At 38.0% G+C, this 144,179-nt stretch overlaps 2 protein-coding genes across 2 annotated transcripts in view; one reads left to right on the forward strand and one right to left on the reverse strand.

Annotated features, from left to right (window-relative positions):
* Positions 1–5,754: 5,754 nt before the first annotated feature.
* LOC120522892 lies at positions 5,755–63,182 on the forward strand. The gene is made up of 5 exons (XM_039743656.1): positions 5,755–5,849; positions 32,756–33,064; positions 35,332–35,646; positions 60,584–60,708; positions 63,060–63,182. The coding sequence occupies exons 1-4, from the start codon at positions 5,792–5,794 to the stop codon at positions 60,700–60,702; spliced, it is 801 nt and encodes a 266-aa protein (XP_039599590.1). The 5' UTR covers positions 5,755–5,791; the 3' UTR covers positions 60,703–60,708; positions 63,060–63,182.
* A 34,872-nt stretch (positions 63,183–98,054) lies between these two features.
* Positions 98,055–144,179, reverse strand: part of si:ch211-214p13.7 — a 60,918-nt gene continuing 14,793 nt past the window's right edge. The window contains exons 2-4 of the mRNA XM_039743657.1: positions 133,161–133,183; positions 109,277–109,308; positions 98,055–98,765 (exon numbers count right to left, since the gene is read on the reverse strand). Coding sequence (XP_039599591.1) covers positions 98,517–98,765; positions 109,277–109,308; positions 133,161–133,183 — 304 coding nt within the window. The 3' untranslated portion in view covers positions 98,055–98,516. The remainder of the gene's footprint in view (positions 98,766–109,276; positions 109,309–133,160; positions 133,184–144,179) is intronic.

The raw sequence follows: 144,179 nt of genomic DNA on the forward strand, positions 1-144,179 counted from the left end.
TGGGTTTTCCTGTACCAGTGAGTCAGGAGGCCCCAGACAAAAAAAAAACTGAGGTGATTTTGAAGTGTTCAGAATTCTTTATAAACACACAAACATAAAAACATTTTTTTATCACACAGTTGTCATTGGGTTCTCCTCACCAGAGGTCTTATGTATAAACTGTTTTATCTTGGTAGAGTAATATATGTATTGCTCTACTTTCCCCTATTGTATTATTAATATGCAGCCTTAGAATGCCTAATCTCACAGACTTACCACTGTTTATAAGATATTATTCTATATAACTTCTCCCCACCTTCCCTTCTATATCTATAACCTCAGGCAATTAGATGTAGTAAGAAGACAAGCAGGAGTTAAGTTACATATAAAATAATGTATTACTGATAATATTCATAAATAATAACAAAATGCAAAGTACATTTGAATATTGGCAGCCATACAACCTGATAAAATGGTGATGTGTAATTCAGGTGGCACACAGACTTGTAGTTACTTAAAATGTCTCTAGTTAAGGCATCGTTGGTGCTCAGCTTTCAGCCACATGTCTGTTCAATATGGCTGCTGAGCTGTGCTCTTCATTGTGTTGACTTCATTATCACAGGTTAGCAAGAGAGATGCTTCTTCATCATATGTTGGTTAGAGAGAGAGAATGTGGTTGAGCAAGCAAATTTATAGGTTCTCTCCAATTCCTAGAACCAATAGGACATCATGGTGCTTAAAGGCCTCTGAGACAAGCCAATTCCAAACAGCCATATCTCAGACCAATGAGAGAAATAGTACATTTTAACACCTCAACCCCCCCAAGACCATATGTTAAGCTAACCTGGCTTTGTATGGGAAATGAGACAAAGACTTTAGCAGCAAAATACTCATCAAACTGGTTTAAGACACATCCCCCCCAAATCCTGTCACAAAATTACAAAGAGACAGTTGTAAAAAGTGGGTGGGCGGGGCAAACATGAATACCTCGCACCACTTGGTTTGCCTAAATTATAAATAAAGACATACAAAACATTTATCAAGTTATATGCAAAATCTCACATCACAACATAAACATATAAACATTTTGCATACACCCGTTTCCACGCTCACTTCGAGATGCATAAAAACTTAACTTGGTGTAAAGCCACTCATAATTTTAGAGCAGCATTAGACCATTCGTGCACAAGATTCTGGTTGGTTTTGTAATCAGGCAGCACCCAGTTTGTAACAATATAATTGTACACATAATCGCCTAACTATTCCAACTACCATAACTGTGTTAGTGTTGTTAGAAGACATTGCAAATGGAAGAATTAGAAGAGAGCGTGTATTTAGAGATGATGATGACTGGCTTCTAAGTTGATTTTGATTTCCAAGAGCTATCCTCTTGGAGCTGTGTGTTGAACTAGTGCCAACTTTACAAAGGCAGACTTTGAGGAATTGTACTCTACCTGCTCCTTTGAAAATTATGTCCACTCAGGTTTTTAACCACAGGAGCTTTTAAATGTGAACTTGCTGACTGATTGGGTATTTCTCAGTCATCATTGAGTCATGCCATGCCAACTGTATAGGGTGGTATTATCCGCTCTCATCCATATATCTAAGATTTCCTTACTCTGTGGCTGAACTGGCAAATATGAAAACGCAATTCGCAGCAATGTCTGGTTTTCCAAATGTAATCAGAGTAGTCAACTGCATGTACATTGCTATTGCAATGGCGCTGGACAAGTTACATCAGCCAGGGATGAATCACCAAAAGAATGAGTTGGCAATACAGCATATATAGAAGGGGAGCCTATAAAAGTGGCAAATCCACACAGACACTGGTGCTTTTTCCAAAAGGCAAACAGTCCTTTTAAGCATAGAAAGTCACCTCAAAGACACTACACTACAAAGGCACCTTCAGAGAATGAATTTCCTTTCCACTCTATAAATGTGCTGCTCTACAGTCCACAGAAATTGTGTTGCAATGTGCAAGCGTGTAGTATACTGTATAATGTGGCACACAATCGTGGCTTGCCCACCCCTGAAGAGATGCGGTATGATGAACCTGACCCTCCAAATAATCAACCAAATTGGACAGCGTTACAACTTTGTTTGAATGTAACTAGTAGGATATAAAAACAGGTAATCAGATGAAGCATTTTTTGCCAATTAATTTAATTTGTGGTTAATATCATATAGTATAGCCCTTATATTCCTTAGTTCATTGGCCACATCTCTTACAGTATCCACAATTGCATTTTATGACTCCAGAACTGTGTCCATCAACACACAGCCAGATAGTCACCCAGTGGTTTCCGAGGCAGAGGTGTGTGTGCTGCTAGAGCCCGAAGATGTGCTGGCCACAATAGGAAAATCTTAGCTTCCTTGGCAGAGTGGTCAGCTTTTGTAATATTGTCTAAAACAAAATAAACAGATGGTGGGCTGCAACTCACCATTTCATGTTAACATTGATATCTGACCACTTCCCTTTTAATTTTAGGCAGTGTAACTTTCTGAATTTTAACTTTTGAGGGTCTCCACCACTCTGTATCACTCGATCAACTTCCTTTAATTGCTTATTCCACTGCTTAAGCCTACAAATAGTATGATTTTCCTTCTCTCCACTTCACATTCGCTGAAATTTTCTTTTTCCCATGTGCTTTTGCCATTGTCGTTTAACAAAACGCTGAACGGAAGAGTCTGTTTATATTGATTTTTTATAGTGAAATATGCAAACTTCTGGGAGGAGTCAGGGTGTGGCTGTAGACATGTATAGGTGCGTTAAATTTCACATTCATTGGGATTTATAAAGGGGAAGTGTGTAGAACTTGGCGTAGTTTTGTTCATCTAGATTTTTTTGTGCAAACGCACATTTCCAGTTTTGTCCATATGCTATGTTTTAGTGTGAATTCTACACACACCAATAATGCATGAGGCACCAGGAGAGAGTCCATTCATCTAGTCATTATCAACAAGAATTGTACTACCAATTCTGTCTTCCTGCCTGGACGTGGTCTACATGAGCTATTAGCTGAATCTCGAGCAGCTTCTCTGGGTTGCCTCCAATGCCAAAGTGCTTGCCAGTCAGAAACTCTCAAGCATGGGGAATTTTGTTGGACTTTTTTAAGGGTGTCTTTTAACGTTTTTTGTTTAGGTTGTGCTTTGAGAATTTTTTGTGATTTATGCTACTGAATATGTTTATAGTTTCCATCTTTTTGAATGAGTGAGTTTTATTCTGCTTATTGTTGTGACTCTATGTGCTTTTAATTTATTTTTAATTAAAAGTCTAATTTAAACTGTATATAGTCGTTTGTGAACCTTTTTGCACTCCTTCGCGGTTTTTAACTATGAGGAATTCAACCTTACTAATAGTTTTAGGATTTGGTTCCATTTTGACTATGCTATTTGATTTGATTTTAGCCATATAATATAAACATGACAATGATCGCCCACTTCGGTATTCCTCAGTAAAATAACACTGTCTAAGAAAACAAGACTTCACGCATAGGTTAGCTTATATAAAGGTGATTATAGGTTGTGCTTTGGGTTACAGGCAAAGCTACAAAAGCTTTTGACTATGTCAAATCTAATGAACAATGTGAAACACTATCAACAGATTACACTAAATGAAAAACTGAAAATATTGGGTTAACATTTGATTATTTTTGTAACTTCTAGCATATCCAGCTAACATTTAACAATTAAGATTCCCCTCACAAATACAAGCTGCTCAAAAAACAAAGAGAATTATTTTATGGTAGGAACACCAAATGATTCAGCTGGGGTTTGGCTTACATTTCTGTCTTTCTGTTGCTTTTTGTTTTCTCTTTAGGTGACCATCTTCTTTGCTTACAACGATACACCCTTTCTTTTTTGCATGTTTTTCTTTCTTGACATTAGTTTGAGTATAAAAAGACACCAATAGGGCACTCTACTTTTATAATATCAAAATCATTAAACAGTGATGTGAAAGTCTATTGACTTCCAATATTATTGATTTCAGGTCAACAAAACAAGTCAAATATTAGATAAAAGGAACCTGAATGAACACATATCTTTTTTTAGGTTTACTTATACTATTAATTGAATTGAAAAAGTTATCTAATGCAAGCTAGCATTGTGTAAAATAGCAATTGCCCATTAACATTTACTAACTGGTTGTGTTACCTGTGGCTACAATGTTTTCAACGAAATATTTCCTCCATTTCAATTTTCACATTGCTGTGTATGAATTTCATCCCATTTTCCCTGCTGAACCGCTTTATTTCAGAAACATTTTTAGGTTTTTAAACATATACTTCTCAGCATCTTTATTGGTGTATTGTCTGAACTTGAGCTTGGCCAGTCCAAAACCTTTAATTTGACTTGTTGGATTATTGTCTTGCTCATGATCAATCTACATTTCAACTAAACATTTTCCTCATAAATTCTCTGACACAGAGCCAAATGAGCAGTTTCTTCAGTTATGGCAAGTCATCCATGTCCCGAGGAAACAGAAAATCTCCTCATTATCACACTGCCTTCACTAAGTTTCACTGTTGGTATAATGTTCTTATTGTGGAATCTGGTGTTGGTTTACTAAGACATAATGGGAGCCGATTCATTGAAAAATGTCCACGTTTGTCTCATCTGTTCACCTGGACATCATCCAAGTGTTTCCTGATGAATGAAAGACATGCGTGTATGTTCATTTCTGCCTTGCTACTTTCCACTGAAGTCCATTATTTGCCCGATGTCTTTCTCTTTGTGAGTCATGAACACTGACATTTGCTGAGACAAGCATCTCCTTCAGGACTTTGAATTTGTTTAGGATCATGTGTGATATCCTGAATGACTTAATGCTGTGCTCTTGAAGTAATCTTGGCAGGTATGTCACTGTTAGGAAGATTACCTGCTGTGTCATGTTTTCTCCCTGGAGATTGTAGTTGGCACCAAGGTTCATCTACGGTTAAGTATTTTTTCACACAGTGCCAGTTGTTGCTTGATAACATTTCTCATTAGATAAATTAAAAAGTTTAAAATGTGTTATTTATTTACTTGGGTTCCCTTTTTCTGATATTGGATTTTGCTTGACGACTTGAATATGTTCCTTGTCAGAAACATTTTATTATTGACGGAAATCAGAAACATAAATACTTTTTCACGGCTCTACAAACTGTATATATTATTATTTATTATTATTATTTTATTTTTATAATTGCTCAACTCAGAAAATATCTTGGTAAAATTATTACAACCCCATGCCAGACAGCATATGTGTAAAGTCTAATACTTCTCATACCTTTTTAGTTCAGATAACCTCAAAGATTGCTTTCTAATTTCAAGCATAGCTGTGACATTAAACAAAAAATGGTCCTGCGTCAGTTTAAGAAGCTGTAAATTAATTAGAAACTAGTAAATGGTATATAGGTCAAGAAGCATATGATTTAACTGAAAAGAGAAATTCTACATTAACATGAAATGGCTGTCTTTGATGCAGGGCCCCATCCCCCCTTAGCAATGTGGAGTGACTACAGAAAGGTTAATGCTCTTCATGAAACAATGAACTATCAGCTCTCTTACACATGTTTAATCACACTTTGGTAAGTGGATATCTAATAAGATTTATAGTAATGTAACATCTGCATATTTCAAAAAGAAAATTACATTTTTAGTCGTAAGGAATAAAGAAATGTTAAGCATCAAACTACTCCACATCCTGCAGAGTAAAAGCCTTTCACACGTGTGCAAGTGTGACGTAGATTCAAGAAGCCACAAGATAACAAAAATCTTTGCTGTTGGCAGTAGTCAATATTCACCAGCGCAAGACAAATAATCAGATGAAATGTTTCCAAATAAAGCCGTTGTGACATGTGTATTATTGTGGACATTACATGGTGAAGGTAAGGAGGAAGTTTGAATAATTATTGTACAAATATATGAGATGAATAAGCACATGTATGTGTATGTTTCAGTAAAATAACTGTTTTCCTATGTCTATCTTGTTCTAAAGCTGCAGTATTTATAATGTTGCTAAATCTGATATCACTCAATTGATCACTTATTTTGCCTTTTTGGTACACCCCAAATAATTTTTACAAACTTTACAATAAATAAAGAGACAGGTTCATTTCATTAAAATCATTCTTTTGCAGTATTCACTTGTGAGAAACCACCGGGTATTAATGGAGGAGTGAAGCGTTGTTGATCCTGTTTGATTATTAGCAGATACTTTTCCTTCTAAAATGATTGCCTTGTGTTTTTATATATATATACACACACACACACACACATTATATATATATATATATATATATATATATATATATATATATATATATATATATATATATATATATATATATATATATATATGTAGATCAAAAAGTTAACCCAAAAATGAAATAGTTTTGAAACATCCTAAACCATTTTATGAAAGAAAATTGAAAATGCAAGATCTTGTGAAAATTATTTTTGTTATTGTAGTGCAGTGCTCAGATACTGCCACATGGATCCAGTATCCTAGTTTCAACTTGAGAAGCCTGTAATTTTGGAATTTACATATTCTACCTGTTTCTGTATAGATTTCATCTCAAATCCCTGGAGCCATGTTGGTTAGGTTCCAACTTAGCCCTTTCTTGGTGTGAGTGGACGTGTGGATAAGTGAATTCTGTGATGAACTGGCATTATAGACAGATTGCTGCTTTGTGCCCAGTGTTGCCATAATAGGGTCTCAAGACCCTAAATTGGATTAAGTAGCCTTGAGAGTATCATTATTATCATTACCTCTTCAGGCTATGTATTTCTTTATTGTAAAACTGAGCAATGAATGTATAGACAGCTGACCGGCAGAAATTAACATTCAAACCAGAATTCAAAGAAGTAAACAAGGAAGCAATCTGGGTGGGGGACTATGTTTGTTTTCAGAGTTTTTAATAAGTGTGCAAACATTTCTATATGTGTTCAAAGAAGAATGTAGATCTACATTAGAGACAATACCAAACTTTTGATAAAGATGATATGTGAATGAGGCTTGAGCAGTACCTGCCTGGTCCCAGAGATAGGTCTAGGACATAAGCAGGCTTGGGGTTCATTATCCTAAGCCTACTTTTGTATGCATTTCATTTGTTTTATTTTCAACATATCGGTTTAAGACAGACAAGTATGTGCTCAGTGGAACCTGTCATAAGTAAAATGGTATGATTAATGTGATGGTCAGACAAAGCACATGGTGCTCTTTCCAATATGTTATCATCCATCCTCTCACCTACAGATAATAAGTAAGAAGACTTTCAGTTCAGGCTGTAGAGCATTTGTGTTTGTGGATACGTCTGTTTCATATGTTGCACAGAATTCTTCTAAATGTACTTAGTGAGCTTTTTGAGTAGCTGAAAATCTTACCTGTAGTATTTCTTTTATTTTAAGATAATTTAAATTTGTGTGCTTATGAGAAAAAAACCTAGAATGTTTTTCATTTTACATTTGGGTGATACCATTGTGTTTAAAGCTGGACTGCTCTCTGAATAGTCTTGTTTTGAGGCAAAGTTTCACCAGTCTAATACACATCAACCTTGATACACATGACTGATAAGAAGGAATAGGTTGAATTTAAATATTCTGGCATGGAATGGGCATGATTATTTGATACTTAAAATTTAGGTAAACTAAATAATATCAAAGTGCGCAATCTTTAGTCAGAGTTGCTTACAAGTTCTTACTAGAGTTTTGCACTGGCTGACAGACTACAGATAAGCACTTTTTTCAGTAAGCTACTGGGTTGTTGACTGCAATCCTGTCTGTCTAAAAAGAAAACTTATTAATAGGTGTATAGGCCCACTTCAGTCTCACTTTAGAGCAATGTCAATGTCAAATTATTTATATACCACATTTAAAACAACATAGGAATGCTGTGGCCAAAGTGCTTTACAATAATAGAATATAAGAAAGCAAAACAAATACAAATAACAAATAGAAATAAAATATATGAACATAAATAAAATACATAATAAATAGAAGTAATGTTATATAATCACAATGAGGGAACCATCAGTATTACTGAAGACCACAGAAAGCAAGTGAATAGAAATGAGTCTTTAATCTTGTTTTGAACAGTTCAATTGTAGACGACTCCTTTATGTGATGAGGTGAAGAGTTCCACAGGCGAGGAGCAGCAGCTGCAAATGCTCTGCCCCCCTTAGTTTTACACTTGGTATGAGGGACAACAAGAGACAACTGATCAGAAGATCTAAGTACTCTGGGTGGCTGGTGTAAAGCACATAATTCAGATAAATAGGCAGGAGCAAGCCCATGTAAAGATTTAAAAACTAGCAACAAGATTTTAAAATCAATTCGAAAACTGACAGGCAGCCAGTAAAAAGAAGCTAAAATAGGAGAAACAGAGTCATACTTTCTTGCCCCAACCAGAAAGCGGCAGCATTCTGGACCAACTGTAACCTGCGTATCAGGAATTTAAAGTCACTGAAAAGTGTCTACCAGTTAAATATGACCAGAGCCAGTTAAGAGCAGCCCGTTTAAGCCCAACAAGATGTTCAAGTCAAATCAGCAATATCTCATGGTCAATAGTGTCAAAAGCAGCGGACAGGTCAAGGAGGATGAGGACTGCCGTGTCACCTGAGTCAGTAATCGTAGAGATGTTGTTGCATACTTTCAGGAGGGCCGTTTCAACACCATGATAAAGCCTAAACCCAGATTGTGGTAGATCTCAAATAAATTATTGGAGTTAAGGTGATCGACCAATTGATTATAAATAATTCTTTCTAGAACTTTAGCCAGAAATGGCAGTTGGGAAATTGGGCGAAAATTGGCTAAAGCTGCAGGATCTAATTGTCTTTTTTAGACGAGGACGGCCTGCAGCAGTTCATTACTCAGAATAACATTAGATCATTTGAAGAAACAATGCTAGGCGCACTACTTAATACCTTGATGGAAACAGTCTAAAGATATTAACTGCCAGTAAATTCATCTAAATGTGTTATAAAAGATATTTAATTATTTTACGCTTATTAAATAAGGAAACTATTAAGGCATGTTTTCTTATGCTCTTTCCTAATACAGATATTCATAAAGCAGAAAATGTTCATATAAAGACTCTTTTAATAGCTTTATATTTTTTGTCGGAATATTCTAGGTTTCACTAACTGGACATACACCTTAAACAGAAAATGCAATATAGAAACACTTTTTAAATTCTTCTGGATATATTTTTGTAGTATTTGTAGTTGCTTATTTTATATTTTTATTAGGGCTGCTGTTCAACTAAAAAAATTTAATCAAACGATTAAAATGTTTAATCAAAACTTACTGCTGTGGTCGCGGCCCGGACACAGATAGGCGGACATGTTGTTCATCACCACCACATGTTTATTTACAATACTATTCACACAGAATAAAGTCAGTGCACACAAACCCCAAACACAGTCCTGGCCACACAATGCCTTCCACTTTGGGCCGCCTCCACTCTCTCTCCTGCTTTGTCCTACTTCCACCCGACTCCAGCCTCAAATGAAGGGAGACGGCCCCTTTTATTTCACCCCGGATAGGCTCCAGGTGTTTCCTGGCACTCCTCCTTGGACACGCCCCAGTGTGGCGGAAGTGCCAGCTATTCTCCCGGAAGCTCTCCGGGTGTCCCTTCTCCTCTTCCCCCCAGCACTTCCTGGTGTGGCGGAAGTGCTGAGGTCCAGGGTCCCCAAGGCATTGGGGTGCCCCCGGCGGTGACCATGGGTCCCTACAGGGTTGGGCTTCCAAGCCCTCTACCCGTGGCCCCCAATGCAATCAGGATGGCGGCCCCCACGTGATCTAGGGTGGGCGTAGAACCTCTTCCGGTCCCTCAAGGCGTCCCGGCCAGGTCGTTGCCCCTGGCATCCCTGATACTGCATATTAAACACAATTTATAATAATCCCTTCAAGCTATAAAATATTTTTCTATAAAGCAGAAATAACTAAGTAAATAATTGTAATTTAGAGAAACAGCTTTAATAATTGTTTGGCTAAGTATATTAAATTATTTCAATTAGTTTATTGAACAGATTTGTGTAACAAACTACCACCTACTGATTCGATATAGTTTGCTATACTTAATGTTCCATTAAGGAACGATCCTGAATGAAAATTGATGAGTGGTGACTACTGATGTGTTTGGCTGAAAGCCACTATCAAGACACAACACAGCAAACAATCTCTAAATTGCCTTTCCCAAGATTTCTTACATTTTTTTGTTTGCTACATGGTCTTTTTTGGGAGTTTTTTTTTCTTGTCTTCCTTTCACCAAACTTTGAATGCCCTTACAACACGTTGGGGCAATATGCAGTTAATACGTTTCTCCACAGCTCAATGTAAGTTATTATTAAAGCAAAATGCATTCATGCAAATTAGCATTGAGTTCATTGCCCCAAGTGTGGATGAGCATGCATATGTCAATCACAGGTGATAGCACAGTATCAACATACAGTTGGTTATGAATGCAAACTGTACTGTGGTAGCCAGCATATTTCGCTGAAGGTAGATGGGGCTGGATGGGTGACTGACAGTGAAATATCACACAGGTACTGAGCTCTGCATTTCATAGACCATTGAAACATTCTTCTTACATTTTACAAGCCCAAGAAGGTTCAGGAAGGCAGGCAATGACTCCCAGCCTTTAGATAAATAGAACCTTGCAGAAAATAAGAGGGGGATCAGAGAGAGGGTCACAGCAGGGTACAGTGAAAGACGAACAGAGCACTTCATGAAGTACTTACTGTGGCCATAACAGTGGGAAGGGGATTCTTCTGAAAGTACACGTGTGGATTATTCTTTGTTAAATAAACATGCCCGTTATTGTGCTTAGCTCCCATTTAATGTGTATGTCTTGGTCTTTTCCTCTAGATGTATGTTACTGTATTATTCTTGACATTGTTGCAATCTAGTGGCAACAATTACTTGCTGTTGAGCTCAGTATCCTACCTTCTTTCTTCTTTTTTTCCCTCCTACTTTAAATATTATTATTATTACTGTCTGTGATGTATTATTATTACTACTGTGGTGAAGCCTTAACATTAGTATCAGAAAACTACAAAACACCATCACAAATGGTAATTGACATCAAGGGGCACCATATAATCATGATGTCATTCATTCTCAAATTTGAATTCCTACTCTTAACTGGGACTAGGATTAGGACGTTTCATAAATACTTCTCATGTCTAACTCCAAGGTAGGACAAATTCTTATCCTACTGTAATTGCTAGGGTTAATTCTGAAACGCTTGATAAATACTTGTATGGACCTGGATATTCATTCAATTGAGAATTTATGGCTGGAGTTGAAAAAGACTGTTCATACACAACCTGACAGACCTTTATCATTTTTGCAAAGAATAATGGGAAAAAATTAGTGTTCAGATGTGCAAAGCTGATAGAAAGAGACCTGTACAAACAGACTCAAGACTGTCATGGCTGCGAAAGGTGCATTTGGTGTACTAAATACTAATTTGAAGACAGTAAATAGTTACACAAGCAAGTCCTTTGTGTTTTATATTTGTAATTGATTTAAATCACTTTGTTTTCACTACATTAAAAAGAGTCTGTTTGTGCTGATCAGAATCAAAAAGCCAAAATAATTCCACTGTGACTCAATTTCATATTACATTAAAATACTGTTTATAGACACTGTAATAAAGAATATATGAATAGTATATTTTTCTAGTCTTCAAATGTTCTACTGCTGCTAGACATTTTTCTGTCATATAATATGGCAAACGTAGCTTGATTTCCTGTGAGAAATTCAAGTGTGTGCTTGGTCCTACAATGTATCAGGAAAGGGAAGTCAATTTCAAGATTAGGGAGAGTCTGATGAAAAGTCAACTTTCCACCCCAAATTTGTCTAAAAAAGGCTACTGCTCAGCCTATCATGTTCCATCTACACATGCACCTGCCTCTTTTATTATTTTAAATGTATGTACATTATATTTAACTACCCTTGATGTTTTATTAGGGCTTGTACACTGGACTGCAATGCATAACAATGCTGTTCTTCATTGGCCAGTTAGTAACATGAAGGGAATGGAATTTTCTTGGTGTGGTTTTGAGCTTCTTACTTTGTCATTGTTTATTTAAAAATAGTTATGGATAAAGGTGACAAGACTATGTGAGAAAAAATACCACGTTAGAAAAAATATTTAGTGTTAAAGAATTTCTTAAACCTTTTGGTTATACCATCCTTGGTCTCTGACTTCAAAAATGATGGTCTGCTTTATTTTAACAGAGAGAAAAACTGATAATGTGTTGCCATGCTATGCCTGAGTACTATTCACAGTCTACAGATTAGCATTTAACACTGTGGTAGCGTCAAAGCCAATCATCTAGCTTCTAGACTTGCAACTTGGTACCATTCTTGACCAACTTGATTTTGGATTTCATAAATAGCATGTGTGGTTTGTTAGCATCACATCCTCCACACTGTTGTTCAACACAGATACATCATTGGGTAGTGTGCTGAATCCACTGCAATCCACTGCTGTAAATCCTGTTTATTATGACTTTATGGACCAATACAACTCCTACTCCATTATCCAATTTGCTGATGTCACTACCATCATAGTCTAGATTGCTAAGAAAATTGAGATGGCATACGGAAAAGAGATTAGTCTTCTGAAAAAGAAACTTTCTTAATGCTTGAAAAACCCAGCACCTTTTCATTTACAGGCACATACTCCCAATAATACAAACACAGATGCTGTGCAGGTTTGCATCTTCATATTTCCCCGAGATATTCTAACTTAAGATCTGATGTAAGCACAGTTCTGAGAATCCATTATGTCTCCACCATGTTGTCAAAATCCTTCATAGTTCACAGTATTATCTGTTCTCACTGTCTGCATAACGTACTAGTATGACACATGCTTAGCTGAGGAATTCACCGCTCTGGTGGAGAAGACAGTACAAAATACTACTGATGCACAGCTAAGGCCTTTGCTGGACATATATCACACACATTTTTTCAGGAATACAACAAATATTGTTAAAGACCTCAGCTACACAGAACAGTGTAATGACTTTTGGTATTTTGGTATTGCTTCCCTACTTGAACATATTTAAATACCTTTAGATGGTTTCATTGATGTTATCAGTTCATTTCATTATTTACATTTTATTATTACTTTCCACCACTACTTAGTTTTTTTTCCACATGGGCAGCCATTTTGCAGTTACCAACTTATTCCAGTTGCCATCACACGACACAAGGAAGCTCACTGTGATCATACAACCCAAAAGGTACAGTACACAATGTTCTTTTCCTGGGGTCTGTTCCAGAAAGCAGGATTAGTGTGAAACCCAGTTAAAGTAAATTGGGATTAAAGGAAATCTAGCTAATTCTATTCTAGAAAACTTGTATTTAGCCAAACCTTTGCTTCTAGTACTTCTAGTACTGATTAAGCCAAAATTATATGGTTTGTGAGGTCAAAGATGTGGATAATTTGTTAATCCAGGTGTTTGGAACAGGCTCAGAACTGATTTGTTTCAGAAAGATAGATCTGACAAAACCTAGCTCAGTTACTGGGGCAACCAATGTCCTGAAATTAACCTGTCAGATGGGAAGTTTAACATGAAGGATTAATGCTGTGCAGCATCAATAAGTTAAGGAGCAGAGCATTCAAACATAAGATCAAATGTTGTAAATTGTTGGAAATGCTGATCCCAGGATTCTGGACTATTTCTGACGAAGAAAAAGCCGATGAAATGTTGAAAATGTTGTGCCCTTTCCTAAAACAACAATCAATACCTTCACCCCATCTGCACACTCCCTCACTTTTTAAAGAATAACCTCTGACGAGTCTCCTTTTCCTTAATTAATTAATATGCTTATTAATACTGTGAAAAGGTGCTGTATAGGCGCCTGGCCCGACACAGACTGGACACGGAGGCACGCGTAAAATTAAACTATTTATTTTTCTTTGCGGCAGCAGAAGCAGCAGAAGCAGCAGAAGCAGCAGAAGCAGCAGAAGCAGCAGAAGCAGCAGAAGCAGCAGAAGCAGCAGAAGCAGCAGAAGCAGCAGAAGCAGCAGAAGCAGCAGAAGCAGCAGAAGCAGCAGAAGCAGCAGAAGCAGCAGAAGCAGCAGCTTTGTCGTCGTCCTCCTCCCAACTCTGGTGCCCTGATTAGTGTCTGTAGGCTTCTTTTATAGCCCACCCCGAAGTGCTCCAGGTGGTAATTAGCCTAATTAGGCTGCATCACAGCCCAGACAGGCTCGTTAAGTCGTTCAGCTCCTTGGCTGCCTCCAAGTGTTCTGGGGAACGTAATGAGCTTCCCATGGCAGCTACCCCAGATTCAGTGCCAAAGGGGCGTCCAAGCCGGGCATGGGCCCCAGCCATCCGTCACAATGCATTTTCTATTTGCGTACTGTAACAGAATATAGTGGTAATATGATTTGTGAATTGTATTGTAATTCACTTGGCTGATGGCTTTTTCCATTGTCTATAGCACTCTGGATTATTAGTTTAGTTCCCATTTTCCTTCTTGCTTTTACTTATGTAGTCAGCTTGCTTTTTGGCATGTGTAGCTGTATTCATACCAACAGATGGTTATTCCACTAGATTTCATTCCTTGCTTTTAACAAATCTGATTTGCTTAATCAATTATTGTATTACAGGATTTCCCTATGCAACTGGCTGTGTGGATGGAACACACATCTCAAATCACAGAGCATCAATGACGACAACAGTTGTTTTAATTTATTTTAGATAGCACAAGCAACAGACTTAGGGTGAAATTGTCAATATGGGCTTTGTTGCATGTTTCTTCAGTTCTGTTTACATTATAATTTTTAATCTACCAGCTCTCTATGATAATCACCACTGCATTATATAATAAACTCACAATAATCAACTAACTTGTTTGAAAAAATGGAATACTATACTTAGTTCAGGGCCTATAATATTTCATGTAAGGTAAAATCATCAGTTATATTCAATAATTTACTATACAAACCTATTATAGTGATATGTTTGTCTACTCGGTCAGTAATACTCCTCCATGCTTCTCCCTTTCCTTGGCAGCTGCTACTACTATGTTGCTACTCTTTTGAAGGATATGTTGATAATGTTCATGTACTACCACCAGCACCATATGCTCTGCTGTAATGAAGGTTGTTCCCTTGTAGTCTGTGGTTGATTAGCTGTTTAGTGCTCCACAGGCTTGTAAATAATGGCATGAATGTGTAATAATCCAGATCAATGTATCTGGGATGGCGTGAGACGACTGAAATGTAATGTGTTGGTACTGTCTAATCCATTGGTGCAAAATTGTGCTATTATAAACTAGGATTCATTGGAGATCCAGGATTATATAGTCTTATTTTCTGGATCTGACCTCTAGAGTCGAATATTTTGGATTGAATACAAATACAAATGATTGTGGTGTTAGTAATCTACAAAAGAACTTTATGGCTAATGAATTACTGTGGGTTACTGAGATTTCTACATCTACTGGCATTTTTGGCTTGTTAGTTTTGGTTTTATTTTAAACTTATAGCCTTTTGACTTTGTTTTGATTTATTATATTGTCTGTCCAATCTCCTGGGGCCTCATGTATAACGCCGTGCGTAGAACTCGCACTATAACATGGCGGAAGCACAAAAGCCGAAATGTGCTTACACACAGAAAAATCCAGATGTAGGAATCTGTGCGTACTCCAACTGCCACATTCTTCCGCTACATAAATCCCGATCAGCGTGAAAAGTAACGCTCGTGCACGCGCATTATGTAACGCCCCAACTCCTCTCAGAATTACGCCTCTTTGAATATGCAAATCAATATAAATCGCCCTTAAATTCAGCCTTCTGTGAAAAGACAATGGGAAAAGCACAGAGGAAAATAGAAGAATTTCAGCGAATACCAAGTGGAGGCAAAGGAAAAACATACTACTGTATTTGTTCAAATAAACCGTGGCATAATCAACAAAAGGAAGTTGATCGAGTGACATAGCGTGTTGGAGAAACTTGAAAGCTCACGTTCACAAAATCGCACAGTGCCGGAAATAAAAAAGAAGTCACATATCAAAGTCGCCGTGAAAAGCCGAGTTGCAGCCCACTGTCTGAGTGTCATATGAAAGCTTATTAGGGTACAGAGAAAAAAAGGCACACAGTGGGGAAAAAGCACAAAATGTCAACTTCAATCTCGACATTTCCACTTTAATCACGTAATTTATTTTGTCATTAAAGTAGAACATCATAAACTTCATCTTAAAATTGTTTAATTAACCAGTTTCTCAAATCAGATCGTAATTAAAGTAGCACGTTAAATGCTTTGTTTTGTATTTGATCTTCTTTGTGCCTATGTGTGTGAATCACTACTTGCTTCTTAAACCGGCTCTTCGTAGTACATGTTTAATTATTCTGTCCTTAACGACACTCCTAGTGAAGAATATAGATTATTTAAATGAAGTTTAAAGCTTTATCTTTATAATTTAATAGACATATTTTGCTGCATTTCACCTTAAAAATGATATCGTCATCATATGTAAATACGTGCTTTATAAAGTGGCTCAGGTTGTGTGATATTATAAGTATAAAGCAAGTTTACAGTGGGGTGATTGTACTTATAAGTACAAACAGTTCTACAAGGAGCAATTGATTGAGTGCATTTAAAGTTCTTGGGATGAAACTGTTTCTGAACCGCTAGGTCTGTACAGGAAAGGCTTTAAAACGTTTTGCAGTGGCTGAGACAGCGTGTCCATGAAACTGTATACCGATAATTCTCTTTCCAATCAGCTGCTGCTGTGTTTCACACTCAGATACAGTGATATAAATACTCCGAGTGGTGCAGTGAGAGTAATATGGAAAAAGATGATCCGCTGTGGCAACTCCTAATGGGAGGAGCTGAAAGAAGAAAAAGAAGGAGAAGTGAGAGTAACAACACTAAAGCAGTTATGGTATTTGGAATACTATGGCTATTCCCTGGACCATTATATTGTTACAAGTTAATTACAATCAGATGCGTTACACCAATCAACAATATGCGGTTAGTTTCAGTGTATTTATAAAGCCGCGTCAGGAAAATAAGGTGTAACCACACAGGAACAGTAGCACTGCTTTGATGCTGGGTGCCGCCAGTCTAAAAACACGAGCGGAGAACTTTGCGTACGACAAGGTATGAGGTACCATGAAAAAGTGCGTGGCTTTACGCCAAGTGTAGGTTTTATACATCGCGATTATATATCGCGATTTGAACGTGGAAAAGTTCTTACGCAATATTTCTGTGCGTAGGCACCGTTTATACATGAGGCCCCTGGTCCTTCCACCCCAATGAAAACACACATTAACTTGTCTCCCTCCTTTGTTCTGCCCAGAAGATACAAAGACATTTTTTATAGTCAGGTCATAGAGTTACTTGTACTGATAACTGCATGCGTATGCCTAATATTTATTCTGTACATGTGATATCTATTGTTGTATTTAATACATGGTATTCATTTGTTGGTTTGTACAATCATTTTATACTACTGTCATTAGGTTTTTGGAAGCACTTAAGTTAGAATATAATTTTGACAGTAAACCTGAATATGACTTTTTAGCTGGTGGTTCAGATGGTCTACTTAACAAGAATTGTGGTTATCAGTTACTTCATCTACTTCTTTAAAGGTTTTATTTATACGTGCACTTCTTCAAAAACCAGAACACTATTGAGGCAGATAGTGCCGTACCTGCTGACCAGGAATGGAAAAAATTGCGTTAAGTGTATATAAACTCTATGACCACACCATCTATGCAAGAACTGCAGAATTTTAACACCAGCTTGTGGTTCAGAGTCTTCATAGAAACTTTTGAAACTAAAAATGCTCAGCAAGCTACCACATAGTAAAATCTAATGTGTATTGCTCTCAGATGTCAGACTAAAAATTGTCAGGCATGTAAAAACTTACTGTCTTTACTGGTTTCTTCTTTTTTTTGTATGTAGATTTTTAAAACACACTCAACATTAATATATTTTAAAATATGTCTCTAAATGTTTTGATTAAAATATTCATCAGTACAAACATTATTTTTATTACTAATTACACAAAATCAATAATGCTGAAAAAGACTAAAAAATTTATCATTCTTACTTCAATTAAAGAAACATTTCATATGTTTTTTTTTTCTCGCTTTTGCTTATGGTGTTTATGAAAGTGATGTATATAAGTTGATAAATATTTTATAAATTTATACTCTTTCAAGACAATACAATTGGTGTGGTCGGCAGGATTTTGGGGTAACCATGTTTTGCACCCTGTTTGCAAATACTGTTTTAATGTATGTGTGAGTGTACAAATGCGGTAGAAGTAAAACTTTGTTTGGCTGGTGAAAGGTACAGTATATAAACAAAAACGTGTTGCGACTTCATGTGTGTCACAAGGACACCCGCATGTTTGTTATTGCTGGTGATAGTGAGTCCCTAATTAAAGTGCTAAGGAGTGATTGGACATGCATGCATCTTTCATACAGCACTTATTTTTTTAGGATCTTTGTATATGTATGTGTATGTTTGCTTACAGGGGCAACCTTAGGCCAACCCATAATAAAATTGGCAAACTGTATTAGACTGTACTATAGTCGGTTCCCAGTGCAATTTGCCAGCACGCCGGAGCCGAGTATATTCAACGACGTACATTTGTTTAACGCTGCAACCGCTTATCATCGGTTCTCAGTGCAATTTGTCAGAACACTGGAGCCAAGTTTTTTTGGCGACATACATTCGTTGAATGCCGCAACCGACTATAGTCGGTTCCCAGTGCAATTTGCCAGTACACTGAAGCTGATCAGTCAGTGCCATACATTTGTTGAGCAGGCCCCTAGTGAATCAGCATAACTGTCCCTGGGATTCATCCGCTGCACTAGACTAGCCTGCAAGCATCAGTGTTGGCCTCTGTGTGCTTGTGTGCAGTCAGTTATATTTTTTACAGTTCATTGGCAGTCTGTAAAATAATCAGTATTGCAGTAATTGTGATGCTCTTTGCATGTGTTCCATTAAAATGTCACTTTTTCTTGGTGTATTGTGATGTTTCCTTAAAAACAGCAGCAAAAAAGTATTTGGCGGTTTAAGGGTTAAAGTTAGTCATCTTCCAGTGGAGCAGCAGAGGCAAGCAGGCTAAAGCTAAGAAATGGAAACCTGTAGTGCAGGTAGAGAAAGCAGAAGCTGAGCTGAGCATGCCACAAAATGAGAGGGGACTGGAAGGATTTAAAGAAGGAAACCAGAGATCGGGTATAAAGAAGACAGCTGCTATTATAAGAGGTTTATTATCTTGTATTATTGGTAATAAGAAAGATCAGTATAGCAAAATGACTGAAAGTCAAAGTTGAATGTTGTGTGAATGTTTAAGTTCTGAGAGATTCAGCAGTTGGCAAGAAAAATGTAAAGTACTAGCATGTAGAACACCCACTGCTAAAGCAGAGAAAGCAGGGGAAAAAAGGAGTGTAAACTGCCCATGGTAAAAGTCAGGGCAGTAGTAATGGGATCTGACTGGAACCATAAAACATGGGTGGGTGATGTGCCTGAGACTGATGAGAGCTCAGATAAAGAGTGGGGATGTGAGTGTGAGCAAAAGGAAAGGGATGAAAGAAAGGAAAAACACCAAGGGTGTTTCCTTCCATTATTCTCCACTGCAACCTCCAGGTAATTCAGAGGTCTGTCCAGTATTTAAAGAACATGCAAAGCTAATAGATATTTTGCCACTGTAAGGAAATGTAATCAGTGTTGCATTGAAACTTCATTTAGGAAAAAGAAATCAGATAGAAAGTAGAGAAGCTGGTGATTTTGAATGACCATTGTTGACTGTAGGGCATCAACTGGATAATAAAATATGGGTACTGGGTGAAGAAAGTTTGGAAGTAAAACAAGGAAAAGTAGAAATAAAAGAAATTCATGTATTTGTGTGTGTGTGAAAGGCCTGAAAGTGCTAGTGCAAGAATGACTCAGTTGGAAAGAAAGTGCACCAGTTTAGGAATTGTTCTGAATGAAACAGGACAAGCAAAAGAACAAAGGATGGGGATTGTGCAGCAGAAAGGTTTACAAGCTCAGGCAGCAAGTCAGGAATGCACAGGGGTATGAGTGTCTTAACAGCACTGCTAGGCTGGTCACTAATTAAAAAGCACACACACTTAGGTTTAGTAATTCGAAACCTAACTGACCAGTTCATTACAAAGACAGCCTGGGAAATTCCATGCAATAAAATGTTGTTGTTAGCAAAGAACAAAGGTCAGTTTTAGGAGAGATGCTAGATTTGGCACTTGGATTTTGGAGAGGTTTTAGCCCACATTTTCAGGTAGCAGTTACCATATTATAAAAAAAGGACACACAGTCAATGACAAAACAATGGAAGAATAGTGATGGAAGTCAGGAAAGGGAAAATAGTTCTTTCTAACTGTTTCCATTTTATGACTTTTTGCAACAATGCTATTTCTATTTTCAGTTTTTATGGACATGGGGTTGGTGAAGGTAATAAATAGTGAAAGCAATTGGCAGAAAAAAAATCCATGCAGGAGACTGAGTTACCACTAGCACATTGGAGCGGAGTGGCACTAGTAGCCAAGCTGTTCCAATGAATGCCCAGAAGCAAAGCTGAGTTTAGGCACCAGTTTGACAACCAAGAAGATGATATGGATAGAAACTGCTTTCTCACCTTCCACTTTGCAGACCTGCCTACATAGCAGAATGAATAAAGAAGCTAGGAAAAGATGACAAGCAAAGACTAAATACAAAGACATGAAAAAGAACTGAAGAGACAGCAAGAAAAAGACACTTACTGTGGTTTAAGTGAGTAAAAAGCCCCAAAGTCATGCAATAATAGGACTAGTCATAATAGCTATGCTTTAAAAAAAAGTTTGTTAATTACTGCAACAGATTTATATTCCAGGGGGTGGAAACTGAGTAGACCAGTTAGGAATGCCAAAAATAAGGACATTAATTTTGTGTTTCAAAGTGTAGATTCTAGGTATTAATTAATTGATATAATTAATATAATTCTATTATTAAAGAAAAGGTATACTTGGGAAATTGGTGGAGCAGGTGCAGCTGGTACAGTTTCAAGTCATATGGGCTCCAATTCTTAGGTAAAATCTAATTGGGAAAACATGGAAGCCCTGCAGCAGGCACAAGACCATTGGGCCAATTCTGAACGGAGGTGTTTAGCACAGTGAGTATGCATATGGAGATCAAACAATTCTTGAGATGGCCTACAGGGGGATGAGAGTTGTGTAGCTGTGATGTCTCATGGTGGCGATGCCAACCTATACTGGTAAAGGCTGATGGCAGTCAGTGGTTACACCCTGGGTAGAAAACCACAAGAGACATCTAAGTCAACTCCAAATGCGTGAAGAGGGGCCACAAATGTTGGTTTGTGAACAGTTTATGCAGTGGCACATGTGCTGTCATATGGGCAGAAGTACTGGCACCTGTGGTATGTTACCTTTCAAATTTTGAAGTTAATGGTACAGCTGCATATGCTTAAATGGGTAGTTTTGGGACAGTGGTCTAATTAGCATTTAGAAACAAAACCAGCATACCTTAGGAAAATAATTCACACAATAGACTTAAATTTTAGTGGACTAGTTTAATGGAACGTCTGGATTTGTTCTCATTTTGAACCACCAGATCTGATGACTGCAAAAAACTAAAGAAACAGATGAAGCAAGCCGGAGCAGATACAAGTCATCAGGAGTGCATCCAATTTCTTCAGATTGTCTTTGAAATATAGTAGATATATAATGGACAAATGGTCATGCACAACTTTTAACACTAGAAAAGCAATCACTGCAACGCAAAACACAAGGTGTACAGTAGACTCCTCAAACAATTAAGACTGTTTAATTATATTATAAAGACAATGTACAAAAGATTTATCGGGGTGGAGTGTTGTGGTGTGAGATTTTGTATTTTGTCTTTATTTGTAACTTAGACAAAGCAAAGCAATATTAGTGTTACATTATTGATAAGAACAGTAATGGTTTCATGGTTAAGAACCCCTCCCCGTTTTAAGAATGAGTCCTTGTAATTTTATGACAGGGTTGGGGGAAGAGCCTAAAACAGGTTTGGTAAATGTTTCTCTGCAGGACTTTCTCAATCCCCCAAAGGAAAGCCAATCTACCAAGCTGACAAGCATCAGCTGAGCAAATGGTTTTGGGGGCAGGTGTGAAAGGTATTATTGTGTGCCCCATTGGTCTGAAGTATGGCTGTTTGGGATTGGCCTGAATCAGAGGTCACTCTGTAGTATGACACCCTATTGGTGTAAGGGTTTGGTTGCTTTACCCCTCCCTTTCTCTCTCTCTCATACCAACTGATGAAGGAGCATCTCCCACACCATGAACTGAAAAAGACCACACTGAGAAGCACAACTCGGCAGCCATATTGAGACAGGCACATGGCCTGTTGTGAAGAAAGCTGGCCAAAAATGATGCCTTAACTAGAGACATTTAAAGTAACTACAAGTCTGTGTGCCACCTGAAACTAAACATCAACATTTATCAGGTTGTATGGTTGCCAGTGTTCACGTATGAACATTATCAATAATACTGTACATTATTTAAAGTGTAACTTAACTCCTGCTTGTCTTTTACTACACCTAATTGTCTGAGGTTATAAATGTAGAAGGGAAAGTGGGTAGAAGTTATATGGTACACTACCTTATAAACAGTGATAAGTCTGAGAGTTTGGAGGCATTCTGACAAAGGCTACACATTAATGATACAGAAGGGGAAAGCAGAGTAATATTTTACTCTACCAAGACAAAACAACATCTTAAATCACCACAGTGAATTATCTATAAGCTCAGAGCCAATTTTGATACACTCTTTTGGACATATAAAGTTATCAATTGTGGCATGGTTTTCCTTTTCTTTACAGAAATGATTTGTGTTACCAGTAGTGAGTACTTGACAAACCAAGATTCAAGAGCTGCTAGGTTTTTAAAAGCAGAAATGCTGGTTACCTTTATTTATGCCCATCTCCCCATTTAGCAGAGTGGGCTCCTTTGTGCAAGTGGTTGGTGTTCCCTTTGGAAGGCCTGGAGCAGGCACTTGTTCACAGTTCTGTCTTCTTTTGTGATTATAGAGTATGTCCCCTACACATGAACCTTCAAGTTACAAACTTTCAAAGATGCAAACATGCATGTCCAATAAATTCAATGTGTAAGTTAGTTTGAGATTCTGGCACTAGGTAGAGCACATCCTCTACAAGTGGCTGTGCTTTTGGTTGTATCTCTGTTTACATTGACTTAACACGCTTAATTTCCTGCCCAAGATGTCTGGAATTAAGCATGTTCAACAGGGACACATTTGGAAAGGGTAAGTTCTTCTTCACTTAGAGAACCACATTAACATGTTAACATATACAAAACCAAGTAGTGTGGTGGACTGCAGGCATAATAGGGACCATTGGTCGGACCCCATGAAGAGTTTATTCTCGTTGACTTGTCCTACTCGACTCTAATGTATGACTTTCAGATATGATCATCCTATCAGGAGTACGGCTTAGCAAGGGTTTTTATTTTCATACACTCAAACTGGAGTTGGTGCCGGAACTACTTTTTTTGTGATACTTCCTTTTTTTCTTCGCTTCAAAACCTTCTATGAATCTTCACCGCAACACTTACCAGGCATCAATATTAAGTGATGTGCAGTAGCTGTCAAGTGATGATACCATCTGATTGCTCACATTGTGTGTGGCGGCCTGAAGACAATCACATAGGCTCATTCACTAGTGGTAAGTGAGTCTGCTGTACTGAGATCAGCTGATGGAAAACAATGGGAATAAAAAATTACTTTCAGTTGTTTGTTGTTAAAATGCACTAGAAATCTATAACAAAAAATACAAATATTAACTTTTAAAGTATTTTTTTGTGTACTGTACAGTAAAAATATGCTTTTGCTAGGAGCTGAGAAGATGTAGGTTAGGCCTGCATATGTAGGCTACCTGATAGTTGATAGTGTAAACATCAATATCAGCTGATGGAAAAAAATGGAAACAAAAATCTAATTTCTGTTGTTTATTGTTAAAATACACAAGAAATAAGTTTACAAAATACAAATGTTACATTTTAAAAGCATTTTCTTATGTATAAATAGTTTGGAGGAGTTTGCTGGAGTTGTGAACAAAGTGAACGCACTCTTGGAATGGAACTCATTTTGACTTACTGTACATTGAATTACCATCTTGTGTATATTGTCTTTCGGCAGATTGCACAGAGTGTTTATTTTCAGCATTTAGTTGTTACATTTTAAGTTTTTTTTAACTGTAATTTGTAATGCAGTATTTAACAATTGTTAATACTGCATTACAAATTATTAATTGTTAATATTATTAATTGAATTAAATTGAATTATGCAAATTAACAGTAAATCAATGACATGACTTGGATTCAGTACATAACATTTAACTTAAACATCTTCATACTACCAGAAAAAAAAATTGTAATTCAGCAACCAGTAAAAGTGCTTTAGTAATGCTGCTTTCACTCTCTTTTTAATGTAACTTTTTCTCATGTCTATACACCGGCTTTCTCCCATACAGTCAAAGTCCTGGGGGCTGCAAGTTTTTGGTTTAACCTGTTTCATAATCAATAAGTCATTTAACCTCTAATGTTTCTAATTTAATTGACCGGTCTTCTCTTCTTTTTCTGCAGTCAGAAAAGCATATTATATAAACATATTATTTTGCCATACTTTTAAATACTTAGCGATCTTGTGTTGTTGTTCTGATGACATTGCTCTTTTAGTTATATCCAATGGCATTTAACAGGGAACTGAGTAGGCATGTGGGCAGACAGCACTGAAAGCTGAAACCCTGCAACTACTTCAGTGTCAGACCCACTAGTGTCTGCATTAGAAATAATTAATCAAATAACAAGAACAATTGGAAAAGCAGAATGAAAATCAAAACCTTAAAAACAAGTTTGAAAAAATGCTTTAGAGCTTTTCCTGTATTGACCTCGTGGTTCAGAAACAGTTTCATCCCAAGAACTATAAACGCACTCAATCAGTCCATCAATTGCTCCTTGTAGAACTGTTTGTACTTATAAGTACAATCACCGCACTGTAAACTTGTGATACAGTTATAATATTGCACAACCTGAGCCACTTTATAAAGCGTGTATTTACATATGATGACAATATCATTTTTAGGATGAAATGCAGCAAAATATGTTTATTATACTATACAGATAAAATGTTAACATTATTTAAATAGTTCAGGGATTGCTCCTGCCTCGCACTGTATTCTTGCTGGGGTATGGCACGACACTGGAAGGATAGATAGCTAGAAAAATTAAACATGTACTACGAAGATATTTCAATGTTCCTTAATAGTTTTGAAGAATCGGCGTTTAAAGCTTACAGATGGCTTAATGTGTATTACAGAGCTGATTGTGCAGAGATTGGGTATTTGGAGAAAGAAAAGGAAGGACAGGAATTGGAGGTTAGTACGTTTGAAAGAGACAGTACTGCTGCAATAAATTATTTAATCAAAGGTCGTGTACGACGCAGCAAGCATTTTGCGGGGGGGTGGGCAGGAGCAATTTCTGAACAGGGCACTGGCTCGTCACTATCATTGCGCCACCCTGTTCCCATGTTTAATAACATGCTTTAAGTCCTATCATCAAGAAAATTATATCAAATATACATCTCAGTATTTAAATTATTCACAGAGCTGTAATATCATGAATTTAATGGATTCTGTGTCCTGTCAGAGGAAGAGAAAGCCCGTTTAAGAAGCACATAGTGATTTACACACATAGAGCACATAGAAGAACACATACAAAACAAAGCATCTAACGTGCTACTTCAGTTACGATGGTATTTGTGAAACTAGTAAATTAAACAATTTAGAGATGAAGTTTATGGTGTTCTACTTTAATGACAAAATAAACTACATGATTATAGTGGAAATTTTGAGATTAAAGTTGACATTTTTAGCTTTCTTGTCACTGTGTCCCTATTTTTGAAAGAGACAGTATTGCTGTAATAAAATATTTCATCAAAGGTCACGCACAGCGCAGCAAGCATTTTGTGTGTGTGTGTGTGTGTGTCATGGTGCAGGAACAATCTCTGGACAGGGCGCCGGCTTGTCACTATCACTGCGCCACCATGTTCCCATGTTTAATAACATGCTTTAACTCCTATCATCATGAAAATGATATCATGTGTACATCTCAGTATTTTAATTATTCAGAGAGCTGTAAAATCAAGAATTTAATGGGTTCTGTGTCCAGTCGGAGGAAGAGAAAGCACGTTTAAGAAGCACATAGTGATTCACACACATAGAGCACATAGAAGAACACATTCAAAACAAAGCATTTAACGTGCTACTTCAGTTATGATGGTATTTGAGTAACTAGTAAATTAAACGATTTAAAGATGAAATTTATGATGTTCTACTTTAATGACAAAATAAACTATGTGATTAAAGTGGAAACTTTGAGATTAAAGTTGACATTTTGAGCTTTTTTCTCACTGTGTCCATATTTTTTTTTTCTCTGTACCCTAATAAGCTTTCATATGACACTCAGACAGTGGGTAACAACTTTTTTATTTCAGGCACTGTGCGACTTTGTGAACTTGAGCTTTCGAGTTTCTCGATCAACTTCCTTTTGTTGTTTGTACCACTGTTTAAACCAACAAATAGTACCTTTTTCCTTGCCTCCACTTGGTATTCACTGAAATTCTTCTGTTTTCCCCCGTGCTTTTGCCATTGCCTTTTCACAACAAACTAAGCTTAAGGGCTATTTATATTGATTTGCATATTCAAAGCACCGTAATTCTGGGAGGAGTTGGGGTGGGGAAGCAGGCGTGTGCATGTGTGTTACTTTTCATGCTGACTGGGATTTATGGAGCGGAAGAACGCGGAAGTTAGCGAACACATAGATTTATGCATCTGGATTTTTTTGTGCGTACGCACATTTCTGCTTTTGTCCTTATGCCATGTTTTAGTGTGAATTCTATGCACAGCGTTATGCATGAGGCCCCTGATCATAATAATATGGGAAATCAACTGTTGCCTATTCAGAACATCCAACCTTCCAGATGGATGATGGGTCTATATAATTTACCAAATAACATTAACATTCCATAGGCATGTGTGCCTGGTGATAATCAGATTTAGCGGCGACAACACTTTTATTATGCGACTTTTTGAAGCAGTTTGGTCTGAAAGTGAGATTTTTTCCCACTCCTTTATACAAGAGCCAGAAAAAGAGAATAATCATCAAAAACTCAATTAGACTCATTATAATAAATAATGAATGCTAAAAGGCTAATTTTACACAATGAAAAGCAAAAGTATTTTTTTTAATTAATAATAAGTGAGCAAACAGGAAATGTCATAAAACAAAAACAGAAATCCTAGAGAAAAAGAAAGTATTACACAAAGTTAATTTAACTAACTGGACTAGAATATAAAAAAAGTATTTGAATGAAGAATATGGAGAAGGAAAGGACCGTCAGAAGCTAAACCAAGGGAGGAAAGGAATTAAGAAAGAATTTGTCAAAGAGAAAACTAAATATTGAAATAACAATAAAACTAAATACTCCAAAAGTAAGAAATTACAAAACAAAAAAATGGAACAAGACATGGGGCACCAACCAAATAAGAAATGTAAAAATCTAGCTTAAAACATAGTTTTTTAAAAAATGTGTCAAAACTAGAATACAAAATTCACATGCTCCTAACACCAAGTGCAAAGAGGTTCTACCAATAAATCCCTCAATGAAGAAGATTCATTTTAAAGGAAATTGGAGAAAAAAAATTCAAATAAGTCAAGCAATAGGAAAAGAACAAATTAAATCCTCACAATAACAAGTTATTGACAAAAATATAACATGTCAAGCATGCGGCTTTCCATATACAAAGCTGTCATTTTAGCAGTAACATATTGCAGGCAAATTTTATTACATGGAATAAAATATTTTGAAAGAATGTACAGTATATTGTTTTTCTTCCATTTATTTTGTATTTAGGTATACGTGTACAATAAATATAAAATCATTATGTGTGTAGAGAAAAATCCACTAGAGAGAATTTGTTCAAAATCAATAGTCTTTTAGTATTTTGCAATACTTATAACTTGACCTTGAAACTGAGCTTGTAAATTACTGCTAGGTGACACTATGTCTAGAAATTTGTGCCAGTGTTATAGCCCACACATACAAAATAACACCAGAACATAAGCAATTTTACAATATACAAGAGACATGTAATATACAACAGCAGTAAACATTAACATAGTGCATAAATTCTAAATTCAAATAATAAAGAAAAAATTACAAACAACATGACAAAAGCAACATCTTGTCACCTTCCTTTGGCACCATCTCAACAGTTAACTGTACCATTTTGTTTCTGTTTTTATTATGTCTAAACACTCACACATACATGCATACACTCATTTAAAAACACACAGGCAGGCATCATTTTAAAAGTGGTCAAATCATATTCAAGGATTCCTTGAAAATGCTAAATCTGTCAAATTTTAATTGTAAATCAATGAAGTTATGTTTAAAACAATGCATAAAACACAGGAGAAATATAAAGAGTATTGGTGTACTCTTATTGGTACTCCAGGGTCAAAGAGTTTTATTAATTATAACTGTGGCAGCACACCATTGGCAGTGATAACTTTAGAGTGATCAGTCTTTCAGTGAATGGCAGATATTCTCATCCAGTAATGAGATGGCCCTCTAATGTTCTGCAGATCCTTATTTGTGCAGGTAACTTAATGATCAGAGCCCGGTTGGGGTGACTGCTCTTCTACCAGGTTAGTTACTGCTAGGCTGTTGTATAAGAAGCAAACAACTTACCTCTGATCTTCATGAAGCCATGCCATACCTAATTTGACTCCCACAAACCTAACTGAATAGTCACATGGTGGAACAAAAAAGAAACAAATTTAAATTTAAAATATATTCTAAAAGTAAAAGGTAACCAACAGGCCAGTCATCACCCTGATGTAGATATATATACCATATAACTGACTAGTGGACACACTGAGGCTGGTCTTTTCAGGATAACATATGTTTGTGTGGATATGTGCAGCATTCTGGCATAATCACACTAGCAGTCAGGACAAGAGGAATTGATAAGGACTTTGCTATTTACCACAAACATTTTTGTGTCAAACAATTTGGTCTAATGGCAAAGTTGTTGGACTGCAGACCACAAGCCTACTGGTTGAGCCAAAACTAGTAAATGACTGTGTGACCCTGAGAGATTCTCTTCACTTGGCATCACACACATTGTTTAAACATGAGTTGAGGAGTGAAGTATGATGTGACGTGTACACTGAAAACTTCATGTATATCAACTGAAAGGTTGACTATTTGGCTGTCATATTTTGAAGAGACAAATTGTAAAAAAGTAGGTCATTACTGAATATCTAATATTGCTTACAGCTTGGTAAGCAGAAATAGGGAGTTTTTCTGAAAAAGCATTAGAAATAGAAAAAAAAAATCTATAGAATGCCTTTATTATCATTGCACAGATGCACAACAACATTTGCACAAACGATATTATAAAAATTGAATCTTCAAAAGATTCAACATATGCTCTGCAATATTATTTATAGTCTAAACTAAATTTAAACAGATGGCTATTTTTGAATATTTGCTATTTTGTTCTTTTACTATGGACATTGTTCCTCTTTGTATAGTCATTCCTTATTGTCCTTAGTAATTCACAGTTGTTATTAGACATTTACTCCTGAACACAGTCTCACCAGACTGGCAAAGCTATGATCAGCAGAAATATAATAGACTATTTCTCAGTTTCCAAACTTCCTTGTCTAGCTAAATTATCAGACTCTTTGGTGAATTCTCAAAACGGATGTTGCATGAGTAAAAACTCTATCCTGATTACATTTAGGGTTATAGATAATGATTTTGCGTGCTCTAAGGACAAAAATGAGCAATGTTTGGCCACATTTATTAATTTTTAAAATAATTTGATACTGTTAACCATGAAGTTTTGTTACAAAGACTTTGATCCATGAAATTTGACTGTAATGCACTTAATTGGTTTAAATGCTTCCTACCTGATAAATCCCTGTGTATAGTTTATGAATGTGAAACAAGGACTTACCGAGTGTTCAGCCTTAGGTTCCTTATTGTTTAGCTTGCATTTTCATAATATTGTTTTTGTAGTTAAAATTGTAAAATTGTTTTACACTCAGTCTTAATGGAACATGGATCTAGATGATTTGTTTGTATAAATATCTTGGAACATGGATGCCTAATAATAACCATTAAAATTCACATGGCGGAATTATCTAAATCTCTTAAAAGTGAGGCTTGCTTTCTTTTATAGAAATAAGTCATTTTTTCTTTGTTAAAAGATAAATTGTTCAGTGAATATCTTTCCCAGTTTTATGACTATGGTAATTTTATTTACATGAATGCATCTACCTGTTTTTGGAATTTTAGATATTTTGCAATATTCTTCATTACAAGGGATAGATTTTTTATACATTATTGTGCAATTATTATGGAAAACAGGATGGCTAACATTAACTATAATGAGAAAGAAACATTGTTTGTTTATTTTTTGCAGGACTTACCACATTATGACTCTTCCCTTTCCGTCATTACTTTTTAAAGCATATCACACATTATCAGAATTGGATCACCTTGAAAATACTATTTATTGCAACTAATTTAGGGAAAAGTGCAATTAGCTGCTTAGCATCTTGAATTTCGAAATATGATCCAATTACCTTACTAAACTTGATGTGTTGGTGCCTTACGGACATTTAAGAGCCCTTGTGAGAGACGTGGTTATTGATAAGTGCACGTGCTTAGTGTAAATTTTCTTAGGAAAAGAAAATCCGAACACATTTCTCCAGTTTTGATGTCACTACACTGGTTACCTGTGTCATTCAGAATTGACTTTAAAATACTGCTTATGGTTTATAAAGCCTTAAATAATCTCGCTCCATCTTATATATCGGAATCTCTGACACGTTATATTCCAAATCGTAACCTTAGATCTTCAAATGAGTGTCTCCTTAGAATTCCAAAAGCAAAACTTAAAAGAAGTTGTGAGGCGGCCTTCTGCTGTTATGCACCTAAAATCTGGAATAGCCTGCCAATAGGAATTCGCCAGGCTGATACAGTAGAGCACTTTAAAAACTGCTGAAAACACATTACTTTAACATGGCCTTCTCATAACTTCACTTTAACTTAATCCTGAAACTCTATGTATTCAATTCATTATAATAACTATTCATAGTGGCTCTAAAATCCGTACTACCCTCTACTCTCTCTTCTGTTTCTTTTCCTGCGCCACCACCACCTACTCAAAGCATCATGATGTTCCTACATTGATGGACTAAGAGCCAGAAGTGTACATGACCATCATCATCAAGTCCTTCCATGAGAACCCTAAATACAAAGAGGACTGTTTCATTATGTTAGGTGGAATGTCCAGAGGAGACTGGGTGGTCTCATGGTCTGGAAACCCTGCAGATTTTATTTTTTTTCTCTACATTTTTTTTGTTTTTTTTTGTTTTTTCTGTCCTCCCTGGCCATCGGACCTTACTCTTATTCTATGTTAATTAATGTTGACTTATTTTTCTTACTGTGTATTTTATTTTTCTATTCTTCATTATGTAAAGCACTTTGAGCTACATTTTTTGTATGAAAAAGTGCTTTATAAATAAATGTTGTTGTTGTAAATTATTTAAAGCTTTGTTTAATTCTACTCTTGTGTTTTAATTGTGGTTATTAATGTATTATTTATTGTATAAACCTGTATTGTACTCATAGTTATAATTTTTAATTAGTTATTATTTAATTGTTTTATAATTATTTTTGCAATTAATTACAAGCCAACTGGCTCACACAGCTACCTACCCTACCACTCTTTCCATGTTCTACACACTGAAAACTGTCTTCCTTTTCTACACTTCCAGAGCCTCTGTGGCGATGAAATTCAGTTCTATAATTAAGTACTCAAAATGAAGGTTTACTTTATTAATAGAGGATACCCTTCTCATATTTTAGATAGTCAAGAGGCAGGTATTGCAATAGCCACTCAACGAGAAACCGCAGGAAACCAACATCAAGTCCGTCATTCTTTACCACACTAACATTCTATCTCCCCTTTGTGACTTTAAAACTATAGGAGCCCTTTTTCTTTTTTTTACACCAAGCATCTCATTTATCCCATTGTACCAACCACTTACCTTAGGCAAATTTCTTGTTCACAACTAATTTTAATGGTTCTGTTCCCACACTTTTGTCAAAATTATTCTCTAGGTTCACTGTGTCTGCATAAATATGTAAGGGCTCTGGTCTGATTTCACCTTCTTATAACCTAATGGAAGAAAATGAACTTTTACCAATGTTCTGTATCAATGGGCAGAGTGTTGGTTTTAAGGCTAGGGATCTGCGCTGGTTTGATTTCCGTAAACCCCAGAAGTGACTCTACTCTATTGGGCCCTTGATTATGTCCCTTAACTTGCAGTTGCTTCGTCCCGTGTATGATGTTAATCTGTTTCCAGCCCTGCAAGTCCTCCAACTTACTGGGAAAACTTGTGGGTTGGTGGCAGGATTGGCACTCCAGCCACCGTATAAAACCTGACACTGTTCCAGTGTGGTGCTGAGATGTTTCCCGCTGCACTCATGTCCTAATCCAGGCGGTTTGTCATGTGGTGGGTGTGGCAATGCACTATCAGCGCATGTTCCCAACCTTTGTATCAATGTTTTGCTGTGACTGGATCTTTATGATTTTAGGTTGAGAAAGAGTATGTCCTACTGAACTAAAGCCAGATTCTTTAAAGAGAACTTCTTTTCTTTCTCTAGGGTTTCTGCTTCTGAATGTCCCCCATGGAGAGAGCGTTCATCTAAATTGTACTGACCTGCACTGGAGTGATATCAATTTTGAAACTTGGAGTATCACAGAGAAAACAGGCCATCAGTGTATTGTTGCAATACTGTGGAACCAGAATAAAACAAATACTTGCAAAAGACACATAAGCATTGAAACCTCTATGGAGGGAAAGCCTTTTTTACGCATATCGTTTTTCACGAGAATAGATGAAGGAACCTATAAATGTGAGACCATATACAATGGTGGGTTCCTCACTAATCATTTTCGCTTAACTGCAACAGGTAAGCAGTTCCTTTATTTACCAAACTATCCATTATGTAGGATATTTTTCATGTTTTCAATTTAAATACAGACTGTAGCTCAATCAAAGAATGTTTCTTTGTCTCTTCTAACATTTCTTAGTGCAGCCCAAACCAGTAATCAATTACTCAAATATCTGCACTAAGATACGAAAAGTTAGAATATCAGCTAGGCCACAAGCTAGATTCAGTTGCATTTGCACTGAATTAATTTTGTATAATTCTAATGGTAATCAAACAATCTGCCAATTGCAGAAGACACATTTTTGCAGATTAAATCATCAGCGCGATGGGAAAAACTCATATGTGCAGAATGACAAGCTACCATTGTGCCTGAGCTCACTTTACTGGATTTACCTGGATCTGACGGTGACATTTAATGTAGAAAGGCTATACTGATATCGGCAATGAATTACACTCTGATGCTCAGCCTCCTATTTGGAAACTTTGAGGATAAATGAATCAATTGCATTAAAAATTGGGAGTTATTGCAGCAGCAATGCAACAGAGGCTGTCATATTAAGGCCTGAAAAGTTACAAATCATCTCCATAACAGGTCATAAAGCACAGCTACTTTAGGTGCATCAGCTTCTTGTTCTCCCCAGTGGACAGAGTGAAATAAAGAAACAGAATTCCGTATTTAGGCACACAATAAAACCTATTTGGTCACTAAATATAAAAGATAGTTTAAATTCAAATATTAATGGAGCACTGGAACAGTTTGCAGCTCCAAAGAATTGGTTTCATATGCAGAGGTTGGTCATTAGTTATGTTGTGATATTCTGATGCACCCACATTCCAAAGATATGTATGTTATGTCACTTGGTACCTCTACGTTGGCTTGACCTGATTGGATGGTGAGATTATTCTGTAATAAAATGGATAGGCGTTTGCTCCCTAATACCTTGTTAATGGAAACAGTGGGTATCAAAACTGATAAGTAAATCCAAATGTTGTTGATCATAAGTAATGAATAGGAATTTGTACAGTTATACATTCTTAAACCCACAAGGCAGGAATAAATTCTGTACAGGGATCCAGTCCATAGAACAATCACACACAAGCCACTTCTTGTGCACACTCAGGACAGTTTAAAACTGTCACCAATAAACCTAACCAACACTTCTAAGGAAATGTGGAAGGAAAATTCTATACAGACAAAAAAACAAAAAAAAAAAAAACAACTGAAGATTCATACCCAGAATGCTGGATCTATAAGGCAGCAGTGTTAACCACTGTGCCACCCTGTTAACCCCATCCAAAATAAAGAAAAGAAGTTGTAGGGAAATTCTCTATATATGGATGCTCAGTTGCCATTAAAACAGGCTCCCTTAGAAAATGCAGGAAGAAAAGACTGTGCTGTTTCTGTGGAGTTCTGTTCTTTATGTACCAAAAAATGAGGGAAAACCGCATTTCCCCAGATATTTATTTTTGCCTAAACTAAATAATATAAATAACACAAATAAAGTGTAAGTAATACCATAAAAGTAATATCAGATTATGGAATATTTATATGTCTACTATACACCAGAATAAAATAGGTAAACACTGCAAAATTCAAAAAGTAAAATTCACCTCCGATTAAAGATATTGTATACAATACCAGACAAAGAATACTATCAGTGCAGCATTATATACATCAGTATCAAACATTAAATCATACTTATCACTTGTTAACTTTTGTTTTGTTTTTGTCTGGTTGTATTTTTGTGTATAATCATTGACTGTTTATGACTTGGCTAGGTAAGATATTAGTGTAATGCCTCATTGCCATTTTTTAAATTTAAATCGGTGTGACAAATATTGAGGTTGATTAATTGATTATCATCTATTAAAACTGAATTAGAGAAATGTACATATTTTGGTATTAAAATCTGCAATTCTCACATGACCAGTTCTGCTCCCTGCATGGCATTTGTTTTCATTTTTCATATGAATTTCCTATGGACTTTTTTTTCCATTCAGTTTAAAGGAATTGTTTTAATTTTGTTGTCAATTTTAATATGGCTTGAATTGTGAGTATGGCTGTGTGAATATGTCCTGTTTGCACCCCTGCAACCAGACTCCTTTTTATCAACTTGAGTTTATTTCTGTGAATGTCTAAATAAGAAACATGAACCTAAAAAATAATACAAAAAACAGTCCTAATTTTATAGTTTAAATTTAAAAGAAAAGAAAATAGTACAATACTGTTACTGTATACAGTATATTAAGTGATTTTTGCATTTTGATTTTTTGACCTCTTGCAGAAACAAGGCATGTGCAAGCACACGTTGAAAAAGACTTGACTTTAAGCTGCTCAGACCGAAACTGGACAGAAATAAGTTCTGAAACCTGGAAAATGCGCAGTTGGAATGGCTCAGAATGTGTGCTCATTTTTCAAAAAGAGCCTCCTGACTTGAAAAACTCTTGTGCAGATGAAAGAATACAGCTTCAGATGACAAGGGATAATAAAATACTTCTTCATATATCACAATTTACTTCACTGGATGAAGGAGTTTATATTTGTGAGTCTGCATACAATGGATGGATGGACAAAATTCAGTTTACCGTGTCTTTAGTAGGTAAGAACTTTTCTGGGATAGCAAATCAATTACTGGACTGTATATATAAATCAGTTGTCATTGTCTCCATCTCCAATTTTTACTTCTCGTTTACGCAGTATAGGAAAAGTATTGTAATCGTCCAAAAACTCAGCCTTGAGATTTTGATGAATCACAAGGTTTTAGATCTCCCTGAGTCCGAAAATACAATTTTTGGAATTCTGTCTGTGTGTGTGTGTATGTAAACACAATAACGTGAGTACGCTTTCACTTAGGTTAACCAAATTTTGCACGCAAGTATTAGGTACTTAACATACTGTAGAATTCTATCAACTTTTGAGCTATTTCCAGTAAACGTAAGTGGTACTTTTTCATTCAACTTTACTTTTATAATAATTGTTCAATATATTATTAATTTGATTTGATTTGTTGTTGATGGTTCTTTAATATGTATAATATAAAAATATAATAATTTTCTTGAGGTTTACTCCTCAAGTATCCATCCCCATATCTGAGTATATGAAAAAGTCTAGGGGAGATCACTCCCGATTTGTTTTTCTTCTTTTTTCTTTGTAGAATACATACTGTAATTATTTGATTCTACTGTGGAACATAATGTTTCAAGACATATAAGATGGTGTCATTAGAATTAAGATAATGTTTGCACTATCTTTTCATGGGCAGAGTCCTTTTACCAATGACACAAGAACAAACCATCTGTCCATAACAAAGGACATTAACTCATAAGGGGTTTTCAACCCTCCTATTGAATACACAGTGGGACCTCTTATAAGAAGGCCCGGTCTAAAATTGCCTGTTTTGGAAAGGATTCACCCCAGTAAGATTAAGCCCTGCTCCAAGGGCAAAGCTTCGAACTATGCAGGTCAGAAAAGTTTTAAGCCTCAACAATAGCTGTAAAGGTCCCCAAATATCACACCATCTAGCAAGAGAAAGTAAACTGTTATAATATTTGGCTTGCAGAGACCAATCCTCAGAGAAATCTTTATAAATAAGAATATTTATTCAGAAAAATGCAGAAAAAGAAACGGAGTTGTGTTAAAGGCAGTCTATAAAGAATAAACCCCAAAACACATTCTGTAGTCAGAGGACAGAATTCTGAGCAGAAAACAATAAGAAAACTGTAAAATCTACATGCAATAAACAATACTCTGTATAACTGCAAACAACTTTAATGCACCACAACTGAGCTCTCTAGGCTTTTACTTAAATAACTAAGAGGTGGGCTAAGAAGTGGTGATGTCAGGGTGACCCCGCCCCTTTAGAGAACCGCCCACAAATTACAAGAAGCATAGAACATATTTTTACACAGGAAAAGAAAACTTATAAATAAAAACATTAAAGAAAACAATGTCAAAGAGCATGAATTACATGAAAGAATAGAAACATAATGAATAACAATGAATACATTAAATACATTAGAAATACACATAGGCCAGGGCAATAAACCTGGCTGAACCATGCCAGCTACAAGTCAAAGAAGGTTATACTTAAGTTGTATAACATACTAGTGAGGCCTCATCTGGAGTTCTGTGTGTAACTTTAGCCTTCATGTTACAAAACACACTAGCGCTGGATAAAGTGAAAAGGAGAGTGACTAGGCTGATTTTAGGATCAAGAGGTATAAGCTATGAGGAAAGATTGAAGAAGCTTTTCAGTTTAAGAAAAAAGATATTAAATGGTGAAGTATTTAAAATTATGTACATAATTAGAATAGTAGATCTCAGTTGTTACTATAAAATAAACTTCAACAAGAACATGGTTAAACATGGTTGGAAACTTAAGTGCAGATTTGGAATAAATGTTAAGAAAGTTTTTCTTCACACAAACAACCAAGGAAGCCTGGAATAAATTACCAAGTAGCGTGGTCGAGATTAGGATTTTAGATCTCAATTTAATGCTGTTTTTGACAATCTGATATGAAGGACTAGCTTGTTGGGCTAAATTGTCTATTTTTTCATAATTCTTCAAATATTCAAATAAACTCAATGAGGAGTCCCTAAATAACATGAAGCTTTTGGACTGTGTGAGGAAATTAGGGAAAAGTAAATAAAACTATAAAAGAAAGGGGAAAGCATGCCAACTGCACACAGATGGCACCATAGGTAGGAAAGGAACGTAAGTTTAATGACTGAGAGTTGACAACAATATGTACTATAGCACTATAGATTTTATTTAAGATTTAATACTCTAATTACATAAAAAAAATCAGCTTTTACTTTAAAACTTAAAAATTTATTTACTTGACATTGTAATAGTTGAATAACAGGAAGGTGTGATAGCCAGAAAGCAGGTAAAAGAAGATCTCAGGTTTCTGATATGTTAATACATTCTAAGTAGTAGAAGTACAAAGTACATTGCAGGGAGTGAGATGCACCAGTTTGAAAGTTAATGATAAAGGTTTAACACAGGAATCCATTACTGTTGGGTGAGGAAAGATTTTATGTAGTTTTTGTATGTTTCCAAATTAACACTGTTGAGCAATGTAATGAATATTATACAATATCTCTCTATTAAAAAAGACCACTCCCCTCCATAACACTCGGCAAATCATTTCTCCTACTGTACACATCCTTTCCCTGTACCACCCTGAGACACTCTCAGAGCTAACTTGCCTTTCAATGCAGTCGGTTATAATGGCAAGGCAGAAAATCAAATTATCTATTCAAGAAAGTCGAAGTTTAGATTGTGATAGAAGAACAGCAATAAGTGCTGATAATGAATGTCGAAAAAAAGAAAATGAACTAAAAAGAGCTAAATGCAGTAAATGTCAAGAACAAAGAGAATCGCCCAATAAACAAAACAGAAAAATATCCCAAACAATATGCAAATAGGAATGCAAAAAAACAATGTTTATAGAATGTAAGTTACAGAATAAACACTGTTTTTGATGAGGCGTTAATTTATTCACTTTTGATTATGTTTTACTTTTTTACTTCTACTTTTACTTTTTACTTTTACTTTTACTATGTTTTATTAATCTTTAGTATTTAAAATAGACAGCTGTAGTGAAATACTCAAGTAAATGGTATTCTATCTATAATAACTAAGGATCACAATATCTTCCTCCCGCGCCCCACATACTCTTCCATATACTATCACTTTAAATACAATTGCTTGCTCTAACAAAGGAGCACCCCGACATCCTTTGAGAGGCTCAGCTGGAAGATAGCGGGAACCCAGCGCCTTACCTTGGGGTTTGGCCAGCGATGCGAGCAGGGGGCAGAGACCTCCATTTTAGTGAAACAAATTTCCCAATGTTTCACTCTTGCAAAACAGAATACACTACAAGTGTAAGCCCTTTTGAAAGGACAACCCAATTTTGATTCCCCAAGTCAGGCATTTCCTTCACAACAAACCTGATATATTGTTACTTCTTGGGATTCAAAGACTGCTGTAAGCAAGGTTGTGTTAAGAATGACTCAAGGTTGTGAATGTAAAATGAAAATTCTACCAATAAAATAAAATTTTCAAACCTGCCTAATCCAGTGCAGAAATAGAGGCACTTGGAGTCTTTCCCAGCAACACTGAGCTGAAGACTAGAAATAGCCCTGGACAAGCACCAGTCCACTGGAAGGTCCACTGACGCACACACTCATACAGGACCAATTTGGAATATCCAATTGACCACTCATACGGACAAGGGGGGAAAGTGCAAACTTCACTCAAACAACTGGGCATTAGATTTTTAAACCTTGGAACTTGGACTTGTGAGGTGGTAGTGTGACTTACAGTGTCATCCAAATTGTAACAGCAGTGGAATATTAGCTAGTAAAATACATTATAAAATAAAAAAACAGATAAATAAAAATACATGTTTTCTCTTAAGTAGTTTTGTGGTGATTCCACACATAGTAAATTTCTGAAGTTTTAATCAAGCGATGATTAATAAGGTACAGCCTTTCTTTTGGCCCATCAAAACACAGTTCCCCATTAAATTAAAAGCAGTTAGCGGCACCAACTGCTATTTGTATGACCTTCAGCAGTATCATAGGAAGATAACCAGAGTATGCAAGTTGAATACAAAATGTCAGGGTGTTTTCCACAGTAGCTTACAGAAAATGAACAGTTAAGCAAAATAGGCCATGCACCTTTGATGTGGATACCAGTAAAGAATGGTAAAGTTGAAATGAAACTGAAGGAAGCCACATGTAGATATTGCTTCAAAGGAATGTGCCTGCATATTGCGATACGGTTAACAGCATATGCCTAAAACCGGAAAGTAAAAGTAACAAAGGGAATGAGGAGTGGTAAGATCTAAGGACTAAGTCTAACCTCAGGTAGTTTTAATGCATACTTGTAACTGTGTGCATAGTAGTATTTCTTTCTTTTTCATATCATGTTCAGTTTCAAATGTCAGTTATGAAAGGGATTTCACATACTGTAAAATATGCCTCACATGTGCCAGTCTTTTAACTTAACTATTTACTTGGTCTACAGAAAGACATTGCGCATTCAAACATCATGATTTGTAACTGTTATAGGAATTTCGATTGTGGACACACTTTTCATTAAACCCAGAAGATTTGGTTGACTCGACCATACGTTGTTCAAATAGAATATTTTCTAAAGAACATCCATTCATTCATTTTCTGAGTAAGGTTATTCTAGTACAAGAAGAGAACATTGGTCATAATTCAGGAAACAGGCTTGCAGAGGACACAGTTATTAACACTCAGTCACATTCACTGAAAGTCAATAGTCCATCTACAATGTGTATCCCAGTAGCACTTGGCACAAGACAGCAACCTATTGGGGTGCCAGTTCATTACTTCCAGTTTAGAGTTATAATTGACCTAAATTGTGGGAGAGAACAACCTGGAGTATGCAGATTAAAACCCACTTGGGCACTTGAAAATATTGTTAACGCCAGAAAGAAAGTGCCTGGGCACCAAATTAAAAAATGGATACTGGAGCCGTGAGGCAGCAGTTCAAATCACAGTGGAACAGGGGCAGATTTCATGATTTGGATTCCTAAAGCAAAGACAGGAATGGGGCCCAAATCAATCTAATTACTCACCTTTTAGTCTAAAGCAGCGGTGGGCAAACTTTTTAGGAATTAATAATGACTCATGCAGTCGGCTGTGTTAAATCTAGGTGTGCCAATGAATTCAGGCAAACAAGCACACGTTTTAATGACAAACGTTATCTTTAACAATAGTTGTTCTAAGAAATGGTTTAATTGTAAATCTTTTAATTAACATCTGTTAAGCGCATTGCTCAAACACCTGAGAGTAATTTTATGCCATTTTTCTGGTCTTGAATATGTTTGCTTATGCACAAACACTGTCAATATGTGATGCTAGATATCGCAACAATTTATTGTGAAGATGGGTATCTGCTAGCATGCTTTCATACTTGCTTTTTTATTTGTTGAAAGACTTGCTCATAACTGAAAATTGATGCCACATAATGGTGCTATGAGCACAGTAGGTTTGTAAAACCTGAACAATGCAAAAATCAAGCAAAGAATTTTTGATAAACTTATTTTTAAGTTGCCCCGTTGTTCAGGAGTTCAGTTACATTCAGCTGTAAGACTTTCGGTACACTGTCCACATTACGAGCAAAATGAGATGAAAAAATTACAAATTTGTGAGGAAATGTCCATAGTACTGATAAGTGAAATTCACATTCATGACAAAGGAAGACAACCTCAGCTGCATGTCTGGCAATTACAGGAATAATCCATTGTTATCAATCCAATTTTGTCCTCATTCTTTATATATAATACCCTACCGTGGCTGTCCGTTTGTCTGTCCAGAATTTTAAATTACGTGTAGCTCGCAAACTGTACACATATACAACGTGACGTCTACTATCCGCTTTCGGGGTAATGATAGACCTACAACGTTATTCCTCTTTTTATTTTAACTTTATTTTATTGTAGAATCAACTCTCAGCAGCGGCCATGCGGCGCATGCGTATGGGCACTGTTCTCATTCCCTACCACCTTCGCCGTCACTTCCCCTACTTCTTCCTATTTTAAATCTTTTTTGAGGCAGATTGAAGACTTAAGTGCCAGTTTAACTGAAAAATTAAAGAAAACGTACTAAGTAATTGCAACACAAACACTGACTTATTCAGTTTTAGCTTGAAAAAATGCTGATGAAAGAAGAGAAGAAGTGGGCTGCTTAGGTGGAGAAAACAAGAGCTGCTCATGAAGCAGCAAGCTCAACAACCTCTGAGCAAATGAATGGTAAACATACAGAGAAAGAGTATGAAAACTATGAATGGTCATGTCAAGTGTATTCACTACATGCTATAATGCCGTGTGCTGTTACTGGTATTTTATATTTATTAACAGTGCTCTTTTACATTGATTTGTGCACAGAGCCGGAGTGCCACCTGATGTTCTGCTTTCGGGCTGCTGCTGTCAACAAAATCCATCATTGATAAAATCAACCACAAGCAAAGTCGTAATCCTTAAAAACAAACACAAAAAGCAAAGCCAAGCGAGCAGCTAGAAACATGTATACCCCTGTACAAACTGCCCCTATTCCTATGGTAAAAGCTTTGTTACTTTAATTAGTTTTTGGATGACAGCGCTTGGCAACTAACTTGCATTTACACCAGCCATCAGCAGCATTTGAGCACTTCTCAAGGTTCAGAATGTTAGATACTTCAGCAACTTGTCCATGGGCTGTAGTTTACCTACCCCTGATTATAAAATGTGGTTCTATCATCATTGGCATCAGAAGTATACAATGTGGTGGTGGGTATTGGATACTCTGACAGAGGCAGAGAATTATCCAGTTGCTCTTCATTCTCCTTGGCTTTTGTATTTATTGCATCATTTTTAATAGCTTCACAGAAAAAAATAGTATCAAATGTGACAGAGGAACCAGCCAAGGGCGATAAAAAGAGATTGTTAGGGTGTCAGTTGGGGTTGCCTACTTTAATATAATCATAAAATAAAGCAGAAAATGTGTACAACAGGTACAACAAAATGTGCACTACTGTGTATTTATTGTATGGATGTGTGTGTGTCTTCACTCTGCAATGGAATTGCACCCTGTCCAGGATTTGTTCCTGCCTTGCACCCAGTGTTAGCTGGGATAAGATCCAGCATCCCCACAACTTGACATGACATGCATTCCAGAGTGTATAAAACAGTACAACAAAACCATGACAGCATAATTTCCCATTAACGTAAAAGTTAGGATAGGAGAATACAACAGAAACCAGAAACAGTCCACTGGGAATCCACGGTCATTTACAGCAGGTAGTATCACTGTTTTGATCACCCAGCCCTTCCCATCTATAGCATTCTGCATTGATCATGATGGCACACTGAAGTCCACCATTTTATTAACTGAAATTAAAATAAAAAGATTCAGTGGTGACAGATGCCTCATTCCTTGAACAGGCCTTGGAAAAGCTGGTGTGGCCAGAAGGTCTTGAACAGAAATAGAATACAGGAGCTTCTGTAAAACTTTGTCATGATCGGCACACTTTTATTTTTAAGCAAATTGCCTCTATTTCAATTCTTGTAACCCTTGCTAATTAATGAAGATCCACTGAGCTTCAAAGGTCAGCCCTGTTTGACTCAGCACTGTAAAATTATTTAATTCATCACTGGGACTTACAGCCTACAAATTCTTGGAAGGCATTTCACTTCAGTATGTGTAGCAGCTCCCAGTCTATCTCTTGACTGACATCATTTCTCATAAGTTTGGCAAGAGTTGGGAGGAGCAGTTGTCTAGTTTAACTCTTTAGAGACTCTCTGAGTAGAATGGGACAAAAAAATGGAAAAATGAGAAGGCTGCTGAGTTTGGATGAAATTAACAAATAATTACTAACTCTTAATACTATATGCCTGCAGCAAATAACTGTAAATTTTTGGATAGGTGGGTGGGGGATTCCCCTTTAATATTATAGAGAAAAATCAAGCATGCTTTTTAATTTTTACAGACATTTTTTACTACCAATTGCTATTGATGAATATTCCAAATAGAAAATGACACTAAAAGATGGTATGATTTATATACATTTTTGTTGCCTACACTTCATCTGTTGTGTATTTTTGGAATCACAGGAAGCAAAAGTGATCAACACTCCTATATCTTACACATGTCATATTTTTAATAGGGATTGCAAACAGAACGACACTTAAGCTTTAAGTATAACTCGCTGTTATTGCCTACACTTCACTTCATGTTAGATACTGTTGTGATATCTGTGCTGCAAGCTTACAAGCCGTGGCCTGTGTAGGCACTTATTTTAATCATATCCTGTATGCAGACACTAATTCTTCAGTGACTGTTTTTCAAATCAAAGAAGCAGAGCAACACTGTTGTTCCGTCTGCTTTTTTTGATCTTTTAAAAGAACTGTCTTTGTGATGATACCTTCTGCATTAGAGAAGTTGTTTCAAATTTTGTGCCTCATGACACTTTTTTTTTATTTAGTGTATGCTAGTATAATTCAGGTATTTATAATATAATTCACATTTTTAAGTTACACAGAGCCAGCTAAATGAAGCAAGTTTTTGAAAACTCATCCACAGAGCTGCTGGTTAAACTACTTTTTTGCAGGTTTGCAATGCAGGGTAGAAAAGGTTAATGCCACAAGCAGTATTCCTGTTTCATCTCTCCAAAATGCACATATGTCACCAATTATATTTTTTGTCACCAATTATTATTTCTCCTTTTAGTTTCCAGTAGTCCAGGAATTGATCCATTGAGTTGGATCTGAGCATTCATCACTTTTTCCACAATGTCCTCTTGCTAGTGGGGCAAACACTGCTGATTTCCTCCAGGTCAAGGTAATTATAGTTAATGAAAACTAAAATCAAAACTGAAACTATTATTAAAAAACATTTTCGTAAACTGAAATAAAATAATTAAGAAAACCGAAATGAAAAACTAAAACTAAACGAAACCATTACAGTAGCTGGAAAGACTAACTGAAATAAAATAATAATTTTCTAAAATAATTTTAGTTTTCATTTTTGAATGAATATTCTTGCGGTTAGTTTTTAACCCTTGTAAGTGATAACTCTAAAACTGAAAGTCATCCACCATGAGCTGCCTGCACATACTCATCCAGTGAACGATGGCTGGTGACGGAGGTCGACTGTTCACACAGCATTTGCGGTGACAGAGCAAGCTGAATACACGTGTGGAATAGAAAGTGATTTACGTGTCGCTTTTCTTTGCACTTGTTGTATATCAAGATGTAATTCAAACGCATGAAACTGGAATGTGGTGGTCCACAAAACCTTTGCCATATGTACTGAAAAATCCAGAGTGAGTAACGTTTCAGTTTATTTCTCAGGTGCCTGCTTTTTGTTGACAGCAATTCACCTGCCACTTCACATTCGAAGTATAGAAAAAGTATAATCATGAAAAAAATTTGACCTCGAGATTTTGGTGAATTTTGATGTTTTAGACATCCCCAAGTCCGAAAATACCGTTTTCTGGAATAATGTCTGCATATGTGTGTGTAAACACGAGAACTCAAAAACGCAAATAGATAGATGGATGAAATTTGGCATATGGTCGTTATACCAAAATTGTAGATCTCTATTAACTTTTGGGCCAAATCCATAAACTGGAAGTGGTACACATATTCGATTTTTTTTATTATTCATGCAGCTGTAGTATCCAATTTAATCAACTTTTACTTTTATAATAATCTTCTTATATAATACGCTACCGTAGCTGTTCGTTTGTCTGTCCAGGATTTTAAATCACTTGTAACTCAGAAACCATTTCACCTATTGACTTGAAATTTGGCACACATATACTACGTGACGTCTACTATCCGCTTTCGGGGTGATGATTTTTATTACTCTTTTTATTTTTATTTTACTTTATTGTAGAATCCACTCTTGGCAGCGTGCAGCAGGGCGGCCGTGCGGCACATGCGTATGGGCGCCGTTCTCATTCCCTACCACCTTCGCTAATCATTCTTGAGGCAGATTGAAGACTTAAGTGAAAAATGAAAGAAAACGTACTAAGTAATTGCAACGCAAAAACTAACTTAATCCGTTTTAACGCGAAAAGACGAAAGAAGAGAAGCAGCGGGCCGCTAGGGTGGAGAAAAGAAGAACTGCTCAGGAAGCAGCAAGCACATCAGCCTCTGAGCAAACGAATCCAAACAGAGACAGAAAAAGAAGATGAAAACTTGGAATGCTCAAGTCAAGTGTATTCACTACACATTATCGTGCAGTACGCCATTACTGGTTTTTTAATATATTATTCATTTGATTTGATTTGTTGTTGATGGTTCTTTAATGTACATAATAAAATATAATCCTTGTGTTGTGGTTAACTCCTCACATATCCATCCCCATATCTGAGTATACGAGAAAGTCGAGGGGAGATCACTCCCAATTTTTGAAAATAACACTACACTAATCGAGAGACTGACTAGGTCATCATACAAGATCAGCATATCGTTGCTGACCAGTCAGTTTTGCTTTAAAAACATCGTTTAACAACAAAGAGATACAAACCTTGTAAAATTCCTGAGTTGACAATGTCTCTACTGAACTATAGATAGGTAAGACAAAGAGAGTCTGCCAAGTGATGAAAAGCTAAACATACTAATATGTGTTTTTGTATTTATGCTATATTAATTAATTTATCTTTTTTAGTTAATATTCATCATTATTAATACCAGATATTGTGAAAAGAATCCAAAGAATGTTTTAAAATAATTGTCCCCATTTTTTCAATGTTTCTCTCTCTCAAAATAGATAGTTGAAATATTATATCCTTTCTGTTCTTATATCATAGATATTGCGTACCAGGGATTTTTCCTGCCTTGCATCCAAACCTGCTTGGGTAGGCTCCAGGTTTCTGTGATCCTGCTCTGGATAAACAGATTTAGATAATGTATACAGTGATCCCTCGCTACATCGCGCTTCGACTTTCGTGGCTTCACTCCATCGCGGATTTTAAATGTAAGCATATCTAAATATATATCACAGATTTTTCGCTGGTTCGCAGATTTCTGCGGACAATGGGTCTTTTCGTTTAAAGTACATGCTTCCTCAGTTTGTTTGCCCAGTTGATTTCATTTCGTCAAGGGACGCTATTGGTGGATGGCTTAGAAGCTACCCAATCAGAGCATGTATTACATATTAACTAAAACTCCTCAATGATATACGATGTGCTTCCCAAGCAGATTGTTTGCTTTTCTCTGTCTTTCTCTGACATTCTCTGCGCCTGACGGAGGGGGTGTGAGCAGAGGGTTGTTTGCATGGAGGATATGGACGCTCCTCTAAGAAATTCTGCTTTATCTCGGTGGCCCAAAAGCACGTATTGATTTTTTGATTGTTTGCTTTAATCTCGGGCGCTCTCTCTCTCTGACGTTTTCTGCTCCTGACGGAGGGGGTGTGAGCAGAGGGGCTGTTTGCACAGAGGATATGGAGGCTACTCTAAAAAATGCTGAAAGACTACCTTCACATTGCTCCCTTCTTTGTGGCTGCTTTATCGGGGTGCTCATACTTAAAAGCCCAACAGCACATATTGATTTTTTGATTGTTTGTTTTTCTGTCACGTTCTCTCTATCTCTCTGACATTCTCTGCTCCTGACGGTGCTCCTTTGAAGAGAAGATATGTTTGCATTCTTTTAATTGTGAGAAAGAACTGTCATCTCTGTCTTGTCATGGAGCACAGTTTAAACTTTTGACTAAAGGGTGTTATTTCATGTCTAGAGGGCTCTAATAATGTTAACAATGTGGGAGAGTTTATAAGGGCTTAAAATATATAAAAATAACCATACAAACATATGGTTTCTACTTCGCGGATTTTCACCTATCGCGGGGGTTCTGGAATGCAACCCCCGAGATCGAGGAGGGATTACTGTATATTGTTCTTAATCTCAGATGCTGTCCTTGTCATTTTGTGCCCATCCACACGCCTATTACCTGCTCTTATTCTGCTCATTCAGGGTTTACCATTCTTATACATGTGCTATCCAAGTCTCACCACCCCTAACCTTCACACTACATGCTTGTTTTTCTTTGTTTGCCTCAATAGAGCCATGTGGGGTCTGCACACTGGTTCAAGCCTAACAGCCCTGTTCTTCCTAAGCCCCCATGATTTTTATCATCACACCTGTCACAACAGAGTAGAATCTGTTTTCTGATATTTGATCTTTTCAGGCTTGCAGGTGGCAAAATTCTGTCTATAAATTGTTTGTGCCTGAGATGGAATCAGAGATCAGTATGGCTGGCAGAAAATAACAAAGCCCAGTATTTGAGATTTTTGAATGAAATATTGAAGGTATTCATTATAAGCACTTTGTCGTTGGAGCAGGATATGTTGTGTGCTGTAGACATTTAGAGTAAAAAACACTCACACCTTAAAATTGACCTAAATTTCTTTACAAATTGGCCCATTCTGGGCCATAAAAGGAAAAGAAAAAAAGTGGCAACAGTCTGTGCAGATTAGTTTAGCACAAATGAAATAGAAAATATTTTTAAAATGTTCAAATTGTGTAAAATTGTTCATATTCAGTACCTGGTTTTGATTATGCTTGTTTTTATCAGACAAAAACAAAACCAAATAGTAAAGTGTGTTGTAGTAAGCTTCTACTAACAATAAACTCATATTATATCCAAACTCGTTAAGTGCACAGTTCTGTCTCATTGTTGCACAAAAACTAAACTCCATAGTATCTCTTTAACCATACTATTATTACTAAAACTAAAACTGAAACTAATATATATATAAATAAAATAGAAACTTCTTTGTCAAATAAAAGCTAAACTAAAACTAAAAATACATGATGAAGGAAAACTAAAACTAAACTGAATTTCCAAGTAAGGTCAGAAAAATATAGAAATAAAAACTAATGTAAAAAGGGAAAACTATAATAACCTTGCTCCAGATTCATTATTTTCACTTATTAGAGAGACAGCGTGTGACTCTTTCCACTGCCTATGCAGTACTCAGACTGCTTTTATTTCTTCCAGCCCAGTAAGTTTAACTTCTGTCAACATTTTCCAGCTTGATTGAGCAGGAAGTCCTCTGCATCCATCTTCTACTGGAAGTAACTATACCTGCCACTCTTTCCTCTGCAGTCCTACACCAGATCTTCATATCTGATTCTTCACCACATGATTATATCAACTAAATAAGTAAGATCTTTTTTTTTTTTCCTCAAAGGGCCACATAACCAGATCTAGGTCTTTGGATATCTGAACAAGCTACAAGCATTTCCATAAGTCATGTGTCATGGTGGAACTTTATACAGAACTGGTTGTGTAAGCCCGTACTGTGAGAAGCCCAGGGTCATAGAAACTGTTGAAGTCATCAGAAAAAAGTGAGATATCAGGTAATTGAAAGGAACTTCTCTGGGCATCACTCTCCTAGGAGGTTTCGTTTTGCTGATGTGCTTGCATCGCTTGTGTATCCTTGGAGGCGGAGCCCTTACCCCCAACTCCACCTCTCACTTCCAGGCTGGACAGACACACACACTTCCACGTGTATACGTTTATATACAAGATAAGACTTTGGCATGCTTTGACCTTGTTCATTTTTCCCCTTGCCTGATGAATGCAGTTGTTTTTGGAAATCTTCCATAGTTCTGCTGTTTCTTTTGCAATTTTTGCTCCAGGTTTTCTTCATGAACTTAATATGATGTCAGTTGTTTCACTCTTGAGAAGTTTGTACTCTACATTTAGGGAGTGTCAGGTCCAGATCATTCTAGAATAATAAGGTTCTAAGTAGTTTTCTTTTTTTTTTACTGAGTGAAGAAAAATACCTTTAAGGGAAAGTTAAGAGAGCATTCAGGCTGGCATTAGACCAGAAGCTGAAAAATGCTAATTCAAGAGCAAAATAAGAGTTACACTTGTCACAATCAAAAAATGTATTTATCTGTAATTAGTTTTTCTTATTACCATAAAGTATTAATACTATTTAGCATGCAATTTGGTTTGAATAGTTGAATGCCAAGACATTGCACACTGAGCAACACACAACTCAAGCATCTAACAACACAAACCGTCACAATAACAAAAACATGAAAAGTCATAAAACAAGCGAAGATAAAAAAAACCACAGAAAATAACTTGTAATCGCTTAAGTATTGACAAAGACAAATACCCCTTCACCTCAAACACCACAACTACCCCAACACTTGAGTTCTAAATGAATCCATCAAAGATTTACAGTTTATTTTCTGTGAAACCGAGAAAGCATCCCAGAAGGATGACTATCTAAAGTGAGTTCCCATTGTGCTGCCTCCCAGTTAAAATATGGGAAAGTAGCAATAAGAAGTACTAAGTGCTTCAATATTAAAAAAGAGAAACAATACATTACAAAAAGAAGCTTTCAAATCATAGCACCCATGAGTTTTATTCAGATCCATAACCTTTTCCAAATAGCATCTCATATTCATTCACCATTTATGGTTATAAGGGAGCCATTCACCATAAATAAACAGTAAGGACTAGTGAAGACAGGATTAAGCATGAAATATGACATGAAGGATGAATGCAGTTATGTGCTGGCAAAGCCAGTTGACTGGGCTGATCTGCTTACAGTAACTACGCTAAAATGATCAAGCACCTTTGACTTGGCTTCTTAGATGTAGCACTCAACCATAGGTTTCATGTACATAACACAACTCTGGATTCAACTTGATGCTTTTAGGCTCTTCCATGCAATAGCCAACACAAACCTAAAATTAGTAGATCTGAAACACTAAGTCTACTACCTAGGTCTACTGCAGAATATATTGAGAATGTGGAGGATTTTACCCATATAGACTTTAAAAATTTGAAATTTCAGTTACTTTTTTATATACTGTTTGAATACTTCTAAAATAATCTGCCAACAAAAGGTTATCCCTCACAATTGTGATGGATGTCATGTTATTTTTTGGGTCTTGATTTGTTCTTTCTGTGTGACCAATAACCTCAAAATACTTCAGAGTTAGCTTGACTTTAATCCCTAATCATGAACAAAACCTATAAGAGACCTTCAAGATGAACTTGGAATCATGACCTGAAACTATGTACAGTATGTTGGAAAGCAATGTCACTTAATAACTATGACATATTTAGCTAAAGCAAGTTTCTTGTATGGGAGAAAATTAACTACCTTGGAAAAATAAATACATTATCAGTAAAGTGGTGGTATAGCCAAGAGTGTAATTCAGTGAAAAGTTAATTGATATGTGCTTTCAGATTTGCAAGCATTAAGAGTAAATGATGTTTACAACTGTTAATTGTTTTAGGTAGATGTCACTTTATATCTACCTTGCTAGTTTTATTTACAGGTGTGTGGAAAATTATAAAGGTGAAACAGCTAAAAAAAAAGAGCCAAACTGCCTCTCTCGCATTCCTATTCACTGCAAAAATTAATATGAATCTGTTTGATTTACTACATTTTTCAGGTTGAAACAAGTATTTTTTTTATTTAAATGTTCACAAATTGTTTAAGTTTCTTCAACACAGAATTTACAACACTCTCTAGACAAGAACAGGCCATTCAGCCCAACAAAGCTCGCCAGTCCTATCCACTTATTTCTTCAAGAAAACATCAAGTCGAGTTTTGAAAGTCTCTAACGTCTTACTGTCTACAACACTACTTGGTAGCTTATTCCAAGTGTCTATTGTTCTTTGTGTAATGAAAAACTTCCTAATGTTTGTGCTAAATTTACTCTTAACAAGTTTCCAACTGAGTCCCCGTGTTCTTGATGAGCTCATTTTAAAATACAAGTCTCGATCCACTGTACTAATTCCCTTCATAATTTTAAACACTTCAATCATGTCACCTCTTAATCTTCTTTTGCTTAAACTGTAAAGGCTCAGCTCTTTTAATCTTTCCTAATAATTCAACCCCTGTAGACCTGGAATCAGCCTAGTCGGTCTTCTCTGGACCTTTTCTAGTGCTGCTATGTCCTTTTTGTAGCCTGGAGACCAAAACTTCACACAGTACTCCAGATAAGGCCTCACCAGTGCATTATAAAGGTTGAGCATAACCTCCTTGGACTTGTACTCCACAGATCGTGTTATATAACCTAACATTCTGTTAGCCTTCTTAATGGCTTCTGAACACTATCGGGAAGTTGATAGCATAGAGTCCACTATGACTCCTAAATCCTTCTCATAAGGTGTACTCTCGATTTTCCGACCACCCTTTGTGTATTCAAACCTAATATTTTTACTTCCTATGTGTAATACTTTACTTTTACTGACATTAAATTTCATCTGCCACAAATCTGCCCAAACCTGTATGCTATCCAAGTCCTTCTGTAATGATATAACGGATTCCAAATTATCTGCTAATCCACCTATCTTGGTATCATCTGGAAACCTAACCAGCTTGTTACTTATATTCCTATCTAAATCATTTATATATATTAAAAATAGCAGAGGCTCTAGCGTTATGGTTATGGTTATAGGGTCTATAACACACTCCTAAAATAAGACCTCTTTCCCTAATATTTTCTAGGCGAAACCACATGTCTTCACTAAGATGGGGCTCATCATCCAACTGAAGAGGTCTTAAATTTAAATTCTGTTGGGCATAAACAGCAACCCCACCTCCTTTTCTGTTCTGTCTATCCTTCCTAAAAAATGTGTATCCCTCTATGTTACACTCATCCCCATCTTTGTTATTTAGCCAGGTTTCCGTTATTGCTATAATATCATAATTATGCTCTGCTACATACAACTCCAACTCACTTACCTTATTTTTGATACTTCTAGCATTAAGGCAAGCTGTTTTTAATGTGTTAATCCTTCTACATTTACATGTTTGCTTAGAATTTACATTACTATGCATTTTTATTTCTACACTATTGTTTGTTCTTCCATGTATAGATCTAAATCTGTGCTGTCCTAACCTGCCTGCCCCACTCCCCATTCCCTAGTTTAAACAATCCTAAACTAGCCTACACATACGCCTTCCCAATACATTGGTGCCCCTCCAGCTCAGATGTAACCCGTCACAGCAGAACAGGTCCCATCTGTTCCAAAAGGAGTCCAATGCCCCATAAACCTATACCCTTCTACCCTGCACCAAGATTTGACATGTGTTTCTAACAGCCAAAACTATGTCATTGTTTAGTACCTCCCAGGAAAATGTTGATTGCTTTGTGACTACAAGAGCTGGTCAGCAGCATCTGAATTCTGATGGCAGGCCTGGAGTAACTGGTGCTTACCAAATTGGGAATAAAAACTTTTTGTGTACCTAGCAACATGCTAGGAGAAATGGTGTTTCACTTTATGGCACATAGTCCACATTTCTGCAAGCGGTCCAAATGATCTCATCATTTGAGGATAGTGCTCAAGAAAATAACATAAAAATCCTTCACGGAGAAACATATGCTCAGATATTTTCCAATAAAGCAAGCTGCACAGTATACTTTTAGGACCAATAATAACACCCATGATGAAAAAGGGACTTTATGCCCTACCAAAAATTGTAATTTTCATGTGTGTTGCTTCCAATAAGTTTGCATTCAGAAAATTTGAATGACCCAATTGATTAACAGTCAATTAATTATATTCATCAACTTGAATGGAAATTGTCTAATGGATTAATTTAGTTCATCATAAAGTACTTGTTCTTTATAAGATGGTTTAAGCACAACACTGACACAAAAGGTACAATGCCTTGAAATACAGTAAGTCATGCAGAACATTGGGTGTTAACCTGACGCAGAATGAAAGAAATTTAGTTTTTCAGTTAAAGGACTCAGGCCTTTTGCTCCAAACCAATGAGTAAAGCTAGAACTTTTTAAAATTAGTTTTTACATGCATTGAATATTTTTTCTTAGATCACCAAAATGAACATGTTCTGATGTCTTTTAAGTGGAAAGGTGACCAAGACATAACCTATATCCATATTCTCCTGAAAGATTATTAATATTGAATGTCCACCACGACTGTCAGCACTAACACAGAAGCTAGTTCCTTGTACGTTTTGACCAAATTGATAGAAAAAGTCACCTTCTTCCTTCAAAATAGCTAGGTCATTCAAAGTGCTTCCAGGATTTAATTCTAGCCACACTTCCCGACATGAAGTGCTCTGTAAAAATGGGCTAAATTTATAGATGTTAGTTCAGACCGTAATTCTGCTGGTATGACAGCAAGCACCCAATAAACAGTAATAACTTGGCACTTTCTTCTAAATGTACCTAAAGGATTACATGCCTCAAAGTCATCAACATAAAGTATAGTAATGATGTTGTGTTCATCTTATGTGAAAAAAATGTTTTCTTAGAAATATAAACTATCACAATATATTCTGTATTGTACAACTTTGGCTGTGTCTTTCTTTATGAAATGCATTCATAGGCATGTCGTATTTACTCAAAACCCATGATAAAGACTAAAGCAGGGGTACATAGTGAAAATAAATATTTCTTTCTATTCTCATTAACAAATATACGTATTTAATTGACTCTTCTCCTATATTTTGTTGAAAACGGACCATCTTTTTTCATATACATGTTTAAAGTACTAGATGGACACAATTCTTTTGCCAATTTTTCAAACTGTATCAACAATACCTTTTATAACAGGAAACAAGGCAGAACAGGTATATGAAATTCAGTTACTCAACTAGTTCATCTATACATTTCTGGGAAAAACTATATTTGACTTCCAATTTCAACAAAAAAGAACCTATTTTCTTTATCAACTAAAAAGGTTTCCCCATAAGTATATAATTTTCAACATAATACAGCACTAGTTCATGTTCCACTGTGTTAGCAGACTCATGATACCTTCTAAGAACTACATCCTTGAAATCATTAGTAATGAATGGATTATGTTTTCTAATCATGTGTGAGGCAAAAGTTCACTAAACATTTACCATAAAATAACATTCCCTAAACATACACAAAGGAATTTCCTGATTCTTCAGATGTTGCCCAACATGAAGAAAATACTCTGACTCAGAAGAGGAACTGCTTTCATTACAGACTAACATGTGAAATTTACAACTTCTACTGCATGCAATGAGTCTTAAAGGAACATTGGCAATATAAACAAGGCTGCGCATTGCTCCTGTAAAGTTGCTTTGAAGAAGATGATAGTGCTTAAGCAGATCTGCCTTTGAAGAACCAGAGTAATTTCAGCATTTACAATACCATCTCATTACACAGTTATAAAAACATAAATAAAGAGGTGTTATTATTAAAACTAAATATGTAATATTAAACATGAATCAGTGTCAAATGTAACTAAAAATACTTTCATAATTAAAAAATAAAACTCAAAAAATCTTTTTCATGTATTATGCATGACTATATAATTTGTTGGGGTAAAAAAAAGAAAAAATCAAACAAATAAATAGCAAAGGAGCAAAAGATGGAAAACCAAGAGTTCTATCGAAGGAATAGAGCAGCCACAATTTGTCGGGTTATCCAGCAATTTAGGATAATGCAGGTATTTACATGTTGGCTTTTATGTCGTCACGACTGTGACACAACCACCAAATAGCGCTCTGGTAATGTGTCACGATGACAGTACAACAAAAGTGTGGCACCTGTGGCAAAAAAGGTAGTGTCATAATAAAATTGAAGTAATTTGTTATGTTACATATCCATCAGATTGAGATTTTAACACCAGCACTGGTATGGCTATAGGTAAAAAAAAACCCAGAACAAGTTTATTGAAAGAGAGATGCAATTTTAAAAAGAGCCGTAACAATAGTCATTAACACTCAGTGTGTCATAACACTTATTTTGAGTGATGCCTGCATAGCCTATCACAATATGTGTACACAAATTGCAGGTTAACGAAAAGTAGTTATTAAAATAGAGTAATAATAGCAAAATATAAATGAATAATAGCAACATCTGGAAGCACTAGTACAAATACAAAACATTAAAAAGCTTTACACCAGTCAAATAATAAACAATTTATTCTATAAGGACATTAAAGATGAAAAGCAGCATGAAAGTAAGCACCTATGTGAGGGAGAGAGTGCCTGTCTTAAGACAGCATTTCTTCATTTAGACGTTCGGCTGGTGCACAGACAGTGTCTCTGAAGTCCAGATAAATGGAGTTTATCCAGCCTTGGTCCTTCATGTCACTTTTCCCATTTGGGGTTCCAGACCCCATAATGTTATGCACAGACAACTGGCTAACTACTCTGATGACAGATGACTTAACCCAGAAGCTTTAATCATAGAAATGCCTGCAAAATGCCTTATCTTGTCCAAAGTATTTGTTCTGTACCCAGCGTCTCAGAGATGGAGGCCTCGTACAGACCCCTGATTTACAATACTACCATTCACTCTAACCTAACATTATGCATAGACTCAAACAAAATACATTTAATTATAAATCAAAATATAAAGTAGAGTGCCACTGCTCTTTCACTGTGTATACAACATCTGTGAATAAACATTTCTTTTTGTAGGAACATCTTTTACAGTTTAATATTATTTCACAGAAACGTGTGTGAATTGAGAAAAATGGTTTACTGTAGCTTTTAAGCAAAATGTCTGCTGTACAACATAGTGAATAGTCACTCTGACACACAAAGTATTGTTTAATGTTTTGCTATATAGTAGTAGGTGACATATTTATGAACCTAAACTGCTACAGAAACAAGTACTGAAGTCTAAATCTAAATCTAAACACAGATTGGTTTTACGAAAATCTGATTTCTTTTTTAAGGAATGAACAAATGGAAATAAACAAGCAGTATTAGCTTATCTGTTTGGTTTTAAAATGCAGATTCCTGTAAAGTCTAAAAATACTTCAAATGTTTTACTCACCTTTGTGATTGCTTCTCTGGAAGTTTAATGTTTGTAACAAACTAATTTTTAGTCATGTTTATAAAAAAAGGTTGAAGAAAATATGATTTTATGTCCAGGCAATTTTGTTTCAAATTAGATTTGGGATATGGCAAAGATATATTGAACACCGTTGTCTAAATTTAAACATACAGCTGTTGAAATTTAAGTGACATTTGTAAGCTAAAGTTTCACAAAAGGCATGTTAATGCATTATGTGATTCTATAAATTAATGTTCTCTAGTCATCATTTATCTTTTTATGACAAATTAAAACCATAAACATTTCAAAAACTGAGAAAAGAGCATGGTAAGCTGTCATTTTGATACTGCAATAAAACATTTGTCTGTATGCCAACTAACATTGGTGTGCTTATCATCAGGAAAGATTTAATTTGGGTTTTGGCCATTTCCTGTTAAGACATAATGATACTGTCACCTTGAAACTTCTTAAGCAGCTTGAAACATCAGTTGATTACAGCAGATTATGTTTAGACTGGGAAATGAGTCAGAGGTGTTAAGGTGTTATTGAGGTGGACACCTGCCCAAAAACACCCATGTAAAATGTATTAAGGTTTTCTATTGTTTGAGTTTTTGCATTAATTGCTTGCACTAATGCGCAGTAAACCTTCAGTTTGTATTATCTTAATTACATTGGTGGTCACCCAACCCCGGTCATAAGACAATAATGTTGGCTGCTGTTTATTGGTTCAGTCTGTGTTCTTGTCTTATTTTACTTTTTTGGATGGCTCGTTCTTCCCCTTGTGTAATCTCTTTAATTTCTAATTTTCTGTCTGCTTCTGAAACTGTTATTAGATATCAAGCACTTTGAGCTGCATGATTTGTATGAAAATGTGCTATATAAATAAATGTTGTTTTTGTTGTAGATACAATTTAATCTTAATATTTCTTTTAATTTTCAGTTCACTCCTCTTGCTCAGACAAACTACAGATGGGGATACTTTTTGCTTAACACAATATTTACTAATATCCAGAATTAAAATACTATGAATGAATGCAGCAAGGACACTTCATTTGCTTAATTATGATGCTTTTCATTAACAGCAAGAATTGGCTGGTCATTAGAAAACTTTTTGCACTGAAAAAGAGCAACCACATTGTGTTCCCATCATCAGAGCTAAGGACCACTGTAATACCCTCTTGCTACCAGCATCGTAGTATTTTCAGAATCTGACTAATGGCTTTTCCTGTAATTTCAGAAGAGACCTTTGCAGCATTTTGCAAGTTATTTTTGAAAGGTTCTATGTACAGAAAAGTGCTATTTTCCTTTGAGGTTATATTTAGACATTTGTGAAAATATATAACACATTTAAAATATTCACATGCTGCTTAACTATTTTTGGCTAGAGTGTCTGCTAGACCCTCCATTTATAGAGCACCATTCAACAAAGAACACCATTCTGACACTACAATTACACATACTGTACATAGTAACGCTGTTTTACATGTTCATGTGCAGTTTGAGTACAGATGGTTTATATGACTTTCTCAGGGTGATGTGATAGATGGGACACTGACCCAGAAACTTTGGGGTTTAAAATAAAAAAAACACACTTTTTGTAATAACGCACAAAAGTGACAATAAGATCATAAAGAATCATTTCCATAATTAAGTATTTTAAGAAAAAGGAAAATTTGATAATGTTCTTTTGCAATAGCTGTCAAAATCAACTTCATTGTTAAGTACCAAAAAACTAAGTTTCCATTCCTGTTACACTAGCAAGAAAAAGTATGTGAACCCTTTGGAAACAACCTTCTTTATGTGTACATTTGACTTAAAATACGATCTGATCTTCATCTAATTTAGAATAAACTTAATCCATTTTAGCTAATAAGACACATATGTATCTTTGTATTGTTCTTGTACATACTGAATACATCATTTAAACATTCACAATGAAGGATGGAAAAATACACCTTTGTGCAAATTAATTGAAATAAACTCTGAAAACATCAAAAATCAGTTTTGCTCAATTTTTTATTATGAATAATATTCATATACTCACATCTGTACATGATATGACCTCTTTGACTCCTGAGATGTGATGTGATTTGGCATGGAATCCACCAATTGTGAACATTTTTGGAGGGTTTTGGGGACTCTGTACCAATCTCGAATTCTCCATGGTTGTGCAGTCCATTCCACAAAGTCGTTGCTTAGAAATAGACCGCATATTTTCAAATGGGTTCAGATCAGGAGAGTTTCCAGGCCACTCCAGTATGATGATTTCAGTTGCTTCCCTGTGTGACATGGAACCAGATGTTGATGAAATTACACAAATTAAGTCTGCATGTATCTGCCTGTCATGTAATCTTATATACAAGTGACTATGCATGGAAGTGTGTATGTGTCTGTCTGGCCTGGAAGTGAGAGGTGAAGTCGGGGTAAGGGCTCCACCTCCGAGGAAACAGAAAACTCGCTTAACTGCTAATAACACAAGCAGGGCCAACACATTAGCAAAACGAAACCTCAGAAGAAAGACAAAGTCACTTAGGGGCTAACATCGGCAAAACAGTATCCCTTTACTTTTCCTCCCTCCACTAATACACAAGCGAGGCGAGCAATTTGGCAAAATGAATCCTTCTATTAGAGAGATGTCCAGAGTAGTTCCTTTCAATTACCTGACATCTCTACATTTCTAATTTTTCTGATGATTTCAATAGTTTCTAAGACCCCGGGCATTTTACAGCATGGGCTTACGCAGCTAGTAATTAAATAAAGACACAAAAAAATCACCTGACTTATTTTCTGTTATGTGTAGATATTTTCTTGAACCGCTGTGTGTGCTCTGACAGTACTGTCCCCACTATGCTAATTGCAATCCTAAAGATGCATCAGAGACACACAAGACATTTGAAGCTACAGTATATGGCACATGGAGAATGCATGTCCTCAAATTCTACTGAAGGAATCTAGAAAAAGGAAAGGGTGGTTGCTAGGTAACAGCTGCAGAGGCTGGGGGTCTGGCAACTTCTCATGTAATGAGATTTTCCTGTGGAAAAATGCAGTAATGAACATGATATAGGGATGTGGTGTGTCATTTTGGGGAAAGTAAGCAGCACATCACACTAAAAAAAAATCAGTGTTTCTTTGCATAAATAGAATTGCATTTACTAGTATAAAACCGATTACATGCATTATTCATAAAAAACACAAGCAAACAGTGTAAATTAGGCTTTAGGGAGTATTCCCTGTTTTCTACCCCCAAATAAATCTGTTTAGTTAGTTTCAGCTTTTGTGATTGCAAAGTTGCCTACAACATGAATTTTACTTTCAGTTATTGCAAAACTGTATGCAAGTCTTAACTTAGTTGTTTTGCTTATCACTATTTATAAATATTTAGCACACGTGGTGAGAGGTGGACGAATAGCATGAAACACAACTAAGATTTCTTGCAGGGACCTATGGATACACACAAGCCTGCAGGCAGCGAGGAGCAGAGTGTGTGGATCTGAAAGACAACACAAGAGTTTTGAACTGCTTCCTAGCGGCACTTCCAAGGACAGAGCACAAGAGTAATGTGGGTGCTGTGAGCGGCCGAGCACACCAGTCAGGCTGTAACATTTTGGATTAGCTGAGAGAGTTGTCCACCTTAAGAGAGAACAAGTTAAATGGAATACTGTATGAAGTGAGGAAGATACAGAACTTGCAAATATTTTAAAGAAATAAGAGACAGAATGGATCAAAGAAGAAGTTAACATTTATACCTTCAGGATCATAAATTGTAAGGCTTCAGCATCCTACTTACTGCCGCACACTTACCACCCTTGCTTTAATTAGACAAGCTTCTCTCCAGATCAGACTCTATTAGGAAATTCCCTTATGTACCTACCCAAGATTTTCTGTTTTTTCTTATTTTGTCAATATATTCATTATACTTATTTATATATTTATATTTATATGAATTAAAAATCTGCAGTGGGCTGGCGCCCTGCCCGCGGTTTGTTTCCTGCCTTGCACCCTTTGTTGGCATGACCCTGTAGTTAGGATATAGTGGGTTAGATAATGGATGGATGGATGAATTAAAAATATGCATTTTACAACTACTCATTGATAAGAAGTACAGACCCCATTTTATCTAAAGAAAAATCAATCACCATTTGAATTTCTATGTCTTTCATATTTTCCTATTTAAAGAATTTGTGTGGGCTTATATTATACAGATTATAGAAATGATATACTAAATATGTGCTTCTTTTTCAGAATCAGACCCCAAAGATGAGATACCAGTGAAATGGATTGTCCTCTGCATTTTTATTGCATGTTTTCTGATAACATTTGTTTTTCTCATTTTGTTCTTAACAAGGAGATCATATTGCTGACTGTAGGTAAGAAATACTACCTATACTACTTTAGTGGTTATAAACTAAAATGTACTTGTATTGTGTTTTTTATCACAGTTTCAAAGAAAGCTTCATGTCAATGTCATTCAGTTGTACACAAACCAAAGAAAAGTTATTTCTGGTCAAATTAGTCCAGTGCAGGTTTTGAGCTTTTGTGATTACTGAAAGGGTAGTTCACTTAGCTTGGGTGTGGAAGACTTAATTACACAAAGGAAAAATGTGTGCACCAGTAACTTATAAAACACTAAACATTGTTTTACAATTATAAAAAATTAAGCCAAGAGATAAGCAATGATATCCATTTGTTACAATCAGATCACACACACCCCGAATCCTTAAATATTACATGTAAGCAGTATTAAGTTCCAATGTTGCACTTTTAAAACTTAACAATATTCATCAGAACCACAATCCTACTGTAGAATTCAAAATGTTTATTGCAGTAGGAATAAAACAGTCCCTAAATTTATTGTTTTTGAGTCTTGTAAATATACGTCATTTTGCATCTTGATGGCAACAAATAAGACATTGAAAACATATAGTTTGTATGTGGGACGTTCAAAAAGTTTCCGCACTTTTATATTTCGTTGGAAACGGTGAAGGTGGGAGGAGTAGTAATTGGGCATTAAAAACTTGGTACAACGCTGGGAAAATTGCATCGCAAACAAAGGTGACTATGTAGAAAAGTGATGTCATTTGTTTTTGAAATTTATCCTAAAATGTAATTTACTTGTTAAGATATCTGAAACTCGCTTTGAGATATCTTAAAATAATTTCCTGCACATTTTAAGATATCTTCAATACATTTTGAGATATCTCAAATGCATTTCAAGATATCTCAAATACATTTTCAAATATCTCAAAATAATTGTGTCTGTATTTCAAGATATCTCAAATGAATTTTCAGATATCTTAAATTGACCTTTCATGCATTTTAAGATATCTGAAATGCATTTCAAGATATCTCAAAATAATTTCCTGTAAAACTGCGTATTATTTCAATGGGACTTCTTGTTTATTATAAGATATCTTAAAATGTATTTGAGATATCTTGAAATGAGCAGGAAGTGATGCTGAGATATCTGAAAATGTATTTGAGATATCTGAAAATGGACAGGAAGCTGTTTTGAGATATCTGGAAATGTATTTCAGATATCTTAAATTGTATTGTAGATATCTGAAAATGGTATTGAGATATCTTGAAATAATTGAGTGTCCTTTTAAAGATATCTTAAAATGCATTTTAGATATCTTGAAATACAATTGGAGATATCTTGAAATACATTGTTAGATATCTGAAATGGAGCAGAGACCCATTTTAAGATATCATGAAATTAATTTGAGATATCTAAAAATGTATTTTAGATATCTCAAACAACAGTGAATTTTAAGTTTTCTTAAATGTTTTTTGAGATATCCTAAAATGACTTCCCAATCATTTTAAGATATCTCAGATTTATTTTGAGATATCTGAAATGCATTTTCAGATATCTCAACATAACTTCCTGCACATTTTAAGATATCACAAATACATTTCAAGATATCTTAAAATATCTTCCTGTGCATTTCAAGATATCTCAAATTCATTTTGAGATATCTCGAAATAGACAGGAAGTCCCATTGAAAGAATAGGAAATGTTACAGGAAGTGATTTCGAGATATCTCAAAATGAATTTGAGATATCTTGAAATGCACAGGAAGATATTTTAAGATATCTTGAAATGTATTTGTGATATCTCAAAATGCACAGGAACCTATTTCAAGATATCTCGAATTGCATTTAAGATATCTTAAAATGCATTTCAGATATTTCCAAATTTACAGCATATCATTTCAAGATATCTTGAAATCTATTTAAGATATCATAAAATGCTTTTTAGATATCTTAAAATAGATGCATTTTTAGATATCTGTAATTCAATTTGAGATATCTAAAATGCATTTCCAGATATCTCAAAATCCATTTTGAGATATCTGTAAATGTTAATTCGGCTTGCCATACTCTCAGGATTACATAATTTTTTCAGGTTTTGATCAACATAAATTTAGCCCGTGTCAGTCCAAGATTATTGTCTTATCCTGACTTGGAAGTAATTGAATTTGTTTCGTCTTCTAATAAAAAGGCGACAGTGAGCACACAGTATATTGAGACAGCAGCCATTCAGTGTCTCTCATATTTTTTCTTAAACGTGATAATCATCTGGCAGTCACCTCTCTGTCATCAAACCTGCTCTAGATTTAAAAGCCTTATTTCCTATGGTTTTCGTTTAATGTGCAAGTGATCTCTTTATTTATTGATTTGTTTATTTATGCATTCTTTTTACTTTCTTTTTCAGGATGGATTACAATAGATTCTGGGCTCCAAGGATGCCTTACTTGTATTTTTTTTACTTTTTCACTAATGTCAAATGAACACTAAAACTTTAAAAATTGTGTGTAACGGGGCAAAACAAGCTGCATTGTTTAAGTGTATGTTCTATTAAAACTCATTAAAATACAAAAACATAGTTTTGGAGCTTATTAATTTTTTTTTTTGTTTTCTTAATCTTGTTAATTTAATTCTGGAGGAGTGGCAGATTGCTCACAACCTTTCTAGTCAAGATCACAAATAAAGCAAGAATCAACCTTGGACAAAGCACCAGACCCTAATAGTGCCCACACCCACTCATGCTGGCTCAAGTTACAGTAATTAATCAATCTAAACTCTGTGTTTTGAGACACATTCTCTTTAGTAATTGTAGTGCTGTCTTTGGGGCTCAGGAACTCACCAGATTCTCACTTAAGCGAGACCCTACATATTTTTTGTCTTCTTAGAGTTCTTGGAATTCCCCCTTAATAAATTTTTTAACATTCAGTTTATAGGACCTTCGACAGTGGCCAAATACTTACTTCAAAAGTGAAATTTCAAAGTCTGTACTCTTTTGCACTATATAGTCACGCACAAAGTTGCAGAGGGCATGGGAAAAAGCTCAGCATCCAAAGTAAGGAAGTCATCACCACAAATGGGGAAAGAGCCTTTTCATGAGCACAATGAGTTCCATCTATTGCAAACAACGTTCTTCACTATCAACAGCAATGGCAGTGCAAATGTACATCATCTACTAATTCTCACATGATCAACTAATACAAACCACTTAAAGTTCTGAAAGGACTTCATTGAAATGTGTTCTTGAGATTAAAGGAGAAAGAATCTATGAATTTTCTGTGAGAGAACATTGCCACCCAAACAGAACGATCTGGGCTGAATATCAGTGAGATAAAAACAAAGTCCAAAGAAATACAGTATGTGGGATGATGAGGAATGTAAGTAGAACAAATAAATGAAAGAATGAAAGTGAGAGACAACAAAAGAGTAAGCAAACAGTCAGGGCCAATGCCAGAACATGTAAAATAAATGTATATGGGCATTCAAGTATTGAGATGGCTGCTGGGATCCAAAACCAGTCCAATGGAATGACACTTGCAAGGTATACATAAATGACAAATGTAACCTGAATATTCTGATCAGATTTTTATAAGATGCGGTGACTTTGAAAATAAATTATTTAAACATTTAAAATACTAATAACCTATAATAAACTGTGGTGGGTTGGCGCCCTGCCTGGGGTTTGTTTCCTGCCTTGCGCCCTGTGTTGGCTGTGATTGGCTCCAGCAGACCCCCATGACCCTGTAGTTAGGATATAGTGGGTTGGATAATTTATGGATGGATGGATGGAAAACCTATAATAAATCATATATAAAAAGGCATGTTTCAATGATACATAATAGAATTTTCAACTCCTGTATGAAATGTGAAAAAAGACTACGAAAAGAAGCCAAATTTCTACAGTTTTTCTTACATTATGCAATAACACATGATGTTAAGTTTTGCAAGTACAAGGAAAGTTATTTCATTTTATAGTGATCATGTCCTTATTATTTAGTCCAAGTTTGCTTTGAAAGCTAATTTACTTTGCAATGTACACGAGCAATGTTTCATGCAGCCCTGTAGGTGGCAGCGTCTTTCCACATGAGAAGCCACATAATATGCAAGTCGGTCACTTTTGAAAGAACTCAGAATGTTAAGAATTTCAAGAACAACCCAATGTGAAGTTTAACCTGTAAAATAAACTTCTACTCAGCAGTATTTCTGCAGCAGTGCACGGCTCCTCTCTTTTGGCCCTCATCATGAATAACATTTTCCATAACTACTAGCTCCATAAAAATAAAACAATGAAAAAAATATGTATTTATTTGGGAGAAACTTACTTCTTGGTTAGTTTGCCTTTGCACATTTAGGTTAATTTCAATGCAGCAGATTAATTCCACTTGAGCTCTGTCATACCTGTCAGCGGTTTAGTATGCATCATGTTATATTGATTGAGCTGATGCTGAACATAAAAAAAAAACAATGGAAAACATGGTTGTTTTTAAAACTTTTATAGTATGTCTTTTATTAATATTTTTATAGAATTACTATTGAATAAACATTTCTTAGTATTTAAGAAAAAAGTTTCTGAGGAAATAAGTGTGAAAGGTTGTCCGAAGATTGAATGCTCTATACGCTCAAAGGTCTAAGCCTGGCATAAGATAAAGCGCCACTGATCACAATTTGCATCTACAGTTAACAGGCTTTATTTTGCATGTGGCAAATATAAGTGTTATCAGCAAAAAAGAGAAGTTTGCTCTAAATGACTGTGGGAGACACATGGTCCATCCATCCATCCATTATCCAACCCGCTATATCCTAACTACAGGGTCACGGGGGTCCCTTGGAGCCAATCCCAGCCAACACAGGGTGAAAGGCAGGAAACAAACTGTGGGCAGGGCGCCAGTCCACCGCAAAGCGCACACACACACACAGTAAGCACAATTTAGAATCACCAATTCACCTAACCTGCATGTCTTTGGACTGTGGGAGGAAACCGGAGTACCCAGAGGAAACCCACGCAGACACGGGGAGAACATGCAAACTCCACTCAGGGAGGACCTGGGAAGCAAACCCGGGCCTCCTAACTGCGAGGCAGCAGCACTACCCACTGTGCCACTGTGCCACTTGAGACACATGGTGAGGTAGGATTTTTTTTTCTTGTTGTTAAAAATATCTTATCTGAAAATAGTTGCCAGACTAGGCTATGTATTATCCACTTTACAAAGCTTGAAAAGGTACAGTATGTAAATTCATGAAAGAATTTAGCTGTTTGCATTGGATAGTGGTTTAAAAACACTCCCCAAATGATCACATTGGGATTGTCTATTCTGCTCTAGGAACATATGGCGGTATATAGATACTTATGGTCTCTCCTGTTTCATATTACTTATTCAATTACATTATGATTTTCTTCAAACGTATATTGTTGCATTCTTTGAAATGAATCAAGTGTTTTGCCTATGCATCCATCCAATTTCAATCCTGCCTAATTCAAACCAGTGCATGAAAGTGGGATCTATGATATTAATCTTTTCTAAGTTATGTAATAAAAAAAAACTGCAATACATCACTGTGATTCTTTTTTTTTTACATAATCAAGTTTTTATTGAGAGTATATAACAAGAAGGAAATGGTAACAATTGTCTATTTTAGAGTATTAAAATTTTAAAAATCAGAAAATCAAAAAAAATTTATCAAAATCACCAGCCCTGTAAATAAACATCAAATAGCAGAAGAATCAAAAATCCCTGAGCTAAGTGGAGTGGGCCTTCCATGCCCAACTGGCTGAAAAAATGAGAAACAAAGGGCAAAGTTTTAAGAAGAGATATGTGACACTGGAAGATTACTGTCAGCACTAGCAGGTTTCACCACATCGGAAAAAAAGAGAATCAACAGAATTCCAGTGAGTGGCTGTCATGGATTTGGCAACAACAGGGCTTAGCTTTAAAAGCCTCTATGGAAAGAAGTTTCCAAAATAAAAAATGTTTGAGTTAGAAGAATTATACTAGAATACTGAAATAAAAAAGAAACTGGAAGACACAAAGCAGTGATGAATGAAATGATGCATGCAAAATTGAAGTCACTGTGTTTCACATCACAAAAACATAAAACAGAAGCAAAACAAACTCTCTTTAGTGTGTTCGATATTTTACATTTGCCTTCAAAATGCATTTTAATATCAGTTCCGTGAAACTGTACACAAATTCAAATCTGCCTGGTTCGGTCATCACCAAGCATAACACTTTCAGGGAGTAAGGTATAAATGTTATACATATTTGAATTAGATATTCTGATTTTGGTTTTTTTTTCATAAAATTTGATACTTTTAAAAATAATTTTCAAGAGACAGGGGAACAGAGGGAAGATCTCTTTGCCATATTGAGAATAGTTCCTGTTGGGCTATAGAATGCCTTACAAGTTAGTCGCATACATTGGTGCCTCTGTTCTCCTAGTAAAGTAAACAAGAAAATTTAAATGGAGGGTAAGAGATCAGTGAAGGCGATAAAGGAACAGCATTGGCCTTAACAGCAGGTTTAAATTATAGGTACAAGATAAATTAGAAACAGGGAGTACTGAAACAGGTTTCCAATGACTGAAAGGTTTGGAGTCTACCATTATCAAAAACATGCTGGAGGGACTGAATACCCTGGCATGACCAAGTAGGGAGGCCAAAGGGATTACCAGCAATATATTAGATTGTGAAAAATAAGTGAGTGCATGTTGTGCGTGTAAGCATGTGCCAAACCTTGCACCAATAATCAGGCCTATATTTGAGCAGGATTTTAATTTAATATCGGAAAAAGGAAGAAGTTAAAGACATCTAGGAGCTGCAATTTCAGAAGTAGGGGGACTGAGGAAGTGGGCATCAAATCTAGGCCTAATCAGGCCAAGTGCAGAAACTGAGATAGCTTCAAATTTAGCAGAGAGACTCCACCTTCCAATTTGTCATGAGTCAAAGCTGAGTGTTTACTTCATGGTCTTTTATTATTTCATAAGGAAATTGTAAAGATTAAGAATCTAACTTCAGTTCACCATTTGGCAGGAGGAAAAGGGGTTATATAGAACTAATAAAATGAAAACAGGAGACAATATTCATCTTAATGATTGCTAATCTAGAATGAAATCCCAAATAAATCAACTTTTTTCATCTTTACAGTATAAGCAGGGTAATCCTAAAATTGCATTTTAACATTCTGTAATTCACAATAATTATACTATTTTTTGTTCATTTGTATATCATGGTTATACACATAGCACATATAATGAACAAGAATCCCCCCTTATATTAATTACATCACTTTTCTACATAGTCACCTTCCTTTGCAATGCAATTTTCCCAGCGTTGTACCAAGTTTTTAATGCCCAATAATTACCTCCACCTCCACCGTTTCCAACGAAAATACGAGAGTGCGGAAACTTTTTGAACATCCCTCATATATATATATATATATATATATATAATATATATATATATATATAGTAAGAAAGCCTCTATTTGGGCCTGACCCAACACAGATTGACACGGGAGGTACATGTAAAATAAAAAAAATATTTATTTTTCTTCACCTGTGGGGTACGTCTTCCCCGTGAACCCCACAGGCAATACATAGTCCCAATCAACACATTAAGTAGCACAAAACTTTCCTTTCTCCTATCACCATTTATCACTCCCAGGCAACCTTGTCCTCCTCCACCCAACTCTGGTCGCTGAGTGGTGGTCGCTGACTCTCTTTATTGGGTACCCGGAAGTGCTCCAGGTGGTTGATTGCCGACATTCGGCTGCCCTTCCGGGTGTGGCAAAACCAATGTCTAAAAGGGGTCAGCAGCACCCCCTGGCAGCACCTGCAGAACCCAAATGGGCTGCACAGAACACAGAATGGAGCCCTGTGGGAGGCTGAGGCACCACTCCAACCCAGGGGGGTGGCCATCCAGCGTCCAGGGGGAGATATTGCACTGTCCCGGTTGCTCCCCCTGAATATATAGTGAAGAGGTGGCCCGGCTGGGCATGGGACCCAGCCGTCCACCACTATATATATAGCTTGATGGATGAGGTCTCCAGGACTCTAAACAAATCCAAATCATATTATGTGATATAATCTACTGTTAAATTCTACTCACCTGTTAAAACCCATTGTGGCAGTTCTTGTGTGATTTGGGGTGATACAGAAATAAATTGTATTGTATTGTACTTGGTGGTTAATCCGAAGAAATGTTTTTTTGGATTGAACGAAGCAAAGTATTTAGGCTACCTGGTGGGTCGGGGTACCGTGAAGCCACAGTGCTCCACAGTAGATGACATTTTGAACTGGCCCCATCCGTGAACCGCGCGGCAGGTCCAGGCCTTTATCGGGCTGGCAGGGTACTAACGCTGGTTTGTGCCCCGGTACTTGGAGAGAGCGGTGCCCTTGACTGATTTGACAAAGAAGAGGGCCCCAAACATTGTGGTATGGACTGACAAGACAGGTGCTGCATTTAGTGACTTGAAGCATGCCCTTACATCCTCACCTGTTTTGAAAGCACCTAACTTTTCTTTACCTTTCATCCTCCAGACGGATGCTTCGGACAAAAGGCCTGGGAGCCGTGCTGATCCAAAGCATCGACGGTGTGGAACACCACATCATGTTCCTGAGCCGGAAACTGTTGGACCAGGAGACCAGGTGGAGAGAGAGGCTTTGGCGATTAAATGGGCGATTACTCAGCTGAGGTACTACCTGTTAAGCTGGGAATTCACCAGTGTCATGCACCATGCACCTTTACAGTGGATGGCCCTGCACAAGGAGTCGATTCCGGGGGTCACCAGGTGGTTTTTTGACCTCCAGCCGTACAAGTTTTCACTCATTCATTGTCAGGGCTCACTTCACGCCAACGCTGATGCCCTTTCTTAGGGTTCACGACCTCTCGGTCGGGGTCGCTCGAACCAACGGGTCTGGGCAGTTGGGGGTTTGTCACACACATGCGCATGGGAGGCAGCTAAAGGGCTTGAGTAAGGGCAATTCCGAATCAGACCGGAATGTCTCTTTTTATCCCTTTGCTGCAGACCATTAACGGGAGATTCCACCTGGCCCTTTTGACGTCATTTCTGGGTCTGAGCCTATAGAAGAAAACCTTGCCGGCTCCGGTCTCTGTGATGTCACATCCGGGCTCAAGCCTATGGCTGAAGACCCCCATGAGCCCAACCCGTTTGATCTCACTTCCTGTCTTCCCCTTTAAAAGCCTCCACCTTTTCCCTATTTCCTCAGTTTTGGACTCGGTTTTGTGCACATCAATGCTGTTATACATTTTTGGAAGTTTGCAGCTAGGATACCAATATACGGGTAGCTGCCCCAAACCTTTTTATGACTCTTATGTCTGGTTTTTGCGACTATATATATACTAGCAAAATACCCGCACTTCGCAGCGGAGAAGTAGTGTGTTAAAGAAGTAATGAAGAAGAAAAGGAAACATTTTAATAATAACGTAACATGATTGACAATGTAATGGTTTTGTCATTGTCATGAGTGTTGCTGGCATATATATAGTACTGCCTTAAAATTTTTATTAAGAAGATAATTAAACCTTTTTAAACTGAGGGAAAATATACCAATAATTATTTGTTAAGGATCTCTTTGTATACCACATTGTGAGTTCGGCCCTCTGGTTGTAATATGACGAAGCTGTGCGTTGAGCTTACTCTTGAGCATGCAACGTACAGTTGGCCATGTGAACAGTAATCTTGTTTCAAATCTCACAGCTTGTATTGCTGTTGTCATAATCGGTTTGAGTTTCATGGTTTGTTTCAATTATGACAGTATTTGTAGGACTTGTGCTGAAGAGACATTCGGCATCTGTCAAGCGTTGTAAGTATACAACCGGTTTCATCGATAACTTCACATCCAGCTTTTGAGAGTTTAAACATTAATAAACATCAAAGTGTCCACTACTGAAATCGTCACCTGTGAATCTAAGATGTTTAAGAGGCATTGGTGGTTGTCGAAAGGTGTAAAATATTTGGCCATTTCAGTACACTGGAATGCGACAACCGAACAATTCAGCGGCAGCCATCAACTCACATGCAAATCCATAGGTGAAGGGCTTAAGCATTTCACTCTGATAGTGCTCCTGTGTAGAATAATTATCTCCTGTACCGTCTTCAGTCCACACTTTTAACCTGTCCCAGTTATTCAATATATAAGACACAGTGTTCCTCCAGATATCAAGAGTGAGCCTGATACGGCCGTGCAATATGTAACAAAGAGAATGGAAAAGGCAGGTGCCATCTCCGGGCATAAAAATCACTCGGTAAGTGACAGTTCTTTGATTGATGGTGATCACCTTGATAGACATGTTAATGGGGTTACGGTTGGAATGATAAAGGACATGGGTATCTGAACAATATAAAGTAAGTCTAAAATACCTACACAATAACTATAATTGTAATAAATGAATAATTAAACAGCGGAGAAGCCGTGGATTAAATTAAAAGGCTGTAGTTATCAGCAGGGAGACGTGAATCCCATAGCATAGCAAGGAAGGGAATGTAGAGACTGGAGCGACGGACGGCCTTATATAGGCAGGCAGCCAACAATGTGGGAGGCGTTGGGATGGGGGGCCCAACGCCGCCTCACATGGTGACCGAGCTGCAGGCTATGGACGTATATATGTACGTAAGTAGGATTCAGTTAGCGTTTGGAACCCGCGTACCAAATTTCTTGAAGATGGGCCCATAAGTAACAAAGATCGTTGAAAAGTTCAATATGGCGGCCGACAGTGGCATCATACCACCGAAATAAGTACATACATCAGTTTCGGTTAGCGCAGGGAAGCGGCCTACCAAATTTCCTGAAGATAGGGCCATAAATAAGAAAGTTCAACATGGCAGACATTGTCGACCGTTATGACCGTTATGCGCAGAATTTCTAAATGAAACCTGCTTAACTTTTGTAAGTAAGCTGTAAGGAATGAGCCTGCCAAATTTCAGCCTTCTACCTACATGGGAAGTTGGAGAATTAGTGATGTAGGAAAGTTCAATATGGCGGCCGACAGTGGTGTCGTACCATTGAAATAAGTACGTACATTGGTTTCAGTTAGCGCAGGGAAGCCGCCTACCAAATTTCGTGAAGATGGGGCCATAAATAAGAAAGTTCAACATGGCGGACGTTGTCGACTGTTATCGACCGTTATGACCGTTACGTGTAGAATTTCGAAATGAATCCTGCTTAACTTTTGTAAGTAAGCTGTAAGGAATAAGCCTACCAAATTTCAGCCTTCTACCTACACGGGAAGTTGGAGAATTACTGATGAGTGAGTGAGTGAGTGAGTGAGTGAGTCAGTGAGGGCTTTGCCTTTTATTAGTATAGATAAACTAAGGGGTTACCCCTTGCTCACCATGCTCCAGCTCCAGCCACTTCACATCTCTGCTGCTCATCTTGTGAAGAGGTGGACTGAATGCACCCCAAGGAGATGAGGTCACTATTCCGAAACCCCTCTCTAAAACGGTGATACAATGGGAAACAAATACAGTTTTTTTACCCTCTCTTTGCTCAATCAGCTACTGGCTTGCTCCTGCTGCTGCTGCTGCTGCTGTGCCTCGTGACCTGCATCTCCCGTGGCGCTTCGAACATTTAAAAGCCTGTCTTTATTATCTACTCTTTGTCTTTCATTTCCGGCTGGTGAAATGTCTTGGTACAAAGAAGTCTTGTCTCGCTGGACATGAGTTCTTGATATTTTAGTTTATAAATTAAAAACGGCATAAGAATCTGAAAATCTAACAACATCACATTAAAGTTTGATAAATTCTGAAAAGAATGATACCAAACATATATATGTAGATTTTAAAATAAGCCCGGTATAAAGTGTGACAAAAAAGTGACATAAAAACGAGATATCATTTTTTTTTTCTTACAATGTAAAGCCATGAGCCTTTAGAGTTTTCAGTGTTTTTCACAGTGGAGATATTTAAAATGCTGCCTAAAGTTATTGGAAGGTTATCCATCCATCTATTTCCCAAACCCAGTTAACCAAGTTTTTCATCAGGTCCCAGAGAATATACAACCATGGATGAGAATTCTGTTTCTAATTAACTACTTAATCAAGGAGTTGCTAAAGGCTATCATTTTACAACCTTTAAATCATATTTTGAAATGAAACAGGAAAAGCAAAAAAAAAAAAAATACAGGTTATGTGTGTTGAATTGTCAAGTCATTTGACACATTCCTTTATTACAATAAAACAGATGATCATCATATCTCACTCTCTCTGGCCTGAGGTATTTTAAATGAAATGAAGCAATACATGCAATTAATGCCTACACCCCTCTACAATCATAAAAGACACAAGACAAATGTAATTAAGAAATAATTTTAAAAGACTGATAAGTTGTTCAGTCTGAATTGATATTGTAGTATTGCTTTTGGTAATCAATCACGGTATAAGAGAGGCCATCACCACCATATTGTTTAGTACTGCTACACAATGCCGGTACTCAGCTTACTTTTCCTGCCTTCTTGTTCCAATATGGTCTTAGATGGAGCCAAGTCTATCACACTAGCATTAAGAGCATCCCTGCACTAGATGTCAGAGTTTCATATGGCTCACTAATACTTTGCAAATTTGGAGTCTTGGGTTCTTGGGGATGTAGGAAGAAATCAGAGCAAACTCCCACTGATGCAATATTTTTTATATAAAAAGGGTGACAGGGCAGATCCAAGCAACTATAGGCCAGTAAGCTTAACAAGCATCACAGGAAAATTAATGGAAGGAATTATTAAGGATAAGATTGAGCAACACATGACAAGGACAGGAGTTATTCTGAACAGTCAGCATTGGTTCAGAAGAGGGAGGTCGTGTTTTACTAACATGTTGGAATTCTATGAGGAGGCAACAAAAGGATACGATCAAAGTGGAGCTTATGATATTATTTATCTGGACTTTCAGAAAGCATTTGATAAGGTGCCACATGAGAGGTTGGGCATCAAGTTAAAAGAAGTGGGAGTTCAGGGTGATGTTTTTAGATGGGTGCAGAATTGGCTCAGACACAGGAAGCAGAGGGTGATGGTGCGAGGAACCTCATCAGAACTGGCCGATGTTAAGAGTGGTGTTCCACAGGGGTCAGTGCTAGGGCCGCTGTTATTTTTAATATATATAAATGATTTAGATAGGAATATAAGTAACAAGCTGGTTAAGTTTGCAGATGATACCAAGATAGGTGGATTAGCAGATAATTTGGAATCCATTATATCATTACAGAAGGACTTGGATAGCATACAGGCTTGGACAGATTTGTGGCAGATGAAATTTAATGTCAGTAAATGTAAAGTATTACACATTGGAAGTAAAAATATTAGGTTTGAATACACAATGGGCGGTCGGAAAATCGAGAGTACACCTTATGAGAAGGATTTAGGAGTCATAGTGGACTCCAAGCTATCAACTTCCAAACAGTGTTCAGAAGCCATTAAGAAGGCTAACAGAATGTTAGGTTATATAACACGATGTGTGGAGTACAAGTCCAAGGAGGTTATGCTCAACCTTTATAATGCACTGGTGAGGCCTCATCTTGAGTACTGTGTGCAGTTTTGGTCTCCAGGCTACAAAAAGGACATAGCAGCACTAGAAAAGGTCCAGAGAAGAGCGAATAGGCTGATTCCAGGTCTACAGGGGTTGAATTATGAGGAAAGATTAAAAGAGCTGAGCCTTTACAGTTTAAGCAAAAGAAGATTAAGAGGTGACATGATTGAAGTGTTTAAAATTATGAAGGGAATTAGTACAGTGGATCGAGACTTGTATTTTAAAATGAGCTCATCAAGAACACGGGGACACAGTTGGAAACTTGTTAAGGGTAAATTTCGCACAAACATTAGGAAGTTTTTCTTTACACAAAGAACGATAGACATTTGGAATAAGCTACCAAGTAGTGTGGTAGACAGTAAGACGTTAGGGACTTTCAAAACTCGACTTGATGTTTTCTTGGAGGAAACAAGTGGATAGGACTGGCGAGCTTTGTTGGGCTGAATGGCCTGTTCTCGTCTAGATTGTTCTAATTCTAATTCAATGAAATTATGGATACTCAAAACAGACAGTGACTGGGCTCATACTCAAGTATGGGGCTGTGAACTATGATGTGGCCATGCTCGCCACTGGACCATTGTGCTGCCTGCCTACAAATAACTATCTGTTAAATCAGCATCTTCAGCAATATTATATTTTTTGTTATTCATTTATTACATTTTAAGGAAAGCATTGTGTTTAGTAATGCATTTTTTGCTTTCTTTATGGGGTATATTTTTTATAAAAGATTCTGTCTCTTTTCTTTGTATGAACTTCTATTTAAATGCTGTTCTGGTATAACTAACATTTTTCATTAATTTTAATTGTGTATGGATTTACAGCATACACTTTATTCCATATATATTTGAGAGCTTTGTTCAATAAATTTGTAAGCACATCCTCCATGAGATTCCAGACCTCTATAATCTGCACTAATGGGGAACTTTACTGACCTCAAGTGGTGATTAGCTTTTACTGTTTATTTCATATCTTTAGGTGCTTTTTTGAGACTAAGATGTTATCATAACATAGCAGAGGCAAATTATATGAAAAAATATCAACCCTTATGTCTAAGAGGAGAAAACTGCAACTCCTGGGAAAAACTGTCCAGACATGAGCATACAGATACTTCCACATCTATTCTGCTCAAAAAAATTAAGGGAACACTTTGTAAACACATCAGGTCTCAATGGAAAAAAATCATGTTTAAATATTTAAAATGATACGGACTGGGTAATGTGTTAGGAATGAAAAGATGCCACATTCTTTGATGGAAATGAAAATTATCAACCTATAGAAAGTTGAATTCAAAGACACCCCAAAAATCAAAGTGAAAAAATGACATGGCAGGCTAGTCCATTTTGCCGAAATTTCATTGCAGCAACTAAAAAATCGTACTCAGTAGTTTGTATGGCCCCCACGTGTTTGTATGCATGCCTGACAACGTTGGGGCATGCTCTTAATGAGATGACGGATGGTGTCCTGGGGGATCTCCTCCCAGATCTGGACCAGGGCATCACTGAGCTCCTGGAGAGTCTGAGGTGCAACCTGGCAGCGTCGGATGGACAGAAACATAATGTCCCAGATTTGTTCTATTGGATTTAGGTCAGGTGAGCATGGGGGCCAGTCAATGGTATCAATTCCTTCATCCTCCAGGAACTGCCTGCATACTCTTGCCACATGAAGCCGGGCATTGTCATGTACCAGGAGGAACCCAGGACCCACTGCATCAGCATAGGGTCTGTCAATGGGTCCAAGGATTTCATCCTGATACCTAATGGCAGTTAAGGTGCTGTTGTCTAGCCTGAAGAGGTTTGTGCGTCCCTCCATGGATATGCCTCCCCACACCATCACTGACTCACCACCAAACCGGTGATGCTGAATGATGTTTCAGGCAGCAAAAAATTCTCCATGGCTTCTCCAGAGCCTTTCACATCTGTCACTTGTGCTCAGGGTGAACCTGCTCTTAACTGTAAAAAGCACAGGGTGCCAGTGGTGGACCTGCCAATTCTGGTATTCTATGGCAAATGACAATCGAGCTTCACAGTGCTGGGCAGTGAGCACAGGGCCCACTAGAGGATGTCAGGACCTCAGGCCAACCTCATGAAGTCTGTTTCTGATTGTTCCTGTTGATGGGTTAAGGACCTTCTAGGGCCTTGTCCAGCTCTCCTAGAGTAATTGCCTGTCTCTTGGAATCTCCTCTATGCCCTTGAGACTGTGCTGGGAGACACAGCAAACCATCTGGCAATGGCACACATTGATGTGCCATCCTGGAGAAGTTGGACTACCTGTGCAACCTCTGTAGGGTACAGGTATCACCTCGTGCTACCAGTAGTGACACTGACTGTAACCAAATGCAAAACAAGTGAAAAAACAGTCAGAAAAGATGACTGATGAAAACGGAAAAATGTCAGTGGCCGCCACCTGTTAAACCATTCCTGTTTTGGGGGTCATCTCATTGTTGCCCCTCTAGTGCACCTGTTGTTAATTTCATTAACACCAAAGCAGCTGAAACTGATTAACAACCCCCTCTGCTACTTAAGTGACCAGATCAATAGCCCAGAAGATTCATTGACTTGATGTTATACTCTGATTAAAAAGTGTTACTTTAATTTTTTGAGCAGTGTATGACTTCTGCAGCAGTATGCTGCCTACTGTTCTTTTTTATCCATTCTTGTATGTTCCTTTTCACAGAGCACAGGCTCAGGGTTTTTAAAAATATTATAACAATAATACGATTAAAGTACAAAATCATAGAACATTTGTATGTGTCAAGACACATAACAAGATAAACAAACACTAAAGCAAAAACGAATCTCAATGAATAAGCATAAAAAAGTAATGCTCATAGCTAGTGAACTGAATCACAATTACAGACATAATTCAAGAGAGAGAGACAGAGAGAGAGAGAGAGGTTGGGAGAATGCCCTGATACAGGGTGTTACCACACCCACCATACGATGAACCAACTCAGGATCCCAAATTAGGACTTGAGCGCAGCAGTGCAACAGGTGACAGTTCAACACCAAACTTGTAGTTTGAATGGAATGGAACAGTGTGAGGATGTAAACAGTGGCTGGAGTGCCGATTCTGCCACCAACCCTCAATTTTTCCAATGATGGTTCTTCATACTTATTTAGTGCATTTTTTTTTCGTTCAGGAAAGCTGCAAACAAAATATTTTAAACTAGATGCCATATGTTATCTGACTTGACCTGGACCCATCTTCTCCTGGCGTCAATCAAATTCTACTCATCTGATTCATCCAAATCTATATTACCATGAGAGAAAAGACATTTATGTGCATTAGCAGATAATTCATGATTATATGTGGATTTTAGGCTACTGGTAACATTTGATCAGTTTGTAGTTTTGCAGTGGGTGTGTAAGGAAAAGTTAGCTTTCTGTCACCCGTCTTGTCTGCTAAATGTTCTCAAGTGAATTAATAGTGAGAAAGACGCTATAAGCAGAAGGTCAATTTAAGAGTTGACAGCATCATCTCTCAGAGAGGAAGTTGAATCTTGACACACTCTGTGATGTCCTGTGTTACTCAAACCTTACTGGCATTGTATTTTACTCAGAAGATATTTTTACAGTAAAACAAACATTTAATTTACAAAGCTTCCTCTGATCTTGACTAAATTGAAACACTGATTAATTGGCTGTAACCAGGTAGAGGGTGTGGCAGCACCCCAAACCCCCAAACACATCTACAAAACACAGTCCTGGGAATCAAACAGATTTTTTATTTTTTATTTTACAGTACCTCCAAATCTTTTCCACAAAAGTATTATACACAATCTTCATATATCCTTCCACTAAAACAAATCTTCTTGTCTCCTTCCACACCTCCCACATAGTCATATCCACTCTTCTCCGGACTCTGACTACCCAATAAACTCTGTTTCTTTTATGACAGACCCGGAAGTACTTCCGGTGGAGCCACATCACTTCCAGGAATCTCTTCCAGGTCAGACATAATTTCTTTAAAGTGGGGATAGTCTGTTCCTAAATCTCCCCCTGGTGGCACCAATGGAGAACAACAGGTCCATCTCAAGGGACTGCAGTTCCTACCTTGCCATACGGGTATCCATGCACGCACCATTGTCCAGGAAGACTGCTACCTATTTTTTCAGGGTAGTAAATAGTCCATGAAATTATTCCCCCCATCCTTCTGTTAAACTGGCCTCCGGACTGGGTAATGAACCGTGAGCCATCCCAGCCAGAATTCCAGCCCATGCCTGATGTCCATAACATAGGTCTAAAGTTTTATAAATGTTCCCAACCCAGATCTAATCATACATTCTTGAAAATAAAATAAACTCTCTTCCATGCACAGTACTGTTTGAGGTAACATCTAATAGGACTTATCCACTTCAAGAAGTATGTATTTTGATAACAATATGGTGCTAGCATACTACTTTATCTTGCTCAAATGGTGAAATCCTAACATCTAAAACAGCACAAAAGATAAGAGTTGTCTATATTTTACTTTAATCAAACCAAATTAAATTCACTATACCAGTGGCATTCAAAGGTTCCGTAAAATCTGACAGATATTCATTATTGTTATTAGTACTAGGGGGCTTTGCCCCCTGCTCACTTTACTTGCCACCCCCCATGCCTGCGCTACGCGCTAGCCTCTTTGCGGTTCTGCCACTCGCATATGGGGATGCGGATGTACAATTTAAACAGATTGTTATTTTCATAGGAATTGTTACATATGCATAATTGAACTATTTTACATTACAGCGAGTAATTAGCCATATTAAAAAATAGTAAAACGTAATAATTTGAAAGTAAATTGTGTCTCATGTTGCGTTAGAATTATTCGTTGCGTAATACGATTTTGTTCTGTTTGGCTTTGAAATTAACACGTAAATACTTTTTAAACAACAACATTTATTTATATAGCACATTTTCATACAAACAGTAGCTCAAAGTGCTGTACATAATAAAGAATAGAAAAATAAAAGACACAATAAAAAAATAAAATAAGTTAACATTAATTAACATAGAATAAGAGTAAGGTCCAATGGCCAGGGTGGACAGAAAAAAAAAAAAAACTCCAGACGGCTGGAGAAAAAAATAAAATCTGTAGGGATTCCAGACTATGAGACTGCCCAGTTTAATACACTTACACTTTTACTGTAAAATTTCAGTAAAAACAAGTTTTTGTATTAAAATTTCATCAATATCACATTGAATGTTGATTTTGTGTTTGGACTTTCATCATGACAACACAATGTATAACTGCCCATGATTTCTCTATTAAATAAAATGACTTTTTTGAATGTTTGACTCTGAGATTTGTTAATTGCCTTTGCAAAACCTATTCTAACAGGAAACTGTTAACATTTTAAAAAAATGGCATATCAAGATCTCCTTTGTTGTCTAATGTTCTCCGCGGAAGATGTACTACATTACCTTGTTGATAACCCTTCGTGATGAAATTCTTCAATAAGATTTGGACATAATACGTCTTCTTTATTTGGGAACTTAAAGTGAGGGAAAATGTTAAAATTTATAAGAGCTGAGAGAGCAGGAACTGTGTCAGTCTAAAGCATTCACACAAATGAGAGTACCGTGTGCGTGGTTGAATATGGTTGAGAGGAGGGCGAGAAGACGAAGTAGGATCACTTCTTGCATTTACGGGATTCGAACCAGCAACCCTCCAATTGCCAGTGCAGATCCCTAGCCTCAGAGCTACTACTCCACTCAATGAGATGTGATACAATACACAAGCTTTCGAGGCAGCTTAGGGCCCTTCTTTAGACAACTTGTAATTAATTATGTTTACAACCTGCCTGAACTAGGCCTGAGCTGCCTTGAAAGCCTGTGTATTGTAATCTGTACAGTTAGCCAATAAAAGGTGTCATTTTGCTGGACTTCTCATTACTACAGTGCTAATTAACACATGTACATCTTGCAATTTTTGTAAAAATGAACATTTATTGAAATTTCTGTATAACTGATGTAACATGTTCCAGTTTTTATCTCTGTTGCTTTTTGTCACTTGCCCTTTAGAAAGCAGACACATACCTGTTCTGTGTCCCACTGCTTCCTCCTTTTTTTTTTACTGTTTTCTAAAAGAAACATTCATGAACGTTTTTGATAGACTGTTGACCTCCTTGATCTTTTTGCATAATTGCAAATTTTAATTCTTTGCCTGTGTGGCTGTCAATAAATGTCATAATATGTGTTTTGTTGAACTCTGTGGTTGTAATTATTGATGTACTTCTTTTACCTTTCCATAGTGAGTCATGGGCCCCATCATATAATTTCCCTTGCAAGTGTCTGACGCAAGATGAATTTCACCATTCATATTTTCTGGTTTTCTGTTACATAATATCAGTCTTTCCCAATGATTTTAGCTTTCCAATAGAAATCTCACTTGAAGGAGCAAATGCAAATTAAAGTTCACTTACTCTGACTCTTAAGGTGTGGTCAGCTTTTGACTAGATTCACTTCTCAATTATAAGATCCTAGCTTCATTTCCCACCAACATAATTTGTTTCAGCTTCTCAAATTATTTTCTTACTAGTGAATAAATAAGGATGTGTAGCCAGGAGCAGACAAAGTGCCACCACCATTCAGCTCGCAGTTTAAAACATACAAATATAGATAGATAGATAGATAGATAGATAGATAGATAGATAGATAGATAGATAGATAGATAGATAGATAGATAGATGCATTGTTCCCAAAGTGAAACATAAAAGCATAAAACAGTAAAAAAAATAAAAAGCAAAGTATTACATATATGCAAGGTTCAGAACTGTACACATAATATGGTTATAACAATAATGATACAGTATAATAATATCACGAAATATAGTTCCAATGGTAATGTTTCCATTATAACTGGTTAGGGTAAAGATAGACAAAGTGGGAGAAGGCATTAAAAAATCAATGGCATGTGGTCAAGATGAACCTTATTTGATCGTATATGATCTTATTTTACCAGAGTGGAATAAGTCACTTTGAGTGATCTTCAGCTTTTATTGTCTTTTCTTGGTGATAAGGGCCCAGGTATGAGATATACACCATTCCTTGTGTTCCTTTGTTTTCCATCTTAGAATTTCACACTATTTGGATATGTTTTCCATGTTTTTTGGAGATCTTGCTAGTGTTCCTTTAATTGTCTCTTCTAACAAGTTCTGGAGAGTCTGAAGCTTGCTCTTTAGTTCGCTCTGAAATTCTTCTACTCACACTTTGTTTTTTAGACCTTGTACATCATGATCTGCCTTTTGTTTACAATTTTTCTTAACACTTCCAGTTGTTGTTTGTTTCAATATGTTTTTAACAGTGTTAAATATGAAATATGTTCTTCCAGGGTGCCATCTTGTTTTTCCTTATGGGCACCTCCATTTTGAAACCTTCCTGTTTATGGTTACCATATTGCTGCCAGTTAAGATGAAGTCTGTGACGTGTGGTATGATTTACTTAAATTATCATTCTAAACTTGAACTTTTCTGTGCAGATGCTATAAGATTTCGCAACAGCTGTTAAGCTGATGTAAGTCTACTTGTCTAAAGCTGACCTTTTAACTTCCTATTTTTTTGTTTGCTCCTTCTATACATTGCTTAGAGGCTTGTGCCATTCATTAAATATAAGATGTGCATGTTAGTGGGATTGGTGACTTTGGTGATCCAGTTGTTTGGTGTTTTCTGGGTAGTTTATATGTTTTTTTTTCTGTAGCCTGGTGGCCACAGCTCAGCATAATGCTAGAGATGAGTTCTCACTAGCGTGCTGTGCAGTATGAGCATAACATCCTCTTGATTTATATTTAACTGTTGTTACACTATTAACCAACATTTTATTTGCCTCGTTCATTTTATCTGCACACTACCTAATGCAGTGTCATCATAAATTTCCTGGAGGACAGCATTGTCTGTATTGTATTAATAAATGATGCTATTTTGCCTGTATGCAGTGCTTTGCATTTTTGCACTTTTCAAAAACTCAATTTGTAAAGTCTTTACCCTGTTCAGATCTTTTTTTTAAACTATTTTCTGTTGTATTTACTGTGTTTGCGCTAGTGTAATAACTACATAATAATACATTTTGATGAGAATGAGTATGTGGTAACAGAAATAGTCAAATGATGTAGTCTAATGTGGAATTAAATGTCAACAAAACAAAAGAATTAGGGCAGAGGGTTGCTTGTACCTGATACATCAGTCGACAGGTTGTAGATGTAGTACAGATGTTTGAAGTTCCCTGAAATAAACATTTCCAGTACTCTAATATCGAAGGTCATCATCTGTTAAGGTCAAGAACTCATCAGAGGCTGTTCTTTCTGAGTCAGTTAAACTTGACAGTGTCACAAGTAACAATGAGCAAATCCATAATTGAAAGTGTTTCGGTATGGCATTTATTGTCAAGGACAGAAAACATGGTGTGCATCTCTTCAAAAATCAACCAACCCAATGTGGATTAACTTTTCTTTTTCAAACTTAAGCACAAAGCCTTTAAAATCTTTTTGTCTTCATCCATTTTATAAATCTGCCTATCCAGAACAGGGTCACAGGAAAGCTGAAGCCTATCCCAGCAAAGATCACCTCCCTGGACTGGGCACCATGTCAGCGCACAGCAAATACACACATTATCAGGGGACAATTTTGTGTCACCAGTCCACCTATCCTACATGTTTTTGGACTGTGTTAGGAGACACTCATGTTTATTCTGTTAGGCTTTAGTGGCACACCAGACCTGTTAAAATATCAGATTTAACAGCGATGTAGACATCCAGCTGCACCTGTCCCCACCACTTGCATTGCAAACTAATTGAGTGAACTCTAGCTTGGACCAGGATCTGCTTGGACTTCATCTGATAATAAAGGTGTAAATCAGAGTTGCAGTGATATCTCTCCAAAAAACCACCCTGCAGACCAATTGAGCCAAGAAATAGACTCAAGCAAAGACCTATAATTCAAGGGATGACAAAGATGGACAGATGAACTCACCCATTACAACACACTGATTTTGTAATTGTGACTTTAATCCAATCAGGAGAAGGTTCAACCTTCCTTTAAAACCACATGCACCTAATCTCTGAAGGTAGTTGGAAGTAGAAAAGAGGAGAGAATGGCAAGTTAGGACTCATTCAGGGACTCTCTTGGGAAGGGGGGGACTCTCCAAAATGACTGAAAACCTCTGAAACCTTCTCTCTGAACCCAAAATTTATGAGCCGCTTTTCCTTGGAGAACTGAGTCTGTAATACTCTTTTCTTTGTGAACCTGAGAACTGAAATCCAATTTGCCAAAGCTAAACAGTAAGCCAGACTGAAGACTGGAAAGCAGTCATCATGTCAAGAAGGGAATTTCAGCATCTAAACTCTTGTGCCAGAAAGAGTGTTGCTTTTCCCTAAGTTACAGATAACACAGCAAAGGGCCTGACAGCAGAAAATAAACTGAGAAAGCAGCATCACAGAACCCCAAAAAACAAAGGATCATGAAGCAAAGAGAAAGAGTGCATTCCAATGCAAGAAGAATCAATTCACTTGAACCCAGAGCAACATCTCCACACAACATTGGACATGGTCCATAAAGACATGGTATTGTAAAACTATTTATGTGTGCCAAGATAAAGTAGAATTTTAAGTAATCAGTAAACAACCAGCTTATATGTTGTATATTTTCCTGTCTAGTCTGTCTGCATCCAGACTTATATGTCAACATATACAGTGCATCCAGAAAGTATTTACAGCGCATCACTTTTTCCACATTTTATGTTACAGCCTTATTCCAAAATGGATTGAATTAATTTTTTTCCTCAGAATTCTACACACAACACCCCATAATGACAATGTGAAAAAAGTTTACTTGAGGTTTTTGCAAATTTATTAAAAATGAAAAAACTGAGAAATCACATGTACATAAGTATTCACAGCCTTTGTTCAATACTTTGTCGATGCACCTTTGGCAGCAATTACAGCCTCAAGTGTTTTTGAATACGATGCCACAAGCTTGGCACACCTATCCTTGGTCAGTTTTGCCCATTCCTCTTTGCAGCACCTCTCATGCTCCATCAGGTTGGATGGAAAGCATTGGTGCACAGCCTTTTTAAGATCTTTCCAGAGATGTTCAATCGGATTCAAGTCTGGGCTCTGGCTGGGCCACTCAAGGACATTCACAGAGTTGTCCAAGATATCCTTTGATATCTTGGCTGTGTGCTTAGGGTCGTTGTCCTGCTGAAAGATGAACTGTCGCCCCAGTCTGAGGTCAAGAGCGCTCTGGAGCAGGTTTTCATCCAGGATGTCTCTGTACATTGCTGCAGTCATCTTTCCCTTTATCCTGACTAGTCTCCTAGTTTCTGCTGCTGATAAACATCCCCACAACATGATGCTGCCACCACCATGCTTCACTGTAGGGATGGTATTGGCCTGGTGATGAGCGGTGCCTGGTTTCCTCCAAATGTGACGCCTGGCAGTCACACCAAAGAGTTCAGTCTTTGTCTCATCAGACCAGAGAATTTTGTTTCTCATTGTCTGAGAGTACTTCAGGTGCCTTTTGGCAAACTCCAGGCGGGCTGCCATGTGCCTTTTACTAAGGAGTGGCTTCCATCTGGCCACTCTACCATACAGGCCTGATTGGTGGATTGCTGCAGAGATGGTTGTCCTTCTGGAAGGTTCTACTATCTCCAAAGAGGACCTCTGGAACACTGACAGAGTGACCATCGTGTTCTTAGTCACCTCCCTGACTAAGGCCCTTCTCCCCTGATCGCTCAGTTTAGATGGCCGACCAGCTCTAGGAAGAGACCTGGTGGTTTCGAACTTCTTCCACTTACGGAAGAGGGAGGCCACTGTGCTCATTGGGACCTTCAAAGGAGCAGAAATGTTTCAGTAACCTTCCCAGGTTTTGTTCCTCGAGACAATCCTGTCTCGGAGGTCTACAGACAATTCCTTTCACTTCATGCTTGGTTTGTGCTCTGACATGAACTGTCAACTGTGGGACCTTATATAGACAGGTGTGTGCCTTTCCAAATCATGTCCAATCAACTGAATTTACCACAGGTGGACTCCAATTAAGCTGCAGAAACATCTCAAGAATGATCAGGGGAAACAGGATGCACCTGAGCTCAATTTTGAGCTTCATGGCAAAGGCTGTGAATACTTATGCACATGTGCTTTCTCATTTTTTTTATTTTTAATACATTTGCAAAAATCTCGAGTAAACTTTTTTCACGTTATCATTATGGGGTGTTGTGCGTTGAATTCTGAGAAAAAAAATGAATTTAATTCATTCTGGAATAAAAAGTGATGCGCTGTGAATACTTTCCGGATGCATTGTATACATGCATTTCTCATACTTCCTTGTGTTTATTAAAAAATTGTATTATTCTGTTCTGTGAAATGAGTGTGCCTCGGTTACCTTGATATAAGCCTAACGGCCGGAGACCGGCCTACTACAACAGAGAAAGGTAAGGAAAATAAAGTAAAAGCCTTGCTGAATTATTCAAGTAATTACTGGAATTACAGAAGGCAAAACTGATAATTAATTAACCAAGTTCCAATTTGTTTTTCAGATCCCACACTATTATGATGTCTTTCTGGGTGGGCATCTTATTGATTATTAATTTTTGAATTCTTAAAACTGAAAGATGTCTAATGTATGTGGTTTAAACCCTAATAAACTGTAGCAGTGAAACTGACAGGATGGAAAGTAGCAAGGTTAACGTGCAGGAGTCCCACAAGGCCAGGAAAATCTCATGGCATGAATATACTCCAACGCAGCTCTTAAATACTACAAAGTTCAAAGCACCAAGGACATGCATAATTAAAATAAGGAAAGCAATGAGACAGTTAAATATGAAGCAAAAAAAGATATTAATTTGAATTAGAAAAAAAAACAGAAAACCTTTATCTAGCACAAAATATAACAAGTTACCAAATGCAGTATCAAATGTCAGCACATGCACGTTAAACACAATTAAGCATGTGTGTGCTCATACCCCTTCAGTATGCATGTTCCTAAAGACAGCTTTTGGGGGCATCACAACAGTGTGACAATCACAAGAATCTTGAAGATGGAGGAAGGAGGACTGAACAGACTGAATATGCTTTATATATTTATGTCTGGATTAATGCAAAAAAATTCAAATGAAACTCTAAAGAACAACAAGATTGAACATAACTAAGAGTGGCATAAAGCCCAAAGGTTTAATGGCAATACCTTTTATAACCACTCTGATTAAAAACTCATCACTGCAATAGCAGAATACATTTTAGACAGATATATGTCATCATTTTTAGTGCTATAGTGCACTTTCACTCAGAAAGTTCAGCAAGTTCATTTCTCACAAAGGTGTGCACAGAATTGTTCCTCATTATTTTAGCAACAGAGTAAAAAATATTTTAAATTTAAATTATTGTTAGGAATAGTGATAAGTTCACAGAATGCAATAACCACAACTTCCGGGAAGAGTTTTAAAATGCAAAGCCACATTATGATCGTATTTGAAATTGGGCAAACAAATTGTATGAAACCGTAAGCTTAAAAGAGTGGATGACTGTCTGGTTTAAAAAAATATGGAGGGCACGTGTGAAAAGACATTACAAAGTTGTTGGGCAAATCTGTTATTAGGCATTGGACTTGTTTGGCTCAAAGTGACTAATTTGACTTCTAACTCTGATGGTGTCTCTTCATTTCATCTGAGCACCACATTACATCTGTGCTGTTAATCGTGCTAAAGGACATTTTGATTAGCACCACGATAGGCTGAAAATCACAAAAACTGTATGGGCTACATCAGGGGCCTACCAACTTTTGGACATCAAGTACCACCTGAGGTTAAGTGAGTTGCGTTGCGTACCACCCGCACCTTGTTGAAAGGGAGGGAGAGCTATAAGGGGTTCGGGTCTAAACCGCCCCGAAATCTGAATAAAAGTTAAAGAATTGGAAGAAATTATGCATAAAATTAATGAAAAAAATTTGTGCATGTACATAAATTGAAAAATTCCGCCCCGAAACTAAATCTTGCCTTCAGCCTGTATGTGACACAGTTACCGAAGACGAATTGGTATCGGCTTTGTGCTTAGATCTAGTGACTACGATGCGATACAGCGGCAGTGCACGTATAACAACAAACGCGAGCGGTTTCTGTGAGGCAGAGTTACCGAAGACTAAATAGTGTCGCGTTGTGCTTTCATCTAGTGACCAAAAGCTCAAACAATGAAGAAGTAGAAGTTGACTTCTGCGAAACAGAATTATGGTAGTGTTAAATGAAGTAAATACTGATTAGAATAATATGTTTTATTTATTCAGATGACGAAATTTCACACCACATTAAATTTGGAAATCCACGTATTATTGTATTTAAACAGCTTCATTGGTTTTTGCTCACAACAGGCTTGTCATAAAGGGTTTTGCACAGATAAATTAAATTTCAGGGACCGCGATGCGTACCACCTGAAAAGGCTCCGCGTACCACCATTGGTACGCGTACCACAGTTTGGGAACCGCTGGGCTACATGACTGTTGTTTTTGAGATTATAGTAGTAGTTCTAGTAGTGCTACTAGTATCGTCACATAGCGTACACAGAGTAAAGTGATATTGTTAGTAGCATGTCTTTTGAATCTGCATAATAAAAAATGTGTTTGCTGCTCAAGAAAACCAAAGTACGATGGGGAGTCAAGCTAAAGTTAGAAAATGGGATTTATTAGGAAATGGAATGAACCTTAACAAAGCTGATAATGTCATTTCTCAATGTTGTCTCCACCTTTCTCAATGCACTTGCTCCACCTTCCTGGAAGTGCTTGGATTCCATAGGACAAAAGGTTTTATCTTGTCCTCGCAACCACTCGTGCACCCAAGTTATTGTCGAATACTCCATGCCAAGGGGTACTGCACTCACTAGTACAAGTTACTGTGACTTGCTGGAGACTAATGTGAAGCCTGCTATTCGATCCAAGCAGTGGGGACTGCTTTCTCAAGGAGTCCTTTTGCTGCAAGACAATGACACACACACTGCTAAGAACACCAAGGCATGTCTGGTATGTTGAGGTATTGCCACATCCTCCTTAATTGCCCAGATTTGGCACCATGTGATTTCCTCCTTTTTGTACCGCTAAAATGATATTTGGGTGGTCATCGAATCAAGACAGATGACAACATGTGCACAAGTGGTTGCAAGGACAAGGCAAAACCTTTCATTCTGCTGGAATTTCCAGACAGGTAGCGCAAGTACATTGAGAAGGGTGGAGACTATATTGAGAAATGACATTATCAATTTTGTTTAGGTTCGTTCTATTTTCTAATAAATCTCACTTTCTAACTTTAGCTTGATTCCCCATTGTATTATACCAGTATGAGTAATGCCCAGCTGAGCTTATTTTCTTACCCTGAAGTCATTTTAAAGATAGCATTTGTTTTTTAGATTGCAGTTTCAGGTTCACAGGAATCACTCTGGCATGCTTTGCAACTAACAAATTGCAGAATGACGTTATCTCTCTGTTTCTACACAATGCCATCCCATACCCTGTGATGGCTCTAATTTCAATACAATTTTCCCTTAAAGATATTTCTGAAATGAAGAGTTTGGGGTTTGCATAATTCCTTCTGCTATTGAGTAGTGAATTTCCAAACAGGCAGACCACAGATGGTAAAGATAGCCAAGAAAGCTTCAGTCACATAGTTACTGCCTTAGCTTCCAACTGCTCTCAATGTATAACCCTGACTGTGCTACTTCTTGCTCTAAAGCTTTTCCCAGTTTCATTTGGAAATGCCACATTTAACCAGCTTCCACCACTTGCATGTGTGGTATACTTCCTTGCCTGACACCCCTTTCTCCTCTAGATCTCCCTTGAAAATGTCCACCCACTTTCTCTTTAGTTGTCCTCTTCTTCTCCCCCCTGACATTTCCATAGACGTGATTCTTGTCCCTACATTGTTTACATCTCTTCTTGAGACAGGATCATACCACTTTAACCCTCTTACCTATATTTTCTTTGACTGTACCTCTTATTCTCTCATTTTTGTTAATACACAAATCCATCTCATTTCTGTAGCATCTAGTTTCCTTTCATGCTCCTCTTTAATGACAGAGGTTTCTGAACCATACAGGTAATATTTTAATCCTCACTGTCCAACCTAATATAACAATATTCACATAAACAATTTTAAGAAGCTAGTGATTAGGATCATCAGCAGGAACATTAAGACTGCCACCCTATAGGAATCAAAAGTCAGATTTGCCATGCAACCTGCCCCTCATGTCACTAAGATATAAGAACCCATATAGTGCAGTAAATCTGAGAAGACACATATCTCTACTGGGATCAGTGAGGTGACAGCAGATGTTTCAAGTTCCTTGGGCTACAGATATCTACTGACTTGACTTGACCTACAACACTGCAGAATTACTGAAATACCCACAGATACCCACAGATCCCTGGAGTGAATTGATGAAAGTATTAATGCTTTCCTGGGTAAACACTACTCATTTTGTATTTATTTGTATTGACCACCTGCAGATAAAGTTGTGCACAGCAACTGTGACCACTGTAAAAAGACTTTAGATGCTAGCTGCATTGACACAGGTATTTAGCAGTAAATAAACTGCATCAAAATAAATGAATTACTATGAAAGCATAAATGCTGAACTATACTATAGTAAGGAAGGCATGTCTGCCCACTCAAACCACAAATTCAAAATCATTCTTTTGACTTCCTTATTTTTTTACTGCAGACAAAATTTTAAAATAACATGATACTTTTACGCAAACAGCTTCTATTATTTTGAATCCCTCAACATAATGCTTCAAAACAGAGTTAAACGTTTATGCACACATGTGTGTATGTATACATATGTGTTCATGGATTGACTGGTGGGTAAGGAGGTACAAGGCGGGAAACAGTGGCAGATTAAACAGAAATGGCCTAGCAGAGCTGGAGGAAATAGAAAAAAAAGCAGTGCTGACAAGGAGGATATGATGCCGCAGCAAGTCGATTGCAAGAATGCTGGGTGTCCTGAAAAGGGCAATAAGCAGAAAAGATAGATGTGTAGACTAGTATGGATCGCAGAATGCTCTCGTAGGATGTTAGAAAGCAGGTGACTCAGTAATAAAATCTTGAGGAGTTAGTAGCAGGTTGGAATTTATCCTCCCTAATAGAGGTCAGGACATGGAACCAAGATACAGGGTGAGCAAAAAAGAAGTACCACATTTCAAACGTTCACTCTACAAAAACACCACAAGGTAAAATAAATGTCATTATGACACACGAAAAGGTATACAAAACCGATTTCTTTTCATTGTGTTTTAAAAATGATGTCTTAAAGGTGGTGGCCATCATTAGCGAAACACTCTTTGAGACGATTTCTGACCACTCGCATGACTCATTCAGCCATTTCAAGGGGAATAGTGGCAAATTTGTGGTGAATAGCATCCTTGAGGGCAGCAAGGTTTTGAGGTAGGTGTGTGTATACCTGCGACTTGAGATAGTCCCACATGAAGAAATCGCACGGAACTGAGGTCAGGTGAGTGTAAAGGCCACCACCCGACATCGCCGCACAGGGAGATCAGCTTTTCCCACAAAACTTGCATGGATCTCCGTGCCATATGAGCTGTTGCTCCATTCTGTTGAAACCAGGCATGCACCACATCCATTTCTTCCAGTTGGGGCTGCAAAATGTGCTCTAACATTTCAAGGTAACGTTCTGAAATGGCATTTACCTTTGCTCCCCCCTCCTCAAAATAGTAAGGGCCTACAATACCAAATTCTGTATGGGGCACCAAACTGAAACATTCTCACTGTGCAGAGGTCTCTGATGAAGTTCACAAGGGTTGGTTTCAGCCCAACAGTGAAGGTTCTGCTTATTTACGCAACCATTCAAATGAAAATGTCCCTCGTCACTGCACATGACGATGGTATCTCAATGAAAGGTTTGCATAATGTTCACGCACAACTCCCTACAGTTCTCCGAGTCTCTCTCAGTTAGTTCCTGCACTACCAACATTTTGTATGGATGGAAATTAAGGTTGTCATGCAAAATCCTCCTCAAAGATGTGTTGGAAATTCCTAAGGCAGAAGCATGTTTGCGTGCTGAATGTTTAAGAGACTGCAAAATTGATGCCCTTACAGGCATCCTGGAAATTTTCTGTTCAATCTTGTACCCATCTGCTTAAATTTAGCCACCCACTGAAGAATTGCTTTCCGATTTGGAACATCACCGTTAGGAGGAATGCTGAAGTGTGTTCGGAAGGCGTGTTGCGTAGTGATGATGGATTTGTTGTTTCTGAAGAACACTGTGGTCCCCGGCCGGGGCTGGAGCCCGGCCGGGACGCCCAGGAGGACGTGAGGAGGGCTTGTGCCTCCTCCAGACCGCGAGGGGGCGCCCGTCCTGGTTCTATTGGGAGCCACGGGTCGAGGGCATGGAAGCCCTACCCTGTAGGGGCCCGTGGTTACCGCCAGGCGGCGCCCCGATGCCGGTTCATCCCGTGTGGCCCTCGGCCGGGGATGGAGCCCGGCCAGGACGCCTTAAAGGACCGGAGGAGGGCGTATGCCTCCTCCAGACCGAGTGGGGGCGTCCGTCCTGGTTAGACAGGGGGCCTCGGGTACAGGGCTTGGAAGCCCAGCCCTGTAGGGACCCGTGGCCGCCACCAGGCGGCGCCCCAGTGCCTGTTTATTCCGGGAGCCCGGCACTTCCGCCACACCAGGAAGTGCCGGGGGGAAGACGACTGGGGAGACATGGACGGCTTCCGGGTGCGCAGCCGGCACTTCCGCCACACAGGGGTGTGGCCACCGTTAAGTGCCGGGAAGCAGCTGGAGCCCATCCGGCTCCCCAGTCAGCGGTGGATGTCGGGAGGCAGCAGGACTGAGCTGGAGAGAGAGGACGGGAGGCGGCCAGGAAGGCACAAGGACTGTGGGCCCTGGACTTTGGGGAAATCGGTGCAGAGGCACTGGGGTCGTGTGAGTGTGCACTGGACTTTTATATTGTACATAAGTGTAAATAAACAGTGTGTGGGTTGAAAATATGTTGTCCGTCTGTGTGTGTCCGGGCCAGCGTTCACAACACTTAAACAACAAAAGCACAGTGGGCACCGGACCAAGGCATGTTGCCAACTGAAAACTACAAGAGATTGCCTATCAAAGGGCCTGCACCTCTACCTAACACAATGATTGACCTTGAGAAATGTGGCTCACCCTGTATGAGAACTAAAAGCATGTTGAAAAAGGTAAAGTGTAGCAGGAGGCCACTTGTTTCCCTCCAAAAGGGTTAGATGGAAGCACATGATCAACAAGAGGAAGGAATAGACCATGTTGCTGATTTAAGTGAGACCACTCAGAAGCTGTTGTGAACATGCTGAACGCAGCAACAAGGGGATGGATGTGGCTGCTCCTCTGAAACCCCCTCTTAAACAGTGATTCAATGGGAAACAAACACAGTTTCTTATCTCCTCTTTGCTGGATCAGGCTTTATCAGCTGCAAGCCTGCTGCCGCTGCCATGTTGTGTGATCTGCATCTAACGTGAGGCTACGAGCATTTAAAAATCCACACCGCAGCTGTCCTTTTATCTCACTGCATTGTCTCTCTTCCCCCAGACATCCTCTGCTCCTGTTGGGGCTCTCACATTCAAGCCACACCCCATCGAAGAGGAAGATTTTCTGTTCTTTTGATTGAGATACGGAGCTGTGGCGTCCGGGTTGACACGGAGCCCGGATCACACCTGAAATAGACTTATGTTTGTTTGAACTGTATGAATAAAGTTTCTGTCTCTGGAAAACCCTGAGTGTATCTGTGCAACTTTGTGACCCAAGCATGAGAAGTCTAAAGACCATGTCACATTAGATGACTTTTCTAGAGATTTTTAGCCGTAGCCTTCATTTACATTAATCTTAGAAAGCTGGAGGTAGTTGATGCACAGCTGTGAAGGTCAGTCTCATAATGTGACATATCCAGGCACTCACTCCAACTAGTCCACAACTCACCCTGACAAAAGTAAACGTTTGATTTTGTCTTAAGTCATATAGGTGGGCTCTGTGTGCATGAGAGCTGACAACTAATGAATGATCACCCAGAAGTGCAATTCATATGATACAAAGAAATGAAATAAGGAATGTGAGTGTTTCAATGTCACAATCAGAACAGAATCTTATATGTCTGATGTCTTGTGTTTTACCACAACAGGATGGAGAAACTATGTAAGATTGTGGCTGATCTTGCCATGCCTCTTAAATCTTCGTATAGCACTTTCTCTGTCAGGCAACATACATATTTACAAATAGAAAAGGAGTGAGCTCAACTTTTTGGAAGGACGGCATGCAATTACTAAATTAGGAGGAATTACCCACAATTTTCAGTCAACTGTAGTCTGCAAGTCTCACATATCCTCTGAATAGAACTCCTGTAATGGGACATCAGCTTATGAGAGCTGGTTCTTGGAACACAGCCATTTAAAATCAAAATAAGGATTTCTAATCTTATATTTCCATCATCAAAAAAGAGCCACCCCTGAAGCCAGAAGTTTTACCATGACATGGAAAGTGGATTTGAAGTTCCTTCAGTGAAAATGGCTTAAGTCTGGAATTAGTAAGGTGATTCAGTTTTAGGTTAGAAGAAGTGAGGGCAAGGTTTAGAGTAAATAAAAGAGAGAAAGATAAGGAGAGGTATAGTGGAGGAATAGTAAATAGTACTGAGAAGTGAGCAAGAGGGGAAGCCACCCCACCAGATACACCAAAAGATATCCTGTACGGATATGATTAGAGGAACAACAGGATTGTTTATTTAGTTTTAATTTTCCTTGTTCGTCCTTTGGAAAAACATCAGGAAGTGCCCTTCATGTTCCACAAACACCTGTACATGACGTGTATTGCACAAATGTGTAGTGTATATAGCATTTACTCCTTTTCAATAAATAAAGAGCAAACAATAAAACTGAAAAGATCTGCATATGCTGTATTGGGAGGCCTTTAACTCATTATTTATTTTTAACAGTAAACGTTTCCTGAACAAGGTATGAATGAACAGGTTTAACAAGATAATTTTACATTATACATAGTTTCATTCATTGTCTTTGAATAATATAATAAGTATAACAAGATGATTCTGCTTTATATTATACTAGTTAATCCTGCACCATTTATAATATGTCCTGATTCTATAGTTATGTATTGCAGATTCGTCAGCTAATTATAAGGAATTACCCAGGACAGGGGATGTGGAGCTCCCTCTGCATGCTGCCTCATGGGCTTCCTATAGGTACTTCCTGTGTGTACTGGTGGTACATTTATCTAATCTACAGTTACCATTTAGTTTCAGGATTAATCAAATATCAAACCAAATGAAAAAGATATTTTTAAAGCTTCCTGAGTAAAAACTTTGTTCGACTTTTCTGCTAATTTCCCTTGCAACCCTATCTAAATTAATGAAAATTGCATAACGTTTTATGCAAAACCATCAACAATAACAATCATTCTATGTACTACCTCCTAAGCACAGTAACTGAAATTGAGAAAACGATAATATCGAACTAAAAAATGACTTGTGTACAAAGCAAAAAACTGAATGCATTGTGCTGCATGTGTTACATTAAATAAGTTATTGTAGAAAATGGGATAGATTTGAAAATCAGTCATTCACAATGAAATGCTCTCTTCAGACTGAGAAACAGTGGAGGTGTTCATTTAAAAAATGATCACTTTTGCAGAATTTATTGTGGCACTGGCTGATTGTTGGGAGCTGGGCTTATTGCTAGAATCAGCCAAGTACATTTAATGCAAATTCATTTTTCAGTGCTGACATTCACTTCAGTGTATGCAAACACAGTATATAATGCATGTTATCGCGAATAATGCACACCAAGGAGAATATATGTATTGTTTGACTAATATGGATGTACCAGATGTACATACTTACCTACCTATCCAGTAAAACTCTCATGTTAATTGATGCAATTGGATTGGACATACTTACCTTCCTAGTCACTAAAAATCTCATATCTATACTAATAAAAGGCAAAGCCCTCACTGACTGACTGTCTCACTCATCACTAATTCTCCAACTTCCCATGTAGGTGGAAGGCTGAAATTTGGCAGGCTCATTCCTTACAGCTTACTTACAAAAGTTAGGCAGGTTTCATTTCAAAATTCTACGCGTAATGGTCATAACTGGAACCTACTTTCATATACTGTATACAGCCATAGCAGGCAGCTCAGTCGCCATGTGAGGCGGAGTTGCGTCTTGCGTCTCGCATCATCACACCTCCCACATAATTGAGTGCCTGCCCATTGTCACGCACGTGCGAATAGGGGGCCGCAGACGGACCTAAAACGGTATTGTGAGTTAGTACCCCGTCACACCCTTCTGGCATACGAACTCACGATACCGTTTTAGGTCTGTCCGCGGCCCCCTATTCGCACGTGCGTGATACCATATAAGGTAAATATTCGCGGTGCTTAGGATATTCATAAGTGTGGCTGCTGCAGAAATCAGTACGCATCCCACGTAATTGACTGCATACCTATATAAGGCCATTCTTCGCTGCGGTGTGTTCATTCCTTTCCTTGCTTCTCCAAGGAAGCAGCCTTTTCACAGCTTCTCCACTGTTTTATAAACGAATGACATATAAGGCCGTCCTTTTTCCTTGCTTCGCCAAGGAAGCAGCCTTTTTATTTAATCCACGGGTTCTGCGCTGTTTTATTGTTCGTTTATTACGATTCTTATGGTTATTGTGTTTTATAAACGAACGCCATATAAGGCCATCCTTTTTCCTTGCTTCGCCAAGGAAGCAGCCTTTTTATTTAATTCACGGCTTCTCTGTTGTTGTTTTGTTCATTTATTACGATTGTTATGGTTATTGTGTTATCTGTGTTACATATTGCACGGACATATCAGGCTCACTTTTGATATCCGGAGGGACATTGTGTCTTATGTATTAAATGACTGGGACAGGTTCAAAGTGTGGACTGATGATGGTACAGGAGATAATTATAGTACACAGGAGCACTATAAGACTGAAATGCTTAAGCCCTTCACCTATGGTTCAGCATGTGAGTTGATGGCTGCCGCTTTCAAGTGTACCAAAATGGCCAAATATTTTACACCTTTGGAGAACCGTCAATGCCTCTTAAACATCTTAGATTCACAGGTGACGATTTGAGTAGTGGGCACGTTGATGTTTATGAATGTTTCAACTCTCAAAAGCTGGATGTGAAGTTATCGATGAAGCCGGTTGTATGCTTACATCGCTTGACACATACCGAATGTCACTTCAACACAAATCCAGCTTGAACCAATTATGACAGCAGCAGTCCAAGTTGTGAGAACACAGTAAAAAGGAGGCGTGTCAGACATCATGGTAGATTTTCTGATACAGCTAGACGGAAGCAACTTCGTGTAGCTGCCGCCAAATACTCGCAGAAAAATCCACAAGTTAATAAACACGCTGTGGCTAAATACTCAGAAGCAAATCCACAAGTTCATAGGGACGTTGTGGCTAAATACTCGCAAGCAAATCCACAAGTTCATAGGGACGCTGTCGCTAAATACTCGGAAGCAAATCCACAAGTTAATAGAGACACTGTCACTAAATACTCGGAGGCAAATCCACAAGTTAATAGAGCTTCTGCTTCTAGATACGATCCCAATAATGAAAAGCGGCTCATACGAAAACAACAGGTTTGGCTCAAAAAAGCCAATTGTAGATTTGCGTACGACCCAAACATACTGTACATTATGAATCTGACAAAACAGTACACATTGGATCCATGGATGTTCACTGCGACTACTGTCAAGCTCAGAAGTGGAAATGCGAGTCTCCTGGTTTGTGCTGTAAAGTCTCTCTCACTCCTTTACGTAAGCTTCCTGACCTTCTTGAGGGCCTGTTAAATGGCGAACATCCTCAAAGTGAGCATTTCTTGAACAACATTCGAAAGTACAACAGCACATTTCAAATGACGTCATTTGGTGCTAACCAAATTGTTGAGGGAAATTTTATGCCTTCATTTAAAGCTCAAGGACAAGTGTATCACTTGATTGGCAGTCTTTTACCTATGCCGAGTGAGGAACACAAATTTTTGCAAATTTATTTCATTGGGGACGATGAAAAGGAAGCACAAATGCTCTGCACTAATTTTTCTGGACTTAACATGCCCCTGGTCAAGCAATTACAAAAAATGCTGCATGATTGTAACACTTACATCCAGGACTTCCACTCCACAATGGACAAAGAAAAAATATTCCAGTGCCCACACCCACATTCACTCATTCCTTTAGAAGCCATTAGTCAACTTACATGCACATCAATATATCGCCACAAAATAAATTAAAAAAAATACAAACTGACACTCACCAAAACAAAGGGCTGGGGCTCAAGTTTAATCCCCAGCAACTCCAATTGTAGCACCAAAAAGTACCATTCTGCTATCCTGCCATTTTATGATATTATAAAATAGACATTGCCTGAACAAATGGGGGAAAACTGTCTTTAGAAAATTCAGTCAATTAAATTGTTATCCAGATAAATTGAGAAGAAAACACTGTATGTATTTGTGGTTGATGAGATTCTGCTTTGGCTGGTACAAAACATTGTACATGCCAATCCTTGGGTCAGCCCCAATGCACTCCTGTTGCCTGATGGGAATTGTAGTCCCTATGTCAGCACTGGTTTTTGAGTTACCCCTCTTTCTGATGTGACAAAATTTTAAGCTGGGCCAACAGCAAGGCACATGCTAAATTTAGTGAAAATGTGGCCATTTTTTGTATGATTAGCAAACAACCCGACATCCAAACAGCTTACAGTTTCATTTATATATTCCTCTACAAGATGATTTGTTCATTTTCATTTTTACCTGTCACCCAAATCAAAAGCAAAAGAGAGCTGCAAAATTTCTTTAATAATAATAAGATTTGATTAAAAACAAAATGGCAAAAACAAATCAAATTGGGAGTCTAGTAAGATATGGAAAATGTTTATTGACAAATAAATATAGTATAAAAATAACAATAGTGCACACCACTATTCATATTGAATTCTCTAGTTATAGAATCTCAGATCTTAATGAAAATTCCTAATTATTGTATTAATGATTAATTAATACAATAAAAAACAAATATTTACTTGCAAAAAATATTTCAAAGGCAAAGGATTTCTCCACAACAAAGCATAAAGAGTCTCAGAATCTTTCTTGAACATATATATTCTTCCAAATATAATATGAAAAATAAAAAAACAAAAAAGACTATATTGATAAGAGGGTCCACATCACTAATGTTTTTCAACAATTAGACATGAAATAATTTGTGTCTTTGTCAACAGAGCTATAACTGTCGGAACTGGTGCAAGATGTTGAGCTGTCAAGTCTGAAGAATGTATTTCATAATCTTTAAAATACCCTTCAGCATATTCAGGACACAGTTAGCCCATTAGAACATAGTCGTCACTACAGTCTTCCACGGAGCTGTCTTTTTTCTTTACTGCTGTTATTGTAACTTGAGCATAATCACAGTCATCCATGGAGTCCTTTATTGTTTTGGCTGCTGGCACTGTGACCTGAGCATAAGCACAGGAATCATCTTCATGTTTGATTGGCTGGTCCGTTTTGGAAGAATTGCCATGATCAATTGTAGCATAAAGTAGTTCTTCTTTGGGCATCGTGTTTTCCACCTAGATTTAAGAAAAAAAAATAATATTACAACACATTTTCATCTTTACTATATATTCATGAACATACAGCACATTAGTTTCTCGAATTAACCACTCACTATTCACCAGAGAAACCTGAATCATTAAGCCTACTAATCAAACAGTTAATTGGGTTGGCTGCTGCCTTGCATTTGGTGTGACAAGCTTTCCCATAACCCTGTATTGGAGTAAACTCAGTGAATGAATGAGTTATTGTTACTGCCACCTACACATGTGTTCTGACACAGTGAAATGCAAAGAAACTGATTACATTAAAAGTAAACCACGCAATTTGATTTGCTTTATTTTGTGACAACGGTTTATCTAAAGACGAAAGAACAGGACTTTGAACTCCAGTGGCTGCTTATTCAAACAAAACCCTTTCCATTGCCAACAGCCCTTTCTTTAAAATACAGTGCGTTTCTAGAAGCTATAATATTACACAACATTATTAAACCAACCTAATCCAGCTCAGGGTTGTGGGGGACTATATTAGGCAGCCACCCCTGGACAAAGTGCCAGTCCATCTCAGAGCCTACTCACTCACACTGTTGCACAACATAACATGGCATAACATTCTCAAAACAACTTAATGATTGGAAAGTCAGAGCCTAACCTAGAATCATTCGAAACAAGCAGGAAACACACTAGGGACAGAGTGACAGTTTATCACAGGACATGAGTATGATGTGTTAAAAAAAACTCACTCTAAACGTCTAAAAAAGATTGGCCGGTTATCTGTCAATCTTGTCATTCTGTAAAAAGGCTCAAATAACCATTTGCAATATTGCAGAGCATGTCACTTTACAGTAGTGAAGAAACCCATTTAGTAAATCTGAAAGTATACCTCATTTTTAATAACTAATATAGATCTTTTATTAGCTACATGATTGATCAATTAATTGATTGATTGTCACCTTTGTTCTTTACAGAAATCTGGAACAATCTTTTGAGTCATATAGTTCACGTGTACTTTATAACTTTTGTCGATGATTTACAGTGAGGCAACTAGCTTGATGGATTGGATGGTCTCTTCTTTTGGGTCAAAATTCTCATATTCGTAATTATATGTAATGAGTCACTGCTGACTTTGGTGGAGGTGCTCAGCCAACGTAAGTACACTGTGTCTATTTTAACACTGCCTAGGAAAGTGATGTCATTCATTGCACTACCTGCAGATGTGGTAGATAGGATTAGGAAAAATACAAATGCAAAAAAATCCCCTAATTTGAAATAAACAATGGACATACTGTAGAGAGCTGCAGCTGTTTTTGCTTATAAAAACAAGGCTACCAAGGCAACAAAAAAGGCAGAGAACATTCTACAAAGCTGACAACGTATCGTTTGTACGATGAGAATCTAACTCGAGCCACTGCAGCTCTCACTGCTTTTAAATTCTTTGTACATTTTAATATGGTTTATACCAAACTAATCTGATTCTTCAAATAAATCAGTATAAATGACACTTTTAGTTTTGATTATAAAATTCTGCAGCAAGAACATGACCATTTGGTCAAACAGTAATAATAATAATCCATCCATTATCCAAAATGCTATATCTTAACTACAGGGTCACAGGGATCTGCTGGAGCCAATCCCAGCCAACACAGGGTGCAAGGCAGGAAACAAACCCCGGGCAGAGTGCCAGCCCACCACAGGGCACGCACACACACAAACACCAAGCACACACTAGGGACAATTTAGAATCACCAATACACCTAACCTGCATGTCTTTGGACTGTGGGAGAAAACCGGAGCACCCGGAGGAAACCCACGCAGACACGGAGAAAACATGCAAACTCCACGCAAGGAGGACCTGGGAAGTGAACCTGAGTCTCTTAACTGCGAGGCAGCAGCGCTACCCACCGCACCACTGTGCTGCCACTAATAATAATAATAATACATTTTATTTATAGTATTTCAGAGGTTTCAAGTTTCCTCAAACAGTATCACAATTGTTGGTTCATCTACAGTGGATTAAGAAAGTATTTAAATCCCTTCAATTTTTTTAATAGTTCAATATGTTGCAGCCTTTTGCTGCAGGCATTTAAAATTATTTCCCACACATAATGCAGCACTAATTACCCCAGAATGACAAAGTGAAAACAAAATTTAAAAAATGTTTGCAAATATAGTAAAAATAAAAAACTGAAATATTACATTGACCCTTTACTCAGTTCTTAGTTGAAGCCCCTACAGCCTGGAGTCTTCTTGGGTGTGACGTGACAAGTTTCTCACACCGGATTTCAGGATTCTCTGCCATTCTTTTCTCCGTATCTTCTCAAGCTCTTTCTGGTTGGATGGAAACCTGCTGTGGACAACTAATTTCATGTCTCTCTCGAGAGGTTTGATTAGGTTCAAGTCCAGACTCTGGCCAGGCAACTCAAAAACATTTCAAGAGTTGTCCCTAAGCAACTCCTGTGTTGTTTTTTGCTTTGTGTTTAGGGTCATTGTTTTGTTGAAAGGTAAACCATTGGTCCAATCTGTGATCCAGAGTGCTGTATTTCTTAAGGATATCTTTATACTTTGCTCTGTTAAGCTTTTCCTAAACCGCGTCTAGTCTCCCAATACCTGCTGCTGAATTAACAACTCCACAGCCTGATGCTGCCACCACCACGCTTTATTGGCAGACTGGTAGTCCACAGGTTTCCTTCAGATATAACACTAATCTTAGTTTCATCAGACCAGAGAATCTTGTTTCTCACAGTCTGAGAATCCTTTAGGTGACTTTTTGCAAACTCTTTGGCTTTCTTGTTTCTTTTGCTAATGACAGGCTTCTGTCTGCCCACTCTGTCATAAAGCTCAGATAAATGGAGTGTTGCTGTGATGGTCATTCTTTGGGAATCTTCTTCCATTTCCACACATATTCTCTGAAACTCTGCCAAGATTGACCATTAGCATGTCAGTTACCTCTCTTACCATGGGCCTTGTCTCACAATTGCTCAGATTGGCCACAAGTCCAGCTCTAGCAGTAGTTGTGGTTGTTCCAAACTTCTACCACTTAAGAATAATGATGGCAACTGTGCTTTTAGGAACCTTCAATGCTGCAGGATTTTTTGTAACCTTCCCCAGATCTGTGCCTCACCACAGTCTTGTCTCTAAGCTCTGCAGGCAGTCCCATTGACCTCATGGCTTGGTTTATGCTCTGATACGCATTGTCAGCCGTCAGACCCTCTATAGACAGGTGTGTGCCTTTCCAATGTCCAATCGATTCAACTGGCTACAAGTGGACCCCAAACAAGATGTAGAAGCATTTTAACAATGATCAACAGAATGGGATGCACCTGAGCCAAAATTCAAGTGTCACAGCAAAGTGGCTGAATATTGGTGTCAGTGTGATATTTCAGTTATTTTATTATTAAAAAAATATATATATATATTCTGAAAACCTGTTTTCACTTTCATTCTATCATTCTGGGGTATTGTGTGTTGCTTGATGTTGGAAAAATAATTTAAATTACTTTAATACAAGGCTATAACACAGCAAAATGTGGGTAAAATGTTATGGGGTCTGAATACTTTCTGAATCCACTCTATGTGCAAGTGTCATATTGATAAAAGCCACTCTCTGCCTTCATATCTCCTTGTGGGAATAAAAGGCGAAGTGCTGTTAAGTGTCAGTCTCACACCAACACATTTTATTGGGCAGTGTGGCACACATCTGGAGTTCAGTTGATATGCTTGCGAAGAAATTGGCCTTTTATCTCCTCATCATCCTTGCAAGTTGATTAATTGAAACAGAAGAAAGTTCAAGAAAGAAAAGGTTTGCTATTTAAAATTATGAGTCATATGATTGGTGTGGTCATGCCAAAATGCTAAGTGTGAGGATAACAGGAAATATACATTTTCCTTAAATAGTTGAGATCTTATTTAAAATGGGTTGCTCTTCTAAGTGAACACCCTTTAAAATGTATTTGTTCTTAATTATTGGGAAGATGTCAGTTGTGTTTGTTTAGAGACCTCTCCTTTCCATATAGATTCTTTGCTTTGTTTATCAAATGTCAATATCTAACAACAAACAAGTCCCTGTACATTTTAAAAGTCTCAATTAATTAGTAAAACATAAGCAAATTCTGAAAATTTACATAAATGTGGGTATTCATTGAAAATTTCACAATGGTAGCTCGTGACGAGTGAAAAAGTCAGGTTTAGATTCATACACAGCTTCACAAAACTGACACTAAAATAAACTTTGTGGTTGATTTTGCAATTGTGAAATGTGAAGCTCACTAAAGAGTTTTTGGAACTTTAAAAGGTTTTTTTGGGTGGTGGGGTGGGAAAGAAGGAATACCGCTCTCTAAAACCTCGTTCACGCTTCTGAGTTTACCTGCGTGGTTTTCTGCAGCTGCATAAAGCACATAATCCATTCCAGCTGGTGAAATCAGTTTTATTTATACCTCTCATTCACATCATTGTGGAGGAGTGCAGTACATTTTTTTGAAACTGCTACATAAATTCCACATGAAGACACACCAAAATGCACCACTGTGCAAATTACTATGCTTTCTCAACAGGAAAACACTACATGGAAAGTCACCACTGATAATCCCACCTCTTCTACCCACCCTTGCCCCCAAAACATCCTCCCAAACATCCATCCTATTATCTAGCAGTCACCTCAAGACACATTTTATTGTATTAATTTTTGTGAGAAACAAAATGCTGAGGTTTCCTGCAAATTCACTTCTTATATATAAACTTCTACAGTGTGTGTCTGTCTGGCCTGGAAGTGAGAGGTGGAGTCGGACTAAGGGCTCCACCTCCGAGGATATTCAAGCGAGGCTAGCACGTCAGCAAAACGAAACATCCAAAGAGAGAGTGACTCGCTTATCTGCTATTAAAGAAGCGAGACGAGCACATCGTCAAAACAGTATCCCTTTTCATTTTTCTCCAACCACTAATACACAAGTGAGGTGAACACATTGTCAAAACGTTGTCCCTTTTACTTTTCCTCCTGCTGCTAATGCACAAACTACGTGAGTTCGTCGGCAAAACAAAACCTCCTAGGAGGGAGATGCCCAGAGTACTTCCTTTCAATTACCTGACATCTCTACAATTCAATTTTTTTCTGATGATTTCAATAGTTTCTAGGAGCCTGTGCATTTTACAGCTCAGGCTTAGACAGCTAGTATTATATAAATTGTTTAACTCATCTCCAATGGTAATGTTGTAAAGCCTACAGTATGTAGACGAATAACAATCATCTGGATATTTTACTTTATATAGTCCATTTGATAACTCTGCTACTCAGAATGAAGAAACAGTCTTCAAGTGAGTTGGGGCTAAAGTGGCCAGATGTCCAGCTTCAGGTCAGGTAGTCTGGTTTTTCAGCACCCTGTCCTCTGGCCAGAACAAAGTCTAGATGGATTCCAGTCTGTACTCTCCTTTTACTATTGATATTATTATTTAACATGTTACAAATAAAACATCTTATATTTCACTGGTTTAACACAGTCAGGGAAGTAGGGTCTCTTAACAGATTGCAAAGTCAAATGAACAGTTAGATAGATAGATAGATAGATAGATAGATAGATAGATAGATAGATAGATAGATAGATAGATAGATAGATAGATAGATAGATAGATAGATAGAAACTTTATTAATCCCCAAGGGGAAATTCATATACTCCAGCAGCAGCATACTGATTAAAAAAAATCTAGCCAATCTAGCTATAGCTGCATACACTCTTTAGAAAATGTGAAAATGAAAGCCTCTTCCAGTTCAAAGTGATATATAAATATTAATTTTAAAGTTCTGGAAAGATGAATTCCATGCATTTCTGCAGGCTTTATCCATGTGATGTGGATTTTGACAATTTGAAGGCAGAGCTTCAAACCAGTATGACCTTCACATAAGCATTTAGCAAACCCTTAGCCTGCAGGAAATTCTTGGTGGTGTATCTTTGGGTTTTTCATACACTTTGGTTTTCTCTCAGGTCAGATTTCACTTCAGACTAAATTCAGCTCTGTAATATGGTTATGGTTTTCATTTTGTGTCTTGTCAGTTTCTGTCATGCGTAGTGTCCTCCATTTTGGAGTCATGAAAGTGGCCAATCCTAAACATGAGTTATCCGGTGCAAAAAAACACTGATGTTTTAATAGGGCTTAAACTAGTGCACTTATAGTAGAACAATCTTTTCACTAAAGAACATACCAATCTGAGGGAATATCCCGCAGAAAGCACTGTCCACTCTGTGCCATCCTGTGGCAGCATGTTGTATGTTGGTTAAACTTGGAAATAACAATTTCATTGCATTCTGTAACATGACACTGATTCGAAACTGAATCGATTTATTCGTTAAATCAGAACCTTACATTTTGAAAGAGCCAACGTCATTGGTTACCTGTATGTGGCTACTATGGAAGTTCCAAGTACCACACAACACTCAGCTTTACGGACTTTGTCTTCATGGTTTCTGTACTCAGATAAGAAAAATTCTGAGAAAAATGAAAAGAAACCTGATTTTATTTATAGCACAGGTTGACGTGATTACTGTCTTCTTGTTCACTTTACTTTACTTTACATTTACTTTAACATGGCCTTTTTATAACTTCATTTTAATCTTAATTTAACTTAATCCTGATACTCTATATGTTCAATTTCCTCAAAATAACTATTCATGGTGGCTCTAAAATCGGTACGATCCCTACTCTCTTTTCTGTTTCTTTTTCTGGTTTCTTACGGAAAACCGGAAACCTACTCAAAGCTTCATGATGCTCCAACAATGATGGACAGATTAAAAGGCAGAAGTCTACGTCACCATCATCATCATCATCAAGCCCTTCCGTGAGAATCCTAAATCCAAAGAGGACTGTTTCATTCATGTTAGGTAGCATGCCCAGAGGGGACTGGGCGGTCTCATGGTCTGGAATCTCTACAGATTTTATTTTTTCTCCAGCCGTCTGGAGTTTTTTTGTTTTTCTGTCCCCCCTGGCCATTGAACCTTACTCTTATTCGATGTTAATTAATGTTGATTTATTTTGTTTTATAATTGTGTCTTTCATTTTTCTATTCTTTAATATGTAAAGCACTTTGAGCTACTGTTTGTATGAAAATGTGCTATATAAATAAATGTTGTTGTTGTTGTTCACACTTGAGAGGCAATGCTTAAAAATTTCAATGACAGGAGCAGGAGAATAATTTCTGAGGTAAAAAGACTACCCAAATGCAATCAAGTGTGAATCGGAGGGGAGAGGCAGTAGCTCACACATGGTTTCCAGCTTTCAATAGCTTTGCTTGTGGCAGTAAATTTGGGACCTTTTATTTAAGAAAACAAATAGAAATATTATTGATCTTTTTTTCTGAATGGAATTTTAGGCCTATAATAATATGGATATTTGTTGTGCAGCTATTTAGGAAAGGTGAAGGAATGACAGGAGCCCAATGCAAACATGAAATAATTAAAACTTTAAAGCACAATGCCCATTGCTTTGGTGAGAGTTGTAGTTGTTAATGTGTTCAGTAATATTTATTGTTAGATATAATTTAAAATAATCATGTCTATCTTGTTACAATATAATAGTATAGTAGAGTGTCATATAGTATGGCTGTGAGAAAACTTTTTTTATTTTAGAGCAGGCAGTACTTGCCAAGGGAACTGAGTAGCAGGGTGGGTGGTAAACGGCTACCAGAGAGAAAGATGAGAGTTGATTTGAGGACTTGGAGTTGAGCTCTACAACAAGGCTTGAAATATAATTTAAGAGAAAGATAGGAGAGCACCAGACACAATGAAGGTGAGATTGCATTTTATTATTTTAATGGTATCATTGTGACCCAGACAGCAGATTTGTTAGGGAACCATTTGCAACAGGATGTTCTAAATAAACTACTCGTTTTTGCTTATTCAAGCAATCTGTACGACATCATTCTGGAAAATCATCACTCTATACCTGAGATCAATTAGCATGTAAGTTTTCTCTGGCTCCTGCCTCCCTCCAGCACATTTTATTTTCAATTTTATTTAAATTGTGTAGAATCTGTAAATGTCAGGCATCTATAAATGCAGGCACATGTTTGAAAGTAGCAGGTGATGAATTCATGTTAAGAAAGCATTCAAGGTGCAGGAGAGAATTCACAACAAAATTAAATAATTCACTCCATTCTTGCCACTTTGATTTCAGACTCCATATCTTACGGTTCATAACAAGATAATTAAATAATCACTTTTCATTTGCTACTTTGATTATAAAGCCAGTGCCTAGCAGTAGGGTGAGTAGGAGTGTTCAAGAGTGATTACAGAAAGCCCCTCAGACATTCATCACAAATGCACAAATAACTGCGCCATGTCTGTGCCGTCTGTTGCTTCATCAGTGACTAGGAATATATAACCAGTCTGACTGGCAGCATTTATTTATCATGTATCTGAATGATGCATTAGCAAGTATCCGTATAGCTTGTTACTTATTCTTTTTGAGTTAGTGAACAGGTGACTATTTTGCTTCTGAAGGCAGTGCTAAATCAAATTATATTCTTCATGATAGCAACTGTTTCTAAGAGATCATTTTTGGTTGATTGATTATTGAAGACATTCTGACAGAGACATTTTTTGCTAGCTAAATTTGATATGAATTTTGAATATTTCTTCCTATTATGATCATGCATGGCTCATGAAACTAAAATCATGTCTTCACCTTCAAAAATAAAAAGGCCCAACATATCATTCTCAAAATTGAAGAGAGTACCCATAAAATCCCTGGCCTAAAATAAAAAAAATATTAATTATGATTTTTTTTAGTAAATAGGTGATTCTAATTTCAAACAAAAAGGTATGAAAATATTACCTCAAAGAGGCAGATGCAACTCAAAGATGAACAACAATCAAAACAAAATCAAAAATCAAAACCAACGGCTGAACATCCAAAGTCAAAGATCAAAAATGAGAACTTTAAAATACAGGGAGATGCAAAGGATTACAGCAAGACATCAGTAGGTGGATACTAATATCTCAGCGATAGTGCTGAGACAACACCAGTGTTATTTACAGGCAGATGGCATTCCCTACAATTGTAGCTTTGAGGGGTCCTGCCCCCTTAGATTATAAATACTATGAATGACCATAGGTTACATATACTAAAAATGAGGAAAATAAAAAGCATCAAAAATTAAAAGACCCAAAGAAAATTGCATAATGATTGATAAGCAGAAAAAAATTAAAAGAGAAAAAATTGACTAAAAATGTATTGTTCCTAAATTCTAAAAAGGGAACTTTGGCCAAACCATGACATTTCCTGGCTAATGAGTAAACGTTATGTGATTGTAGACACCTAATGCTGACTTTCATTAGAAATAAATGTGAATTTGAATACTTGGGTTAGGCTATTTAGAATGATGATAACACCAGGATGAACTGATTGCAACATATGCCTGATGATTCTTATCTTGCATAGATCTAAACTTGACCGGTTTGAACTAACTTTACGCATGTGTGATGAGAATGAGTAGCTGATTGGATCAGAGAATCCAGGAGTGAAACTGTTAAAGTGTGTGCTTTGTTTCTTTGTGTGCGTGTATGTAGGCGGATATTTGCCTTCATGAAGTATGCCCTGGGTCAGATTTATCTGACAAACCCTACTCTATACTATACTATATTATACTTTACTATGCCACACTGTACTATTATATAATATACAATAATACTGTAAAAATGACAGAACATTAATACCTGAAAAATGAAAAAGCGACAGTGCAATCCCTCATTCATTATACCATCATCTGCACAATATCTAAATTACATTTTTAACATTTCATTTTTTTATATATAGTTTACTATTCCCAGAGGGGTCCTTCATTGTACAGCACCCCTGGAGTCATTTTCAGACTAATGGCCTTGCTCAAGGGCTCAGCGGAGTAAGATCCCTTCTGGCAGGAATGGAATTTGCACCAGCAGCCCTCCAAATACCAGCACAGAGCCACCAATTCACTCATTTTTTTCTTCATTAATGTTACAGTAGAAAACAGAATATTTGTAAATGTAGCAATGATCTATTGAATGTAGTCAATGATTTCCTGAATAGAAAATAAATAACTAACTTTTATATCTTGGCTTGCAATCTGGGATTTATACCTTAATGTGCATCTATATTAATTTCATGTCTTGACAAAGAAGCATCATAGAAAAATAACTCAATCTCAGATTTGTTACTTATATACAGTATATATAGGATATTCAATGCAGTCATTTTTTTCATAAATTATTTGATTAAATTTGTAAAAGTTTAACCACCAAACTGTTTATTGAAAATTGTTTATAGTCTTTCCCATTCATGCTGTGCACATTTGCTGAGTCTACAATTATCCCATTTAGTGCTTCCTGTAAGCCATTTAAATAAATGAAGAAACAATAACAAATTAAATTAATAAAATGAATATATATATATATATATATATATATATATATATATATATATATATATATATATATATATATATATATAATTCAAAGTAAATAATTACTTTCTCAAAAAGATACAAGATAAAAAGAAGGAAAACTTACAGGTTTTACATCTGCATAGAATGTTTCTTCTCCTAAAATGACAAAATCATAATCAATGAGCTGGTTGTAATGTAACTAATGAATTTATTACACACTGTGAAAATTATAACAGCAAGTTAAAAAAGTTTATTGCAGCTTACATAGATTTTTTGTGCATATTGATTCCATGTTTTTACAGTGCAAGCACTGGCCTAATAACTTGCTTCATCTCCAAAATAAATACATTAAAAAATGTAACCCTTTTCTGTTGCTTCCTATATGTTGATCTGAAAGCAGCTGTCTACTGTATGTTAAGCATTGATTATTTAATTGATGTATGTAAGATATGCTGTACACCTAAAAAAAAAAAAAAAAGAAAGTGGGTCTTTGTTGTGTCAAAACAGCAAAATGATAACAGGCAGAAACATTACAAAGAGATTATTTGCATGTTTGAGTTTCAGTTAGTGGGCAGAATCTCAATATGCAAATATAAGAATCATCAACTTTAAAGACTCAAACTTAAAGAACCAAAAGTTGTTTATTGTAATAACAAAAAATCAACATGTCGTCTAGTTTGAGACACAGATGTCAGAAGTACATTTGTAAATTGACAGTTAGACTTTTGGGTATATGCACTCATAAATGCATCTCAGTGATATGTGATTTGAGCCCAAAGTATTACACCAAATAGAATGTGGATCCAGTGAAACATGAGGAGATCTGTGGCTGAAGGCACTTAACTTGAAAAAATGTTACATGTGCGCGTTACACTTCACAGAAAAGAAGCCAACAGATTGCCAGCCCAAGCTAAAAAAGTGATTTGGTACGATACCCCCATTTTCAACAAGCAGAGAGCATGTGGGGATCATTGGTTTAACAGTTTGCCAATTTACTGCCAGGAAGTACAAAGTGACAGGCCACAAAGGCTGTGTTAGCCGACCAGGAGATGTAAACAAATATCAAAAACAGGAAAAAGTTAAACCTGGGAGAATGATATACAAAATGTTAAATATGAAAATACAAAATGTGAAATATCGGTATACAGCATCAAGCCCACCCTGCCTCAGCCACGGCAAAACGTTTCAAAGACTTTCCTGTATGGACCTCGCAGTTCAGAAACAGTCAATCAGTCCATCAGGTGCTCCTTGTAGAACTGTTTGCACTTATAAGTACAATCACCCCACTGTAAACTTGCACCTCAGTTATAATATTGCACAACCTACGCCACTTTATAAAGCGCGTATTTACATATGATGACGATAAAATTTTTAAGATGAAATGCAGCAAAATATGTTGATTATATTATATAGATAAAACTTTAACTTCATTTAAATAATCTGTGCTGTTAATAATTAAACATGTGAGGACACGGTTCTGTAGCGCTAGCTAATTCACGGATTGATCCTACCTTGTGCTGTATTCTTTCTGGGGCTGACGCGACAGTAGAAGGATAGATGGATAGAATAATTAAACTTGTACTACAAAGATATTTCGATGTTCGTTAAAAGTTTTGAAGAATCGTCGTTGTAAGCTTACAGATGGCTTAACGTCTATTACAGAGCTGATTGTGTGGCGATTAGGTATGTGGAGAAAGAAAAGTAAGGATAGGAATTAGAGAGTAGTATGTTTGAAAGAGATAGTACTGCTACAATAATTTCATCGAAGGTCGAGCACAATCACACACCATATTCCCCTGTTTAATAACATGCTTTAACTCCTATCATCATGAAAAAGATATCATGTATACATCTCAGTATTTTAATTATCTAGAGAGCTGTAATATCACGAATTTAATGGATTCTGTGTCCTGTCAGAGAAAGAGAAAGTGGAAGCACGTAGTGATTCACACACATAAAGCAAAAGATCAAATATCAAACAAAGCATTTAATGTGCAAATTTAATTACGATGTGATTTAAGAAACTTGTTAATTAAATTATTTTAAGATGAAGTTAATGATGTTCTACTTTAATGACAAAATAAACTACGTAATTAAAGTGGAAATTTCGAGATTGAAGTTGACATTTCGTGCTTTTTTCCTACTGTGTGCCTTTTTTTTTCTCTGTACCCTAATAAGCTTTCATATGAAACTCAGACGGTGGGCTGCAACTCGCCTTTTCACAGCGACTTTGATATGTGACTTCTTTTTTACTTTGGGCACTGTGCGACTATGTCAGGTGATCAGCTACCTTTTGTTGTTTATACCACTGTTTAAACCAACAAATAGTATGTTTTTCCTTTGCCTCCACTTGGTATTCGCTGAAATTCTTATATTTTCCTATTGTCTTTTCACAGAAGGCTGAGATTAAGGGCAATTGATATAGATTTGCATATTCAAAGAGGCGTAATTCTGGGAGGAGTTGGGAGCGGGGACAGAAAGCGCGTGCAGGAGCGTTACTTTTCAAGCTGACCGGGATTTATGGAGTGGAAGAACGTGGAAGTTGGAGTACACACAGATTCCTGCATCTAGATTTTTCTGTGCGTAAGCACATTTTAGCTTTTGTGCTTATGTCATGTTATAGTGCGAATTCTACGCATGGCGTTATATATGAGGGCCCTGGTTTCTGGAGTAGGCACCTAACAAAGAGTCAAAGTAACCAACCAACTCTTCTTTAAAACAACTTTGTCCTATAGATGTCAACATGACATTGCAATCTTTTCAAAATAAGAAAATAAAATAACTTTTTAAATTACACAATACTGGTGAAAAAGGAATCTTCTTCTTCTGTAACCATTCCCATTTTTATATGGGGTTGCTATTTTTTTGACTAGACTTCTCCAATAGAGGTTTCTGTGTGATGCCTTTCCTGATGCCTGTCCTCCCCATTTATCTAGGCTTGGGAACAGCTCCATAAAAGTAAATTCACTTCAATTCAAAAAATGCCAGAATAATAAAGAAAATAAAATCTTAAATTCCTGAAAAAAATATCAACATGAAGTGCAACAAATAACATGGCTTCCACTTCACATTTTTGTGCCACACCCACACTGTTTCAGCGTGAATCATATGGTATATGTATATAAGGTTCATTACTTGATGCTATGGATTGTTCCTTCACAACTAATAGCTGTGTAATTCAAATTAAAGGCTTTGTTGCAGCAGTTTAGAAGTCCAAACCCTATGTATTCTCTAAGTTAATTGATGATTTTGAAGTTCATAATTTAGACATTGTTCAAATCTGTGTTGCTGTATTTTGGAAGATGATGCTGCCAAAAGGGATCATAATGATCAAACGGGAAATGGGACAGACCAGGCACCAAGTAGCGCTAATGCAGAGACTCACAGAATAATTCAGTTTTCCAGAGTACACATACACTGCTTTTAGCTTACCCAACTATCGCAAAGCAGTTCAATGTGGCAGCACAAACGTACCTCTTGCTAGATCAGTTTCGAGGAAAATTGAATGCTTGAGGGTGTACTCAGCATTAAAGTAAAATTATAGTTACGAAGAAAACAGCCTTACCTTTGAGAAAATGCTGCGGCTTTGCCATATGATTTTCACCATCCAGCAATGCCCAGTCACCCTCTGTTTCCACAACGGTCTACAGCTGAATTAGCAACCACACAATATGTTTCTTTTCCAATTTATACCTCCAATCTCAAAACAAAAAATCCATGCTGTTAACTGGGTTTAGGAAAACGAGACCCATTTTCGTGCTGTGGAAGTAGTGGTATACTTTAGAACTCTTGTAATTTCTCATGTCTCTCACTATTCACTTAAAACATTAAACAAAGTAATCACAGGCCACAGGCGGCCAGTTACACAAATTGTCCTCCTTTTTTTGATAGCTGATGACAAAGGCTGGTGTTTGAGTACCAAAAAGCTAACTAAACCAATTGTGAAAACCAAAACACGTCAAAATCACATTGCAATAAGGTTTCAAACTGACTTATTTCCTTTGTTCTTAACTCTTCTTCCAGGAATGATGGAATATGCAGGCAATGAGGGTGAGGAAAAAGAACCAAGAGATGAACACAAATACCAAAAATAAAAATACTAAAAGCAAAGCAAGAGTCAAAACTATAACAACTATCGATTTTGCAAATAAACACAGTCAAAACATAAACCAAGCAAGTAGAACCTAATCAAAAGTCATTTGTCACTAAAATTCTAATCAAAGTTGGACAAAGACTGTAGCGTGTCACCAGCTTAAATGACCTAATACTCAAGATGTTATGTACTGCAACCTCCAGGGGAACTCACACACGGCAACAGACAGCAGTGTTTTAAGACTATCTCACTATGTTGTAGCCTTCATTTACATAATTTTAGTGACAGTTGGTGGTCCGCATTTGTGAAATGTAGTCACCTAAGGTGACATATCCTTTGACTCATTCCAACTAGTCCATGACAGGTTTAATTTAGTCTTTAATCATACAAGCAAGCTGTGTGTGCATGACAGTTAACAATTAATGAATGCTCATTAGGATATAACAATGCATATTATGCAGTGATGATAAGTAAGAAATGCAGGTGTTTTGGGCCCCTCAAACAGAAGAAAAGCCTATCTATCTCACTTCTCACGTTTATGAACCACGATAGAATGGGTGAAAAAAGAACAAAGATTGCAGCCAAACTTGTCGTAGCTGCTAATCCTTTGTATAGCAATTGCTCCATCAGGCAGCACACTACTGGCTGTCAGAAAACAGGGTGAGCGCGACTGCAGGAAGGTTGGTAAATGTGACAGGGTCATCAGTGTTCAGTAAATTTACATTGTCCATCGATTAGATTCAGAAACTGCAGTTGACAAATCTGACACACACCATGACTATAATTTGTATAATGTGACATAAGTTTTAGTGAGAAGACCCTAAAATGGTAGCACCCACTGACAAAAAAGGGGCATTAGAATAAAAATGTAATAGTAAAATACATGTCTCAAGACTAAAGAGAAACAAAAAATGACAGTGAAACTAAAAGCAGCATAGTTTTGAGACATAAAAATATAAAGTGTCAAAAAAATGTATTAAGCCAATGACAAATATACAAATTACTGGAATTGACAACAATAACTAGTTTAATACTTTAACAAGTCTTTATTGTTTTCATTTTTAGAAACTGATCCTGAACTATGATGACAAGTTGTTGTGTGCCGCCATCCTATACAGGCAGAGTGTGATGACAAGACATGTCAGATGATCTCCTTGTCACCTGACTGGCAGCTAGCATAGCAACAATGAACAAGATGACTGCAGCCACCAAAAACTGCATAAAATGATGATGCCCAAGAAAACCAAACATTCCCAAAATGGTGTTGAGATGATGTTACTGTCAGAAACAGTGTTAACAGTGCTCAGCTATCATCAAAAAATAAGACATAGACATTCTGAGGTACCATAAGGAGGACTCATTACTCTTGCAAGGACATTATAATCCTCAACACTTCAGTGAAGTCTCTCCCTAATAATAGTCTGGGAACTATCAAATAATTAAAGGTACTGCTAAGCAGTAGGATCAGGGCATTTTAGCATAGAACTATACCTGAACTGAGGGAAAGAAGTGAAATATATTGTAGCGACCCGGCAGTCAGCGCTGCCGGAGTGATGCATTGTGGGAAGGTTGTACGTTCACTGCTTTTTATAATGTTTTTCCTGTTGTATTTATTAATGTCTTAACTTGTAAATAATTGTTGTGTTTGTGTTCAATTAGTTGGGTGGGTTTGGGTCATCGCCGTCCGGGGTTATTTATTTTGTAAAAAGTACCGGTTATGTGAAATGTGTCTTCGTGCATGACCTTGACCATGGCAGTGCAATAATGTCGAGCTTTGTTTACTGGCTATCTGTGAATAAAGAGATACAACAGGACAGAGCTGTTATTCATTGCTAAGATTTTATCTAAGCAATTAATGCCGAGACACTCGGAGTCGTGCGGTGTATGGGACACGAGTGCTCGTTGCTTAAGAAGCTGGGTACAGCTGCGTGCTGCCGAGACACTCGTAGTCGTGTGGTGTATGGGACACGAGTGCTCGCTACTTGAAGAGCTGGGTAAAGCTGCGTGCATAATGCTGGCAATCCGCTAGCCGACAGCTTGGGAGAGGTGCACGGCAGAAAGCGGCTTTAAAACTCCAAGACTCGACCCCAGGTCGCTACATTGATGTCAGAAGTGGGAGGCCAGGCTGTTTAGAAGACGCCGTTATGGAACAGAGTCTTGAAGAATTAGAGCGTGCCATCTTAGAGAACAGCGTTACGTTAGAGCGCCTGATCAGCGGAGCTGTGCGGAGAAAAGCAGCAGACCGGCCTGATGGTACCAGTATTCCCCGGACAGTGTTGCGATCTTCTGAGCCAGAGGGGGCTGTCGGCTGCCGCAGCGATACCCCAGGTTACCAGTCGGACGGTCCGCTTCTCACGGTCACCTGCTAAGCTGCCGCGATACAGCGGATTGACTCCTTTAGAACCATACCTCGCACAAGTGGATCTGGCCGTGATACACAATGAGTGGAACCGCGAGGAAGCTGCGACACACTTGGCCCTTGCCTTGGAGGGTCCCGCACTTCAAGTACTCATTGATCTGTCATCAGAAGAGTGTCGTGATCTTCAGGCTCTCACCGCTGCTCTCACCCGTCGCTTTGGACAAAGAACTTCAGCAGAATGCAACAGAGACAAGCTGACTAGCCGACGTCGGCATGAAGGTGAGAGTATAGGAGCCTTTGCCGCTGACGTCAGGGTATATACACGAAAAGGTTACCCTACTTTCTCGACAGCAGTGAGGGAAGAACTCGGCCTTCATGCTTTCCTGCGGGGCCTCACACCAGAACGTCTTCGCCAGCATGTCTGTCTATCGTCACCCCGAGATTTGAGCGAGGCACTAAAAGAGGCTGAGCGGGTTGAAGACGTACTACAGGCTGAGTCACCGACAAGACGAACACCACGACCGAGTCGACTAACAAGAGCCGTTGAACGAAGGGCAGAAGGGGACCTGTCTGAGGCAGTGGAGGTCAGCGCCCAATCAACATCAACCCCACGACAGAGACAACGAGTGGACTGCTGTTTTCGATGCAGAGAACCAGGGCACTTTGCCAGGGATTGCCCTGCCCCAAGTCCGTTGCCTCGCACAGCATCACCGCAGGGAAAGCGACATCGGGTGAGGCCGTGAGGGGACCCTCGCTCCGTTTTCAGCACCCCTCAACAAAGACTGCTTCAAAGTTGGGCGCTGTGGATTTTCCACTGGACTATACCTAGACTGCACTATTGATGGACGGCCATGCGTGCCTTAGTGGACACGGGTCCACTATTTGTTTGCTAAGAAAAGGAGTGTTGCCAGAAACAGCTAGTCTTCTTCCCAGGGCTGGACCCCACAAATAGCGAACTACGACGGTTACGGGTGAACGGACAGTAATGCCCGGAAAGAAACTGTTATCTGTGGTGGTAGGGACGAGCCAGACCAACCACGAATTCTGGCTTGCGGACATTAAAGACCAGTGCATTATTGGGTTGGACTTGTTGGCCCACTGGGGAGCATGTGTTGATGTGTCTAGGGCCGTCCTCTGCCTAGGTAATGAGACTGTGTCGCTCCAATCGGGCTGGAACCGTCCTGGAAGGGCTGCTGGCTTGGATTTGCCTGGATACCACGGCTCACCGGCTCCCGACCGTTGTTCGAAGATGCAGAGACTCAAGGGGACCCCAGGAGAATGTTGCAGCTCAGACCAGTGCTTCCCAACGGGTTTCCTCACGCGACCACCCATCAGCTGAGACAGTTGCGCTGTAGAGGAATTGGGCCGTGAAGTGGGGAACATCTGAACGCCACAGCAGGAGCAACTTCAACAACTATTGAGAGACTTTGTGGACATTTTTGCGGCTCGAGAGGAGGACTGTACTAGAACGAATTTAGTGAAACACCACATAGACACTGGCCATGCCGCTCCCATTAGTTTGCGCCCCCACCGATTACCTCTTGCGAAGCGTCAAGCTGCCGAGGAAATGATTTGTGAGATGGCAGCCAACGACGTTATTGAGCCTTCGGACAGCCCCTGGGCTGCACCAATGGTCATGGTACGGAAGAAAACGGGGGGTTGGCGCCCTGTGTGGACTTTCGGAGGTTAAACGAAGTCACTCGAAAAGACTCATACCCACTGCCACGCATCGATGATGCATTGGATTATGTGGCTGGATCCTGTTGGTTCAGCACCTTGGACTTGCGCAGTGGGTATTGGCAAGTGGAACTGGCACCAGAGGACCGACACAAAACCGCATTCACCATAGGACAAGGGCTGTGGCAATTCAAGGTGATGCCGTTTGGACTGTGTAACGACCGCCACCTTTGAAAGACTGATGGAGCGGGTCCTAAAAGACATTCCCCGAACCCGATGTGTGGTCTATCTGGACGATCTGCTAATCCATGCCAGAGACTTTGATCAGGCTGTCCACAATTTAAGGGAAGTCTTGACAGCCATTCAGTAGCGCCGGGTTGCGGTTGAACCCGCGAAATGTACCCTCCTCTCCCGACAGACTCAGTTTCTGGGACATGTGGTTAGCGAGAGTGGAGTGGCTACCGACCCAGCGAAGGTGACTGCCGTGAGCAACTGGCCCCACCAGCCAACATCACCGAGCTGCGGAGCTTTCTGGGCTTAGCCTCATACTACCGGAGATTCGTGAGAAACTTTGCAACCATTGCTAGCCCCTTGCACCAACTGACGAGTAAGGGCCAACAGTTTGGGTGGACGGAGGACTGCGCCGCTTTTCAACAACTAAAAGCTGCTCTTACCAGTGCACCTGTCCTGGCTTACCCTGACCCCAACCAACCCTTTATTTTGGACACTGACGCTAGTAATGTGGGGGTTGGCGCAGTACTCTCCCAGAGGGGGGACCGAGAGAGAGTGGTGGCCTACTATAGCTGCAGCCTCAGTCGACCGGAGAAAAATTACTGCGTTACCGGCGGGAGCTATTGGCAGTAATCCTGGCAGTACGACACTTCAAGCCTTACCTTTTGGGCACTAAGTTTACAATTCGAACTGACCATGCTAGCCTTACATGGCTGTTAAACTTCCGGCAACCTGAGGGCCAGGTGGCAAGGTGGATAGAAATACTTCAGGAGTATGATTTGAGGTGCAACACCGACCAGGACGGCAGCATGCAAATGCTGATGCCCTCTCCAGGCGACCATGCGTCCCGACGACTGTCGATATTGCCGCCGGCAAGAAGAAAGGGGTATGGGACCATCATCATCAGCAGCCGGGCTAGAGGACACTGATGGAGCAGGGGAACCATTCACCATCGACCAGTTATGGCAACTACAAGCAGACGACCAAGTGCTAGAGGAGGTAAGGGGCTGGCTGGAGACCCAGGAATGCCCGATTGGCAAACCGTGTCTTCCCGGGGCGGAACTCAAGTTGTTACATTCGCAGTGGGGCAGCCTGGAGTTGCACGATGGTGTGATCTACAGAAGATGGCAGGCACCAAGGGGGGGTACTGACCGTTTGCAACTTCTGGTTCCCCAGGCTTTACGTACAACGGTCCTCCGTTGGGTTCATGGAGCAGCTGGATCTGGGCACTTTGGAAATGCAAAGACAGTGCGTCGGCTGCGGCAGCGATTCTATTGGCCCGGATGTCGACAAGATGCGGATATGCATGTCCACTGCTGTGACGTTTGTACGGCGCAGAAAGGACCTGGCCAACGCTCTCACGCGCCACTACAACAGTATCTTGTCGGGGCTCCCATGGAGAGGATTGGGGTAGATGTACTGGGTCCTTTCCCTATCACGAGGCAGGAAATCGTTTTGTTTTGGTGGCGATGGACTACTTTACCAAATGGCCGGAGGCATATGCCATTCCAGATCAAAGTGCCTCCACAGCCGCTCAAAAATTGCTGGACGAGATGTTCACTCGATTCGGGGTGCCGAATGAACTGCACAGCGATCAAGGGCGGAACTTTGAGAGCCGTTTGTTTAAAGAGGTGTGTCAGCGGCTGGGGGTGAAGAAGACCCGAACCACTCCCTTCACCCTCAAAGCGATGGACTGGTCGAACGATTTAACCGCACCCTGGCCGCCCAACTTGCCATCCTCACTAGTCAACACCAGAGAGACTGGGACCAACATTTGCCTCTGGTCTTGTGGGCGTATAGGACGGCCGTTCAGGAATCGAGTCAGTGCACACTGGCGGGGCTGATGTTCGGAAGAGAGATGCGCACGCCGGTGGACTTGGTGTTTGGCTCGCCCCCTGAACCTGAGCTTGTTGGCGGTCACGAGGCGGACTATTTCCGACGATTAAAAGAGCGGCTGAACACCGTGCATCATCTGGCCAGGGAGGCACTAGCGGGAGCTGGAGCCCGTCAGAAACAGGCATATGACATTCGGGCTCATGGTCCAACTTTCAAACAAGGGGACATAGTGTGGGTCTTTTGCCCACAAAGGAAACGGGGGTTGTCCCCAAAACTGACACACCATTGGCAGGGACCGGAAGAAATTCTGGACATGATTTTCGGAAGTTGTTTTTCGAGTCGAATGCCTGGAGGGGGCAGACGGGTGGTGCTACATAAAGATCGTTTAGCACCATACCACCCATTGGCCCCAGCACCAGAAGGAATTGGAACTCAAAGTGGCTCTCCAACCTCCACACTCGGTGTCGAGACAGACATTGAAAGTAGTGGCGAGTCAAGCAGGCCAAAGCGTGTTCGTCACCGACCGGGATATTTATTAGACTTTGAATGTAACGACTAGGGTTGTGAGGACACTAAACCCTCTTGGGAGGGGGCTATGTAGCGACCCGGCAGTCAGCGCTGCCGGAGTGATGCATTGTGGGAAGGTTGTACGTTCACTGCTTTTTATAATGTTTTTCCTGTTGTATTTATTAATGTCTTAACTTGTAAATAATTGTTGTGTTTGTGTTCAATTAGTTGGGTGGGTTTGGGTCATCGCCGTCCGGGTTATTTATTTTGTAAAAAGTACGGTTATGTGAAATGTGTCTTCGTGCATGACCTTGACCATGGCAGTGCAATAATGTCGAGCTTTGTTTACTGGCTATCTGTGAATAAAGAGATACAACAGGACAGAGCTGTTATTCATTGCTAAGATTTTATCTAAACAATAAATGCCGAGACACTCGGAGTCGTGCGGTGTATGGGACACGAGTGCTCGTTGCTTAAGAAGCTGGGTACAGCTGCGTGCTGCCGAGACACTCGTAGTCGTGTGGTGTATGGGACACGAGTGCTCGCTACTTGAAGAGCTGGGTAAAGCTGCGTGTATAATGCTGGCAATCCGCTAGCCGACAGCTTGGGAGAGGTGCACGGCAGAAAGCGGCTTTAAAACTCCAAGGCTCGACCCCAGGTCGCTACAATATATAATCTGGTGAACATGTTGAAGAAGAAGCTGTTTCACATATGTCTCTGGCGATCACCTTTCCGGCTCATCTGATTTAAGCAATGCCACCCTGGAATGAGAGGGTCCGCTGTTGCTAACAGTATCACTTCATTCTGTTCTGACAACTTGAAGAAGACACCCAATGAGGGCAACTGACTCTGCCCCTTCTGTTTGGAGGACCATAAATTAAATGTGTTCTTGGAAGGTTACGTCTCATTTGAATGTGGACTCAACCCAGGACTTAATTCTATTCTAAAACTGACAGATTCATTAAGAGGCACATTTATTTTGGACCCCGTTTTGTACCTTACTCAACCACAAAGAACAGGAATGAGAGTTCACAGCAGAATTACAGCCTGGGTTAAATGCAGAATGAGATGCAAATGATGGCTGGCATTAAACGTAAAAGCAGTAATTGAGTTTAAACGCAGAGACTTATAAATGATTATGAGCAGAAATTGACGAAATACTATTTAAGGTTTTGGACACATGATTTTACTTCATTGATTTTGAAGCAAAAGAACATACTCAGAATTGGAGCTAGGAGTTACTTCTGTTGTTTTTCTTTGATGAAAATGATATAAAAAATGAGAGTAGCTTTCAAACAAAGTGCTGACTCTAAAAATCGACCAATGTAATTCCAATTGCCAAAACTGAACATCTGCAGATAGCCTTGAATGCTTTAAATTTGCACGAATTCCTTTGAGAATGTGATTACGAGATAACACTCAAGCCTATCTAAACCCTTAGCAGTTTGCATACTGAACAAGGAAGAGGTCAAGGATGTCATTGCTACTTTGGTTTCTTTTTTTGTAATTTTCTAAAAAAAATACACAACACTGCTATTTATTGATTGTTCATCTGCTTTTAATGCCATTCCGACTCCCTTCTCAAATTCTGTTTAAACTTGTTTGGCTGTATGCTGGATGTTTTAAATTAATAGAACACAAAGAGTGTTTGTAATTGACTGTGAACTCCCATCGTCCCATCATCCACTGGGTCAGCTAAAGGCTGCTGTCCATCTTCTCTTGCATTTATTCTAAATAATCATAACTGCCAGAGCTCACACAAGGACAGGCACATCCTACAATCTTCATACGACTTTGTCATTATTAGTTATTTAACATGGATAGCCCTGATCCTATAAATGATAATTTTACAAGGTGTTGATTGCTCCTTTTCATATGAAATACACACACTCCTGAACTGGATTAAGTGGGTCTGATGATGATCTCTCTTAAACAATGGTTATGGTTGTAGATTTTATATATTCACCCACCTCTCCCCTTTCAACAATAATTCAATGTCAGACTATGAATATGGTGAAGCAGTATACATATTTATGAATAATCATGATATTTGATTTGAACACAAAATGGATTGGTAAGAAGATGCAGAAACAGCTGTACTGTTCAAGGCAGAACAGTTTTAACTTATAACAAACAATAGTACAGGTCTTTTGTAAGTCTTTTATTGTTAATTTTATTTTACACAGCAGTATGACAGCCTTGCTATAGACCAGGGGTCTCCAACTCCGGTCCTGAAGGGCCTTAGTGGCTGCAGGTTTTCATTCTGACCCTTTTCTTAATTAGTGACCTGTTTTTGTTGCTAATTAATTTCTTTTGAATTAATTTTAATTGACTTGTTTTTCAAAAATTGTTCCCCTGAATTTCTTCATCATTCCTCTGAAGTGCTTTGTTTCTTTTCTTAAATGGCACCCAAACAGAAATGAAATGTGAAATGAGTGAGCCAACAGAAAACCAACTAAGGCCTCAAACTCCAAGCATTTCACTCCACCCAGTTACTTAATTAGGCTCTCGTTCTTTAATTCCATGGCTTGTTGCTGCTCCCATTGTGCAATAACATACATTTTCAAAATTGTTGATTTTCTCTTTTCTAAGAGCACTGTTAAAAGGTCTTGGGGACCTGAGCAGATCAACATTCCTGAGACCTTCAGCTTTTTTATTTGCAGATATTGTATGATTGGCAATGTGGGTTATGTTTTGCTGGTCATGTTTTAGTTAATTTTGTATCTTGTTATTGTTTGGTTGCTAATTAAGGAAAAAGAAACAAATAAGCGGTCATCAAGAGCAAGTCAAATAAAATTAATTCAAAAGAAGTTAATTAGGAGAAAAACAGGTCACTAATTAAGAAAAGGGTTAGAATGAAAACCTGCAGCCACTGGTGCCCTCCAGGACCGGAGTTGGGGACACCTGCTATAGAGAAATTGAGAAAAAAATGCTGTTGTAACTACATTGTTGAAATCAGTGGTGTTCGTGTTGGTTTGATTAAAACACTTTAATTTCCAGTGCTATAAACATTTTTAGTTCTATTAGTTAATAACATTAAAATATTACACTGTTACAGTTGAAATATATCACTAGACACTATAGGTGTGTTTTTGCTTGTATAAATTACACTGAATGAATTGCAAATTAGCTAGACATAAATTGCTACATCTTATTTAAATTGAACATGCTTCCCCTTGGCATCAAGAGAACAAGAAATTAAATGACTTAAAATGAAGTAATTATTCAATAGCCAAGGCCTACCATGCTTGATTAAAATTTGTCTAATAACTTAAAAAGAGGTTTTGAGTGGTTCACAAAGTGAATTAGATTTTTTTCTAAAATAAGACATCCTTTTCCCAGTGTGTTCTGATTATAAAGAATGAAAGCTCTTAACTTTTGGATTATTTTTGTGTGTCTGTAGAATCCTGTTTAATGCTTGTACATTTTTGCTGGAATCATATTTTTCACCAGGGTAGTACAGTCTAAACCTAACTCTAACTCCAGTCGGCAATTTATATCTCCCTCTACAAAATCTTCATAACTTCAAGTTGAAAATGATCAAAGACGCATGGACTAGTTCAGAGTATGAACTTTTTAAAATCTTCTCTAACCTTATTTCATTTAGTTTTGTGTCATTGTCTTCTTTATAAAGGTTTACGAATACATGGAATACATTTTGTTAATGGTTTTGCAATTTGGTGCCATTTTCAGTTCAATAAATATATTTAAAATCTTGCCATGTCACCATTTTGTTACCCTTATGATGCCACCATTTTAAGTTGTATTGTTTTGTGGTTGCAATGCCCATCGCTATCATGTGACAACAGAAGATCATGTCAGGTGATTTCACTTTTAGTTCTTACTAATGTTTATTGCCCCCTTTAGCATCCTGGCATGCAGTCCTTTGTGATAGTTTTGGGTGAGGCCCTTGATTTTCTCAGGTGGTCGAACTGCCCGTTTTTCTTGGCAATAATTCTTGGGTTTCCTTGCATGAACTGCACGTTTGAGATCTCCACAAAGTGGCTCAATAAACTTGATGGCAGGAGACTATGGTGGCCTCACTAGTAACTTCACTTTTTTTATGCTGTAGCCATCAAAATGTCAACTTGGCCTTGTGTTTTGGATCACTGTCATGTTGGAAGATCCAAGTGCGTCCTATGCACAGCTTCCAGACTGATGAATGCACGTTGTCCTCCAATATTTTCTGGTAACATGCCACATTCATCTCAATATCAATTTTCACTAAGTTACCCGTGCCACTGTAGCTCACACACCCCGAGAACATCAGAGATCCACTTCCATACTTCGCAGTAGGGATGATGTGCTCTTCATCATGGGCCTTGTTGTGTGCTCTCCATAGCGTTTATGGTTGTGACCATAAAGTTCGATTTGGGTCTCATCACTCCAAAGGACTTTGTTCCAGGAGTTTTGTGGCTTGTCTTGGTGCTGTTTGACATATTGTAAGTGGGCTTTTTCATGGAATTGGCACAGTAAAGACTTTTTTTTCTTGCAACTCGACTGTGCAGCCTATTTTCATTCAAGTACCTTCTTATTGTGCTTCTAGAAACAGCAATACCACTTGTTTGCAGAGAAGCCTGTATATCAGCTGAAGTAGCCTGTGGGTTTTTCTTGGCAGCTTGACAAATGATCCTGGTAATTGCGGCTGAACTCTCAGTTGGTCCACCTGCCCGTGGCTTGGTAACAACAGAACCCCTAACTTTCCATATTTTTATCAGAGTTTGAGCACTACTGACAGACATTTTCAGATCTCCGGATATCTTTTTATATCCTTTTACTGATTTTTTTCACAAATCAACAACTTTTTCTTGCAGGTCCTTTGACAGTTCTTTTGTTTTCCTCATTGCTTGGTATCCAGCAAAGTCAGTGCAGCTCTGCATGAATTTAAATTGACTATTTATATACAGACACAGATTACAATCCAAGAGGGTACAAGTGTGGTCACTCTCCCTTAATTACCTTTAATTTGAACCTGTGTATGTCAACTTGTACGTATGTTATCAGCCCCGACATTCCAGGGTATGTAAACCTTTGTTCAATTTGGGTGATTTCAGTTATCATTATGATTTGAAAAGGGCACATATATGTGATAATAAACACTCTGCCTAATTAAAAGGAAAGCTTTCTACATGATTACTTAAATTTTCCAAACTTTGGGCAAAATTTCACAAATTCTGCCTGGGTATATAAACTTATGAGCATGACTGTGTATAGATCTTGATGTTTGGGCAAATCACAGGCAATTATCTTCTCTGCTCAATAAAAGATGCATTCAAGTCTAGTCTTGTCCTCAACAATGACTGCTCCAAATTGAATTGTTATGGAGGATGTAAGGATGGAATGATTGAATTGTAGAACTGGATCAGTAATGATTTTGCCATTTCTTTAACTGTTGGAAAAAACCATGTAGGTTCTCCAGTGATCATTCTTAACAATAGACTTGATATTAACCCAGATGAGATTCTAATTATAATTACCAGGAAGTACAGATGCTTAAGATTGGGATGATGGCAGGATTCTCCATAAGTCTATAACATAATTGATTATTTCTTATTAGACTGCAAACATTATTAAAATTACTTCACATTAAAATTTGCATTTTTGTATTTTAATGATGTACTTAGCTGTAGTGTACATCTTTCGTATGGTATTTGTCCATTGTTTTTTGTGTGTCTGTGTTTTGATAGCTGATTTACCACTTCTCTTAAGTTTCATCCTTTTAATTGAGTCATTCTTTAAAACAGATTTTAATGGCTCTATATTCATTTCCATGTCTAAGGAAGTGATAAAATTTACCAGTGCTACTCTAATGTAAAATAAGGAATGCTTGCTTATGATGTCTGGTTCAGGTGGCAAATCGCTTGTAATATTATATAAATAATTAATAGAAAGTTACTTCACTAAATGTTAGTATCAAATCTAAGGCATATAATAAAATCTTATAGGATGGGTCTTCAGTTTCTTTTAAGAACCCAGAGAAGAGCTTTGTTATTTTGGTTGCGATTGAGAGGCTTGTTCTCTCACTGGTGTTTCAAAGCTGCAAAGCAGCAACAGATTTCTTCTACCTCAGCAATGGCACCATCAGACAAACATGGTAGGTTAAACATAGAATATGGAGTGTGATGTTATTCTCAAAATAATTCCTGCTAGCAAGGTGGCACAAAAGTGGCAGCTGAATCAAATTCAGATCTTACCCTGTACATGGTAGAGGTATACAAGGAATGGTGCAATTTCTGAATGTGATGGAAGGTAACTGACACCAAATACAGCTGAAATACTCTGATGGCATGTTCTCTGAATTTTTTTATGAGGGAATAGCCATAGTCCAACTAAACAAGTATACCTTTCTTTTAGGTTCATGCAAATCTCTTTCAAACCACTTGTTTATTTAATCCCACATAATCCATCCATCCATCCATTATCCAACCCACTATATCCTAACTACATGGCTACGGGGGTCTGCTGGAGCCAATCCCAGCCAACACAAGGCGCAAGGCAGGAAACAAACCCCGGGCAAGGTGCCAGCCCACTGCACACACATAATCTAGTTTTAGATTTATACTGTTGATATTTTGTGCATAACACATGTGCCTTTCTATGGCAGGATTGTCATAACCTACAGGTATGAATTCCAATTTTCTTATAAAGCCTATTGAAAAATAAATATGATTTTAAAGCCCAGTGAACTGTATATGATTAGGCACATTTATTTTTGTGGCTAGTACTAAATTCCCTTCTACAATACATAAATACCTTATATGTCTTTCACTTTTGTTTCGATTGTGAAAGAAGAACTGATATCTCACCTTGCTAAAATAAAACCACAAAGTAAATCCAGTAAATACTGGAATATATGGAATACCTAAAGTAATGAGAATTCAACTTTTGATTCTTTTTCTGAAGCTTAAAATTCCATTCTAAGTTGTGAGGACTTGCAGTCTTACCCAGACTTTTAAATTTCATCTGTTCTCATTGGCATTTTAATGATTTCTCCTTCATTTACACATTTCAGCAATTCAGTAATTATGATAGCATTTACAAAGCAAAATTCAAATGTTTGTTGGGTGAAGTGGCAGCTCCAAGGCTAAGAATCTGCCCTGGTATCCCAAAGGTTGCGGTTCAAATCCCTGTCACTGCCAAAAGAGATCCTACCCTGCTAAGCCCTTGAGCAAGGCCCTTAACCTTCAATTGCTCCAGGGGTGCTGTACAATGGCTGACCCTGTGCTCTAACCCCAAAGGGGTATGCAAAAACTAACAAATTCCTAATATGAGAAATTGTATAAGGTGAAATAAATAAAGAACAACAAAAAAATCTGACATTTACTGTCTTGTATTTAACATGAAATATTTCTTTTTATTTTTGGTACGTGGGTGGCATGGTGGCACGGTGGATAGTACTGCCCCCTCACAGTTACACTGTACTGTGTTCAAAATTATTCTGTGGTCATTTTTTGCATTGAATATGCACAGTGGATGACGTGGAAAAAAAACTGGCAGTACTCCTTGTTGTCCTGATGCTTCAATCTCCTCCTACGTATGTATTGTTCTACATGCAATGCTGATATTACAAATTCTTTGGGGACTGTGGGGAGATACAAAGGGGTTGATATAAAGAAACTGGTTCTGAGACTGCAGGGTGGTGGTGGGGCGTGAGTTTTATGGGATGGGAGGGAGGTTTGTGTGGGGTCCCTTGGAAGTGTGAAAGCATGTTCAAAGGACAGATTATTTTTTAAATATGGGAAGTGCTAGTATGCATACATTAACTGCTGGCACTTCTAAAAGTAGAATGGATGAGCACTGCCCCACTTCAGGCACTGAGTATGTACATTCATTTCCTCAGGGGACTCTGTTTTTCCACCCACATCCCTAAAGTGGGCCTTACTTTGAGGCTAGAGACATTATGTTATGCTATGCCTTGGGTATTTACCATACTAAAGGGGAATGTACTATGCTGTTTACTAAACTAATTTTTAATGCCTTTTCCTAATGCTTATTGCCCTATAATTTTGTCAAAAATTTTTTACTTGCATGTATTTAATGTCCATTAGAGGACATTGTGATTTTTACTTTTTCCCTTAAGAAGTGTCATCATTACTCTAAGTTATGTGTGATTTGTCATTTTTTACTAGTCACGTATTACTCATTGCTAACAGTTACTTACTTGTCACTAGTGAAAAGCGTAACAATTCACATGAAATTGTATTTGCAACAAACCTTGCTATTTGACTTGACAAAATAATTCATTAAGTAAATGGTGTCTCACGGCATAATTTGTGCCATTCACAAAAAAAGTAAAGTGTTTAGTTCCTGTCTGTAAGTTTTTACAGATCGATTCAACATGTACTCACCTGTCATCTCGAGTGAAGAAAATAAATTACTGAAAGTGTGCATATCCTCACCTAGGAGAAGGTGGGTGCTAAGTAATGGTGGGTTTGGCACAGTAATGTTCATGATGATGCAATTTAGTCTGCTCCATGTGCAAAATATTCAGCATTTCAAATTATTAAAAATGTTCTTTACTCCCCTGCAGTGATGTGAATGTTAGGCATAAATAGAATAGGTTTTACTGGTGTGGGGTGGATTACAGTGATCCCTCGCTATATCACACTTCGACTTTCGTGGCTTCACTCCATTGCGAATTTTAAATGTAAGCATATCTATATATATATATCACAGATTTTTCACTGGTTGGCGGATTTCTGCGGACAATGTGTCTTTTAATTTATGGCACATGCTTCCTTAGTTGGTTTCCCCAGTTGATTTCATACAAGGGACGCTATTGGCAGATGGCTGAGAAGCTACCTAATCCTCAATGATATACGATATGCTTCCCACGCGGTGCTTGGCATACTTCCCGAACAGCACGTATTGATTTTTCATTGTTTGCTTTTCTCTGTCTCACTCACTCTCTCTGACATTCTCTGCTCCTGACGAAGGGGGTGTAAGCAGAGGGGCTGTTCGCACACTGGCCTAGAGGATACGGACACTCCTCTAAAAAATGCAGAAAGACTGTCTTCACATTGCTCCCTTCTTTGCAGCTGCTTGGCGGTGCTTCGCATTCTTAAAAGCCGATCAGCCCTATTGATTTTTGATTGTTTGCTTTTCTCGCTCTCTCTCTCTGACATTCTGACACACACTCCTTTGTTGAGGAAGATATGTTTGCATTCTTTTAATTGTGAGACGGAACTGTCATCTCTGTCTTGTCATGGAGCACAGTTTAAACTTTTGACTAAAGGGTGTTATTTCATGTTTAGAGGGCTCTAATGTTAAAAAACGTATTTAGAAGGTCGTAAACACGTTTTCGATGCTCTAACTGCGAAAATATTCAATTTATAAATAAAGAATCGTACTTCGCGGAAATTCATTTATCACGGTAGAGTCTGGAACGGATTAACCGCGATAAACGAGGGTTTACTGTATATACTTCACACAGCTGCAGAAGAGAGCACAGGTAAACACAGAAGTGTGAACTCTGCTGAAAAGAACAATTTCTTGTTTGCCACCCCAAAAAAAACTTTCAATCTCAAAAAAACACTTATTAGTGAGTGTTCTGCATATGTGAAATTGCCTGCAAAACAAATTTTAGTGTCACTTTTGTGAAATTGAATGCAAAATGAAACTTGCTTGTTCGCTCATCACTACTCGGCACTCATCACTAATCACCCAGCGCCTCTCACTCATTATGCACCACGATTCACTTGTTACTCAGTTTTCACTCATCAGTGATGTTATGAAACTAATATGTAAGAATACTTAACATTTCTCAGAGTTGTTTTGAGTTTTATCATTATTAAAAAAATGAAACTGTGTGCCTAGCCATTGTGTTATTTTGAGTGTATATTCTCCCTGTGCCTGCATGATTTTTTTTTTATTTAGTTTTTCACCCAAATTCAAAAGATCAAGTTAGTTGGTTATTTTAAATTGCCTTTGTGTGAGTGTTTCAGCGGTTTATGCATGAGTGAAATTCATGATGCACATATACCCTATCCATGTTTCCTTACAGGCGGCACGGTGGCGCAGTGGTAGCGCTGCTGCCTCGCAGTTAGGAGACCTGGGCTCGCTTCCCGGGTCCTCCCTGCGTGGAGTTTGCATGTTCTCCCCGTGTCTGCGTGGGTTTCCTCCCACGATCCAAAGACATGCAGGTTAGGTGGATTGGCAATTCTAAATTGGCTGTAGTATGTGCTTGGTGTTTGTGTGTGTCCTGCGGTGGGTTGGCACCCTGCCCAGGATTGGTTCCTGCCTTGTGCCCTGTGTTGGCTGGGATTGGCTCCAGCAGGCCCCTGTGACACTGTATTCGGATTCAGCGGGTTAGACGATGGATGGATGTTTTCTTACTGCCTTGTAACCTGGTTTAAATGTGTGTGAAAATGTTATTTTATGACCAGTGGAATTTTCCATTCAGGATAAAAAAAATAACCTTTGATTTGATCTTGATCTTAATCTGAGAACAGAAAATCTTGATTATTTGGCACAGGAGAAGGATCTGAGGGTCACTGTGCTTATGGGTAATTTCAAGACCCAACAGGAGCAGAGAGAATGGGAATACAAACTTATGCTTAAATTCAAAACTCCAGAAAATGGTCTGAATAGAGACAAGAGTTTTATGACAGGATATGTGGACTAACAGACTGACTGACCAGCTGACTACATCTGAGTCAATGCAGTTAAAAAAACCTTACAGCACTTTCTCTGGTGATGGTTATCTTATCTCTACATTTTATTAGTTCATTGTTCTCTTCTTTTAGGGATAATTCATCTAAGGTTTATTAATTTTGCTAACATTTGAACAAAAAGGTTGTTAAGATGAAAGAAAAAAACACTTTGCTGTCCCAATATAAGCTAGAGTATTTTTCACTTTCTTTGTTACACCTTGCCTGATGAAGGGGCCTTAGCTGCCTTGAAAGCTTGCATTTGTAATCTATTTAGTTAGCCAATAAAAGGTGTCATTTCACCCTACTTTCTCCTGTATCAATCTATGGCTAACACGATACAATACTCTACTGCTTTGATTATTTGGCGTAAGAGCCAAAAGTAGAAACAGATGAATACATAGAGATCATAAAGTGTGTTTTATGAGCAAATTAAGAAACTCAATCCAACATATTTATGGCATGTATGGCAAAACCTAGGCAGGCCTTGATACTTTAATTGGGGCTAGCATGATTAAATGAAGAGACCTTGGTGACTCTTGAAAGCAGCCAATTGATGACACATCCTTACCAAAAACTTTCATGATTAGGATGCTTCTGATACTTTTGAATCATGATATCTATGAAACAGTTTGATACGCAAAGCAAACAGAAATGTTAACTTTATATTAGTTCTCCATGTTTTTCTTAACCTGCTTTTTGCACTTCAGATTCACATGCTGTAAGGCACCATAAAGATGTCAAGGCCACTGAAGGAAAAGGGTCAAAGTCTAGAACAGATAAACGCAAAGAACTGGAAATAGCAGGACTCAAAGAGCTAAATGTACGTTGGGGTAACCCAGCAAGTAATTCTGTTGTGCATCTTTGTTTTTCTTGGATTTGTATTTCACAAAATAAAAACGAATAATGACAATTGCATTAGCTGTGGTTGCTTTCAAGGCAGTATAAAGCAAATGCCAATATTAGATAGAGCCCAAAACGTCTGTGGTTATTCTTTCCATGGATTAAAACAACAGAAAAGTTAAATGAGTGATAGAAATTCTTCTAAGCTGAGAAATGCCGTAGCTCATTGTCTTTACAGAGTTCTGCAAGTAGTCTCCAGAGATTGTGAACATACCATCAAAGCATTCTCCCGATCACATCCAGTCAAGTCACACTACCTTCCCATTCAGATAGATAAAGGTGAACAATTAGAAACCTACCACCATTTTAATGGCAACTCAACATTTACAATTCAACATTGAAATATCATATTAAGTACACAGTATCTTTTGGAAAATGGAAAATTAAAATAAAACTTTTATTCAAGTCATTTTGCACCTTCTAAATCAAAATGAGTCTAACCAAGCCTCAGTGTAGTTAGTTGGCAGTAAAACTACAAGCAGCAAATGTAACCAAGTCACACATTCTGAACCAGATAACTAGATAGTATTCAGCAACAGGTCTCTTGATGCTGAAGTTATAATATTCTGAGCATGCTTGGCATCAGTGGAATAAAATCAGTCTGGACAGAGGCGAGTGATGCTACTACTCTATTCAGGGCTTGAAGAAGATGATGTCCCTCCACACACATACAAACACACATAAAATATGGCATTTATGGTATCAGTAGCAGCACAGAGGGCATTGATAGGATTGGAGGCCCCCACATCATGTTAACATTCTTTAGAACCAAGAAGAAAAAGATCAAGATGAACATCATACAGTGTTATGTACCAACAAGATGCAGCAATGAAGAAATCAAGGATTTTTTTTCTTCAACAATGTGCAGAATATTCTGAAAACCTACCGTTAGAGCGATATTTAAATTCAAACAGGAGACTTCAATGTAAAAATAGTATCAGATAACACTTGCTACAAAAACTGATGGGAAAACATGAATTGGGAATGAGGAATGAAAATGGAGAGCACTTTACTGACATATGTACCAATAATGTAGTCATGGAAAAACATTTAATGAGTGAGCTATGATCATTGTAAGCCTAGGATCACTTGTTTCTCCAGGTCTTAACGACTGACTAACTTTTGAATCTCTCCCTTTCTCTTCTCTTGTATGGCTATAATAACTATTTTACTTCAAAATCAAATCCTGCAAATTTAGGTTTTTATAACATAAATGTATAAATATAAATGCTTGTCACAGTAAACATATTTATCTTATTACAGAAATTTGGCGGTTTAGATTGTGCATGGCATGTTTTTAAAGGATAATCGCTACTTAGTGTTTTTTTACCTTCTGAAGTTTAAATGCTACTAAAGTTGTTAATTACTCATGCATCATCCTACACATTAGTATAATATGGTAGATTATTTTCTTGGTTTATTAACCTATCCATCTATTTCCTGTACCCTCTTTGTCCAGTTCTGGTCATAGAGGCCAAAGGATAACAAGAGAACCAAGATGAACATGCACACAGAGAAGGGGAGAACTCAGCACATAAAATACACAGATTATGATTTGAGCCCAGGACACTGGACCTTTGAGGCAGCAGCATTAGCCATTGCACCCATGTAAATCTTACTGTCAAAATTCTAAATCTCTTGTTTTTTTACCATTTTATTGCACAAGACAAATTAAAAAGCTGTTTCAGCGTTGCCACTGTTTATTGTAAAATCATGAATGTAAGATTTTGCTGAATAAACAAAGAAAACATACCTTTTTCTGCAGGTTTTTCCTTCCTATGTAATAAAAAAGAATAATAATAATTAGTTTGTATGCTGTAGCATTTGTACCCAATAAGATTGTTTTTATTTTAGTTATTCATATTTGTATAAACTGCTTGCTTTAATGCTAGAATAAATGCTTTCCAATGACAACTAAAGATTTCTTTCAGTATATTGTATTTATGACTTTGCTGCCTACCCACAATTTCATCTGCTTTACATCTCTTACACCTTCCCCGCAAATTTGTGGTCTACGCTTGAGATATTAGCTGCACATTCACATGTTCACACTTCTCTGATGTTTTGCTTTAAGTATCTGAGCTGTGTTGCATGATGTGTGCTTTCATGAAGAATGCTCGCTTTGAAAGGTTCTTGTGAGCATACGTGCCTTCTCTCAAGTCTTCTGATAAGCCTTTTTTTATTATTTTTATATTGTTATAAACACAAAACAAAAATGAACAAAAAAGCTTCCTAAATTTAGCCAATGGTGATATGTATACTGCTCAAAAGAATTAAAGGAACACTTTTTAATCAGAGTATAGCATAAAGTCAATGAAACTTATGGGATATTAATCTGGTCAGTTAAGTAGCAGAGGGGGTTGTTAATCAGTTTCAGCTGCTGTGGTGTTAATGAAATTAACAACAGATGCACTAGAGGGGCAACAATGAGATGACCCCCAAAACACGAATGGTTTAATAGGTGGAGGCCACTGACATTTTTCCCTCCTCATCTTTTCTGTTTCTTCACTAGTTTTGCATTTGGCTACAGTCAGTGTCACTACTGGTAGCATGAGGTGATACCTGGACCCTACAGAGGTTGCACAGGTAGTCCAACTTCTCCAGGATGGCACATCAATACGTGTCATTGCCAGAAGGTTTGCTGTGTCTCCCTGCACAGTCTCAAGAGCAATGAAGGAGATTCTAGGAGACAAGCAGTTACTCTAGGAGAGCTGGAGAGGGCCATAGAAGGTCCATAACCCATCAGCAGGACCAGTATCTGCTCCTTTGGGCAAGGAGGAACAGGATGAGCACTGCCAGAGCCCTGCAAAATGACCTTTAGCAGGCCACTGGTGTGAATATCTCTGACCAAACAACCAGAAAGACTTCATGAGGGTGACCCAAGGGCCCCATGTCCTCTAATGGGCCCTGAGCTCACTGCCCAGCAGCATGCAGCTCGATTGGCATTCGCCATAGAATACCAGAATTGGCAGATGCACCACTGGTGCCCTGTGCTTTACAGATGAGAGCAGGTTCACCCTGAGCACGTGACAGAAGTGAAAGGGTCTGGAGAAGCCATGGAGAACATTATGCTGCCTGTAACATCATTCAGCACGAGCAGTTTGGTGGTGGGTTAATGATTGTCTGGGGAGGCATATCCATGGAGGGTCACACAGACTGCTACAGGCTTGACAACGGCACCTTGGCTGCCATTAGGTATCAGGATGAAATCCTTGGACCCATTGTCAGACCCTATGCTGGTACAGTGGCTCCTGGTGCATGACAATTCCTGGCCTCATGTGGTGAGAGTATGCAGTCAGTTCCTGGAGGATGAAGGAATTGATACCATTGACTGGCCACCACACTTTCCTGACCTAAATCCAATAGAACACCTCTGGGACATTATGTTTTGGTCCATCCAATGCCACCAGGTTGCACTTCAGACTGTCCAGGAGCTCAGTGATGCCCTGGTCCAGATCTGGGAGGAGATCCCCCACAACACCATCTGTCATCTCATTAGAAGTATGCACCGATGTTGTCAGGCATGTATACAAGAACACAGGGGCCATACAAACTACGTACAATTTTGAGTTGCTGCAATTAAATTTTGGCAAAATGGACTAGCCTGCCACATAATTTTTTCACTCTGATTTTTGGGGCGTCTTTGAATTCAGGGCTCTGTAGGTTGATCATTTTCATTTCCATCAAACAATGTGGCATCCTTTCGTTCCTAACACATTACCCAGTCTATATCAGTATAGATATCCAGGAGGATTTATTTTTCCCATTGAGATCTGATGTGTTTTCAAAGTGTTCCTTTAATTTTTTTGAGCAGTTTATATATATATATATACATGTATATAAATCTGAAAAAGGTGGCAAAGTGCTGTGCATATTATTAATTATCAGACCTGTATCTGTCAGGAAGACTTTATAAGAAGAAAAATATTTGGTGTTTACTGTGTGTTTGCTCCTGGAGTCATAAAAGTGTTCTCAAGTGCACATCAAACCTGATTTAATCACTAAATCACTACAGTGCCCCATACCACATTTATTTTTTGATTGAGATGTTTCTATTATAGAAGATTAGGAAACCAAAGCTTATCTTAGCAGCACTGTGCTCAAGTCAGGAGTCCAACCCTGGACCAGCAGTCTATCAAAACGCACACTCGGTGTCACCAGGTTAGTTTAGACATGTCAATTAACTTAATAAAAATATCCCTGGGAACTATTGCAAGGGTGCAAACTACTTTAATCACCACACTATCCATCCATCCATTTTCCAACCCACTGAATCCGAACACAGGGTCACGGGGGTCTGCTGAAGCCAATCCCAGCCAACACAGGGTACAAGGCAGGAACCAATCCCAGGCAGGGTGCCAACCCACCGCAGGACACACACAACCATACCCACACACACCAAGCACACACTAGGGCCAATTTCGAATCGTCAATCCACCTAACGTGCATGTCTTTGGACTGTGGGAGGAAACCCACGCAGACATAGGGAGAACATGCAAACTCCACGCAGGGAGGACCCGGGAAATGAACCCGGGTCTCCTAACTGTGAGGCAGCAGCGCTACCCACCGTAGATGATATTAGAATGTAATTTACAGAGTTAAATCCACATAAGCTTAATAATTACAGACCAATTTCAAATTTCCCTTTTCTTTTTTAAATACTTGAAAAAGTATTTGAAAGACAACATCAGCCTAACCTTATACATCATAAATTCCAGTCTGTCTCAGTACAGAAATGGCACCAACCCACACTGTAAATTACATTCTAATATCACCTATGGTGGGTAGCGCTGCTGCCTCACAGTTAGGAGCCCCGGGTTCACTTTCCGGGTCCCCCCTGACTGGAGTTTGCATGTCCTCCCCGTGTCTGTGTGGGTTTCCTCCGGGTACTCCAGTTTCCTCCCACAGTCCAAAGACATGCAGGTTAGGTACATAGGTGATTCTGAACTGTCCCTAGTGTGTGCTTGGTGTGTTGGTGTGTGTGTGTGTGTGTGTGCCCTGCAGTGGGTTAGCACCCTGCCCGGGGCTTGTTTCCTGCCTTGCACCCCGTGTTGGCTGAGATTGGCTCCAGCAGACCCCCGTGACCCTGTAGTTAGGATATAGCGGGTTAGATAATGGATGGATGGATAGAGCTTTAAATTAATGTGATATTTTCTTGTTCTCCTTCTATACCACCTTGATTTATCCTTTGATAGATATATTTAGATTTTAAAATTTTGCTTTATTGGTTACACATGATTTTTAACTCAATCATTAGTAAGGAGCCAAAATGTTTCAATTACTTGCAACTATGTATTTAAGGAGATTTGTAAAATTTGAGTATTCTTAATGCAAAATGCCTGGGACCAGAAGTATGTCGATGTGACAAACATATTAAACCTCAAAAGTGATGAATATGATGTATAGACTATATTTTAGTTCCATTTTAGCCTGGCCAATGCAGTGTATTTGCCCTGAAGAACATTTCTGGTTTTTCGTCAGTTTATATTGGCTCCCTGTTGTCACTTCTCAGGGAACAGGCCGACAAGTCAGGAATATCTCAGCCCACCTTCTCTCCATCAAGCCTCCTGTGCTGGAAGTCACTTACTGACTGACAAATCGCTACATTCAGTTTTCATGTGATGTGGGTGTACATTCATGAAATATAAGTTGTTTTTGCCAATATGAAAAGTCAATTTGCAGCATTGTTTCTGATTTTTCTACCAGAATTGGAGCTTTTACTGAACTCCTATGCAATAAGTACACCTAGTGAGAAAGATGCTGCTTCTTTACCATAAGCAGTGACATTCCATTACACTTTTCAATGTAGGTGTTATTGTGTCCCTTCACTCTGGACAATGCTGGTCTTCTATGTTTTATTGTTTAGCGGTGCTTGATGCTTCACGGAATGCCCTCCCAATCTCCCCCTTCCACCTCCCACATCATGATCATGTGTCGTTTCCTCATAGCATTCGATGCTTCATGGGAGCTCACCCTCTCCACCCCCAGATCCTCGGTCATGTGTAGTTGCTTCATGGCATTAAAAGTTTCACCACACTCTGAAGGAATAAATCCATTTTGATTCTGCATACTGTATATGTCATTCAATTCCACATTTTGACATAGGCATATTTTCATGCTTTTAAAGTTTTTTTAAAATAAATGCCTGGTGTGGAATTATCTCCTTGTGACCTCATGTCAGCACTCAAACATTTTCGGAATTTAGAGCATTTTGGCTTTATAAGTATAATACTATCTCAAATGTATAACACAAGCTCAAAAACATCACTGTAGTTTAAAATGCTGCCTACTAAACATTTGTTCTATTGGAAAAAAACAAACAAAATTATATTAAGTACAAGGTATAATTTATGTCTTCTTACTGAAATCATGGCCTAGTAAATCTGAAAATTTTCATTTAGACGAGGCAGCACCAAATGGTTATACATTTCTTCATAAATCTAGAGATACCAGTCAAAGAAGTGGCCTTGGGATAATTCTGTGTGATGAACTGCAAACTGCTTCTAAACATTCAGACAAATTTACACTTCACAAGGCACTCAAGTTTTAAAAGATTCTAGTACAATTCAACTAGTCGACAGACTACAAGGACAATATTCATTATTCATGACTGAATTTTGCAGCCTTTTATCTGATTTTACCCATAAATTATGACCCTGCTGTGTTGATGGGAGATCCTCAACAAATCCACATTGTTTTCCAAACCGCATGGACAGACAGCATTAAAAGTTATAAAAATCCCTTTTTATTGCCCTTCCTGACTGCTATTTCAGATTAATAGATGACAACAGAAAAAATCCCTACAAACATTAGCATCGCAGATTTTATGAACTTTTTTAATGATTAAATTGACAATATAAGATCCCAGATTCCAGCATCACCACACAAATATTGCACTGTCATATCCTGGCACCACTTGCATACTACTTTAGTATATTTAAGTTGATTACAAAAAAAAAAATCATAACTTCATTTTATGACATTACATTCTTCTAGGCCAACAAAAGTAGTGAAAAGCTCAATGGCTGTTTTGGCAGAGCCCATTCTTAGCATTCTTATCAGTACTTCCTTTTTGACTGGCTCAGTTCCTGATACACTAAAAGTGTCACTTATCAGACTGTTACTGAAAAAATCAGAGTTAAACCCACATAAGCTTAATAATTATAGACCAATTTCAAATTTCCTTTTTCTTTTTTAAATACTTGAAAAAGTATCTGAAAGACAACATCAGCCTAACCTTATACATCATAAATTCCAGTCTGTCTCAGTACAGAAATGGCACCAACCCACACTTCTAATACATTCTAATATCACCTACGGCGGGTAGCCTTGCTGCCTCACAGTTAGGAGCCCCGGGTTCGCTTCCCGGGTCCTCCCTGCGTGGAGTTTGCATGTCCTCCCCGTGTCTTCATGGGTTTCCTCCGGGTACTCCGGTTTCCTCCCACATTCCAAAGACGTTCAAGTTAGGTGCATTGGCAATTCTAAATTGTCCCTAGTGTGTGTGTTGGGGCTGGCGCCCTGTCTAGGGTTTGTTTCCTGCCTTGTGTTGGATGGGATTGGCTCCAGCAGACCCCTGTGACCCTGTAGTTGGGATATAGCGGGTTGGATAATGGATGGATAGCTATAAGCCTGGCTTTTTCCCCCATTGACCATTCTATCCTTTTACATAGGCTGGAAAAGTGTGCTGGGCTCTCAGACTCTATCCTTGTGTGGTATAGTTCATATTGATCAAATTGGTTTTGGAATGTACAGAAATGTGTTGACAGCAGTTTGTCATTATACCCAGAAGTTAAATTTGGTGCCCCTCAAGGCTCAGTACTCAGAAATTTACTGTTTTCACTTTGCATACTTCTGTTGGGAACTGTCATTAGAAAACATAACGTTTGTTTACGCTTGTATCCAATAATTGGTTGTGTCGTTAATTAACTGTCAGCATCAAAAGTTTATTTTCTTCTAGGGATGCTGCTGACTGGAGATTTTCTTTTCTACTTTTCTTTTCTCCTCTGTTGTCAGCTGTTGACCATACTTAAACAATTAATTAATCAACTGATATTGTTAGGTTCCATTTATTTTAATCAGTTGCAAACTGTTTTTTTTCTCCTCCTTTTCTCCTCCTGTGTTCACCAAATCAGTATCTTAAACAGTATTCATTATCTAATTAGTAATTTGTGAAGTTCTTGAGTGCAGGTTCAAAGTGCTATAAAAAAATTAAGCAAAATTGAATTGAATATATATGTTTATTTGCTGTTCTTAATACAATAGAATATAATACAATTTATCTTTTTGTATAGCCCAAAATCACACAAGAAGTGCCGCAATGGGCTTTAACAGGCCCTGCCTCTTGACAGCCCCCAGACTTGACTCTCTAAGAAGACAAGGAAAAAGTCCCAAAAAAATCCTTGTAGGGAAAAAATGGAAGAAACCTTGGGAAAGACAGTTCAAAGAGTGACTCCTTTCCAGGTAGGTTGGGCGTGCAGTGGATGTCAAAAAGAAGGGGGTCAATACAATACAATACAATACAATACAATACACAGAACAGAACAAATCCTCATTACAGTATAAAAATTAAAATTTTAGAAGTATGGAGTAGAATTTAACAGTAGATGATATCACGTAATATGATTTGGATTTCTTTAGAGTCCTGGAGACCTCATCCATCAAGCTGCCTCCCTCATTTGGCCATTCCACAGCTGAAATAGCGCTAATCCGATGAAAGGACCCATCTTTCCCACGACTCCTGCGATCCTCCATCAGGGATGATGGTATGCACTGTATACTGTACTATAATTTACAGTGGTGTGAAAAACTATTTGCCTCCTTCCTGATTTCTTATTATTTTGCATGTTTGTCACACAAAATGTTTCTGATCATCAAACACATTTAACCATTAGTCAAATATAACACAAGTAAACACAAAATGCAGTTTTTAAATGATGGTTTTTATTATTTAGGGAGAAAAAATCCAAACCTACATGGCCCTGTGTGAAAAAGTAATTACCCCCTGAACCTAATAACTGGTTGGGCCACTCTTAGCAGCAATAACTGCAATCAAGCGTTTGCGATAACTTGCAATGAGTCTTTTACAGCGCTCTGGAGGAATTTTGGCCCACTCATCTTTGCAGAATTGTTGTAATTCAGCTTTATTTGAGGATTTTCTAGCATGAACCGCAGCATCTCAATTGGATTCAGGTCAGGACTTTGACTAGGCCACTCCAAAGTCTTCATTTTGTTTTTCTTCAGCCATTCAGAGGTGGATTTGCTGGTGTTCTTTGGATCATTGTCCTGTTGCAGCACCCAAGATCGCTTCAGCTTGAGTTGACGAACAGATGGCCGGACATTCTCCTTCAGGATTTTTTGGTAGACAGTAGAATTCATGGTTCCATCTATCACAGCAAGCCATCCAGGTCCTGAAGCAGCAAAACAACCCCAGACCATCACACTACCACCACCATATTTTACTGTTGGTATGATGTTCTTTTTCTGAAATGCTGTGTTCCTTTTACGCCAGATGTAACGTGACATTCGCCTTCCAAAAAGTTCAACTTTTGTCTCATCAGTCCACAAGGTATTTTCCCAAAAGTCTTGGCAATCATTGAGATGTTTCTTAGCAAAATTGAGACGAGCCCTAATGTTCTTTTGCTTAACAGTGGTTTTGCGTCTTGGAAATCTGCCATGCAGGCCGTTTTTGCCCAGTCTCTTTCTTATGGTGGAGTCGTGAACACTGACCTTAATTGAGGCAAGTGAGGCCTGCAGTTCTTTAAATGTTGTCCTGGGGTCTTTTGTGACCTCTCGGATGAGTCGTCTCTGCGCTATTGGGGTAATTTTGGTCGGCCGGCCACTCTTGGGAAGGTTCACCACTGTTCCATGTTTTTGTCATTTGTGGATAATGGCTCTCACTGTGGTTCGCTGGAGTCCCAAAGCTTTAGAAATGGCTTTATAACCTTTACCAGACTGATAGATCTCAATTACTTCTGTTCTCATTTGTTCCTGAATTTCTTTGGATCTTGGCATGATGTCTAGCTTTTGAGGTGCTTTTGGTCTACTTCTCTGTGTCAGGCAGCTCCTATTTAAGTGATTTCTTGATTGAAACAGGTGTGGCAGTAATCAGGCCTAGGGGTTGCTACGGAAATTGAACTCAGGTGTGATACACCACAGTTAGGTTATTTTTTAACAAGGGGGCAATTACTTTTGCACACAGGGCCATGTAGGTTTGGATTTTTTTTCTCCCTAAATAATAAAAACCATCATTTAAAAACTTCATTTTGTGTTTAGTTGTGTTATATTTGACTAATGGTTAAATGTGTTTGATGATCAGAAACATTTTGTGTGACAAACATGCAAAAGAATAAGAAATCAGGAAGGGGGCAAATAGTTTTTCACACCACTGTATTTTTCTTATTTTTAAAAAACAAAAGAATGTGGTTTTATTTTCATGCTACTGTGAGGAAAAGGCTGTGGTCTTTCCTGTTGATAAAAAATTAAATTCATAGATTTGTTCAGTGTGATCTGTTTAGAAATGTAGGCTCCAGGCAACTAGTCAGGTCGGGTCAGGTTGGGGAACATACACTGGTATAGCACGTTGCTGCACCCACCACATGACAAAACAGTTCAGGATTCTGGTTGGCAACCCTGCAGGCAGACATGCTGTCCAGTCCCAGCCTCTGGAAATGACCATCTATCTGTGACAGCCAGGTGTTACAGGGCTGTACCCCTTGAACTGGTCCAGCCGCTCGGACCCTCCACAGTGAGGATCCTTCGAGCTGGATCACCCTCTGGAAATCTCACCACATGGTTGTAGTGCCGTAACTGATGCTACCTCACAATGCAGGTAATGTTCCTCATTCAGGACTCTGTGAGTAACTGCTCATCCGACACAAAGTCAAACCAGATGTACCCAAGGACTCTTCAAAGATACATAGTACTGAAAGAGTCCAGTCTTTGTCTCTCAGGTCACTGGATAGTGCCCATGACTCGCAACCATATAGCAAAACAGGAAGCACCAGGACTCTAAAGACTTGGACCTTTGTCCTTTTGCATAGATATCGGGAGTGCCACACACCCCTTTCCAGCAACCTCGTGATCCCCCCATGCTTTCCCAATCCATCTACTGACTTAATAGAAAAAGTCACCAGAGACATGAATGTCGCTGCCAAGGTAAGTAAAGCTCTCGACAAGGTTGACACTCTCTCCGCAGACAGACATATTGCTGATGGATGTGCCCAAGAGGTCATTAAAAGCCTGGATCTTAGTTTTTATCCAGGACGCTCGCAAGTCCAGACACTCAGACTTCTCACTCAGTCTCTTGAGAGCCCCGATCAGGGCCTCCAGTGACTCTGCAAAGATCACAGTATTGTCAGGATCATTTAATCTACAAGTGAAGCAACTAGTGCAAAAAACATACTGGATGTGCTTATTCCCTTAACATAAGACATAAGCAAATCTTCTGAAACTAGGAACAGGGATAGCCTCCCTTGGTGTTTTTTGTTTTTTGCAAACCACAAAGAAAAAGCAAAATAAGTCAGATTCACGCACATTAAATTAGTACTTGCAAAAACAATATAAAAAAATCTGCATGTGGCCATAGAGCAGGTGACACTGCTTGCAAATGGTATGGTTAAAAGAGAACTGGAATTTACGCAAGAAGAGATTGCTCAGACGTAACCATACTACCCACTCAAGCAATGACCACTGGGCATGTTTTTCCTGGTAGCAAAAGGCTCAACAAAAACATATTTTGGTTTATTCCAGCACTCTACTCAAAAGCCACACTTCCTCACTGCAAAAAATGCATATGCAAAAATTAGACAAAAAAAACTTGAAATGGGAGTTGTTGTTTTCCTTTTATTTAGCTAAAAAATCTGCCAATGGGGTAAGCAAAATTTGCTTGAAAAGATTAGTAAGTTAAATGATTGTAAAAAATAGTTTTTTGGTAAGTCAATAATTCTTACAATAAGGAAAACTAGATTTAATGTAATAATATAAATACTTTTCACATGCTTAGATTTCATTTTTTTGTAGTGCTGCAAGTAAAACAAAAACCATGCCATACCATAAGAAACCAACTTCCAAATTATTATAACCGTACTGATCTTAAAGGTAGAATTGTCTAAGTCAGGGGTCCTCAATCACGGTCCTGGAGGGCCACAGTGGCTGCAGGTTTTTGCTCCAACCCAGCTGCTTAATAAGAAGCACTTATTGCTCAAGTAACACTTCTGCTTCACTTTAGTTGTCTCACTCGTTAAGATTTTGAACCCTTATTGCTTATTTTAGTCTTAATCTCAGTCTTAGTCTTTAATTGCTCCTAATTAGCAAAAACATGCAAATGACAAAAGAGACCAGCATTTCTCCATTTAGCTTCTTACCATTTACCCCTGTATGTATTCATCATGCACTACTGGGTTAAATTAAATACTTGGAAGGAAAGTAAAGAGAAAAAAGTGAAAGACTGAGAATCACTCATCCATTTTTGCCTTCAAATCATTTGGATGATATCCTTAGAAAGGGGAAGAAAATCTAAAATATGAGAATTACCTGACACAGAACAAGAGTTAAAGCACTAACAAGCCATGAAGTTAAATGATTGGCAAGAATTGCTTTCTAATTAAGCAACTGGGTTAGAACAAAAACCTGCAGCCACTGCGGCCCTCTAGGACTGTGATTGAGGACCCCGGTCTAAGTAAACATTAGACCTAAGCATCACATGTGCTGTCATAACACAGCTATGTAAAAATGCTTGTTTTAAGAATTAATTGTTACAGGAGAGTTTGAAGAC

Source organism: Polypterus senegalus, chromosome 2 (assembly GCF_016835505.1).
Source record: "Polypterus senegalus isolate Bchr_013 chromosome 2, ASM1683550v1, whole genome shotgun sequence".
NCBI classification, from domain to species: domain Eukaryota; kingdom Metazoa; phylum Chordata; class Cladistia; order Polypteriformes; family Polypteridae; genus Polypterus; species Polypterus senegalus.

Bases quoted from the DNA above. Each gene is read 5' to 3' on its own strand.
- LOC120522892 (XM_039743656.1), top strand. From the start codon at position 5,792: ATGTTTCCAAATAAAGCCGTTGTGACATGTGTATTATTGTGGACATTA. The intron at 5,850-32,755 runs GTAAGGAGGAAG...TTCTTTCTCTAG, and splicing joins GTGGACATTACATGGTGAAG to GGTTTCTGCTTCTGAATGTC. The intron at 35,647-60,583 runs GTAAGAACTTTT...CTTCTTTTTCAG, and splicing joins GTTTACCGTGTCTTTAGTAG to AATCAGACCCCAAAGATGAG.